At 36.7% G+C, this 144,179-nt stretch overlaps 3 protein-coding genes, 1 long non-coding RNA gene and 1 other non-coding gene across 5 annotated transcripts in view; 1 reads left to right on the top strand and 4 right to left on the bottom strand.

The window, feature by feature from the left end:
• Positions 1-2,546, bottom strand: part of LOC127091178 (uncharacterized) — a 2,760-nt gene extending 214 nt beyond the window's left edge. The window contains exons 1-3 of the mRNA XM_051029738.1: positions 1,409-2,546; positions 708-787; positions 1-27 (exon numbers count right to left, since the gene is read on the bottom strand). The exon at positions 1-27 is cut by the window's left edge and continues 38 nt beyond it. Of these exons, the coding sequence (XP_050885695.1) occupies positions 1-27; positions 708-787; positions 1,409-2,546 (1,245 nt within the window). The remainder of the gene's footprint in view (positions 28-707; positions 788-1,408) is intronic.
• A 61,479-nt stretch (positions 2,547-64,025) lies between these two features.
• Positions 64,026-65,450, bottom strand: LOC127110524 (uncharacterized). The gene is made up of 3 exons (XR_007797338.1): positions 65,071-65,450; positions 64,799-64,949; positions 64,026-64,315 (listed from the first exon to the last, which is right to left on the bottom strand). It is a non-coding gene; the product is annotated as an uncharacterized LOC127110524 (long non-coding RNA).
• A 19,546-nt stretch (positions 65,451-84,996) lies between these two features.
• LOC127115420 (protein DETOXIFICATION 16) lies at positions 84,997-87,387 on the top strand. The gene is made up of 7 exons (XM_051046975.1): positions 84,997-85,403; positions 85,501-86,045; positions 86,304-86,390; positions 86,478-86,534; positions 86,626-86,983; positions 87,069-87,155; positions 87,257-87,387. The coding sequence occupies exons 1-7, from the start codon at positions 85,179-85,181 to the stop codon at positions 87,314-87,316; spliced, it is 1,419 nt and encodes a 472-aa protein (XP_050902932.1). The 5' UTR covers positions 84,997-85,178; the 3' UTR covers positions 87,317-87,387.
• Positions 87,388-94,082: 6,695 nt separating this feature from the next.
• LOC127116218 (small nucleolar RNA R71) lies at positions 94,083-94,189 on the bottom strand. Its single transcript, XR_007801188.1, has one exon. It is a non-coding gene; the product is annotated as a small nucleolar RNA R71 (small nucleolar RNA).
• Positions 94,190-119,061: 24,872 nt separating this feature from the next.
• Positions 119,062-121,528, bottom strand: LOC127110384 (protein DETOXIFICATION 16). Its single transcript, XM_051046088.1, has 7 exons — positions 121,122-121,528; positions 120,471-121,015; positions 120,122-120,208; positions 119,978-120,034; positions 119,541-119,898; positions 119,369-119,455; positions 119,062-119,266 (listed from the first exon to the last, which is right to left on the bottom strand). The coding sequence occupies exons 1-7, from the start codon at positions 121,386-121,388 to the stop codon at positions 119,207-119,209; spliced, it is 1,461 nt and encodes a 486-aa protein (XP_050902045.1). The 5' UTR covers positions 121,389-121,528; the 3' UTR covers positions 119,062-119,206.
• Positions 121,529-144,179: the final 22,651 nt, after the last annotated feature.

Genomic DNA, 144,179 nt, shown 5'->3' with positions numbered 1-144,179 from the left:
ATCAATGCGCTCTTGAGATTTAAAAAACTACAAATACACGACAAAATATCATATTATAAAAGAAATACATTCAGAACACTTGACTCGTTTGAATATAATATGGTTTATTGCGATACAAATAATACCTGGAGAATGGAGATACTTTGTTTTAGTCTAGATTTGGTAGAACAATAATTATGACTTATTTCTGAATTACCTGGATTTCTGGTAAATAAGGAAAACAATGGACTTAGTAAATATATATGGATTTATTTACATAAACCACAAATAGAAGTTAAATTCATGCATTCAAAAATAATCTAGAGTAAATATATTCTTAAATGAATTAAATAAAAACCTCTCAATCCTTTGAGATATTATTTCTCTTTTCACCATTTTCCAAAATTGTGTTTTATTTGTTATCACTGTGGAGCTCTAACCGATAGAGTAAATTTTCAAACGTTTGACTTGTTTCAATGAGGATGATAAAAATGTTACTGAAAGAGTGATGAAAGTGCAAGATTTTTTTTATACGTATTACGGAAAAGATAAATACACCTTATTGTCGAGTTTGCCGGTGGATGAAATACTTTGTTCATCCTTCCATGTGTTTCATTTATCTTCAAAGTTTGTAATCTAAAATTTATTGCATAAGAATAGTGAGAATAACTATCACCCCATTTATATCTAACATAAAAGCATAAAATAAATGATTAAGTATAACTTACTTTCATGTCGAAGCAAGTTTCAACATTCTTTCGTCTCAACTCCTTACATAATTGAAAGATTTCACCGTGTTCTAGTTTGGCTGTATATTAAAGCAAAAGAAAATTATATTTAGTTATTATCTATCTATGATATAAATAATACAATATAAGCTTGGTATGTCGTGTAACCAAAATGGGAATCAACGTGTGAGTAATTTTTTCAATGTACTTAATAAATACCTGCGGGTGCGATAAAAGAATTTGTTTGTAGACTACATTTTTTGTGTAGTCACCATCTTCTCCTTTCAATTTTCCTTCCCTGGTTAAAACTCTTGTTGTAGTCTGTGAAACACCCATGGATAAAGCCACATATAACTGCCCATGACTAAAAACATGCCGTGGGAGATATATTCCAATATTTGAAATGGTTTGTCCTTGTGATTTATTTATTGTAATTGCAAAACTTAGTCGCACAGGAAACTGCTTTCTACTAAGGACAAAAGGCAGTCCATCACTTGCAGATGTTTTTATTTTAATTCTAGGCAAAAAAAGCACGTTTTCCTGTGTTGCGTCTTGTCAAGATTTCCACATCCAACATATTCATAAATAAACCACGACATAATAACCGGGTCCCATTACACAATCCATTCTAGGATCTAGATTTCGTAACAACATCAATGGTGCATCCTTTTTTATCTTTAGAATATGTGGTGGCAAACTACCTTGTGCAATTGAGTTTAAGAATTCTTGATGGTATAAATTATGATTATCTCCTTCAACCTTATCAAACGATAACAAATTATGTTCTTCTCCGGGAAACTGATCGATAATCATATCATTCAATTTCTGGACATCATCATTTGTTGGTGTCAAAATAGCTCTTTGTACCATATATGGGGCATCCCAACCATGCAATTCTAAATTAGGAAAAATATGTTGAATAAGTACTTGTATGGAATGTTCACCTTCCCATGGGATTGCAGTATGTAAATGTAACCTCACCAGGTCATCTGGTTTGGTAGGTTCAACACCATCACCAATGCGAATAAGAAGTTCTGCAAACTCTTGATCATGCAATGATCGCATATTTTGACACAAACGCAAAATGTTGGTATGGTTCCATAAATGAGACTGAACAATACACGCTGAAATCATTTGTGCCTTAGTACCTTTTCTTACAACAGGAAGAACTTGACGAAAATCTCCCCCCATGATCAGAACTTTTCCACCAAATGGAGCATTGTTGCTATAAATGTCTTGTAATGATCGATCTAAGGCTTCCAAACAATTTTTGTTTGTTATTGGTGCTTCATCCCAAATTATTGCGGCAGCAACTCTAATGAGATTTGCAAGATCCTTTGGCTTTTGAATACCACAAATGGAACTCGGTTGAATATCAATAGGTATCTTAAATCGAGAGTGTGCAGTCATACCACCGGGTAACAATGTTGCAGCTATACCAGATGATGCAGTTCCTAAGACAATTTCTCCTCTACTTCTTAAACCTGCCATTAATGTTCTATAAAGGAATGCTTTACCTATTCCTTCTGGACCATCAACAAAAAATACTCCACTGTGTTTTTGAACAATTACATTCATAATGATGTTGAATGCAATCATTTGATCATTATTTAACTTAGCAACAGATTCAATATCTTCATTGGGGATATCGATCGCTAACTCCTCTTGTATGATACTTGGAAATACACCTTTGTCTATTGTATTAGGGGGTAAAGATGGGAGATCATAATCTTCAATCTTTTTACCGTGCAGGTTTAAGAGTTCATTCAAGTCCTTTAACAACATATTAGTTAAGTCTGATTCCACATCATTGTTAGCTGTTTGATAATCCTCTACCATATGTGTAAAAAACTCATTCCAAAGGCCTCTAACATCAGTAGGTTCACAAAATATTAAAATCATCACGAATAACCTTTGTAAAACATATGGCATTCGGAGACTCGTAGGCTCAACCAAACAATCACGAATACTATGATCAGTCTCTAGAAATCCTCTATCCTCGACTGATTTTTTGAATGTACTGAAAGTCATGCCATTATTTGTAAGAAGATATTCCCAACTGGTTGGACCTGTGACATGAGATAACAACAGTCGCAAGTAAAACGTATCTCCCTCCGAAGGTGATACCGTATAGATTATCCCGATAACTTTTCTTGTTGATCGTCTATGATGCCATTCCATATCCCGCTTGTTCCAATAATAATGCTCTGGAATCTCTCTATACAGATACTTTCTTGCTTGTGGATCTCGTAGATTCAATGCAAAAAATTATGTGAGCATTGTTTTGGAGTTGCGTTCATTATTCAACACATCTGCAATTTGCTGATGATCATAAAAGCGCACTTGATGGCGGTTCGGCAAGTGGATATGCAATCTTTCAACCGAAGGATATAATCGGTAAAGAGTGAATCGAAATATTTTCCATAATGCCTCGGGAGCACAAATCCATCTTGCATCAACATATTGCTGAACTTCATCCATGCATGATCCTTTATGAACCTCCATAGCCACACGATCAGGGCCCTTGTACACATATTTGTATATATACTTGATACTTTTAATGCTACTGTAAATCTCTACATTGATGTGACAGTCATACTTTAACAGTAACCAAGGGTTATAAGGAACCACCCATCTATTATCGACAGACCTATCTTTACCTAACGATACAGACTCATCAAACCTTCTCCTATACTCGGGATATGAGTCAGTGCCTTGACGTGTTTCATCCAAGAATTGTTTGGGATACCTTTTTTTACAATGTCCGTCTTTCATACATGGAGACTTTCGGTTGATTATGCCGCAAGATCCGTGGATCATATGTCTTACAACAACTTCATGCAATTGTGGTTCACATTCTAATTTAGGTATTTATGCTCTTACCATACTATCATAATCTTTTGGGTCATGCAACTTATCGTTACTTTCTAAGACCAACAACATATGCACATGCGGCAGTCCTCGCTTTTGAAATTCAGTGACATACATGTAGCTTTTAACTTTACCCAAGACTCCTTTATTAATAACACCATCCTTCAATTTCTCAAATTTCGAACGAAATATTCTTGTTAGCAAATCTGGACGATCTTGTGGTGTTTGAAAAGGAAAAAGTTCTGATGTTATCTCACTCCAATAAGAATTGCATGTCATTGTTAGAAAAATATATGGTTTACCGCCATTAAGAACAATAGCCATGTCATCTTCATAACATTGTGTCATGTCTCGATGACCGCCAATAAATGATGATGGCAATATTGCTCTTTTTCCAATGTTCTCTACGATGATTCATGAAATGCATTAGTATTAGAATATATGAATTATTAGCATTAGAAGTATAACTAATTATTAATCTAAAATTGTATATTTATGCTATATGAATTTGTACCTGCATTAGTTTCACCAACATGCAAAGCATCATGTAAACCTTGGTACAATTCAGAACGTATATCACTTTGGTGCTCTTTAATCCACCTTAATCTCCCTGATTCAATTTTGACATAATTGTCTACAACATATTGTTGCAACAGTCGACCCGCATTTAACAACATTGATTGATCATTTGGGCGAATCTACAGTTGATTGAAAAAAATGTCGGTGTTAAATGTAAAGTTTTTTAAACAACACTTAGCTAAGTAGATTATCTACTAAAATTAATCCAAATTTACCTGAAGCATGTAACTGTAATATGCTCGACATGACACTCTTCGTCCATTGCAATTTGTTATGTTGTTGTCCCAACCATGCGTCCCAAATGAAAACAATACAGGGTATTGCAAAGGATCATAATATCCCTTTGTCTCTTGAACTTTCTTGAGATTTCCATCACAACGAATGACATTAATATCCCTTCCATAATCCATAGAATTTGCATCACATCCAACAATAATTGTCGCAACTTGTTCAGCAGTTGGAAGATTGTATTGATGGTGATTACTTGGATGCTCCTTAAGTATGAGGCTACATTCACTGATATTTGGAAGTATTGAAAGTTGCTTGAACCTAATTACAAAAGGATTAAACTGATGAAGCATTTTCTGTAATTTGTGAACTACATTTTGGTGCAGCTGTGGATTTTCCTGCATTCTATTATGTAGCTCATTATCGGTGTCGTAGATGTATAGTTGTAAGAAACGCGGCCTGACACCCTCATTTGGATAGAAACCTCCTATGTTACGGTAAAATGCACATTGAGCACGAAATGTGTATATACCACGACCAGATGCAAGAATATTCTCATCAACGTGAACACCAATTGAAGTGAATGAAAGCACATGGTTGTAACTTCAAATATGTTGCCTAAAATGTTTTCCTTCAGCTGAACCATCCAAAAATAATTGTTGCAATTCTATAGGAGCATCAACTCGTGAGAATGATACATTTCCACCATTATAACACATGTCACGTGATTCATGATGAAACAATCTTGCATTGCAGTGTCTACAGGTAAATGGATGAGGCAACCGGAATTTTGCCATCATCATATTATTTTTGAAATTTCGAGCAATATTGTGCTTTGCTAGAAAAGCATGTCCTGATTCTACAGGCAGGAGTTTGATATTGATTACTAAATATTATCTAAAATCTAAAATACAAATAAAAATATATGCAAGATGCCTCAATTATTATATTTTAATATTGCATGATTTTAAATTTTATGTCACATGAGCAAAGGCTACATTTATTTGAAGCAAAATTTTTATGAACATACCTTGAGGACGACGTGATAATGCACCATTTTCTCTGGCGTCCATGTTAACATATGATATTACTGCATCCTCCAAAGCTTAATCAACATCCATATCATCTGATACAAAAATAATTATTAATATATATACATTTGTAAAAATTAATACTCGCATACTTAGACCTATATCACTTATACCTGTATCGGATTGACTCGTGCTGTTTCGTTGATTAGGTGATGTGCAATTACGATCTGCGGGTTTAAATACATAAAATAAGATATGAAGAAAGCGAACAAAATTATGAAATGTAATATATAATATATATATTGATCATCACCAACCAAGTGCAACATCATTAACATGTGTAATTCTACTTGGGCCGACTTCACTGTCATGAGTTCCTTGAAAGTGTGATCTTGGAAAAGTTATATTTGTAAAATTTTGAAATGGAACTCTCGACTAACTGTTTATAGGGAGAGATGTTTGAGCTTGTTTCTCTTGCTCTTTTCGCCGCCTGTAATTTTCACATCGTCTCGACAAATTGTTTTCTCTCTGTTCGTTGCTCATATTTTGTCTCCTCTTCCTTTCATTTTCGGCCCTTCTTGACCTCTGTTGTTGACTTAATATTTGACGGGTATTATTTTCCATTTTATTAATGTAATTGTCAACTTGAAACTATACCGAATCCTCTACAAAAATAATTGATCGAAAACCGATATATCATCAGAAGATGATTTGATATAAGTTTTCTTCTTCAATCACTATATATTATAGACTAAATAAAATTAATTATGCATGTTGTAAGTTACCTATACCTATATATAGATGGCATAATTTATCTTTAGTTCTTTTTAAATAAATAACACAATATAATTAAAAAAAAATTATGTACTTGGTAATTATTTTCATACTATATACTAATTTAACTTGATAAATGATTTACCTTAAAATTAAAATTAAAAAAAATGTATTCTATAAGAGAGAACAAAGTCAAAATGCAACGCAAAACAAATATGAAAAAGCATATCACAAAGTTGATTATACAAATATTTTGAAGTTATATTCATTTGTATTTTGTTACTTATCCTTTCTTATTTTTGTTAGTGGTGTGGGGTGCTTCTATATGTATCTTAAATGATCAATGGATACAGCAGATTCTAGTCACATTATATTGTTCATGTGTCTACAAAATATGCACTTATACTTGTAAATGAGTTTAAGTTATTACTTGCATGTTAGCCACGTGTGAAAGAAACATTTATACATGTTACTACCTAGGCTCCATTTTTACTTCATCTCTTCAAAGTTTACACTTTTCTCAAGTTTAGTTTATCAATTCTTCAAAACATCTTTATCCTTTAGAACACAACTACTCACCATGACTTGCTTCAATCCTAATCTCCCACTTTTTGCATCTCTATGTGCTTTCCTTTTCCTTTCTAATCCAGCTCACTGTAGTGATACTTTTCTTCTCTCTAACACTTTCTATTCCCTTACATTTTAATTTTTTTTTTATCTCTTTTGGTTACTTTTCCAGAAACTTTAAATTATTTCAGTAACTTCAATTGAGTCATGCATCTTTTTCATGTTTCTGCATTAAACTTTGAGGGTTTTTATAAGAACACCACACAATTTCAAGTATACTATAAATTTAAATATGTTGTTGATTTCTGCAAATAACCTATTTTGTGCTTTTTAGTCATAATATGTTGTATGACGTACATAAATGTTGATAAATTGATGTTAACGTTAACACTACAACAGATTGGAGTCATAATATAAGAATTTAATTATTAAAAGTGAAATAATTATAAATAGGTATAAGTGATATTTTTTAGTGAGATTTCATTTCCGTTTTTTTTCACATAATATTGAATATGCGCATTCAAAATAATTTTAATAATTAAATTATTTCTACTTAATCTAACACAGTTAAAATATATTAAATATATCACTTATGTAATAATTATGTAATATATTATTGTATTACACTTTATTTAAAATACGTTAAAATAAGGGTTGCAGTGAATAAGATGAGTTTATTATTTAAGTTATGAAAATATATTAAAATAAGCATTACACTTTGTCCTTAATAAACTTTTTATTTTAACATGTAACTTCTTGATCAGAGAAAAAAAAATTCACTATTCCCTCTTTATAATAAAGTTTTGAAACCATTATGAGACGTTATATTGTAATATCAAATATATTATATATGATATTCTCTGTTCCTTTTTAAATGATTTTATCAATTCAGTATTTATTTATTATGCTTATAAATAGTTATGAATGTATATTAAGAATGTTTAATATGTTATCCCTCAATAAACTCCCACTATTAAATATGATTAATATGGTATCTCTCGAGTTAATGAAAATTGTCAGGTGGAAGTAATAATACAATATATATTTTTCTAATTTTTTTCTTCTTCATCTCTAATCTAATATTTTACTATATATTGTTTTCTTCTTTATCTCTACTCTAATCTTTTACTATAAATCATCTTCTTCATACATATCTTATTAATTTTTTAAAATATTTTTCAAGTTGTTTCAAAGTAAGGTTGCTAGAGAGACTTTTAAGGTTGCTAGAGAGTAAAATAATAAAATTATTGATTATAACTATACTTATTTTACGATGATTGCAAAATATTTTAAAACTTCAGGTGATTTTTTTTTGTTTTAAAAGTATTTTTCAAGTTGTTTCAAATTAAAGTTTTTAGAGAGTAAAATAATAAAATTATTGATTATAACTATACTTATTTAACGATGATTACAAAATATTTTAAAAATGCACGTGAAAAAAAATTGTTTTAAAAATATTTTTCAAGTTCTTTCAAATTAAGGTTGCTACAGAAACTTTTAAGGTTGCTAGAGAGTAAATTAATAAAATTATTGATTCTAACTATACTTATTTAAATGATTAAAAAATATTTTAAAAATTCAGGTTAATTTTTTTTTGTTTTTACAATATTTTTCAAGTTGTTTCAAATTAAGGTTACTACATTGGCTTTTAAGTTGATTCTAACTATACTTATTTAACGATGATTACAAAATATTTTTAAATGTCAGGTGAAAAAAATTGTTGGTTAATTAATGTGCTTTTTTGACACAATTATTGCATTTATAAACTTTAGAATTTTAACATTGAATTCAATATTTTTTTTCCTTTTGTCATTCAAACTTAGCTTTTTATATTTTTAAATATATAATTTATATTTCATACATATCTTTTACTATAATTTGTTTTCAAAATAAAGATTATATGAAATTATGAAAATATATTAAGTGTTGCAGTGAAATAATAATTATTTTAATATAAGTTTCAAATTATGAAAATAATTATTAAATTATTATCGCATATTTTATTACTCACGATTATTAATAATTATATTATTAAATTACCCATTTAATTAGTAGAGTGTCATATTTTAATAATTATTTTCATAATTTGAAGCTTATATGAATTTAAATTATTTTAATAATTATATTTTAATAATGCATAATAAACTTTGTATTGCAATAATTAAATTATTAGTGAAATAATGGTTGAAGAGAAAAAATTCTAAAATTTATTTTTTTTTATTGTATTTTAAAATAAAGATTATGGTTGAAGAGCAAAAATTCTAAACATTAAATTTACACATTCATTATATGATAGTCAAAACTCTAAAATTTTCAAACAACAAATTCAAGAACACAAATATAAAGGTAAATATAAATTGATAAGGTGGTTGGATTTACCTTCTATGAATAAGCGTAAGTATTAAAATCCAAAAACACAAATTCACTTGTAATCTAATCTTACTCCTGATGTCTCTCAAGACTTGCAAATTGATAAGGTGGTGGTTGTCTTTAATCATGCGGTATTTCTTGACATAAGATCTCTGAAAACAAATATAAAGGTAAATACAAATTGAAAGTTAGTTATTTTGATATAATCATACAATAATTTTTGCTCTTCTAAACATTTTCCATGACCTATTCTTACTACAAGTTATTTTGAAAGCAATTAAGATAATAATAAAAAAAATAAAACTAGACATTTTCCATGACCTATTCTTACTGCAAGTTTTTTTGAAAGCAATTAAGATAATAATAATAAAAAAAAAACAAATAAAGATGTGAGATGACAACAGTTTTTTAAATGTCTATGCAGTTGATAAGAAATAAAAATATTATTTTATGAAATATCACTTATATAAAAAAACTAACTTATCGATATATTATAAGAAAAAAAAACAGATTTTAAACAATAAAAAATATAAATATATTAACTACAAACGCTGAAAAGAGTGAAAAAATAAAACTTAAAAAATTATAATGTAAAATAAATGAAAGAAACTGAAAGTGAAGTTATCATAAAAGTGGTTAAGAAAACGTTTACAAATGGTAAATTTAGAAATGTTTGATTTGTAAAAATTTATCATCAAATATCCCATCCAAAATAGTATTAAAACTCTTGTCATAAAATAAAACAAAAATGATGAAACATAAGTTTGAATTAACCATCTCAAATTTCAATTTGCTTTGTTTCATATAGTTTAATTGACATTGTAAAAAAAACTTTTCATGTAAAATATCATTATTGGATAGTAATTTGTAGTGGACTTACGATATAGTTATTTTTTATGTTTATACTTTTAAAATTACAAAGGAAATTAGACGCTAAATTTATTATAGATTTTACTCAAAAGAAGTACTCAAATTCATTATATGATAATAGCCATCTTGAATATTAAAATTAAAACTCCACAATATTATCGAAACCGAGTTCTTCAAAAACAATGAAAATATATGTGATTTTGTGAGATATTTTGAGAATGAAAAGAGATTGAATAAAAAAATTAAACAACACAAAAAAGGGAAAAAAAATGAGAATAATATGATATTTGGTTTGGAATAAAGGAGAAGTGTGTATCCACTCTCGATTTAAGACATTAAGGGAATGTTACTTTACTATGACAAAGAAGAAAAGAAATAAAGAAAAGATGAATTTGAGAAAATGATTTGGTTATGGAAGAGAGAGATATAGTAAAAGAGGAAGGGGACAAAGGTGGGATTGATGTGGTTATGAATTTTTCTCCTAACTTTCGTGAGGAGAGATAAAAAAAAGAATGAAAGAAATGTTTTTATTTTTGAAATCTATAATTTTCTTCTATTTATATAAATATGTTTCCTTTATGCAATTGTCTTTTGAAACCATTATTCTCTCTTTGATCCATTCTAAACTTGTATTTTCTTATCTTCTTATTACATATGCAGTTATCATATATAGTGTTCATGGAGGTTACATATTTAATAAATGAGTTTCTTTTTGTATTTTTTTTTTAAATTTAATAATTGATAGTAATTGTAACAATTGATAAAGGATAAAATTGGAAGAAAAAAAAGTCATACCATTTTCATCTATCTCTTTTATCTATAGGTATAGATTATTATATGTTTTTCTTCAGCATTTTTTTTATATATTATTTATTTTGAGTTTTTTTTAATGATGTAACCAATATTGTTTATTTGTTAATTTCTTATTTCTTATTTCTTATTTGTGTATTATGTTAAATAGATATAGTCCATGTAATACATAAATATTATAAATAATATGTGTTGATGTTGTTGTTTGGTTTATCAGATGTGTTACAATTTTGGAATTAAAATTTTAATTTAACTTTAGAAACTGCATAAACGCATATAGTTTATTGACCGGTCTGAGATAGAGTGATTCCTATATGAATTACGTTACGATTGCTTAACATATCACTAAATTCATTAGTTTGATTGTCGTTTTATTTTACCTTTTTAAAAAAACATATCGTTTAAATCATCGAGTTGTCGGATTTTCAGATGCATTGTAATTTCGGAGTTAAAAATTTAATTTAATTTCAGAAACTGCTTAAACGCATAGAGTTTTTTGACCGATCTCAGATAAGGTGATTCCTACATGAATTATTTTACGATTGCTTAACATAGCGATAAATTCAGTAGTTTAAAACTCCAATTTATTTATGGTCCCGTGACTTTCTCTTGGGCATTCTTACAATGAGATCTTTGTTATTTACAGTTGTTTACTGGGCATGTAGTGTTAATTTTTGTATTGTATCCCCATTCTACAAATTGTACCTCCACTCCCATGATGTGTAATAATTTACTACTTTCCTTTACTTTTTATTGAATTAATTAGTTGTTAACTCAAGATTAAAATAACCATTTTCAGAAAAGAATAATAAGATAATAACGCTCGATTCAACATCGAGTCTTTTTCCCATATCACATTCAATTTGAATTCAACACCGAGTATCTCTTTCGATTAATTCAAACTCTTTTCATAATCAACTTGCAACGCTTGATCTAACGTCAAGTCATTGATATAAAACATTTTTCATAATAAAAATTAAAAGACAATGGACCAAGAGATGCACATGTCTTTAGACCCCTTAATGGTCGAGCGTTCGAAGCACACCGGATTTAAAATAATGATTAGTCTTTCAAATCAAAAACACGTTAAACAAACTTGGAATAAAGGGACAAAGGAAACACATTCATGCAAACCCCGAGTAAATGTGCGCTTAGTGCACATCTCTGCTCAAATATTTACTCATCTTCCGCAAAGATCAAATCTTCATGATAAAAGAAAATTAACCAATCAAACTTGTTTTTCGCCCTTGCGTGACCTTGAAAACCGTTTTTAAAAACGAGTATGCTTTATCCATATCGACGTGAAACAAACAAAGACTTCCGCCTCCAAGAGCAAGCAACAAGTAAATGTTTAGTCACTTGATATGTCTAAAGGATCACTCCTTAAAATAAATGAACCCAATAGTTCTTTTTAAGTAGAACTACATAGTCTTGAGTTCTCCATAGTACCTGAAGATACGTAGGAGAAGAATTTTGAAATCTTGTCAGACACCCCTTTAATTAAATATGTTCTTCTTTTCTTTTTTTCTCACTTGATAAGTAGAAGATCACAAACTAATGTCATGCTAACACTCTTGCATAAAACTAACTCATTGAGTCTCTTTGAGTACAATAGATGTGATGAATGCTAATACATTTCCCTTGCATAACTGACTCCCGAACCTGATCTGGTCGCGAGGACCATTTTCTTTTTTTGTTTTTGTTTTTTTATGGGTTTTATCGATATTTTTTCTTTCCATATTCAAGAATAAATAAAGTTCGGTTGCGACTCTATTTTTTTAATATTTCAGGCGTTCCTTACGCTCAGGTATTGTTTGCACCGTGACACAACTGTGGTGAAAGGTGTGTGTGTGTGTGTGTGTATATATATATATATATATATATATATATATATATATATATATATATATATATATATATATATATATATATATATATATATATATATATATATATATAAGCAAGTTATCTCGCTTCAGTACATTACAACAGTCTCTCTCAAAATAAAACACTAACAATTCTCTCACTAGTCTCTCTCATATATCATAATCTCCATTAACATTTCGACAACCTTTCTTCACAAACATACAAAATGGAAATACTAAACTCATGCAACAAACTCGCCTTTTCATAGGGTTATCTTTGTTGCATCAAATCTTATGAAATATAATTTAACTCCATCAAATCTTAGGAAATGACTACGTTACATGATAGTCTTCACACCATATAATATAACTTATTTCATGGTTCAATAGTTGTGTTTACAAATCTGTTTAAGTTAAGATGAGTGAATGTATAACCTGAGAAGTGAACTTAAGAAGTAATTATGTGATTTTATTGACCAATTCTATTTCTAAATTTGTTGTTTATGTTTCCAAATCTATTTAACTTAATATGAGTGAATTTATAACCTAAGAAGTGAATGTATAAAAAATATGTTTCCAAATCTGTGATTTTATTAACATGTGTAATATAGAGTCTTTCTTGTTGTTTGTAGGATAATATGACATAAGAAGTGAACTTAAGATGAGTATAATAGCTTTAGAAGTTTACTTAATATGAGTGAATGTGTAACCTAAGAAGTGAACTATGTTGTTTATGTTTTAATAGCTTCTTTCATGCTATTTGTAGGATAATATGACATGAATAACTTAAGATGAGTGAACTTTTTACTAGTTTATGGATTATAAAAATGTATGAATTATGGAAGTGAATTTCTGCATCTGTTATAATGTCACGCTGATACATTTTTACTTTTAGGGAAAGTGAATGAAGAAAAAATATAAATGGTTTGTGTTGATATGAAAAAAAAATATAAGGAGAGGATGAAGCAGGGGTGAAAGCTGCAAACTTATGTGAAAGACCCAAAATGACATCCATTTAAATTTAACACAAGTTTGTAGCTTTCAATTCGGGTTTATCCTCCTTTCATTGTGGATTCAATTTGGAGATAAGTAGATCACTTATTCGTCTTCATTCTCTACGAATCTTTTAAATAAAAGGTACGTTCGCCAAGCATTTTATGTGTTGATATGTTGTTGTTGTTGTTCAAAATGTCTGCCTTGTTAATTTTTTTGTTGATAAATGTTGTTGTTTGTGTTATTGTTAATGGCCTAGAATATGAGTTTATTATGTCATATAACAAACTTATTTTATGCAGTTAGATGTGATTTTGTTCGGCCAACATGCAATTAGAACAAAACATTGATAAGTCCATATGAGTTAATTATATCGTATGTAGATTTCTTGTTTCACTAACTCCTCACTGAGCATACATTCATTTAAATTGATTTAGAAAATAACAATCTGAAAATTAAGTTATATTTGAAAACCAACTTAGATCAATCAATGTTTTTCAAATTGCATGCATCTCATAATCCATCTCTCACTCTTTAACATATAGAGTTTGGTCAAATTCCCCAAGTTCTTCAAAGCAACGATTCTTCTCTTCTAATTTATTTTTCAAAGCATCAAATTTATTGAGAAATTTCGATTCATCGTCATCACTGTCATCATAATAATCATCATCATAATCATTATCATTTAAGATAATGATGATGATAGTAATGACGAAGAATCAGAATTAGTCAACAATTTTTTTTCTTTTAAAAATAAACAAGAAGAGAAGGAACCATTGGTTTGAAGAACTTGGGGCATTGAACCAAATTCTATATGTTAAAGAGCGGGAGATGAATTACGAGAAACATGCAATTCGAAAAACAGTGGATCGTTTAAGTTGGTTTTCAAGAATAATTTAAATTTTCAGATTATTATCTTCTAAATCAATTTGGATGGTTATATATGTTTATTGAGGATAGAGAAAAACAAGCAATCCATATATTTTATGATAAAATCATGTATACATACTACCACAATTGAAATTTATAGCCGTGGTGAAATGTTAATTTTATATGCGCTTTAATTAAATTGATGTTATTGGGTTTCGAACCCATGACCTTTATATATATATCACAACAATTGTTTAAGATAACTGTTGTGATAGGTAGCGCACTACCTTGTCTATCACTACGGTCACACGTCCGTGGTGAAAAACAACTTACTTACAACCACACCTTACCTTACTACGGTTGGTCTACCATGATAGTATCCTTTTACCAACCATGGTGAAAGGGTATTTACGTAGTAGTGTATGTAGCGCACTTTCCAGTTTATTACCACGACCAATAACCCGTGGTGGTAAGTATCTTACTTACTACCATACCCTACGTTACCATGAACCATCAACAATGGTTAAACGTCCATTCCCACCGTTTTGAAATGTATATTTTTTAGTAATGCAAAAACTGGTTTGCATCTTAATGCATGTGTGTTGGCTGGGATTTAGACGCCAAGGTTGAATTAAGCATGGTGGGCAAAAGAAATATTTTGCTTGTTTCAACTTCGACAGAAACAAGGAAATATTGTCGAAGAGTGAGATCCTGCCGAAAAGATCTTTTGTATACGAGAGAGATGCTGGTTTTAAAACTTAGAAATATTTTTGGGTTTAGACCGCAATTTCGATAGAAGCAATAATAATGTTGCCTTCGACGAAAGATTTTGAATTTTGAATAAGGATGACAACTGTCTTTTGTCCTTATTCATTTATCTGAGAAGGACGCGTGTAGAGCTACGACGAAATGAGGATATGCAAGCAAAGTGTGTCATTTTCTGGACCATTGATAGATGTTATTTTTTATTTAGTATAAATAGGGGGCTTAGTGTATATGATTTCCGTGTGTTCAATATTTATACAAATACTCAAAAATTACTCTAAGTATCTAAGTGTATCTGAGAAACGAGATTGTTGAGAATGTACGTATGAATCCCCATCTTTTCATTTTAATTGAAACTGTTCGCATTTATCCATTATTCCTTCTTATTTCAATTTACTTTGAAGTTCTTTTATTGTAATTACTTTACATATTTTGCATTCTAATTCTAAAACTTTAAACAACATTCTCAAATCACGAGCATTGTCAAAGTATTCATAGACTTTCAAAAAACAATTTAACAAGAGCACATGTCAAATGATTCACTAGTTGATCCTATGGGTGACAAAACGGGTCCGGCCCATCGGCCATGCCCATTTTTCCCGCACTTTAGTGCGGGGCGGGCCAAGGATTTAGACCCTCACCCTCTAATGTGTCAGCCCCGCCCCGTCCCGCCCCGCCCCATTTTCTTGGCGGACATGGGCATTTACATAAACTTTCACATTTTTAGGCTTAAAAAGTGCATTGCCTGCGGACTTTCCTCGCGCCTCCCTCATTTTTTTGCGGGGTGGGCCTAAGTTTTAGACTCGCGTCCTCAACTATGATTGTTCCGCCCGCCCCATTTCCTTGTGAGCTTTTGCGGGGCGGGCCTAAATGGGGTGGGCATGCCCGTTTTCCACCCCTAGTTGATCCTGTAAAGTAACCATTTTTGAAGACCAAAGATTGTTTACCAATTTTCACGGTAAACAAATTTGCACTCCCAGTGTGACGGTGCTATTGTTAAAACAATTTTTAGTTTAGAAAATTTTTGTATATTGTTCTTCATTTTACTATCCTTCTAACTTCATTGCATGAGACTAAGAAGTGGTAAAATAGCCACAAATAATGAGGAAAGACTGGGAATATGATACATAATAAGGATGGTGAATCAAAATCCACCAAATAATAATGGAGAACCACTCCCTTCATCTTCGACGAGGGTAACTATGGTAACAAGCTCTGTATTTGAACCCATGCCATCCACGACATGTACGACGCCTGTGCAGTCGATTGCCTAAAATGGACCCATTTTATCTTACGTAGGGACGCATGGTCCACCAGTGACCCCTCTCCAGTGGGGAATAACTCATTCAAGCCTTACGTGTCTGGATTCTCTATGCCTTTAAATGGTCATGAACAACCTTATGGCATGCCAACTTCGATGATGACAAGTTTGCACAATACAACATCAACGTTTACAGAATCAGTGGTGAACGCGACTTTGCCACTACAAGGATCTAGTTCATCCATTAATAACATGGTTAGAATGAGTCAACAATTAGGGATGGGATTTCCCATCCAAACGTCCAATCTTACCAACAATTCTGCGACAGTAATAAGGCAGCGGATGGATGAAAGTAACCATGAAATGGTCCAAATGTTGGCGAACCAAATGAATACAATATTTAACCCTTTGATCCAAAACACTACCCAAAAGAACCAACAGATGGCAGCGCAGATGACACACATTGATGACTTCTTTGGTGTTCCACAACCTCCTCGACATCCCCAGAGGAAGTAGATGATAGAAAATCAGGGGACAGCCTTCGAAGAAGATCCCACCATTAACCAAGTCCAACAAAACCAAAGAATCATACCCTAGGTGAACAGGTAAATCAGGGAGTAGGAGTCGAACCCCTAAGGCCTGAGCCACCAATCCCAAGGGAAAAATTATTGGTGTAAGCCCTAGAGGCCAATACTTTTGGTACTTGTATCGAATTATTTATTAATAATAAAAGGATTTTTTCTTTATTATGTTTGTTTAATAAAGTCCCTAGAATAATTAGTCCGTTTAATGTATCAAGTGTGACTTAATCATGAGATTCCATTAAACATAAGGACAATATTCTTAAAGTATCTATAGTTGAGCTTTGTTGTGAAGTGGGATAACATTAAAGAATTAAGACTATTATGTATATAGATTGATGATCACATCTCATAGATCATGGATAAGAAGTTATCAAGTCTTAAACATAGGTATGAATATTAGGAGTAATATTCATACTGGATTGACCCGCTACGAGAATACTATATAGAATGTTATGCAAAGTGTCATAAGTTATTCTCATGGTGATAATGGCGTATACCACCCTTGACTTGAAACCACTATGGACCCTAGATGTATAGTCGAGTGCTTTATTGTTGATCAAATGTTGTCCGTAATTGGATGACCATAAAGACAGTTGATGGGTACTCCACGAAGCATGCTGAGGGACATGAGTGACCTAGATAGAATTTTCCCATCCTGCATAACAGGATAAATGTCTAAGGGCCCAATATTGAACTGGACAAGGATGACACAGTCTATGCCTTGTGCTCAATATAGACATAAGGGCAAAAGGGTAATTGTACACACAAGTATTATCATAAAAGGATTTGTCAGATCACATGACATTTTCATGTCTTGGGTAGCAGTGATGTGTTGCTAGATACCGCTCATTATTTATTATGTTAAATACATGATTTAATATAATTTCCAATGTCGCGAAAACTTATAGGATCACACACAAAAGGACATATTGATGAGAGATAGAGTAAATAAGGAACACCGTAAGGTACTATGCACTTAAGTGAATTGTAGAACATCGTAAGGTACAATGCACTTAAGTAGAATAGGAAATATGGTAAGGTACCACACGCTTAAGTGATTTTGGTATATCATAAGATATGAGGCACATACACTTAAGTGGACTTTTTAACTTACAACCCACACAAGTGGTTCTATTAATAGAACCCTTGTGCAGAAGCATTTGTTCAGTTGAAATTTCATTTCTCTCTCTCTCTCTCTCTCTCTCTCTCTCACACACACACACACACACACACACACACACACTCAAAGCCTTCATTCGTAAGGATCACTAAAGGAGAATTTTTTTGAATTCCGCTATGTTTTGGATCGCTATTCTCCTTCGAAGACAACCAAGGGTAGTGATGGTGAATAGGAACCAAGATGCTGACGAAGTCATACATCAGATTCAATATGATGATATGGCAATAGATAATAACCTAGCATCCATGGTCGAAAGAATCATGGCGTGGAATGGGGAGAATGTTGGCCCTCATAGGCCAAATTACACATCATCGTTGTCTGAATATATTTTGCAGTCAGAATTACCCCCTAGGTGGAAAGTACCCATGTTTACTAAGTTTTCTGGAGACACTAATGAGTCCACTGCCGAACACGTGGCTAGGTATCTAATAGAAGCAGGGGAAGTTGCTAATAACGAGAACCTAAGGATAAAATATTTCCCAAGTTCCCTTACGAAGAATGCATTTACATGGTTCACCATGTTGCCAACAAATTCAATCCATGATTGGACTCGACTGGAAAGGTTATTCCATAAATAATTCTACATGGGACATGCGAAGATCAGTTTGAAGGAATTGGCTAGTGTTAAACAAAAATTCTCTGGACCAATAGATGATTATTTGAATAGATTCTGTTTGCTTAAGGCCGTATGTTTTACAGAAGTGCTTGAGCATGAATTGGTCAAAATGGTCGTTGGTGGCCTTGATTATTCCATTAGTAAGAAACTGGATACCCAATATCTAAGGGACATGGCCCAGTTGGCCGACAAAGTTCGACAGGTAGAGCGCCTGAAGGCTGAAAAAACTAGGGCAAATAAGAATAATAGGAGGAAAAAAGTAGCCTACGTTGAATTGGATGAAGATGATCCAGAAACGTATAGTGGTCCCCTAAATTTCGACGAAAGCAAAGTGGACCTCACTGAATTGAAGCAAGTACCAACTTATTCTTGCAAAGTGTTAGCGCCTTTGAATGGAAAAAACCCAGCCGAACCAGAAAAGAGTGATGCTTTCCGTAAGAAAACATACACCTTCGACGTCACCAAGTGTGACGAGATTTTTGATTTATTAGTTAAAGATGGACAGATGATAATGCCTCTTGGTGATAAAATATCTCCTTTAGAACAAAGAAAAATAAGGGGTTTCTGTAAGTACCATAATTTTTTAGGCCATAAAACTTCACAATGTTTTCTCTTCAGGGATTATGTGTAAAAGGTTATCAGAGATAGAAGGCTCAAGTTTGGAGATAGGTCGAAGTATCAAATGAGGATCGATTTAGATCCTCTCCAGGTGGCAGACGCCCACTTAGTTGAACTATCTTTTGCTAATATGGTGGAAGTGTCTGCGGAATGCGCCAAGAAAGATTTAATGGTCAAAGTTACTGAAGGCTTCAACCAAGGAGTCACTGAAGGCTTCAACAAGGGAACCACTGAGGGTTTTGTTCAGGGAGTCACTAAAGGCTTCAACCAGGGAGTCACTAAAGGATTCAACAAGGGAACCACTAAGGGTTTCGTTCAAGGAGTCACTGAAGGTCTCAACAAGGGAATCATTGAGGATTCTAGCCAAATGATCACAACAAATGAAACTACTTACGGTTTCATACAGTTCAATAACATAACTGAGGCCAATGAAGGCCTTAGAATTAAGTTACAAGATTTATACATCACTGAGGATGCCATCTTAGTGGTTAACATGGTCGAAGTGACCCAAGAGACTGCGATAGAGGTTAACGAACAAAGCCTCAGGCAAGAGGAGTATGTCAAAGTAGCTTATCCTAAGCAAGATGAAAGCTTGGTTTAATTCCTTCACCGGTGCCAGAGGGAGAAATTAGAGGTGATGTTGTTCCCAAGGTGCAGCTCAGTCTTCGATAGAAAGGAAACAAAGAACGTTGAGGGGGTTCGACTAGCCAAGAATAAGGGAAACTGGAGAGACACTATAAACTATTTTTCCTTCGATGGGAGGGGGTACCCAGGAAGCAAGGGGAAGGACGACCAGGACCCCGTGGCTACAAACCATCCACCTTCAAGCCTATGAATGATGCCCCTAAGGGTAAGTGGGTGAAGCATGTCGAAAGAGGGGAGTAAGGCCATAGGAAGTGGCAAAACTTTGAAGTAGAGAGAGGTTCCTCACTGGCATACCGTAAGGAATTTCAAAACTCAAAACAGTTAGTGTATCACTCTGAAAACTACAAAGGGAAGAACCATATGTCAAGGTCCTAGTGGAGGAGATAGTATAGGAGACGAAAGGCTAAGAGAGAGGCTGGAGAAATGGTGAAGGAAGAATCCAGTAGTAATGTCCCCCTAAAACATGAGAGGAAAGAATAAAAGAAGCCCTTTGAAAGGAAGATATTTTCCTCTCAAAATGAGAAATCTGCAGAGAAGTCTGACTAAGAAGCAGAAGAAGACGATATGTTGACGGATGATTTCGACATAGATTTAGAGCCATCATTGGATATCACATGTAATGTGGTGTCTGTGTTGCCCAGGGAATACGACCAAGTTATGGAAGTAGAGGAACCTGAGGATGCAATTGATGCAAAAATGGCCAGGCATATGCCAGTTTGTTACGACGTAATGAATAATGGGTGCATAGAAGAGCAAAACTCCTTTTTTGAAAGGCCTGAAGAAGCGATGAAGAGCCACTTGAAACCTCTGTTTTATTAGAGGCAAAGTGGAAAACTTCATAGTGAATAAAATCTTAGTGGATGGTGGAACGATTGTGAATTTAATGCCACATTACATGTTGAAAATAATAGGGACGAATGATACCGACACTAAACCCCATACCATGATTCTTTCGAACTATGAGGGGAAGGTGGGTACAATAATGGGGGTAATTCAAGTGGACCTCACAGTCGACACCATCACAAGGCCGACTATGTTTATGGTCATAGCATCAAAAGCTAACTAGAGTCTGCTTTTGGGTCGAGAACGGATCCATGGTATTGGCACAATACCTTCTTCACTACATAAACAAATTTCAATTTGGAGAAATGATGGAATAATGGGGAATATAGAGGCGGACCAGAGTTACTACATGGCAGAAGTTAACTAGGTGGATAACAGGCACTTTGACAAACACCTGGAACACATTGCTCCTTGCAATCCTACAGGGTTCGACTTTACGCCAGTTGACAATACATTTTTTCCTTGCACCTACACCTAACCCATGGTTTCCAATGGGATGGGGAGGTAGTAGATGAAGAAGATTTGGGATTCAGAGGAATGGAAGGAATCCGACCAACTGGTTGGGGAAGCGAATTCGATGACGATGTCTGAGTCAAAGACATTGAAAAAGATTTCGGCTTATATAACAGAAAACAATTTAAAAGCGGCCTTAGAGGGTGAAGTGAAATACATGGATGTCGAAGCCAAAAAAGTGAAGCATCCTTATAAGGTCCTGGTAAGGACTTCAAGCCAGAGCCACCCGATAAGGTTCAAGACGAAGTGCAAGGCCAGAGGCTCGACGCCATTTACGATGATGAGCCTTTAGGATTCAAAAAGGATTCATTGGCAAACGACATAAAGATGCTAGCGCAAGATTCTTTAGAAAAAATCGACCAAGGAGAAAGGACAATCAAAAGGCCAACATCAGCCCAGAACTCAAGGTCTAAGTAATCTAGCTATTGGAGGAGTACAAGGAATGCTTCACTTGGGATTACGATGAGATTCCAGGACTAAGAAGGGAACTGATCGAACTAAGGTTACCTATAAAGCCTGGGAAGAAGCCAATCAAGTAGACTCCAAGACGTTTCACACTTGAAGTAATGTTGAAAATCAAGGAAGAGGTCGAGAGGCTTCTCAAGTGCAATTTCATTCATACGACCGGGTATGTCGAATGGATTGCCAATATTGTACCAGTCATTAAGAAAAATGGAACTTTGAGGGTTTGTATTGACTTCAGATATCTGAATGCTGCAACCCCAAAGGATGAATATCTAATGTGAAGGTAGAGAAAAACAAGAAAAGGGGGTTTTAATTGTTTTACAATAATAAAAAACTTTAGCAACACTACACACACGTAATTAAATGCTAACAACACAAGAAGTTTATCCTGGTTCGCTTGAAAATCAAAGCTACTCCAGTCCACTCGGCCAAGGTGACTTCTCCTTCAATAAAAACTTAAACCACTAATCTCAATAGATTACAAAAAAGTCTAAGAGTTTAACAATCTCGTAGCCCTCTCAAGTCTACAAACTAAAACAAGTCACTTGAGGAATATCAACAAATTTAGAGAAATACAGGTGTTTGCCTTAATGCTTCTAGGTAAGTAGTGTAAACACAATTAAGAATAATAAAACAATGATCACACAATATGAGCAACAACTATTATGTGATTACTAAATATTACAATGAAAATATGTTGAGTATTATAGATCGAAGATATTGTTGGAATTATATATCTTCAGTATGATGCAATGAGGCTTTTATATATTGCTTTAAGATGATACCGTTGGAGGGAAATCAAAGGAGATTTCTTGCCAACTATGGGAATTAATGTTATTAATTTTCTTGTCCCTTCTGAAGGATAAGAGCGATCCAAAACGCAGCGGAATTAAAAAAATTATCCTTTAGTGATCCTTACGAATGGGCATGATCAGTGATAGAATTGTTACCTCTTGTGGCGATTGAAACCTTTGATGCAGATCTACGGAGCAATCACGAACGTTGAATAGTGACAACGCCTCTATTCAGCCCACACGAATGGATTCCTTCAATCTCAGTTATAGATGCTACCAATGAAGGCTTTGAGTGATAGAGAGAGAAACGAAATTACAACTGCACAAATGCTTCTGCTCAAGGGTTCTATTTATAGAACCACTTGTGTGGGCTGCAAGATAAAAAACCCACTTAAGTGTATATAGTCCATATCTTATTGTAGCACCTCAAATTTGCACCTCCCATTTGTATATACATTTCATTTCATTTTTTAGGTCATTAATATTGCATTAACATTGCATAGTCCATTACATCTCATCAGTCAAGACTGGTTAGGAGATTCAATTGTGCAAGAGAGCAAGAGCATTTTCCATGAGATGAAAGCCCTATGGTGGTTCCAATGAGCTTACATGACCCAAGGATCATTTTTGAGCAACTTGGCCAAGTGTTGAAGGCTTAGATTCATCAGTGCATGTCCAAGTTATCTGAGGCCCATAAAAGTCAACTGCAAAGTCAACTGTGGATTTGGAGGTGGGAAGTGATCAGAGATACTTCATTCATGTTCAAACAAGTTTCATTTGACCTTTCCAACACTCACATTGAAGAATTTGAAGTCAAGTCAAGAATTTCCCAAAATAGCAAGTGACCTATAATTTGAAATTTCCAAAAATAGAAAGGTTTTAGACCAACTTCAATTCAATTTTACATCATCAAGAAAGCTTCAAATGAAATTTTGTCCAACATGAAAGTTGAAGATCTTTCTCTCCCATTTCCAAAAAGTCCAAGATCATGGATTTATGATGTGTGGTTGAGGAGATATGATCCAATCATGGCAAAGTGTGCTTAAAAATTCAAATGGGCATAACTTTTGAACCATGGCTCCAATTTTGGTGGTTCTTTTTGCATTTTGTTCCTCATAACATGTAGTTTCCAAAACATCCATTACATGGCATGAATTTCACTTGCATGATCATGTGCTCATTCATGAAGTTTTTTGAAGGAAAATTTCTAAATTCAATTTGGTTGATCATATGCATAAAATACCACTTCCAAAGTGTGTATGGGCCTTGTTTAAGTGGATTTGGGTCAGCATAATGCACTGTTCACGCATGCATCTCATGCATGAGGTGAAAATCCAATTTTGTGCATACACCTTATAACTTGTTAATCCTAATTAGCTTTGGCTTAAACTTGTTTTCAGTATCATTAGCAAGACATATATAATGTTAATCACAACTACATTTGGCATTAACAACAATTTTCAGATCTAGATCTTGAAATCAATCAAAAATTTCTCTCAACAAGAACTTTCATTTTTCTCACATCAAAGCCATTTTTTCTTGTTGGAATCATGATCATGAAGCATTTCTGAGCAAGTTTGGACGTGGAATTGGAGGAATTCGTGCCAGTTTTGACCATACATAAAGCTTGAAGGTTCAATGGAGTTTGCAAGTTGAGCTAGATTCATGCGTGCTGGAGCATCCAATTCTTCATCAATCATCTTAACAAGCATTGTAGAAGAGTTTTGAACCATTACCAGCCTTAGATAGTGCAGTTCAAAGGTTCTGGTCTTCAAAGATGTCAGGTTTCGATCTCAATTATTCTTGAATTCATCATGATATTTGTGTAGATCTTTGATTGGTGATGATTCTGGTATAAAAATTGAGCGAAATGGCGCATTATTCATGAAGATACATGTGTTTGAAGTTTTGATGTCATTTTTTATTTCCTTCGATCTGAGCGATGCATGATGTTTTAGCGTGAATTGTGGTTTGATCTTGCATGTACATGAGATGAGGATTCGTATGGTGTAATTTTTGATGATTTCTGGAATGTTTTTGGATTTTCTGGAATTGGCGCATGAAGTTCATGCAATCTTCATCTTCAACCTCATGAAGGAGATGAAGATCACATGTGTTTCCAGATTTTGCTACGGCTTGCTATGAATTTGCTACGACCTTCATCATTTAGCTACGAAATTCTGGAGATTTTTGCCAGGCTTAGGGTTTTGCACCAAAACGCTGTCGTTTTGGTGGAGCGCCAAAATTCAAATCTGGCCAGAGTTCGATCCTGGCCGAGCGAAATATTCAAATTGCCTTGCATTTTCACATGTTTCCCTCCATTTTGCCATGCTTATTCATGTTTTGATTTCAAATTTTTTCCAAACTTCATAAAATCATAACAAATTGAAAAATCATCCAAATCAATCCCAATTTTTTGCAAAATGCTCCTTATTCTGTCTAGTTTTTTATGATCATAAATTGGAAAGTTGTGCCTGGCTGGATTTTATTTGGTGTTAGGTTATGTGATCATGTATCCATTTCTGGCATTGCCTTGCTTATCTTGTTGTGAAATGCTTGTTTTTAATCCAATGAACTTGAAATTTTGCATGCTGATTCTAGACACATTGATGGACATTTTGGCTTTGGTTTGACATTTTTCCCATGCTCCATTTCTGTTTTATGCCTGTGTTCACATGGTGTGACAATTTGTGTCACACATTGGGTTATCTAACTTATACAATGTGATTTCCATGCCAAATGATCTCTAATGTTTCTGATTTTTTCTGTGATGGATGTTGTGGATATCTTGATTGCTCATGAGTTTTTCCAAAATTATTTGAATCATTTCTGTTTTGATTGAGAATTTTCATTCATGTTGATCATTTGTATGCCTTGAATTGGTCATTAGCTTCTCTTGCCTACCATTTGAACTTGCTTATTGATTATGATTTGGTCCTTTTTAGGATTTGTTCTTGAGTGAATAAACATGCTTTGTGTTGAGTTTGAGGTTCTGTTTTGGATTTTTTATCCTCTTTTGACCCTAGGCTTTGACCTAGTGGTTTGTTACTCACCATCTGAGTTGTGATTTCAGGTTCAAGTGTGCATCTCCATGATTGATGTTGCTCCTTCATTTGAGCTTGATTATTGGTTGTTGTTGGCTAACATTTGTTTGTTTTATAGGCTTTGAGAACAATTCACTTGTGCTTATGGTTTAGGAGTTGCATATTGGGTTGTTTGTCTGATATTGATTGTTTGTCTGAAAGTTGTACTGATTGGTTTAGCTGTTTCCACAGGTACCTAAGCTGCTTTAAGTTCATTTGAACTTTGCTTTGCTTGCTTGTGGTTTGCATACCACTGAGGTATAATTTCTTGATCTTCATGTAGTCTGGAAGACCTACTATTATTGGTAGGCACCTGTCTGAAGCCTTCCTTAAGAGGCAATGCTTGTGTTTGTTTAATTTTTGTGCCAAGCAGGTAAAGACCTTTTAAGAGGCAATTGGCAGATAAAAGGGATGTGCAATCCATCCCCTGCTATTCAGTTGTGTCACTCACTTTGCTCACACCATGTGTTGATGCATCTTGAGTAAGAACCCAAGATCTTGTTGTGTCAGTCATCTGTGGAGAAGAGTTCCTACATTCTGAACTCCCACACTTTCTATTTTGAGTCAAGCTCTCCCAGGCCAGGGATAAGAGCTGTGAGGTCTTACCCTCACTTCCCATTTCATCTGCTTCACCCTAACTCTTAATGTTAGGGTTAAGAGCTAAAAACACCCATTCCAGTTGGCTTGGTTCTGCAGCCTAACCTTGTACGAGCCCAATTGTTTGCATATAGTGTGTGTGCTTGCTTTATTGTGCTTGTTTTGTTGATGTGCTGTTTAGGATAGCTTGCTTCCTGTGCAAGTTAGGGTAGAAACCTCAACATAGGGATCGTATGCATGACAACTTCTAGGCTCGAGTCGTAGTCTCCCTAGTAGTTTGTTATCTCCCTTTGTCTCTGGTTAGGTTAGAAGTTCTTTCCCTGTTTAGGGAAACTACGTTGCCCTGATCCTCATACCAGATGAGGTACGTAGGCAGGAGATGAGCAAATCTCTCCAGGCGCCCCTTTTCTTTTTCACCCCCTTTGTGTGTGTTGGAGTCTGACGTAAGTCCAGCGATTGGCAGTCGGTTTCATGTGTGTGTGTTTGTTGGTTCGGAGTCTGATGTAAGTCCAGCGATTGGCATTCGGTCTCCATGTTTGCCTGTTTGTGTGGAGTTTGACGTAAGTCCAGCGATTGGCAGTCGGTTTCCTGTGTTGGTTTTGTTTGGCGTGCGTAAGCCGAGCTACGAGTGCTCTGATTCTTCTCTAGTTAGAGAAGATACGTATGCATAGGATGCGACATCCTAGCGAGCACGTTTCCCTTGTCCCGAACTACGTCGACTCTGATGTTTGTGCTTGACAGACTACGTAGGCCCAGGATGCGATATCTTGCCGAGTCCCGTTTCTTCCGTTTTTCTGTGTTTCCTTCCAGCCTTGTTCAGTGTTTGTGCAGTCTTTAGCAACCTTTCTTCTGTTTTTTCTGAGCATGGATCCCGTCGAGTACGACGGATGCATAGGGGTGCTAATACCTTCCCTTCGCATAACCGATTCCCGATCCCATCAATCTCTGGTCGTGAGACCATTCCTTTCCAGGTTTACTTCGAGCGTTTCCTTTCCCTCCTTTGGGATGAATAACGCACGGTGGTGGCTCTGTTGTGTCTTTTTCCCGCCGGTTTTTCGCGTAATGCGACAGCTGGCGACTCTGCTGGGGACTATCCCGAGAAGTTGACCTCTTGCTGGTCCATCTTCCCTAAGCGAGTCACTCTTAGCGCTCTTTAGGATAGGGTTTAGTTGCTTTTACTGTTTCATTTATTGCATTTATTTGTTTATGTTTGCATTTATGTTTGCATTTATGTTTGCATTTATGTTTGCATGCATCATGTTTTCATCTGTGCTGGCTGTGTGTTTGTCTCTCTGTGGGGTGGGAGTTATAAGAGGTAAAAGGCCCAATACCCAGGCTATGAGTGAACTCTAGGACAGATAGGATAGAGTGATTCTTGGGAAGCGGGTGATATTGCGCCACTTAGCGGAATATGATATCACGAGCAGTTCAGATCCTGATGGGGTATTATCGGTACATACATCTGGTGTGTACATGATGATATTCTATGAAAGGGTTGTTTATCCTGCGTTTCTCTTAACCTTACCCTGGCCTAGATTACACCCGTGAGTGGGGAGGGAATTGAATCATTACAGGTACCGTTGGTGACTTGTTGGTGACTATTGATCTGTTGGTGACTCTTGGCTCCTGTTGGTGACTTGGTTCAGAGATATATGGTTTCTCAGATGACTTTGGGTTCCAGATGACTTTGGGTCTCAGATGACTTTGTGGTTCCGAATTCAAGCCGAAGCTTTGAACCTGTGCTCCGTGATACATAGCCAACCAGTCGTGTTTGCATCATTTGCATCATAGCATGTTTATCTTCAAAAAAATAATGCAATAAAAAAAGGAAAGAAAAGAAAAGGAAAAAAAAGCTAATATCCTCATGCATATCATTTCTCAGGTTCATTCAGGAGTCTATTCACTGTGAGAGATGGCAACTGTTCCAGAGTTGAAGAGGAAGACGAGCACCTACAGTTTTCACCGTGAGCCCTTGACGTCTTTGATGGAGTTGAGCAACTTTGTGACCAGCGGTAATCAGAAGGTGTCTGTTGATCAGTATGGGGATTTGTTGACGCTGTTGAAGATGGTGGTAGATCCAGTGTCGTTGCAGACTCTTCCACAGTTTTATGACCCAGAGCTCCATTGTTTCACTTTCCAGGATTATCAGTTAGCGCCCACTCTTGAGGAGTACTCCATCCTGATGAATGTCCCGATCAGATATCAGGTTCCCTTCTTAGATGTGCCAAAGGAGGTTGATTTCAGAGTCATTTCCAGAGCTCTTCATTTGGGTATCAAAGAAGTGAGTGACAGTTGGAAGTCAAGTGGTGATGTGGTGGGGTTGCCTTTGAAGTACTTAGTGAGGATGGCTAAAGAAGAAGCAAAGAAGGGAAATTGGGAAGCTTTTCATGCTCAGTTAGCTATTATGATCTATGGGATTGTGTTGTTCCCGAGTATGCCTAATTTTGTGGACTTTGCTGCTATCACTATTTTCCTTGGAGGAAACCCGGTCCCTACTTTGTTAGCTGACACTTACTATGCTATACACAGCAAACATGGTAAGGGTAGAGCTATCAGATGCTGTCTTCCGTTGCTACTCAGATGGTTCTTGTCCTTGTTGCCAACCAGTGGACCTTTTGTGGATACTCAGAGCACTCATAAGTGGACTCAGAGGATTATGTCTCTTACATCCTATGATATCAGGTGGCAATATTACCGGATGGATGTGCGTAATGTCATCATGAGTTGTGGAGAGTTTCGTAATGTGCCACTCATAGGGACTAAGGGTTGCATCAATTACAACCCGGTTCTTTCTCTTCGCCAGTTGGGGTTTGTGATGAATGGAAGACCACTAGATGCTGAGATAGCAGAGAGTGTGTATTTTGAGAAGCAGAGTGACCCTGCTAGATTGGAGCAAGTAGGAAGAGCTTGGAAGACCATTGGTGTCAAGAATGGAGTTGTGTTAGGGAAGAAGTTTGCCATTGCTATGCCTGATTACATTGAGTGGGTCAAGGATAGAGTTGAGACTTTGTTGTTGCCCTATGATAGGATGGAGTCATTGCAAGTGCAACCACCTGTGATCCTCTCTGAGAGTGTGCCTGCTGAGTATTATAAACAAGCCTTGATGGAGAATCGTCGGTTGAAAGAAAAGGAACAAGATACCCAGATGGAGCTTTACAAAGCCAAAGCTGACAAGTTGAACTTGGCTCATCAACTCAAAGGCATGCAGGGTGAAGATGCTAGAAAATTGAAGAGCAAGAAGAGGTCCTATGAGGAGTTAGAGACGTTGTTGAATGAAGAACACCGTGAGTGTCTAAGGTTGCAAAGAGCGGAAGGCAATTATCAGAAGAAGATAAGAGACTTGGAAAGGCAGCTTAAAGACAAAGACATCCAATTGAAGAAGGAGGTAGACTTGAGACGTGCATCAGAGAGCCAGCTTGGAGGAGAAGTTGTGGAGCTCAGAAGACAACTGAAGGAGAAGATCACTCCTCTGCCTGAGTGTTCAGAATGCAACTTGTTGATAGACCAGTGCCAGTACCTGAAGACGCTCATTCTTGGAGGACATCTTTCCTAGCTTGTGTTTGTTGTTTATGTTGAGAATCACCTCCAGGCTTGTTGGATGGGATTCATTGTTGTACTCTGATCATTTGGATCTTTGCTCTGGATAATGTTGTATGATCCTTGTTGTTCATGTCTATAGATGAGATTGTTGAGGTTTTGCCTTGTGCTTATTATCCTGTGTAGTTTGCTTCTGTGTTGTTCATTGTTGCAGGTTGCCATCTTTTGGAAGACGAACTAGGTTTTTGAATGCCTGAGAAATGAACATATCATGTGCATCATACGCATCATTAGCATCATACACATATCATTTTTGCATAACAAGTGTTCTTGATCGAGACTTCTCATTCTGGTTCCTATTTCAGGCAGGATTGCTGATCAACGCCCGCACCGCTACTCTACAAGGTTGAATCAACAGAGGAATATGGATCAAGTGCAAGCTGAGTTAGCAGAGATGAGGGCTAACATGGCCCAGTTCATGCATATGATGCAAGGGGTTGCGCAAGGTCAAGAAGAACTTCGAGCCCTAGTCCAGAGACAAGAAGCTGCAATTCCACCGGTCAACCATGCTTTTCCAGAGGGAGGCCCAATCAATGACCCTGCTACTGCTGCTGTTCCCATCAACAACTATGTTGTGGGTGATGAGTTGAGGGGAATCAGAATCAACGGTCAACCTATTGCTCCAGAGACAGCTAATGCTAGAGTGACCCGTGCTCCAGTTCGTCATCCTGCTCCTTTGGTTGATAGGCAGGAGGATATGTTTACTCTCCTCAGTGAGGATGATGAAGTTGTGGGAAGAACTGACGAAAGGGATAGGAGGGTTGATGCCCTAGCTGAGAAGATCAGAGCCATGGAGTGTCAGAACTCTTTGGGGTTTGATGTTACAAATATGGGATTGGTTGAAGGGCTGAGGATCCCTTATAAGTTCAAAGCGCCTTCCTTTGACAAATACAACGGTACTTCTTGTCCTCGCACCCATGTGCAGGCGTACTACAGAAAGATCTCTGCCTACACTGACGATGAGAAGATGTGTATGTACTTTTTCCAAGACAGTTTGTCTGGAGCGTCTTTGGACTGGTACATGGATCTGAAGAGAGAATCTATCAAAAGCTGGAGAGATCTGGGTGAAGCCTTTCTGAGGCAATAAAAGCATAATATGGACATGGCGCCGAGCCGAACTCAGTTACAGAGCTTATGTCAGAAGTCTGGAGAGAGTTTCAAAGAGTACGCCCAGAGATGGCGTGAATTAGCTGCAAGGGTGCAACCTCCGATGCTGGAGAAGGAGTTGACCGATATGTTTATTGGGACTTTGCAAGGAGTGTTCATGGACCGGATGGGGAGTTGCCCGTTCGGTAGTTTCTCTAATGTTGTGATCTGTGGAGAGAGAACCGAGAGCCTCATTAAAGCTGGAAAGATTCAGGATGTTGGTTCTTCATCTTCAAAGAAGCCATTTTCTGGGGCACCCCGCAGAAGAGAGGGAGAGACAAATGATGTGCAATACAGAAGAAATACAAACAGAGGTCAGTATCGCCAGGTTGCTGCTATAACCATCCCGGCACCTCAACCACGACAACAGCAACAACAGAGAGCACCACCACCACCACAATAACAACAACAGCAACGTCCGTATCAGCCGAGACAGAGAATGTCGGATCGTCGCTTCGACCCGTTACCTATGACATATGCTGAGTTGCTGCCCGAATTGCTCAGGTTGGGATTCGTTGAGTTATGCACTATGGGTCCGGTGACGAAGATACCTGCTGGGTATGATGCCAACGTTCGTTGTGACTTCCATTCTGGTGCACCGGGGCACCATATTGAGAACTGTCGGGCTTTTCATCATAAGGTCCAGGACTTAATTGACGCCAAAACAATCAATTTTGCTCCTGTGCCTAATGTTGTGAACAATCCTATGCCTCAGCATGGTGCGCATAAGGTGAACAATGTGGAAAATGAAGAAGTTGTGGACTTGGTAGTTGATGTTGAAGATGTTCAGACTTCACTGTTTGTGGTGAAAGAGCGTCTGTTGGATGGGGGAGTGTTCCCGGGCTGTGATAAGGGCTGTTCAGGCTGTGAAGGTTCAGAGAATGGTTGTATGCAGTTGAAGAATGGTATCCAGGGTTTGATGGATGAGGGTTGTTTGCAGTTTGCTAAGGCCGTGAAAGATCGTGGGATGGTGTCAACTGTCACCATTTATTTCAAACCGTCAGAGGGACGTGGCCAGAGAACTGTCAATGCACCTACAACCGTTGGTACTCCTGTTACCATTTCTGCTCCAGTAACCGTCAGTGCTCCCACTACTGTTGCTGTGTCTGGTAGAAGGCCTGTTGAGAACAGTAGGGCCGTGTCGTGGAAGTATGATAATGCTTATCGCAGTAACAGAAGGGCAGAGAGTCAGATCAGGCCAGTTAATCAGTCTCCAGTGACTATTGGTTTGCCAAGTAGAGCTCCAGTGACTGTGGGTCCAGTTGTGGACAATGTAGGGGGTCCTGGAGGGTTTACCAGAAGCGGTCGTCTGTTTGCACCGCAGCCTTTGAGAGACAACAATGTTGAGGCTCTCGCCAAAGGGAAGGGTAAACAAGCTGTGGTTGAAGAGGAGCCCGTACAGAGGGAGGCGCCTGAGGGGTCATTTGAGAAAGATGTGGAGGAGTTTATGAAGATAATTAAGAAGAGTGACTACAAGATTGTAGATCAGCTGAATCAAACTCCGACCAAAATCTCTATTCTGTCCCTGTTGTTGTGCTCTGAGGCACATCGTAATGCCTTGCTGAAAATGTTGAATCTGGCTTACGTGCCTCAGGAGATCTCTGTCAACCATTTGGAGGGTGTTATTGCTAATGTGAGCACGAGGCATGGCTTGGGGTTCACAGACCTGGATCTGACGCCTGAAGGTCGTAACCACAACAAAGCCCTGCATATCACTATGGAATGCAAAGGCGCAGTATTGTCACATGTGTTGGTGGATACTGGCTCGTCTTTGAATGTGCTGCCCAAGAAGACCTTGAGCAAGATAGATGTTGAAGGGGTTGTCCTCACTCCCAGTGATCTCATTGTCCGTGCATTTGATGGATCCAAACGGTCTTTTTTTGGTGAAGTCACATTGCCTGTGAAGATTGGCCCGGAGGTGTTCAGTATTGTCTTCTATGTGATGGATATCCAGCCAGCATATAGTTGTTTATTGGGACGTCCCTGGATACATGGGGCTGGGGCAGTTTCGTCAACTCTCCATTAGAAGCTGAAGTATGTTTGGAACGGTCAGATTGTGACCGTGTGCGGCGAGGAGGACATTCTGGTGAGTCATTTATCCTCTTTCAAGTATGTGGAGGTGGATGGCGAGATCCATGAGACTCTATGCCAGGCGTTTGAGACCGTTGCTATTAAGAGGGTGGCTTTTGCTGAGCAGAAGAAGCCAAGTGCCTCAATTATATCCTACAAGCAGGCTGTGGAGGTTGTCAACTCGGGCAAGACAGAAGGTTGGGGCAAGATGGTTGACTTGCCCGTCAAAGAAGACAAGTTCGGTATTGGTTATCAACCTCTGCAGGCAGAGCAGGGTGAGCAGAAAGGGCCGAGTACCTTCACCAGCGCTGGGCTGATGAATCATGGCGATGTCTTTGCGGCCAGTAGTGAAGACGGGGACAGTGACTACGATGTGGACAACTGGGTTCGACCGTGTGCTCCAGGGGAGTCGATCAACAATTGGACAACTGAAGAAGTGGTCCAAGTTACTCTTCAAACAGAGTAATTTTCTTTTGTTTTTCATTTTGCACAAAACCCTACGTTCTTCCCAAGGCGTAGTGGTTCATTGTAGGGCCTCATCATGTTTTTCAATTATATCATTAATAAAGGACGTTTTGCAAACAATTTTGTGATCCCTGTCTTTTTGTTTTTGTTTTTCATTTTTCAAAAAAATAAAAATGGCAATGTTTTTGTTTTTCTGACTTTCTTGAACTCTTTTTTCTAAAATAAAGCATTAAACATGCAGAATTGATCTTACGGACTCCACTATAAACATTTCTGTTATGGCTCAGTATGATTTCAATAATCCTATCTACCAAGCTGAAGAGGAGAGTGAGGAAGATTGTGAACTCCCTAAAGAATTGGTCAGATTACTGAAGCAGGAGGAAAGGGTCATCCAACCTCATCAGGAGAAGTTGGAGATTCTCAACCTAGGTACTGAGGACGCCAGAAGAGAGATCAAGATCGGGGCCGCTTCGAAGGAAGATGTCAAGAGAAGGTTGATTGAAATGCTGAGAGAATATGTGGAGATATTCGCCTGGTCGTATCAAGATATGCCTGGGTTGGATACAGATATTGTGGTGCATAGACTACCTCTCAGAGAAGATTGTCCTTCCGTCAAGCAGAAGCTTCGGAGAACTAGTCCTGATATGGCTGTCAAGATCAAGGAAGAGGTTCAGAAGCAGTTGGATGCGGGTTTTCTGTCAGTTACTACTTATCCCCCGTGGGTGGCCAACATCGTTCCCGTGCCGAAGAAGGACGGTAAAGTCAGGATGTGTGTCGATTACCGGGATTTGAACAGAGCCAGTCCGAAAGATGACTTCCCATTACCTCACATTGATGTATTGGTTGATAATACTGCTCAATCCTCGGTTTTCTCTTTCATGGACGGTTTCTCTGGTTATAATCAGATTAAGATGGCGCCAGAAGACATGGAAAAGACGACATTCATTACACCTTGGGGCATGTTCTGCTATAAGGTGATGCCATTTGGGCTGAAGAATGCCGGTGCTACCTATCAGAGGGCTGTGACGACTCTCTTTCATGACATGATGCAAAAAGAGATTGAAGTGTACGTGGATGCACTACGCCAAAAACTGGAATAGACAGCGCACCTTAGAGGGCGCTTTATTACAAAAGCGCACTCTAAAGTGAAGCGAAAAAATAAGGAGCGAACAATTGGAATAGACAACGCACTTTAGAGGGCGCTTTTGTAATAAAGCACCCTCTAAGGTGAAGCGAAAAAATAAGGAGGAGATAGAGGGACAACAATACAGGGCGCTTTTTAGAAAGCGCCCTCTAAGGTTACCCTTAGAGGGCGCTTTTAAAAAAGTGCTCTATAAGTCCATGTGCATTTCCAGTTTATAAAGCGCTTTTGGAAAGCCTTAGAGAGCGCTTTCATAAGCGCCCTCTTAGGCCCCCTTTAGAGGGCGCTTTTTTTCCACAAGCGCCCTCTAAGGTCCCCTTTAGTAAACATTAAAATTATAACATACTGCGCGTTTTGTTATTTCACTCTCTGTTATTTTCGTTCTTTTTCACGTTAGGGTTCTCACTGCTACGATTTTCGCTACTTCTAAGGCGTTCTCCTTCCACCTCTGTTAGATCTACGACGTTTCCTCCTTCTATTAATTCGTTGTTAGCTGTTCGATTTTGACACCATAGGTATTTTTCTAATCTTCATATTACTTGGTTTCTCTTCTGACGTTCGCTATTGTTCATTTTTGGTTTCATTTTTCTTGGTTCATACATTTATTGAGTATTCTCAACAATAATTATTGTGTTGCAATGCTAGCAATGGAGAATAGGCATTATGGGTTAAATTTCACCAACTGTTCCATTTCTTTCTCGATGTAGAAAAAGGAGGCAGCAATATCTAAAACACCTTCTACCAATCAAAGGTACACTATGCAGCTTATGAGTGTATTTATTCTAGCATACATAGCGTAGCTAGTAACTTAAGAAGTTTAGGTATGGATGTTATTTGATAGAGTAAATTAGAGTCGACTATTCTTCTGTTAGCTTTCAGTTAGACCATTATACAATTCTACATATATATTTTCTAGTCAATGTTTATCTTTTGTAAAAACTATATGATGATATATAACTATGCTACAAATTAGTGCATACCACTAATGCTTAATGCATGGTTCATACATTCTCATGCTATTGAAGTCAGAGATATCTGAAAATGTTGAGAAACTAACTTAATAAACCAAAATTGTTTTGGTTTTGGGTTGTTGATGGAGACATGAATGCCCTGCACAGAGACTAACTCAATAAAGCGAAATTGTTTTGTCTCATCCCATTTTTTGTTTCTCTTTTGAAATTGTTTTTTGTTTATTCTAATTAGTAATGGATAATACATGGATGTCTTCCAATCGATTGTCGAGAGAGTACGAGAATGGGGTATCAGAATTCATTAAGTTTGCCGTTGCGCACGCCGAAGACCCCAGTAGAATGATATGTCCTTGCTTGGGTTGTTGTTATGGGAAACGGGTTGATGCAGTTCAGTTGACATCGCATCTAATGAGGCATGGAATTGATCGAAGTTATACATGTTGGAATTTGCATGGTGAGAAAAGTAACGAGAATGTTGAACCGGGGGATAGTACGACCTATGCCTCAAACTATAGTGGCGCAGATACATACGATTGTGATCGAGTTGAAGAGATTGCAGAAGCACTTGAAGGAGATCTTAAGGATTGTCCCGAAATGTTGATGATAAAAGAACTATGCAGAATAGTGGTGTCATCGTGGTAGCTGAAGCAATGCACGTATCAAGTGTGAAGGACTTAAACCCCAAATTTGCAAATTTGTCGTATTTTGGTGTTATCGAGCGCATTTGGGTGTTTGATTATGAGAAGTTTCAGATTCCTATATTTGGTTGCAAGTGGGTTGAAAATAATAACGGCATTCGAATGGATAAGTCAGGATTTTTGCAAGTGGATCTTAATAGGGTGGGATACAAAGATGAGTCTTTTATTCTAGCCTCTCAAGCTAGACAAGTGTTCTATGTCAATGATCCGAAAAGTACGAAATGGTCTATAGTTCTTTTTTCCAACAAAGTAATTGATGAAAACACTGGAGATCAAGGTGATATTGATGTTGAGATTGAATCGCTTACCAGAAATGATCAAGATGAGAATATTATATCAAATGATTCATATATTAGAAATGATCATAATGAGGGTATTTGGATCAATCCAACCGTCTGTGTTGTTAAGAGACATGTAGAACATATTCCAACCAAGAAAAGAAAGAGAACTTAGTGAAAAAGGTACATGTCAAATGATTTTAATTGTTTTCTTTATTACAGGTAAAATGGCTTTTATTACAGCAAATCGAGTCAGTTGCATAAAAAAAAAGGTATAAACACAATTATATGATATTTATGCATAGAAAATGTTAATTCTTGATCTTATACTTCACCTAACTAATTCTTGATAAACACAATTATATGATATTTATGCATAGAAAATGTTGCTAAGAAGACTGCGGCTAGCAAAAAAAACATACATCCCAGAGATGCTTTTGCTACTTAGTTTTATTTCTTTTTAAGTTATGAATTGGTTGTATATTTAGAATCTTTAGAAGTTAAACGATTATATATCAGTGGATTGTTGTATATGTATGGATTGTTGTATATAAGGCTTGTTGAATGCAATGTGTGAAAAAGAGCTTCAAATTATACAGTTTTAGGTGTACTGCTTCAATATACAGATTGTCTAAAATAAATAAAAAAATATAGCGCTTTTTAAAAAAAAAAATTAAATAACCACCCACTTTAGAGGGCGCTTTCCAAAATAAGCGCCCTCTAAACCCTTTAAATTTCCACTTTAAAGCGCCCTCTAAAGTGGCCCTTAAAGGGCTTAAAGAGCCACTTTAGAGAGCGCTTTCACCAGGAAAAAAAGCGTTGTCTTTACCTATGCCAGCGCCAGATTAGAGGGCGCTTTAAAGTGTTGTTATAGGCCAAAAAAGCGCCCTCTTTTCCCTTATTTGGCGTAGTGATGATATGATTGCGAAGTCGCAGACAGAAGAGGAGCACCTGGTAAACTTGCAGAAGTTGTTTGAAAGGCTGAGAAAGTTCAAACTGAGGCTGAATCCAAACAAGTGTACGTTTGGGGTGAGATCCGGGAAGCTGTTAGGCTTCATTGTCAGTGAGAAAGGGATTGAGGTTGATCCAGCGAAAGTAAAAGCTATTCAAGAGATGCCTGAACCGAAAACAGAAAAGCAGGTTCGTGGGTTTTTAGGGAGATTGAACTACATTGCACGGTTTGTATCTCACCTAACTGCCACGTGTGAACCGATATTCAAATTGTTAAGGAAGAATCAAGCAATCAGGTGGAACGATGACTGTCAAAAAGCTTTTGACAAGATAAAAGAGTATTTGCAGAAACCTCCAATCCTCATACCTCCAGTTCTTGGGAGACCTCTGATAATGTACTTGTCAGTGACTGAGAACTCAATGGGGTGTGTATTGGGACAGCATGACGAGTCTGGTCGAAAAGAGCATGCCATATACTACCTTAGCAAAAAGTTTACCGACTGTGAAATAAAATATTCACAGCTTGAGAAAACTTGATGTGCTTTGGCCTGGGCTGCTCGCCGACTGAGACAGTATATGTTGAACCATACTACCTTATTGATTTCTAAGATGGACCCAGTGAAGTACATCTTTGAGAAGCCGGCTCTCACCGGACGTGTTACTCGTTGGCAGATGATCTTAACAGAGTATGATATCCAATACACGTCACAGAAGGCCATCAAAGGTAGTATTCTGTCAGACTACCTTGCCGAGCAACCTATCGATGATTATCAGCCGATGATGTTTGAATTCCCTGATGAAGACATCATGTATCTGAAGATGAAAGATTGTGAAGAGCCTCTTGTCGAGGAAGGACCGGATCCTGATGACAAGTGGACATTGATGTTTGATGGGGCTGTAAATATGAATGGCAACGGTGTTGGGGCAATGCTTATTAATCCTAAAGGGGCTCATATACCTTTTGCTGCCAGATTGACTTTTGACGTAACCAACAACGAAGCTAAGTATGAGGCATGCATCATGGGGATTGAAGAAGCCATCGATCTAAGGATCAAAACACTGGACATTTATGGAGATTCCGCTCTAGTGATTAACCAGGTCAATGGAGATTGGAATACTCATCAGCCGCATCTGATTCCTTACAGAGATTACACCAGAAGGATACTGACTTTCTTCAAGAAGGTGAAATTGTATCATGTTCCCCGAGATGAAAATTAGATGGCTGATGCCTTGGCTACTTTGTCTTCTATGATCAAAGTTCATTGGTGGAATCATGTGCCACATGTTTCCGTGAATCACCTCGAGAGGCCTGCGTATGTGTTTGCAGCCGAGTCTGTTGTTGATGAGAAGCCGTGGTACTATGATATCAAGAACTTCCTCAAGAGCCAGGAGTATCCTGAAGGAGCGTCAAAGAATGACAAGAAAACCCCGAGAAGGCTACCTGGAAGCTTTTATTTGAATCAGGATGATGTGCTATACAAGAGGAACTTTGACATGGTTCTGCTCAGATGCGTGGACAGACACGAAGCAGACATGTTGATGCAAGAAGTGCATGAAGGATCTTTTGGTACCCATGTTGGTGGTCATGCAATGTCCAAGAAATTGTTGAGAGCTGGTTATTACTGGATGACTATGGAATCCGATTGTTTCAAGTACGCTCGGAAGTGCCATAAGTGTCAAATCTATGCTGATAAGGTGCATGTACCACCAAGCCCTCTGAATGTCATGAATTCGCCTTGGCCATTCGTGATGTGGGGCATCGATATGATTGGGAAGATTGAGCCTACTGCTTCCAATGGACATCGCTTCATCCTGGTTGCGATTGATTACTTCACCAAGTGGGTGGAAGCAGCTTCCTATGCCAATGTTACTAAGCAAGTGGTTGCCCGATTCATCAAGAAGGAAATCATCTGTCGTTATGGGGTTCCTGAGAGAATCATCACTGATAATGGTTCGAATCTCAATAATAAGATGATGAAGGAGCTTTGTAAAGATTTCAAGATTGAACATCACAATTCTTCTCCTTACAGACCAAAGATGAATGGTGCTGTAGAGGCGGCAAACAAGAATATTAAGAAGATTGTGCAGAAGATGGTCGTGACGTACAAGGATTGGCATGAGATGCTGCCTTTCGCCTTGCATGGGTACCGTACCTCAGTACGTACGTCGACCGGGGCAACCCCTTACTCCCTTGTGTATGGTATGGAAGCGGTCCTACCTGTTGAAGTGGAGATTCCTTCTCTAAGGGTCTTGTTGGATGTCAAGCTTGACGAAGCTGAGTGGATTCGAACAAGGTTTAATGAGTTGAGCCTTATCGAAGAGAGACGGTTAGCAGCTGTGTGCCATGGGCAGTTGTATCAGAGAAGGATGAAGAGAGCCTTTGATCAGAAAGTGCATCCTCGAAGCTATCAGACTGGTGATTTAGTTTTGAAGAGGATCCTTCCTCCCGGTACAGATAACAGGGGCAAATGGACTCCTAATTATGAAGGTCCGTATGTTGTTAAGAAGGTTTTCTCCGGTGAAGCCTTGATGCTTACAACTATGGATGGTGAAGATTTTCCGTCCCCTGTTAACTCAGATGTAGTCAAAAAATACTTCGCATAAATTGACCCGCTGGACAAAAAGAATAAAAGAGTCCAGGCAAAAAAGGGCATCCCGGCGAACCAAAAATAAAAAATAAAAAATAAAAATAAAAATAAAAAGGTTCGGGCAAAAGTTAGGGATAAAAAAATGAAAAGAACTCGTACACCCGGTAAGTCGAAAACCCGCAAGGGTGGCTTAGGCAAAAATGGGTATCCCGGTGGATTGAAAACCCGAAAGGGCGATCCAGCCAAAAGAGGGATTAAAGCGAAGACTACAGTCTGAGTTATCTGTACTTCATCGCGCTTCAGTGTCTACCATCTCGAAGGATATGATCGGTCCAGTCATTCTTCTCAGAAAGCAAGGAATTTGGGAAGGAAATTGATGATCTGTGAGTCATAACAGAATTGGGGAATAGTGGAGGCCGTATTCACATTGCCATTAGGATAGATTTTTTCCTTTTGTGCGCAATTACCTCTTTCAAGGAATTGCTTCCTGATGTATTTTCCTTTTCAGGCCCATTTTCAATCAATAAAAGTCGTTATTCAGATAAATTGCTCTCTTGTTCTTATTTTTACTGTTTTGTTTGCAAAAAATGTCCGAATTTTTGATAAACATTGCATATAAAAACATGAAGGCTAGACAATAACGTGCAGAAAGATAAAACATTTGAAAATCATTTTGAATGTTGAGTACACTTGGGTGTATCTTGTCCATGCAATCCCCTGGGGCATGTATGTCTTGTTGGTTGCAGGTTATCACCTTTGGTTCCTGGCTGAAGCAGATAAGCCATGGTTTGTTCAGAGATGTTTCAGCACTGTCCAGTAGTGTGAGAGGATGGGGATCTTCCCCAGCAGATGAAGTAAGTTCAGGACTTGTCTCCCCAGCATAGTCAAGATCAGGGATTCCTCAGCAGGATTGAGGATGTTTCCCCAGCAGGCGTGGAAGTGGCTGTTTCCCCAAGCAAGTCTGAAAGCTATTATAATTGTTCTTCCCCGGCAGAGGCGTTTGTGGGTAGTGTGTCCCTCATGAGCAGGTACAAAGGCTATTGTTTCCCCAGCTAGTCTGAAGGCTGTTAGTCCCCACTGAGTCTGAAGGATGTTGTATCCCCAGCGGAGGTATCAGTGAGCAGTTTATTCCTCAGCAGTCAGGTATGAAGTACTGTAATCCTCAGCAGGGTTGTGAATGCCTTTCCCCATCAGGATTGTGAATGTTTTCCCCTAGCATATTTCCCCAGCAGAGGTTTGTGCTGATGGTTTTCCCCAGCAAGTTCCCCAAGTGGATCAGGGTCGGTGAAAATTATCCCCAGTAGAGTTTATCCTACCTGTGAATTGACCGTTATCCTCAGTAGAGGTGAGCGTTGGTTGTTTCCATAGCGGAGTCCCAAGGTGGATTGGATTCGGTGAAGGTTATCACCGGTGGGATCCTTTCTCCAGCAGCAGTGCTATTCCCCAGCCAGAGACTTCCCAGTTGAGTTTGTTTCTCTATCGTCCTTAAAGTATCAGATCAGCAAGGCACCCCCGGCAATGCGTCTCCCCACAGAGTTGGAGAATCTATTCAGAATTGTGTACTCAGCAGAGCAATCCGTTTGCTCCCCAGCCGGATTTTTCATCATTTTGCATCTTGCATGTAGTAGTCATTGCATCCTCAAAATCGCGTAGCATTTCCATTCAACATGGAGCATTACGCCATAGAAAAATTCAAACATATGTATTCATGTGTTAAACCTAATCAGACCATATCCCTGGCAGAGGCGGATCATTGTTCAACATCTGTGTGGCACATTTGCAATAGTTGCTCCTGACAACATTCAGGATTGATATCCCCCAGAGAGGTTTATTTCCTCACTCGTCCGTGAAAGGAAAGTTTGATTGACTCCCCCAGCGTAGTCCCTGGCAGGTGTCTACCCTATCTTGACAAGTGTGTATGTCGTCCCTGTGATACCGGTAAGTGTCATGTTAGCACCCGTGTGTGTTCTTTCTTTGGTGTCGGTAAACATCATCTTTCAATGTCGGTAAACATCGAGTCTCACCCCAGTCATCGGTAAGTGTTTGGTCGTTCTTTGGTGTCGGTAAACACCATGGTTTCGGTGTCGGTAAACATTGAGTCTTTCCATTCATCCGTTGATGTCTGGTCACCTCTCCGTTGGTGTCGATAAACGTCGAGTTTTTCCCAGTCGTCCGTTGACGTCTGGTTGTATATCTTGTTTCCCAGTCATCGGTAAATGTCTGGTCATCCCTTTTTGATGTCGGTAAACATCATCTTTCGATGTCGGTAAACATCGAGTTTCTTCCCAGTCATCGGTAAATGTCTGGTTGTTTTTTCTTTGGTGTCAGTAAACATCATCTTTCGATGTCGGTAAACATCGAGTTTTTCCCAGTCATCGGTAAATGCCTGGTTGTGAAGTATTTCTCCATCAAATCCCCAGTAGAGTCGTTGGTAAGCATTTTGTCTGTCTCCAGTTGAAAATATCTTTTTCCTCCCCAGTTGGAGTTTGCCATCGATAAATGGTACTGTTTTCCTTGATATCAGTTGTATATCAAGTCGACTATTCCCAAGCCGCCATCGGTAAATGGCCTCGCTTTCTTCGATATCGGTAAATATTGGATCCCCAGTTTGTCCGCCATCGGTAAGTGGCCTCGCTTTATGTGACATCTGTTTTCCAGCAGCCATCGGTAAATGGCCTTGCTGACGTTGATATCGGTAAATATCAAGAGTTGTTTTGAAGCCACCATCGGTAAATGGTCTTGCTTCCTTCTAGTATCAGATCCCAGTTGAAGCCACCATCGGTAAATGGTCCCGCTTCCTTTGGATGTTGTTTCCCAGCCGCCATCGGTAAATGGCCTTGCTGACGTTGATATCGGTAAATATCAAGTTTCTAGTAAATTAGCCATCGGTAAATGGCCTCGCTTTCCTGAAGTCATTGTGCAGCCGCCATCGGTAAATGGCATTGCTTTTCTTTGCTTTATCCCCCGCAGATTGCAAATTTTCCGGTTCTTTCGGTATTCAATCCCTGTTTACCTTGAAGGTCTGACAGCCGTTGCGCTCATCCGTTCAAGTTCCGAGTTGATTGAATAGGGGCAGCTGTAGCACCTCAAATTTGCACCTCCCATTTGTATATACATTTCATTTCATTTTTTAGGTCATTAATATTGCATTAACATTGCATAGTCCATTACATCTCATCAGTCAAGACTGGTCAGGAGATTCAACTGTGCAAGAGAGCAAGAGCATTTTCCATGAGATGAAAGCCCTATGGTGGTTCCAATGAGCTTACATGACCCAAGGATCATTTTTGAGCAACTTGGCCAAGTGTTGAAGGCTTAGATTCATCAGTGCATGTCCAAGTTATCCGAGGCCCATAAAAGTTAACTGCAAAGTCAACTGTGGATTTGGAGGTGGGAAGTGATCAGAGATACTTCATTCATGTTCAAACAAGTTTCATTTGACCTTTCAAACACTCACATTGAAGAATTTGAAGTCAAGTCAAGAATTTCCCAAAATAGCAAGTGACCTATAATTTGAAATTTCCAAAAATGGAAAGGTTTTAGACCAACTTCAATTCAATTTTACATCATCAATAAAGCTTCAAATGAAATTTTGTCCAACATGAAAGTTGAAGATCTTTCTCTCCCATTTCCAAAAAGTCCAAGATCATGGATTTATGATGTGTGGTTGAGAAGATATGATCCAATCATGGCAAAGTGTGCTTAAAAATTCAAATGGGCATAACTTTTGAACCATGGCTCCAATTTTGGTGGTTCTTTTTGCATTTTGTTCCTCATAACATGTAGTTTCCAAAACATCCATTACATGGCATGAATTTAACTTGCATGATCATGTGCTCATTCATGAAGTTTTTTGAAGGAAAATTTCTAAATTCAATTTGGTTGATCATATGCATAAAATACCACTTCCAAAGTGTGTATGGGCCTTGTTTAAGTGGATTTGGGTCAGCATAATGCACTGTTCACGCATGCATCTCATGCATGAGGTGAAAATCCAATTTTGTGCATACACCTTATAACTTGTTAATCCTAGTTAGCTTTGGCTTAAACTTGTTTTCAGTATCATTAGCAAGACATATATAATGTTAATCACAACTGCATTTGGCATTAACAACAATTTTCAGATCTAGATCTTGAAATCAATCAAAAATTTCTCTCAACAAGAACTTTTATTGTTCTCACATCAAAGCCATTTTTTCTTGTTGGAATCATGATCATGAAGCATTTCTGAGCAAGTTTGGACGTGGAATTGGAGGAATTCGTGCCAGTTTTGACCATACATGAAGCTTGAAGGTTCAATGGAGTTTGCAAGTTGAGCTAGATTCATGCGTGCTGGAGCATCCAATTCTTCATTAATCATCTTAACAAGCATTGTAGAAGAGTTTTGAACCATTACCAGCCTTGGATAGTGCAGTTCAAAGGTTCTGGTCTTCAAAGAGGTCAGGTTTCGATCTCAATTATTCTTGAATTCATCATGATATTTGTGTAGATCTTTGATTGGTGATGATTCTGGTATAAAAATTGAGCGAAATGGCGCATTATTCATGAAGATACATGTGTTTGAAGTTTTGATGTCATTTTTTATTTCCTTCGATCTGAGCGATGCATGATGTTTTAGCGTGAATTGTGGTTTGATCTTGCATGTACATGAGATGAGGATTCGTATGGTGTAATTTTTGATGATTTCTGGAATGTTTTTGGATTTTCTGGAATTGGCGCATGAAGTTCATGCAATCTTCATCTTCAACCTCATGAAGGAGATGAAGATCACATGTGTTTCCAGATTTTGCTACGGCTTGCTATGAATTTGCTACGACCTTCATCATTTAGCTACGAAATTCTGGAGATTTTTGCCAGGCTTAGGGTTTTGCACCAAAACGCTGTCGTTTTGGTGGAGCGCCAAAATTCAAATCTGGCCAGAGTTCGATCCTGGCCGAGCGAAATATTCAAATTGCCTTGCATTTTCACATGTTTCCCTCCATTTTGCCATGCTTATTCATGTTTTGATTTCAAATTTTTTCCAAACTTCATAAAATCATAACAAATTGAAAAATCATCCAAATCAATCCCAATTTTTTGCAAAATGCTCCTTATTCTGTCTAGTTTTTTATGATCATAAATTGGAAAGTTGTGCCTGGCTGGATTTTATTTGGTGTTAGGTTATGTGATCATGTATCCATTTCTGGCATTGCCTTGCTTATCTTGTTGTGAAATGCTTGTTTTTAATCCAATGAACTTGAAATTTTGCATGCTGATTCTAGACACATTGATGGACATTTTGGCTTTGGTTTGACATTTTTCCCATGCTCCATTTCTGTTTTATGCCTGTGTTCACATGGTGTGACAATTTGTGTCACACATTGGGTTATCTAACTTGTACAATGTGATTTCCATGCCAAATGATCTCTAATGTTTCTGATTTTTTGTGTGATGGATGTTGTGGATATCTTGATTGCTCATGAATTTTTCCAAAATTATTTGAATCATTTCTGTTTTGATTGAGAATTTTCATTCATGTTGATCATTTGTATGCCTTGAATTGGTCATTAGCTTCTCTTGCCTACCATTTGAACTTGCTTATTGATTATGATTTGGTCCTTTTTAGGATTTGTTCTTGAGTGAATAAACATGCTTTGTGTTGAGTTTGAGGTTCTGTTTTGGATTTTTTATCCTCTTTTGACCCTAGGCTTTGACCTAGTGGTTTGTTACTCACCATCTGAGTTGTGATTTCAGGTTCAAGTGTGCATCTCCATGATTGATGTTGCTCCTTCATTTGAGCTTGATTATTGGTTGTTGTTGGCTAACATTTGTTGGTTCTGTAGGCTTTGAGAACAATTCACTTGTGCTTATGGTTTAGGAGTTGCATATTGGGTTGTTTGTCTGATATTGATTGTTTGTCTGAAAGTTGTACTGATTGGTTTAGCTGTTTCCACAGGTACCTAAGCTGCTTTAAGTTCATTTGAACTTTGCTTTGCTTGCTTGTGGTTTGCATACCACTGAGGTATAATTTCTTGATCTTCATGTAGTCTGGAAGACCTACTGTTATTGGTAGGCACCTGTCTGAAGCCCTCCTTAAGAGGCAATGCTTGTGTTTGTTTAATTTTTGTACCAAGCAGGTAAAGACCTTTTAAGAGGCAATTGGCAGATAAAAGGGATGTGCAATCCATCCCCTGCTACTCAGTTGTGTCACTCACTTTGCTCACACCATGTGTTGATGCATCTTGAGTAAGAACCCAAGATCTTGTTGTGTCAGTCATCTGTGGAGAAGAGTTCCTACATTCTGAACTCCCACACTTTCTATTTTGAGTCAAGCTCTCCCAGGCCAGGGATAAGAGCTGTGAGGTCTTACCCTCACTTCCCATTTCATCTGCTTCACCCTAACTCTTAATGTTAGGGTTAAGAGCTAAAAACACCCATTCCAGTTGGCTTGGTTCTGCAGCCTAACCTTGTACGAGCCCAATTGTTTGCATATAGTGTGTGTGCTTGCTTTATTGTGCTTGTTTTGTTGATGTGCTGTTTAGGATAGCTTGCTTCCTGTGCAAGTTAGGGTAGAAACCTCAACATAGGGATCGTATGCATGACAACTTCTAGGCTCGAGTCGTAGTCTCCCTAGTAGTTTGTTATCTCCCTTTGTCTCTGGTTAGGTTAGAAATTCTTTCCCTGTTTAGGGGAACTACGTCGCCCTGATCCTCATACCAGATGAGGTACGTAGGCAGGAGATGAGCAAATCTCTCCGGGCGCCCCTTTTCTTTTTCACCCCCTTTGTGTGTGTTGGAGTCTGACGTAAGTCCAGCGATTGGCAGTCGGTTTCCTGTGTGTGTATTTGTTGGTTCGGAGTCTGATGTAAGTCCAGCGATTGGCATTCGGTTTCCATGTTTGCCTGTTTGTGTGGAGTCTGACGTAAGTCCAACGATTGGCAGTCGGTTTCCTGTGTTGGTTTTGTTTGGCGTGCGTTAGCCGAGCTACGAGTGCTCTGATTCTTCTTTAGTTAGAGAAGATACGTATGCATAAGATGCGACATCCTAGCGAGCACGTTTCCCTTGTCCCAAACTATGTCGACTCTGATGTCTGTGCTTGACAGACTACGTAGGCCCAGGATGCGATATCCTGCCGAGTCCCGTTTCTTCCGTTTTTCTGTGTTTCCTTCCAGCCTTGTGCAGTGTTTGTGCAGTCTTTAGCAACCTTTCTTCTGTTTTTCTGAGCGTGGATCCCGTCGAGTACGACGGATGCGTAGGGGTGCTAATACCTTCCCTTCGCATAACCGACTCCCGATCCCATCAATATCTGGTCGTGAGACCATTCCTTTCCAGGTTTACTTTGAGCGTTTCCTTTCCCTCCTTTGGGATAAATAACGCACGGTGGCGGCTCTGTTGTGTCTTTTTCCCGCCGGTTTTTCGCGTAATGCGACACTTATGATATGCCAAAATCACTTAAGTGTGTGGTACCTTACCATATTTCGTATTCTACTTAAGTACGCCATACCTTACGATGTTCTACAATTCACTTAAGTGCACCGTACCTTACGGTGTTCCTTAGTTACTATATCTCTCATCAGTATGTCCTTTTGTGTGTGACCCTGTAGGTTTTCGCGACATTAGTAATTATATTAAATCACGTATTTAACATAATAAATTGTGAGCGATATCTAGCAACACATCATTGCTACCCAAGACACGAAAATGTCATGTGATCTGACAAATCCTTTTGTGATAATACTTATGTGTATAATTACCCTTTTCCCTTATGTCTATGTTGAACACAAGGCATAAATCATGTCATCCTTGTCCAGTTCAATATTGGGCCCGTAGACATTTATCCTGTTACGCAGGATGGGCAAATTCCATCTAGGTCACTCATGTCCCTCGGCATGCTTCGTGGAGTACCCATCAACTGTCTTTATGGTCATCCAATTACGGACAATGTTTGATCAACAATAAGGCACTCGACTCTACATCTAGGGTACATAGTGGTTTCAGGTCAAAGGGTGGTATACACCATTATCACCATGAGAATAACTTATGACACTTAGCATAACATTCTATATAGTATTCTCATAGCGGGTCAATCCAGTATAAATATTACTCTCAATATTCATACTTATGTTTAAGACTTGATAACTCTTTATCCATGATCCATGAGATGTGATCATCAGTCTATATACATAATAGTCTTAATGCTTTAATGTTATCCCACTTCACAATGAAGCTCAACTACGGATACTTTAAGAATATTGTCCTTATGTTTAATGGGATCTCATGATTAAGTCACACTTGATGCATTAAACGGACTAGCTATTCTAGGGACTTTATTAAACAAACATAATAAAGAAAAAGCCTTTTATTATTAATAAATAATTCGATACAAGTACCAAAAGTAATGGCCTCTAGGGCTTACCCGAACACTTTCCGTAGCAGTCATAGAACATAATCCATGATTTCCTTAAAGAGAATCGTACCATACTTAGAATGCTTCTTGATTAAGTCTTCTGATCTGGGGATATCAGATAGAGTATTGATCGTGAATCAGAGTGAGCAGAGTCAGAGTCTTTGAGCAGAAACTTGCAGTCTTCAGAAATTCTCTTGAATAGTCTTCAGATAGATTCTTTTGAATTGTTCTTCATATGTTATCATGAATAGTCTTCAGATAGATTCTCTTGAGTAGTCTACATATTGATTCTTTTGAGTAGTCTTCAGATAGATTCTTTTGAATAATCTTCAGATATATTCTTTTGAATAGTCTTCAGATATATCCTCTTAAGTAGTCTTCAGATAGATTCTTTTGAGTAGTCTTCAGATATCACAGTTGAACTTTTGTGTCAAATTTTGTATGTTTGCTTCTTTAGAGACGTTCTTGTTTAGATTCAGATTTGATTTCTTCGTGCTGGATCAGATTTTCTAAACTGCGTCAGATGCCAGATATTAGTTTCCTCAGGTTCATTTTACCTTAGAAGCCTGCACACTTAGAGAAAATTATTATGGTACCAATTTGTTTCATTCTTTGTTATCATCAAAACTTAGAGATATATTGCATAACCAAATTATGTTCTAACACAATGCCCGTAGCAGAAATGCTTGTTGATTCCGCTGTAAGGCACAAACATCTTATCATGCTCGATAGATATTCTGGGTATAACCATATTTTTATTCCTGATGAAGAGATGCCAAAAATGACATTTTGATGCCCCGATGCCTTAAGCACCTACGAATGGGTGGTGATGCCCTTTGGTCTAAAAAATGTTGGGGAAACCTATCAAAGAGCAATGAACTCTATATTCCATGACTTCATTGAAACTTTCATGCAAATTTATATTGATGATGTTATGGTTGAGCCTTTTTCAGGAAGAAGTCATATAGACCATCTTCGACAATCATTCGAAAGAATGAGGAAACATGGTCTAAAGATGAATCCTCTTAAATGTGCTTTTTGTGTGCAAGATGGGGATTTTCTAGGCTTTGTGGTCCATAAGAAAGGAATCTAAATTAATCAAAACAAGACCAAGTCCATCATGGAAGCGAAAACGCCATCGACGAAGAAGGAATTACAGTCACTGCTAGGAAAGATCAACTAACTAAGGAGGTTTATCTCAAACTTAAGTGGCAAGACTCAAGCCTTATCACCGCTACTTCGACTCAAGAATGAATGTTTTGAATGGGGGAAAGCACAAAAAGAGGCTTTTGACAAAATCAAAGACTACCTTGTTCATCCTCCAATTCTGACGCCATCTTGTAGGAATAGAAGTATGAGATTGTACATATCTGCATCTGATATGACTTTAGGGAGTATGTTGGCTCACGAGAATGAAAATGGCATCGAAAGATCCATTTACTACCTTAGTAGAGTCTTAAATGATGCAGAAACTAGATATAGTATAGTCGAAAAGTTATGTCTATGCCTATATTTCTCATGTACAAAATTGAAGCATTATATAAAGCCAGCTGATGTTTACGTTTTGTCTCATTTCGACATTATTAAACATATGTTATCGAAACCAATCTTACATATCAAATCGGTAAATGGGAAATGGCCTTAACTGAGTATTCTTTAACTTACATGCCTTTAAAGGATGTTAAGGGACAAGTGGTAGCATACTTTATAGTCAAACACTCTATAGTCGAGAACTCCCCAAAGTATCTGAAGCTTGAACCATGGAAATTATACTTTGATGGTTCTAGTCATAAAGATTGAACAAGTGTGGGAGTATTGATTATTTCTCCCAACAAAATTCAAGTACAAGGTCGAAGGACTTTGTTCAAATAATGAGGCTGCATATGAGGCTTTGATAGCCGGACTTGAGATCTTGTTGGAATTTGGGGCAACTCGAGTCGAAATAATGGGTGACTCAGAGTTAGTCATAAAACAAATTACAAAAGAGTATAAATGTGTTAAAGAAAATCTTATAATGTACTTTGTGATAGCCAATAGACTATTACGAAGGTTCTAAATGATAAGCATTCGACACATACCTCGACTTGAGAACCAAGAGGCCAATGACTTGGCCCAAATTGCTTCTGGATATGATATTTTAAAAGAAAAATTGCAAGATGAAATCGAAGTCAGAGGAAGAGTTGTGTTAACTAGATTATCCCCAACAAATTTGGAAATAACAAAGTTAGGGTATGTTGATGAAGAAAGTTTTGAAATACTAGCCATAGACAGATTGGCAGACGAAGATTGAAGAAAGACAATTGTAGAATATTTAAAAAATCCAACAACATCTGCTGAATGAAAAATCAGGTACCGCACTTTAAGTTATATTCTTATGGGGAATGAACTATTTAAAAAGACCCCAGAAGGAGTCTTACTCAAATGCCTTAGCAAACCTGAGACATATTTAGCTCTCTCTAGTGTCCATAGTGGGGCATATGGGGAAAATCAGGTAGGCCACAAGATGAAATGGTTGTTATTTCGACAAGGGATATATTGGCGTACCATGCTTAAGGATTGTATTGAATTCTCTAAAGGGTTCCAAGAGTTTCGTACACATGCAGACATACAACATGTCCCTGCAAGCGAACTACACTCCATTGTGAAACCTTGGCCCTTTAGAGGTTGGGTGTTGGATCTGGTTGGATAAATTTGACCAACATCATCCAAGAGTCAAAGATACATTCTAGTAGGGATAGATTATTTCACTAAATGGATCGAGGCTATACCTTTGGTGAATGTTGATCAAGAAATAGTGATCGAATCATCCAAAGGCACATCATTTATAGGTTTGGAATCCCAACAACTATTACAACTGACCAGGAATCGGTTCTCACTAGTCGAAAGGTTCAGGAGTTTGCTAAAGAACTGGGGTCCAAGCTATTGACATCTTCACCTTATTATGCTCAAACAAATGGTCAAGTCGAAGCAGCAAATTAGGTAGTTATTGGATTGGTTAAAAAAACACATGGGGAAGAAGCAAAGGAATTGCCATAAGACATTGGACCAGATTTTATAAGCATGCCGAACCTCCCCTAGAGAGGCTACAAATACTACGCATTTTCGACTGACATATGGTCACGACAAAGTGTTACCAGTCGAAATTTATCTTCAGCCAACTAGAGTCCAAAGGAAAAATGAGATTCCATCTCAATCCTATTGGAACATGATGTTGGACGATTTAGTTGACTTAGACTAAGAAAGGTTGAGAGCCTTAGAGTTATTAAAGAGGCAGAAAAGGAGAGTGGAAAAATATTACAATAAAAAGGTTATACCTAAAACTTTTTCGCATGAAGACTTAGTTTGGAAAGTAATCTTACCCATGGATCGAAAGGATAGAGCATTGGGTAAGTGGTCCCCTAATTGGGAGGGTCTTTTTCAAATTATTCAAGTCTTTTCTAATGGAGCATACGAGATCGAAGAATTAAATGAAGAACAAAGAGTCCTAAGAGTAAACAGGAAATATTTGAAAAAATATAGGTCGCTGCTTCAGGAAGTAAAAATAAGGACATAATAGTTCATACTCAATAAATGGAAGCCAAAATGGAAATTCGAAATGAATAACGCCAAGATGGCTAAGTCATTATATAAATTCCACGAAGGGCTTAAAGTCATTACATGAAGAAAAAAAACACTTCAAAACCAAAGGTCAACAATTACAACGAAACTAAAAGGGAAGTGAAACCTTCATTTTGTGGTACTTCAACTTTTGAAGTCTCAGGCGCCATTCGTAAACAAATTTGTTTGAAATAAGGCTGTCAATTTCCTTTTCTAGTTTATAGGCCCTTTCTACGTGATGCATGCCAACTTGGATTTCCTTGGAGAATTCGTCTTGATCACGCTTTAGGAGTTCACCTTTGTGCTTCTTGGCTTGGGTAATTTTGGCTTGTAATTCTTTTATCTGTTGCTCCCAAGCCTCAATGTTTTTGTCACAAGCTTCGGCCTCCTTTTTGTTATGCTCAGAGCTCTTCTCCAATTCTACCACTTTTGCAGTAGATTCAGTGGCGGCGTCCCATTCATCTGCTTGGGTCTCTGATTTGTTGTGGATTTTGTTCGAAGCTTCCCTTATACGATTAAGTTCAGAAATAACTTGATCAATTGGAAATCCTAGATCCATGATAACATCTGCAACTTCTGGAGAAGTGTTCAAGACGTCAACTTGTTTAAGGAGATATTTAATCCCAAAGCAGGTGATGGTGTCGCTTTCCAAAAGTTGGAACAAATCAAAATTGAAGGCCTTTTCTTTGATTTTAAGGAGCAATTCATCATCAGATTTGCTGGTAGACTGGCCATCTGACGTTGTTGAAGTACTGAGGATTTTTTCAGTCGAACCACCCCTCGCACTGATAATGGCTTTCAGGTATTCCACTTGTTTGCTCTTTTTTAGCGCTTTGAGTTCTTCTAAAGAGAGGGGGCAGTGTTTCCAGTCGAAGTTGCTATGGTCTTTTTGGCAGCATCATACATTGTTTTGGTCTTTGGAATATCTTTGTTTTGCTCATCCTCTGGTGCATTGTCTTGGTCATCATCTTCATCCTCAGCAGGCTCCGTGTGAAGGTCAGACATGGAATGATCCTCTTCTCCGTCATCTGGACTATTAGTGCTTGAATTTCCAATTATCTGAGAGCCATCTTCAGATATGTCTTCAACGATGTCACAAGCATTCAGAATCTCCTCATCTGCTTCCCCTTTGATAGGGGCATTTTTCTCTTCTTCATCCCCATGCTCAGAATCACTAGTATGATCTTTTTGCATTTCCTCAATAGGCTTATCCACTTCTGTTAATTCTTTTGTCGAATCTTTGGGAGATGCCAAATGGTAAGAAGGAGTGCTGGTGGGATGATAAGAGGGAGTGTTGGTAGGATGATAAGAAGGATCACTACTGCTGGCTGGGATTATTTGTTTGATGATTGGTTGCTTTGTGCTATCTGCGACCCCCTAGAAAAGACAAATCAAACATGGATGAGTCGAAAACCGAAAGAAGCAATTAATAACTTGAGAAATTAAGATAAAGTTTTTGTTTACCTTAGGACCTTCAACCTCATGGCTAGAATTGTCGCTTTTAAGTTGTTCTAGAGTCCTTTTTTATTGAGGCTCAGGATCAACAGAAGATACCCTTGGGATAAAAGTTTTCTTCGTTGGGACCTTTGTAGCCTTTATTTTTGTGTGGGAGAGAGTATCAGAGGTCTTTATTTGCTTCTTTTTCTTCTTCGTTGGTTTTGTGGTATCTGGTGAGAGATCACCATCGTCTGAATCAGTTATTTGAACCTGAGGTTCCTTTTTCTTTCGCTTTTTGGGCGTTGGCGGTGGTTTTCGACTTGCTTGAAAGAAAAGATGTCTCAAAGTAATAAAAAGACAAGAACGAAACACATAAAGAAATATAATAACAATATTGAATTATACCTTTATTGTTGTTGTTTTGTTGGTATTTTCTTCGTCTTTCTCTTCGACGACATCTTGCTTCGTGGAAGTTGCTTTCTTAGTAGTTATTTTCATGACTGAAATAAAACCAAGACAATTATCACAAATAAGAGAAAATTAAGGAATTGAGAAATGAAGTCGAAAAATCGCTCATTCCACATCTTCGTATATTGGAGACTCTATGTGAACATGTTCTATGCTAATATGAAGCTGACCTTTGAAACTGTCCAGAGTATGCTTAGTCAGAACCACCCATTGGGCACGTTTTTGTGATTCTTGTCGAAGAATTTTTACAAAATCTCCACAGACAAACCAATCTGGAGCAAAGGGCTAAAAGCCACGCCGAACTCAGCACTATGGAGTCGAGGAAATTTGGGGGGATGCATGTTAAAAGCTAGTTTGTACCGTTGTTCAGGTTTAACAAACAAAGGCAGTTTTAAATCCTCAATTTTATTTAAAAATTTCTCTTTTAAAGTAACTGCTGCTTCACGGATGGTTCGACTAAGATAATCAAGTATGTGGGCAGTTTCAAAGTACTTTTCGAATGCTTGGATTTCTTTGACATGAGTTGAAATACCTTTCTTGGGTTTGTCCTGCACAAAGGAGAAAGCTTTGGTCAGATGTTGAGTGAAAGCAGGAACATCAAAGACTTTTTCAATATAATAATTTCTCCACCAAGAATCAAACTCTTGCGTACAAAGAAAGTTTGGTTTGAATGCAACAGGAGTGAATTGTGTTCTGCCGGAGTATCGGGTTATTAATTTGTCACTTTAGGCTTTTGTGTGTATCGTATTATAGAGGATGAGGGAGTTCTTTCTGGCAAAGAGTGGTTTTGGCATGATTTGAATAAGTCCAAACCGTCGAGAGAAAAGATTAGGCTGATAGCTCAAGAGGGTAAATTGGTTCCTCGATTGCCTGAGCCTAGTTAGCAGTAGCCTAGGGGTGAGAAATGCCTCCCATATGGCAAGGGATTTTGCTTCTTGATCTTTCAATGGAGCAGGGAATTTTCTTGTGAACCACTCAGGGCCATGCATCCTATGGGCGAAGGGAGCCATGGAAGGAGTGAAGTTATAACGTTTGGCGAACATCATCACATGGCTAGTGAAGGTTCGTTGTAGGTTCCTTTCTTCATCACTAGGAGTCAACAGAGCGAGGCGTGTCCCTTTAACCCTCCTATTTATAATCTCTTAAGCCTCTTCATTTATGGGATTTCGAACTGGCAAAGATGCTTCGAAGGTAGCGTTCAACCATAGTTGTAGTAACCAGAAAGGACCAGAGAGTAGCAGGTTTCCTTTGGGTTGAATATTCTTGAGAGTTGTGACGCCTTCCCCTAGGGACTCATAAAGGCTATCTAAGATTATTTCGCTGAGACAAAGGTTATGTCCAACATGAAGTTGGTTCTCCATAGTCAGGAATTTTTTCGCTACTTGTAGGGATTTTGAACAGAAGACGCAATGAGATAACCAAAGAGCACAGAAAGAAATATGTTCCTGATCAGAAACTTTGACATAACTCTTGTCATGATAGTACTCTATATAGGTGGTAAAGGCAACTTTATTGGTGTCGAAAAAGATGGTGTCCTTAGCCATAACGTTTGGGTCGTAAGTTTCCCCAATCGTATTGAGCCCCGTAATGGCAGCAATATCGAATAATGTGGGTGTCATCATACCACAAGGAAAATGAAAATTATTGTGGGTGCTATCCAAGAAATACAGAGAAGAAACCAACATAGACTGATAATGTCCTGGTCCAACCTTCGACAATTGAATCATGTCGAAGATACCCATGTTTTTCCAAACTTGGGATTTCTTATTTTCTATCTTTTTTAACCAGCCTAGGTAATCAGAGGGATCCTTGAATAAATGACACAATCGAAATACTCTAAAACCATTATTCATATAATCTAGGTCAATGGGTTTATCCATTGAGGGTGTGTGTTGGTTATCAGGGTGTGGGTTTTTAGCAGTTTCATTGCTAGCTCTAGGTTTATTCCCATTAGCTATGGGTTTGTAGCGATGGTAGGTTGGGAAAAAATCCTTAAGACTATCGGGATTAACCGTTGCGTCTGGTAAGGGTCCTAACATAGCGTGTGTTTTTCCAGAAACAGAAATGGGATTAATAATTGTGATTGGTAGATCCTTCTTTTTTCTTCAGTGAGTGGAGGCTCAGGTACGGATTGTTGGTTACCCACAACAGTTGGACCTAATACCTTGTGGACTAGAGCAAGACCAGACGATTTCCTGGAATCTTTGGTGGCCTTTGATGAATCTTTAGTAGTTTTAGTAGAAGATGCCATTGGTGCAGTAGGATTGAAGAAGAAAAAATTGGGTTTTTGTGAAAGATGAAGAGTTTTAGGAAGAACTTTTTTGGGTAGGAGAAGTTTCCAGGATGGAGAAAAGTGAAGAAAGGTAGTATTCGTTGTTTATAAATAAGTGAAGTGGAAACAATTCATTTCAAGCATTAATGGCTGAAGAGATGGTGGGACTCGTGTCAGTCGGAGAACGAGTGATGGAACGGTGGCAGTTGAAGCTAACCCACGATTTCTTAGGTGCTAGAAACGTGATGATTGCAAAAAGGGTTTGTGCATGCTTTTGAGAAGACGTTTAAGAAAAGTTGTCATGATGGTCTTGACGCCATAGCAGATGGAGAGTCTATAGCGTCGAAAGATACTTTCAAAAAATGTTTTTCTCTCCTTTTGGTCGAAAACGAAATTTTTAGGGGCAATTTGATAGCTGAGATTTTCGACGCCAAAGTTGGATTAAATGTTGTAGGGAAAAAAATGTTGTTTGTTTCAACTTCAACAAGAAGGAGGAATTATTGTCGAAGAAGGATATCTTGTCGAAGAGGTTTTTTATATACGGGAAATGTTGGTTTTAAGACTTAGAAGTATTTATGGGTTTAGACCGTAATTTCGACAGAAGCAATACTACCGTTGCCTTCGATGAAAGACCGTTGATAGCGGTTATTTTCGATTTAGTATAAATAGGGGTCTTATTGTATAGGATTTCCGTGTGTTCAATCATTGTACAAATACTCATAAATTCCTCCAAGTATCTAAATGTATTTGAGAAACGAGATTATTGAGAATGTACGTGTGAATCATCGTCTTTTCATTTTAATTGAAATTGTTCGCAATTTATCCATTATTCTTACTTACTGCAATTTACTTTAAAGTTCTTTTATTGCAATTCTTTTCCACGTTCTGCATTCTACTTTTTAAAATTTAAAACAACATTCTGAAATCATGAGCATTGTCGAAATGTTCGTAAATTTTCAAAAGAAATATTTAGCAAATGCACATGTCCTAGGATTCACGGGTTGATCCTGTAAAGTAAACCAATTTCTTGGAGACTAGAGATAGTTGAATTTTTTTTTAATTTAAAATTTTTAAAAATTATATTAGAGAAGTAGTTTAGAGGATTTTGAAGGACTTAATTAAACAAATTGTTCAAATATAATTTTATTTGTTATAATATTTCAAAAATTAAAAATAATTACTATTTTATTATTCTAAAAAAAAGTAAAAAAATATTTAAAAAAACCATAATTTTTTAAAATATTATTTTTCAAAATCTTCTATTTTCCTCCTCTTCTAACTCTCAAACAAAGCTAAAAATTTAATTTGTGACTGCGAAAAGAGTATTTAAAACGTGAAATTCTGAAAGTCCATGAAATGCTAAAGCTAGGAAGGCAATATGCACTTCCATTAATTTGTTGTTTAATTGGAAACTTAATAGGATATACCATATAAGTAATTTTCCTATTTTCACTAGTATCATAACATAGTCTATGATCTTGTGTCCTACTTATTTGGTAAACAAATAAAATAAAACAATTTCTTTTGACACTTACTGTGTGCCAATACCATGTTGTACTACTACTATATGGGAAAACTCTTTGCCCACAGATTCTTATTTGAATATCACCAAATTCATTTATGTCAAAAAATCCACTCATAATGAATAAATAAGTCATATTTTCTAAAGTTGTTCAATTTTTTTATGTACCAGCCAGAGCTACTTTTATCAATTGAAAGTGAATTATTACCAAGATTTTGAAAAAAGTATGCCGTAAAATTGTCATCTTGTGAAAGCTTTTACAATTTAAGTTGGTATAGTTGTTATGACCCTGATTTCAACTGTGGTGATGTGAATTAACCTACAATTTATTCACATGTTATTATCGTGCCGCTTGACATTTTTTAAAACCTTGCTAATAATATAAGAGGCGTAACTAAAAAGCTTTTTACTTCAACCACAAAAACAACAAATAATACATGTTTTTTCCGCTACCTTATTTTCTCTTCTTATATGTTAATACAAGTGGCAGGTTTCATTTCAGACCCAGGTTCAGTTTCTCTATCTTCTTCCTTGCTGTTCTGTTTTGTTTCTTCAACAATCAATGGAGTGTCAAGAGACATTTTCTTGATTCTCCTGTTTCTATCTTCTAGTATTAGTTTCTCTAAGAGAAACTGAACCTGGGTCTCAAATGAAATCCAACACTTTTGTTTGGTTTTGATAAAAAAAAATAGAGAAACTAACCAATAAGCTGAAGCCAGTGACAGTAGCAAAAGAAGTAGCCATGGAAGCACCAGAAAGAGTCAATTCACCAAGATGACCAACAAACATAACAGAAATAAGATCGATACCAAAATTCAAAAGTGAAACTGAAACTAACGGTCCTGATAGCCATAGCTGTTTTTTCACTTCTTCAATCAATTCTCTTTTATCTTCTTCCTTGCTGTGCTGTTTTGTTTCTTCAACAATCAATGGAGTGTCACGAGACATTTTGTTTTCTCTTCTTTAGTGTTTCTATTTCTAGAACCTTCTATCTTTCTCTTGTTACTAGAACAACTTATTGAGTGATAATTCTTGTCAAAATCATTTCTTTTTGTTGCACTATGTTCTTGTGAAATTTGTTGTTGTTTGAGGAAATTAGAGAGAGTGAGTTGATCAATCTTGTAGTAAGAATGATGTAATTAAAAATACATAAGATCGTTGCCTGTATGCTTTTGAATAAGACCGTGTTGATGATGTAAGGTATTGTTCAATCCCTAAACATCGGAGACATAAGGAAGTTAATCCCTAGTCAACCCCTTTGTACCTTGAAGTAGGAGTTTATTTCTTTATACATAAAACCCTCATGCTTAACCAGGGGCAGGGTAGTCTTCAGTTAGCTTGACCTTGCATTCAAATTTCAGAAGGTAAATACTCCATCAAATGATTAATCATATCATATCCCTCTCAAGACGATGGAGTCAAAAGTCAGAATGATTATCCCTTACCAACAAAAGGAGTGAGATAGTCACAAACTTTGCAACAAATCGGGAAAACAGTGTCACGGGATTTGCTCCAAAAGAAAATAAGAAATAAAATGAAAAAAAAATCAAAAGCAAATGAAAAGTCCGCTAAGTCAAAAGCTTGAAAACAAGATTGACTTAGGCAAAAGTTAGGGCATCTCGATGGGCTGTAGACCCAAAGGATCAGCCCAGACAAAAATTAGGGTAAGCAAAACAAAAGAACAAGAGGATCAATAACAAATTCCTCAACAAGAGCAAATTTATAACTGCAAACAAAAGTAGAGGGTCAATGATTGACACTCCAAACTCTCATTAGGTTCCATAACCACCATTGATACTATTCAAAATCTTTTCTGAAAGATGAACACTTGTTTTAAGCTAACTGAACGTAGGACTATAGAACATCACAGAGAACGGGCAGGTTAGAATAGGTTCTGAGCCTTATATCCTTTCTTTCTGAAATTGTGAACGGGGCCACGTTACAACCCCCAAAAGTGTTGGTGTAAGCCCTAGAGGCCAATACTTTTGGTACTTGTATCGAATTATTTATTAATTACAAAAGGTTTTTTCTTTATTACGTTTGTTTAATAAAGTCCCTAGAATAGCTAGTTCGTTTAATGTATCAAGTGTGACTTGATCATGAGATCACATTAAACATAAGGACATTATTCTTAAAGTATCCGTAGTCGAGCTTTATTGTGAAGTGGGATAACACTAAAGCATTAAGACTATTATGTGTATAGACTGATGATCACATCTCATGGATCATGGATAAGGAGTTATCAAGTCTTAAACATAGGTATGAATATTAAGAGTAATATTTATACTGGATTGACCCGCTATGAGAATACTATATAGAATGTTATGCAAAGTGTCATAAGTTATTCTCATGATGATAATGGTGTATACCACTCTTCGACCTGAAACCACTATGGACCCTAGATGTAGAGTCGAGTGCTTTATTGTTGATCAAACATTGTCCGTAACTGGATAACCATAAAGACAGTTGATGGGTACTCCACGAAGCATGCTGAGGGACATGAGTGACCTAGATGGAATTTATCCATCCTGCATAACAGGATAAATGTCTATGGGCCCAATATTGAACTGGACAAGGATGACACGGTCTATGCCTTGTGTTCAATATAGACATAAGGGCAAAAGGGTAATTATGCACATAAGTATTATCACAGAAGAATTTGTCAGATCACATGACATTTTCGTGTCTTGGGTAGCAGTGATGTGTTGCTAGATACCACTCCCTGTTTATTATGTTAAATACATGATTTAATATAATTGTCAATGCCGCGAAAACCTACAGGGTCACACACAAAGGACGGATTGATGAGAGATAGAGTAACTAAGGAACACCGTAAGGTACGGTGCACTTAAGTGAGTTGTAGAACATCGTAAGGTACGGTGTACTTAAGTAGAATACGAAATATGGTAAGGTACCATGAGCTTAAGTGATTTTGGACATATTATAAGATATGGGCCAAAATACACTTAAGTGGGCCTTTTAGCTTGAAGCCCACACAAGTGGTTCTATAAATAGAACCCTTGTGCAGAAGCATTGATTGCGATTGCATTATTTTTGTTTTCTCTCTCTCTCTCTCTCTCTCTCTCTCTCTCACTCACTCAAAGCCTTCATTCGTACCAGCTAGCACTGAGATTGAAGGAATTTGTTTGTGTGGACTGAGTAGAGACGTTGTCATCGTTCAACGTTCGTGATCGCTCCGTGGATCTGCATCAAAGGTTTTGATCGTCGCAAGAGATCTGCACCAAAAGTTTCAATCGTCACAAGAGGTAAATATTCTATCACTGATCATGACCATTCGTAAGGATCTCTAAAGGAGAAAATTTTAATTTTCGCTGCATTTTGGAACGCTTGTTTTAAGCTAACTGAACGTAGGACTATAGAACATCATAGAGAACGGGCATGTTAGAATAGGTTCTGAGCCTTATATCCTTTCTTTCTGAAATTGTGAATCGGGCCACGTTACAACCCCTAAAAGACCTAATTGAATCATGGTTTATTTCGAAGGCATACTATGGTAAGATCGCGTTAAGTTGACTCTTAAAGATTTGCTTGCCATCTGTATTGATACTGATATGGTACTTTAATCAGTGATTCGTTCACTAGATGTCATAATCTTAGGGAATACACTTGAGTTTTCAAAACTTGCATGAGCATTACATTACAATTATCATTTTCAAAATGAGCATTTTACATGAGAATAACCACTTGACATCAAGAAGGCTTACATAATGGGAAGATTAAGAAGTTCTTATGATATCCCATAACTCAGATCTCTTCAAGAGTCAGTCAATCTGGGTCAACCACGTTGAGATTCTACGAATCTCTCTGAATCGGTTGGATATGGGCAAAGTTACTTCAAGGCTCATAGTGTAACATACCACCTCAAGAGCATGCGAAGTCATTCATTCCCAAGATGGTTAATCAAGAGGATACCGTTTCAAGACGCTGGGGAAAGCTAGTTTGAAATATTCAGATAATGAGACTACCCCACGACTAGTAACTGGGGGAAATTGGTGTAGATACCCAGTATATTGAGGCTGAGGCAGGCTACACAGGTACAAGCTCTCTCCATGTTTCAGACCTAACCCAGAGGTTTGGAAACAACTGTTGAACTTGAAGTAGGTGTTGGAGAATCATGTCTAGATGATCCTTTATCCAAGCCAAAAATTCTCACCGCCCTCTATATGAGCATCTGGCTTAACCATTGCACAAATCATTATCATGCATAAATCACGTCGTTTCACTCATGCATATCATCCATATAGCATAACATGAAACCTTGCAAACGAGAAAAGCCAAAAATCCAGTTTTATTGACTCGCCCAAAGCCCAATCTTTGCTTGGTAAATCACAAAACTTCCGTTACATTACATCCATTCTCAACGGGAAATTTTTTGGATACTTCGGTATTTAATCTTTTTCTACCTCGAATACCCAAAAGCTTTCCCAATTCGCACATTCAGGTCCAAGATGATTAAATAGGGGCAACTGTCATACCCCAAAATTTCCCCTCCCTTTTTCACCTTTTGACCTTTTCACTGAACCCTTGACTTGAGAATCATCTGTACACACTCATGTTTCATTCATGTACATCAATCATTCATCCATTAGTTGGTCATTATAGATTCAAACTCTTGGCATGCAAAGATAAGGTTTGTGTGTGGATCAAACCTCAAAGGTATGGCTTGGTTGTTCATCTATTCGTGGGGGATATGAAACCCTAATTGCTTGATCTTGGGAGCATGAATTCAATAGAGTTCCATCTTGGTACTCTTCAAGGGGTTCAAACCCTAAATTACTGATGATTTGGTGGTGAGGCTTCATGTTTGTTCCCTAAGTCTCATCTTGGCTTCTAAACGTTAGTGGGGGATCATATGTGTTGAAGAATTGGTCATTGGTTCTTAGGCTCATGCTTGCACCAATGCATTTATTCTTTGCGCTTTGGCTTGCTTTCGGCGCATCAAGGCTTGTAAACCATTCCTAAGTCATCATTATGGATTCATCTGTGTTTAATCAGGATTCATGCCACCCTACACAAGTCCATACAAGAAAACCCTAGTTTGAGATCTACAATTGACTTTGGTCGACTTTTGACTTTTTGGTCAAATAGTTAACCAAAGTCAGCCACTTTCCATTAGTCATTCCTAAACCATTCACCTCCAACCCATGCCCATTTCAAAGGTCTCGATTCATTCCAAACCTCGACCATATTTGACTATATTCCATTAAAGAAATCTAATATCCAATGTTCATTTCCAAATTCAAGCTAAAGTCATCTCATTTCACACAACTTCATCATAGGCCTTGAATCATCTATTTCGATACCACTATTCTACAAATGTCATGCCATGGTCTTTCATTTCATTAAAAACCAACTCTAACTTTCATGTTATTAACACTTACTTCCATGTTTCAATCTTTAGCATGAACAAAAAAAAACAAGTTATATTTCATCACATTCTAGACCATTCTAAATCGTTCGCCATGTGTTGATTATTTGAATGTAGCATAGTCATGACTAACAAAACATCTACATAAACAAAACTTTTAAAACCTAATGTTCATCCATTAACTTCAAATCCAACCCTCACAATCAAGATTCCATAAAGCTTCCATTTACAAGTCAATATTCTTTCCATCTCATTATGAATCAATGCACATTTCACCCAAATTTTCTAATATCCACCACAAAACACAATTTAATGACTTCATACATATTCAAGAACTCAAGTCATAACTAAAATGTTCAAACTCTTCATTACATTCATATATGTCAATGAGTTCATATACCATCCACTTACACCAAGATCAAATACAAGATTTAATTCCACTTCACTATTAGCTATTCTAATTTCCATTAGGTCACAATCCATGATTTACAAGTTACAAACCATACAAACCATTTCCATATATTGTCCAAATTTCAAAAAAGTTCAATGCATTAATTCAAGAATTAACTTTCATTTCAATCATAGATAGTATACATTTCACAACCAAAATCCAAAATTTTAATTCAATATACGTTACATTACATTTCCTCGTTTAACCATTGCCATTTCAAACATACAGAACCATTACATTCTCATTTTAAAAAAGAAACTACAAAATCCTAATTCATTACAATAGCTAGCATAAAACCAAAGTCCATCTGCAATATTTTCAAACCAAAGTCCATCTGCAATATTTTCAAACCAAAGTGCAGTAACCCGAAATCTGGTTCCAAGCTTCGACCTGCAAAATGAAGAACCAATGGAATTCAGTCCAATTACACAGTCTTTTTAGCAGACTGCATTAACAAATTGAAACCCAGATAATCCAACAATCATCACTAACTTATTCTCCATATTAACCAACTAACCATAGGCATCCAATTTGATTTACACTTAACTTTTCAATTTCATTGAATCTTATGTAACTAAATCAAAACCTATAACAGCAAGCTAATAAACTAATCAAAAGAAGAGCTTTTCATTTTACTACAATTGGAAAAAAAAACAGTATAAGCTCATTTCATTAGAATGCATTTCAATGACATTTTGGGTGAATTTAATTTCTAACTAACTGTGCATTTAAATTTGAATTCCAATTTCATTTCAACTTGAATTTATAACTAATATTGTTATTTCTAACTAAATTAACTCTCAATCTAAATTTCGATTAAACTTCACTTGAATTTCATAACAGAATGGAAAAAAGATATAAAAAGAGACTTACTGTGATTCAGAGTCATTGATCATCATTTTGCAACATTCATTATCCACTCTCCAATTGATTCTTCAAATCTCCTTCACTCAACTCATCATTCTCATGAACACTTCCATTCACGTTGAACACTGAACCTTCCATCCCAAATCTAATTCGGAACCTACAATCCCCAACCTTCAATCTTTAACAACCGATTTTCCAGAAGAATTCAAGAAGAAGACAAGTCGAAAATGCATAAGAGAAAGAGAAAACTGAAGGAGATTAGAATAAAGAATACTCACGGATATTGGAGGAGGTTTCGGCTTCGATTCGTTGCAAAAACTCACGAATTTTGGAGGAGGCTTCGGATTCGATGCGTAATTCCAATTTCGGCCTTCATGGCAACGCATTTCAACACAAAATCATCTTCATCTCCACTCGACAATGGAACGCACACACGAACAAATCCTTCAGTCTTCATCACAATCGACAACACAAGAACACGGAGTTCTTCATCCCAAACAATCGCGAGCAGAAAAGCATATCGAACGTCAAGGTGAATTGCGTTTCGATTTCGTCGAATGAGGGTGGATCGAGTTTCGTCCGTAGTAGGTGAACTCTCCGTTCTTCTTTGACCTAAAAATTTGAATTAGGGAGAATAGTTGAGCTGACTTCTCCTACATTTAGCCTCATACCCCTACAAATTTTTAAAAATTCTCATTCTACCCTTAATTGGTTTTAATCAATTTACCATTTCATTTTTACCATTCAGTTAAAAATTTCAGAAATTACACGTTTTACACCCCTCGCACCGGAACTCCGGCAAAAAGACTTCCGATATATATTTTTCCCAGACCGGAAGACTTCAAAAATGACTTCCGAAACACACAAAGCAATGAACCGGAAAACTTCACGAAAGAGTTCCGGTTCAATCAGAAAGAAGTTACAAACCGGAATACTTCTTGAAAGAGTTCCGGTAAACAAATTTACACATACCGGAACTCTTTGAAGAAGTGTTCCGGTTTGTGTAATATGTGTTCCGGAACTCTTTCAAGAAGTGTTCTGGTTTGCTTTTTTTTTTCTAAATTTTTTTTAATCTGTTTTTTATTTTACAGGAATGGAAAATCTTCCCTAAATATGTGTAGATACTACTGATGCGTTTATAACGACTGAAAGATTTGGTACACGATAAGAGGTTATCAAATGGATTAAAGAGATTGGAATCGATAATAAAGTAATTGTTATTATCAGTCGTTCAGATACTGAAACAGGGAAGAGAGGGAGAAGTAACAAATTAATATTTGGTTGTGATAAAGGTGGGAAACACAAGAGGACTGATAGTGGTACCCAAAGTGCGTCCAAGAAATGTGGATGCCCATTTAAAATCAGGTCGACTCCGGCGAAAGATGGATCTGGTTGGAAGATTGATGTAAAATGTGGGGTTACATAATCATGGTTTACCTGATAGATTAGAAGGTCATTCGTTTATTGGTAGGTTGACCACAGATGAGAAGCAACATGTCGCTGATTTGACAAAGAGACATGTACCACCTAGACACATATTATTTTCCTTGCAAGACCGAGATCTTGAGAATGTCACTCGGATTATGCAAATATACAAGCATAAGAGTGTGATACAAAAAGAGATAAGAGGTCCTAGGAGTGAGATACAACATCTGTTTAAGCTTATTGAGGATGCAAGCTATGTCTATTGGAGTAGAAAAAAGGATGATTCGGAAGTGGTGAGAGGGATATTTTGGGCACATCCTGATTCAGTTAAGTTGTTGAATATTTTTTCGATTGTGTTAGTTATGAATAGCACCTACAAGACAAACAAATATAGACAACCTTTGTTTGAAATTGTTGGCATGACATCGACCGAGTTGACTTTTGCTGTTGCATTTGCGTATATGGAGTCTGAGCAGACAGAGAATTTTTGTTGGGTATTGGAGAAACTAAAAGAGTTGTTTGTGAAGAAAGACATGTGTCCACAAGTGATTTTGACAGATAGAGATCTTGCTTTGATGAAAGCAATTGAAATTGTGTTTCCAGGTCGATTAATTTGCTATGTAGATTTTACATTAACAAAAACGTTGGTGCCAAATGCAAACAACATGTGGTGAATGACCTGCAAAAGACGATAGACACATTATGGATGGAAGTTGTTTGGGCTAGTGGTGAGGTTGAGTATGGTCAACGGTTGCATCAACTTGAGCAAGCATGTGTTGATTATAGTGGATTTATTAATTATGTGAAAGACACATGGTTGACTCCACATAGGCATAGATTTGTTGGAGCATGGATTAATCGAGTGCTACATTTGGGTAACACAACGACTAATCGGTACGTCTTATAATTTTTTATGTGTTATTTTTATATGTGATATTATTTCTATGTATTTTTTATGTGTTATTTTCAATATTTTTAGGGTTGAATCTGCTCATTGGAAGTTAAAGCAGATGTTAGGAAACAGTATAGGTGACATGGTCAAATGTTGGGAAGCCATGAATAACAACTTGAGGTTACAACTGGGAAACATTAGAGCTTCTTTTCAAAAGAGTTTTTACGAAGTTGAGCACGCGCACATAAGTCCCTTTTATGGTTATTTGCGTGGTTCCGTATCTCGGGCTTCTTTGAGACGTATTGCTGAAGAGTTATTGAGAGTTGATTATGTTGGAACTAACAGGCAAATATGTGGTTGTACTCTTAGAACATCTTATGGGTTACCTTGTGCTTGTGAGTTAGGAAGATACACACTAGGTGGTATACCGATACCCATTGATGTTGTTCATGTTCATTGGAGGAAACTAACTATGGAAGTTGAGTTAGAGGTAGGTGAAGATGATGGATCAAAGGTGGATATGAGTTGTGCAATGGATGAATTGTGGAGACGATTTAGGTCATTAGATGTTATTGGGAAAAGGGCATTAAAGAGTAGGGTATGTGAACTAGCATACCCAACAATGACTCCATTGTGTCCACCACCTAAGAAACTAAAAACCAAAGGAGGAGTGAAGAAGAAAGGGAAAAAAACCAGAAAAATATGATGTTTATAGGGATCCTTCGTATCATGAGTATGTTGATAGGGAATCTCAATCTTCACAAAGGCAATCTCAACCATCACAGACTTCGAAGAAGTTAAAATTATCAAAGAAGCAACCACAATTCATTCTTCAATTTCCTAATCATATTAGGTCATACATTGAAGATGTAGTTAATGTTGAATCAGATGGTAATTGTGGATTTAGAGTCATTGCATCATTGCATGGATATGGTGAGGATGGTTGGCCAATGGTTCGCAGAGAGTTGGGGTTGGAAATAATAGACAAGGATAGGTCAACTTTGTATGACAAGTTATTTTCTAATCGATTGTCAGAAGTGAGAGAATCTTTGATGATAGAATCCTTTGGTTCACAACCACCTGAAAATGGTTGAGTTTACCAGATATGGGTTACTTGATAGAGAATCGCTATAATGTTATACTTGTCTGTTTAGGCAATCCGTGCATGACTTTCTTTCCGATGACAAATTCACATTCACCAAATGTCTCTATTTATTGCATTGGTTTTGTTAACCACAATCATTGGGTTCAGGTACGTATTTTGTATGACAAGTTATGTTATATGCCTTAATATTTTAATTATTTCACTTAATATTTTATATGACTTAATATTTTAGTTATTTTACTTTATCAGGTTAACATGAAAGAGGGGTTTCCATTGCCACCGGTCCCATTAGATTGGAGGAAATTTTGTTCTCATACAGCAACTACTTGGATGTTAGGATTTGCAGGACGTATGCAACATTGGCAATTACTTACACTTGTATTAGCATGAATATGTACTCAAAACATAAATATGTAATCAAAACATGAATTTTATATTATGTCTATTATATTCAGTTCTAAAACTTAATACATAAATCAATGTGAACGAGAAATATGCAAAGCTTCAAATAAATCAGCAAACTGTGGATCTTCCTCTTCGGCATTAACCTGTCTCAGATAGCGATGAATCAATGTAGATACACGAGCCCAATCAGGATCAGATGGTACGGCGTCATATACATGAACTGGTACCTCTCTTGGATCGTCACGATGGGGAGGGACCAACCGTGGATGTGAAACACAATAATACCACTCCAGATAACCATCTCCTACATCAGATGGAGTGGTGGCCAGGGTAGATGGACCGATCACAGCGATAACACTCTGATGGTAACTAATCCAATCAACATCAATATCCGTCGCCATCATACAATCAAGAGGTGGGGATGAAACATACTGCCTATACCTGAACTGACGTAAACATTTGTCAGGCAAGTATGGAACAACTGTTTCACCCCACTTCAAACAGCCACTGTAGAGACATATCTCATCAAATAGACGCCATGCTCTATGATCCTCAAATGGACGCCATATGACGTCGGCAGGTGTCAGCTCGTCCAAAATAGGTCGTAAATCATCAACCTTTAGGACTCCTTGCCTATACGACCATCTCATCGCTCGGGGAAGACCACAGTTATCACCTGGTTTCCAATTCTCCCCTCTTTTTCCAACAATTGGAAAGTATTCGTGAATCCAGCACTGTTACAAAATACAAACATAATAAATAAAATAAATTAAGTTAACATATTTTATAAAATGAATCCAACACTTAATAAACAAAATTAAATTATATACCTGTAGGAGAGTAGGATATCCACCGAGCTGTTTGTAACTATACATGGACGCATCTCCAAGATATTTGTATAGGGTAACTAGTGCAGCTGCTCCCCAACTATATCCTGAACATCTATCCAAGTCCGTAAGCAGGAGGAGGTATCGTGCCTCTGCAAGTGTAAAGGTCTTATCGGCAAATATGGTGGAACCCACCAACATCAACAAATATGCTCTGGTCGCATATGCCCAGCTGGAAGCAGCTCTATGCTGTACGAATAAATCGTATAACCACTCCAACTTGTAATACGAACCCCTGCAGCTACGAACATGTGACTGTGCCCCACCCTGTGACACTCTTAAGTAGTCAACAGCAAGTTCAACAACTACCTCTTCCGTCACATCCCGAGGACTCCAGAAGATACCCCTGATGGGCAAGTGAAGCAGACATGAGACATCATCCAAAGTAATGCTCATTTCACCAAACGGCATGTGAAATGAAGATGTCTCTAGATGCCATCTTTCCACAAATGCAGAGACAAGATTTGTGTCTATCTTGTTCAGACTGGTTCTCTGAAGTGAAGATAAACCAGATCTAGATATCCAACTCTCCATCTGTGGTGGAAGAGCCAATGGAACCCTAGATGTCAACTTCAGTCCATGTCCAGCAACCTTCAACTCTTTCTTTGGACCTCTTTCCTAAAAACAATTAAAACACATATTAGAAAACACAATATAAAATATTCAACTATTATTCATTTTCAAATATATCCCATTTATTTACCTCACCGAACCATAAATGTCGAGCAACATGATGCTCGTACTTCACCAAAAGAGACGTATCGTACGACCCTCCTAGATATCCAGCTGGCTCAGCTGCAGATGAAGATGCACCCCGGTCTAACGTGCGGACTGGAATCCTACCATCTGCACCTCGTCTTCGAACAACTGAAAAAAAAAATTATTAAAAATTATAAAAAAAAATGCATCGGAACACTTCAAAGAAGAGTTCCGATGAATTAAAAAAAAGGATGACTACCAGAACACTTTTTAAAAGAGTTCCGGTTTAGATCATCCAAACCGGAAGTCTTTAAGAAAGACTTCCGGTATACAACAAACCAAACCGGAAGACTTTCTAAAAGACTTCCGGTTCAGTGCTCCCAAAAGGCAACAAACCGGAACTCTTTAGACATGTGTTCCGGTATACACTACGTGAACCGGAAGACTTACTCTGAGTGTTCCGGTTTACAATGCCAAAAAATGAAAAATTTGGTTTCCGGAAGTCTTCAGACGAAAATGGTAAAAAAATTTAGAAATGAAAAATATACCCTATTTATATGAGGGTATTTTGGTCAAAAAGAATTAAATGTAGGGGTGTGGGTACAATTGTAGGGGTACGGGGTAAAGTTTTCACCACATGGTTGTTACACATCGCTAGCTCTTACAACCTTTGAATTTTGGGCTTTGGATTAGGCCATGCGCCTTTGTGGCTATTACCACCTATGTTTGCTAGACTATACCCTTTTTTATGACTTCATTCTACACTTGTATTTTCAATTTTTATCTTTGATTTTTGTTTGATAGTTTTTAATGTTTGTTCATAACTTTGACATGAAATTAATTAGTAGAATTTAGTTAGTTTTGTTAACATGATTTAGCTAATTAGGATTAATTGATTGTTGGAAAAATGAATAAAAAATGTGATTATTATTAGTTTTGATTTAGGATTAGATGTTAATGCACATGAGAAATTTGTAAATTGCATGATGATTATTGATCACATTTTGATTTTTTCTTCCATGTTTAGGATCTTAATTCCTTATTTAGGATTTAATTGATTATATTTAATCTTGTCCATTTAGGTTTAATTGACCTTTTGGTCATTTGTTCCTCATGTAAATATTGATGTTGATTTCTTTGTTTGATTGCACCTTAACCATTGCATACTCCCCTAGTTTAGGATTTTGATTAGAATCAGTTGATTTAGTTTGACTGATTAATCCATTAAGTTGTACATAATTCAGTTGATCCTTTCCCACTGATTGTGTGTTGATCAACATTTACTTTGATCAACCAAATCCTTTTCACTATGCTCAATTCCATAAGCCCGTTCAAAGGATCAAAAGACCCTTGATCACTTGATAGGGCAAGTCCTTTGTGTTCAAACTGTATTGGATCTCAGGAGCTCAAGGCCTTAAGATTCAAGATCAAGAGTTTAAGACTTCAAATCAGTACAAGGCCTTGACATTGCAGACATAGTGGAATATTATTCAAGCACAACAAAGGTATCAACACTTTCCAATCATGATTCAAGTTATGCACCATGAGCCTTAAGCAATAGAGAATGGTGAGAGTGGAACATTCCTATCCTCATTCTGAATATCTTTGGGCATGAGACAAATAACCCAATTGCTCATCATATTCACCTCTATTCATAGAGTTTAGCACAATTTGAATAAAATTATTATCAAGTCTCTCTTCACAAGAAACATTGCATCATCAGAATCAATAATCAGAATCTTCTATCAACACTTGTCAATCACGATTAGAGTTACACACCATGAGCCTTAAGTAACGGCGAATGATGAGAGGGAGCATTCCTACCCTTGTTTAAAGTATCTTTGGGTATGAGACGAGTGACCCAGTTGCTCAAGGTATTCGCTTTTGTTCATGGACTTTAGTGCAATTCGAATCAGATAACTGATAAGGTCTCCTTCAGGAAAGCATATAAACAATTCAAGACTTCATCATAAAGAGCAACAATCAAAATCTTCTTTAGCAACTTGTAAGTTATGATAAGGATTACATGACACGAGCCTTAAGCAATAGAGAAGGGGTGAGAGTGAAGCATTCCTATCCTCATTCTGAATATCTTTAGGTACGAGACAAATGACCCATTTTCTCATCGTATTCACCTTTATTCATATACTTTAGTGTTATTCGAATCCAATAATTGACAAGTTTTCTCCATGCAAGCACCTCAATTATTCAATGCTATTCAAGCTACTTTGGTCTTCCAATCTACTTATGTGTCCCTTTAATTTTAAACATTATCTTCAGTTATCTTTGTTAGTTTAAACACTATTTCATTGTTTTCAGTTTAAAAAACATCTCCAGTCACCTTCTTCAGGTTTAAACACCATTGCATTGCTTCAGTTTGAATAACTGTGCCTGGTTTAGACATTGTTGCCCTTACTTTGGTTTAGCACCATTACCATTTCATTGGCATAAACCCTTTTAGACATCGACCTTTTGATTTAAACATCACACTTCAAGTCTAAACACCAATACCTTGGTTCAAACACCATTTTTCAGGTTCAAACACCACCATCCGGTTTAGACACCACATTATCCTCCACCTTTTGGTTTAAACACCATGATCTGGTTAAAACACCACTTTTGACCCATCTTTTGGTTTAAACACCATTTCATTGGTGCAAACACCACATTCATACAACCCTTGGTATAAACACTACATTCATACTAATTTTTGGTTCAAACACCACAATCCAGTCATTATCCAGTTTAAACATCCACATCAAACAAATTGCCATTACACTTTAAGTTCTTCTTTCGGTTCAAACATCATTATCCAGTTCAAACACCAATTTTCCCTTCAATCAATTCAATATCACTCTACACCACCCTTTCACTTCAACCAATTTCATGTTACCTTATTCATTTGGTTCAAACACCACAAACACCAATTATATCCAGTCTTCCTTGTAAGAACAAAAATTGTTCTACAACAGATTCCATGATTTTGATGATAACAAAGGATGAAACCAAAAATGGCACCCTAACGAAAAGTTTCTAAGTGTGCAGGGTTCTAAGGAAAGAAGGAAGAAATCATCAGATACATAATCATATCAGATACAAATTATCAGAAGACCAGAAGCATCTGAAGTAGAAACACGTTCAAGAAAGTCTAACTCTGAGCAAAACAGCAAAATATCAGAAGCATCTGAACAAGAAGTACGCTCTAGAAGTTCTGACTCTGAACAACGGTATGTCAAACTCCAGAAACTCTCAGCGCTATCTGAAGAAACCATCAGAACTCAAAAGAGATCAACATCAGAAGTTAGATAGCAAGATTCCAAGATCTCCAGAAACACGAAGACTCTGATTATGGAATTGCTAAATAAGGAAGAGTAACGTTAACTTCAAATAAAGTTATGGAAATGGATTTCCTAATACAGAAAGAGACGTTAACTCCAAATTCAAATGAAAAGGAACTATTTTTGGAAAGTAGTCATTCAAGAAGAGAAAGTTGTTTTGGCAACAAGCAACATAATTTATGGCACTAATTATTATTCAAGAGTTATTATCTGCTATGATTTTTCAACGGATCCTTCTCTTCTATATAAAGGACTGCAAATCAACATTGAGCATACAATAAGATTTTACTGAAACATCAACACACAAAAACACATTTTATTCTCTCAAATCTTCACGAAGCTTTTGCTTAGTACGTGAGACACTTTGTTCTTACTGTTGTAATATTTGCTTATCTTAGAAGCACTCTAGATTACATAAGCTTTCATCTATTGTTTTATTTTCCTCAAGTGACTCTGCGTAGTCTGTATACTTGAGAGGACTAAGAGATCTTTCTCTTAGACGTTGTTTGTAAACAATCTTTCAAGATTAGTGGATTAAGTCCTTGTTGAAGGCGAAATCACCTTGGCCGGGTGGACTGGAGTAGCTTTGTGTTATAAGCGAACCAGTATAAAATCCTTGTGTGATTTTCATTTTGAAAAAGCGCTTATTTTCAAAACAATTCAAACCCCCCCCCCCCCCCCCCCCTTTCTTGTTTTTCTCACCTTCAATTGGTATCAGAGCTCCGACTCTGTTATTGATTTTCTAATCAAACACTTAACAGTGTAGAGAGATCCAGAACGAGAAAAACTATGGCCCACACAAATGAAAAGGATAGTTACAATGCTAAGCCTCCTGTCTTTGATGGAGAGAAATTTGATTACTGGAAAGATAGAATTGAAAGTTTCTTTCTAGGCTATGATGCTGATCTCTGGGACATTGTCACAGATGGATACAAACCTCCTGTCACAGAGGATGGAGCTGAAGTTCCCAGAAGTAAGATGTCAGATGATCAGAAGCGAGTTCTCAAAAATCATCACAAGGCCAGAACCATACTCCTCAATGCTATATCTTACAACGAGTATGAAAAGATCACCAACAGAGAAACAGCCAAAGACATACTTGACTCTCTGAGGATGACTCATGAAGGAAACTCTCAGGTCAAAGAGACAAAGGCTCTAGCGCTTATCCAGAAATATGAAGCTTTCAAAATGGAAGATGATGAAGCTATAGATGCAATGTTCTCTAGATTCCAAACTCTGATTGCAGGTCTCAAGGTTCTAGACAAAGGATACACAACTGCAGACCATGTCAAAAAGATAGTCAGAAGCTTGCCAAAGAAGTGGAGACCCATGGTTACTGCTCTGAAGCTGTCAAAGGATCTGAACAATATCAGTCTTGAAGAACTTGTCAGTTCCCTCAGAAGCCATGAGATAGAACTAGAGGAAGATGAGCCTCAGAAAAGGAACAAGTCCGTAGCATTAAAGTCCAGATCTGAAAGACGCAAACCTGACAGAACCAAAGCTCTCCAGGCAGAAACTAAAGATAATGATGACTCTGAACCAGAAGATTCTGATGATGAAGAAGAATTGTCCCTCCTGACCAGAAGAGTTAAACAACTCTGGAAAAAGAGGAACAACAACTTCAGAAGACCAAGACCCAGAGGGGATCGATCAGAATCAACCTCAAAAGGTAAAACTAACAAAGATATTACTTGTTATGAATGTAAAGAAACAGGTCACTACAGGAATGAATGCCCCAAGCTAAAGAAAGATAATTCTAGAAAAGAAAGCTTCAAGAAAAATACCTTCAGGACAAAGAAAGGATTAATGGCTACCTGGGATGATAGTGAATCTGGATCATCAGATTCTGACTCTGATGAACAGGCCAATGTAGCACTTATGGCTACCACATCCAGGAGCAGCTCAGATGAAGAATCTGAAGAGATATCCTATGCAGCAAAGTTCAGACACCAGTCATGGTACCTGGACTCTGGATGCTCGCGACACATGACGGGAAGAAAGTCTATGTTCCAAAGTCTGGAACTTAAAGACGCTGGATTTGTAGGCTTCGGAGGAGATCAGAAAGGAAGGATCAGAGGCTCCGGAACTATTGGTAATTGTACTCTTCCCTCTATATCTGATGTCCTTTACGTAGAAGGATTAATGCATAACTTGTTATCCATAAGTCAATTAAGTGATAACGGTTATGATGTAATCTTTAATCAAAAGACATGTAAAGCCATTAATCAGAACGATGACTCTGTCCTTTTCACAGGCAAGAGGAAAAACAACATTTATAAAATTAATCTTTCTGATTTAAAAGAACAAAATGTTAAATGTCTGATGTCTGTTCATAAAGAGCAATGGGTTTGGCATAGACGCTTGGGCCACATTAGCATGAGGAAACTTTCTCAGCTAAATAAACTCGAGTTAGTCAGAGGCCTACCTAAACTGAAGTTTTCTTCAGATGGTCTGTGTGAAGCATGTCAGAAAGGAAAAATTTCAAAAACATCCTTTAAAAAGAAAAATGTTGTTTCTACCTCTAAGCCTCTGGAACTTCTCCACATTGACTTATTTGGTCCTGTGAAAACAACATCAGTCAATGGAAAGAAGTATGGACTAGTCATTGTTGATGATTACAGCCGCTGAACATGGGTGAAATTCCTAAAGCACAAGAGTGAGTCTCACTCTGTATTCACTAGTTTCTGCTCCAAAGTGCAAAAAGAATTTGACTCTAAAATTATTAGAGTCAGAAGTGATCATGGTGGAGAATTTGAAAACAAAGATTTTGAGGAATTATTTGACTCTAATGGAATATCCCATGATTTCTCCTGCCCTAGAACTCCACAACAAAATGGAGTTGTAGAGAGGAAGAATAGGACACTCCAAGAGATGGCCAGAACCATGATCAATGAAACTAATGTGGCAAAGCATTTTTGGGCAGAAGCTGTAAATACAGCGTGTTACATTCAGAATAGAATCTCTATAAGACCTATTCTGGAAAAGACTCCCTATGAACTGTGTAAAGGAAGAAAACCAAACATTTCATATTTTCATCCTTTTGGATGTTCTTGCTTTATCTTAAACACTAAAGAACATCTAAACAAGTTTGATTCCAAAGCACAGAAAGGTATTATGTTAGGATACTCAGAACGTTCTAAGGGCTACAGAGTATACAACACAGAAACCAAAATTGTGGAAGAATCAATTCATGTCAGATTTGATGATAAGCTTGACCCTGAAAAGTCAAAGCTAGTTGAAAAATTTGCAGATTTAGAAATCACTCTTGCAGGATCTGATAAAGCTCCAGAAGCAACTGTTACTCAGAACTCTGAAGAAATTAAATCCCCAGAAATCCCAAAGAAAGTTAAAAGTCGTATCAATGTATCCAAAGATTTGATTCTGGGAAACAAAGACGAACCTGTCAGAACCAGATCTACCTTCAGGACCTCTGAAGATATTCCTCTAGGACTAGTGTCTCTGATTGAGCCTACGTCCTGTGATGAAGCACTTCAAGATAACGACTGAGTTTCAGCCATGCAAGAAGAATTAGATCAATTCACAAAGAATGATGTCTGAGATCTTGTTCCAAAGCCCAGAGGCACTCATGTTATTGGAACCAGATGGGTATTCAGAAACAAACTGAATGAGAAAGGAGAAGTCGTCAGAAATAAAGCTCGACTGGTAGCTCAAGGTTACAGTCAACAAGAAGGAATTGACTATAATGAAACCTTTGCTCCAGTCGCAAGGTTAGAATCTATTCGTCTTCTTATATCTTTTGCTATTAATCATTCTATTAAATTATATCAAATGGATGTCAAGAGCGCATTTCTTAATGGTTATATTTCAGAAGAAGTGTATGTCAACCAACCTCCAGGTTTTGAAAATCCAAATTTTCCAGAACATGTTTTTAAACTTAAAAAATCTTTATATGGACTTAAACAAGCTCCCAGAGCTTGGTATGAACGTTTAAGCAATTTTCTTCTGGAACACAATTTTATCAGAGGGAAAGTTGACTCCACACTCTTCTGTAAGAACCTTAACAATGATCTCATGATATGCCAGATATACGTTGATGATATTATTTTTGGTTCAGTTAACGCCTCTGTTTGTCAAGAATTCTCTGAGTTAATGCAGGCAGAATTTGAAATGAGCTTAATGCAAGAACTAAAGTTATTTCTGGGAATTCAAATTAACCAAACTTCAGAAGTCACATACGTTCATCAAAGCAAATACATTAAAGATGTTCTGAAGAAATTTGACATGGCAGACTGCAACTCTGCAAAAACTCCCATGCATCCAACATGCATTCTTGAAAAGGAAGAAGTAAGCAAAAAGGTTTGTCAGAAGCTCTATCGAGGTATGATAGGCTCTCTTCTCTATCTGACTGCTACTCGTCCTGATATTCTCTTTAGTGTCTGTCTCTGTGCCAGATTCCAATCAGATCCTAGAGAATCTCATTTAACAGCAGTTAAGAGAATTCTCAAGTATCTGAAAGGAACTCCTAACCTGGGCCTGATGTATGAGAAAACATCAGAGTATAGACTTTCGGGTTACTGTGATGCAGATTATGCAGGAGATAGACTAGAACGAAAAAGCACATCTGGAAATTGCCAGCTTCTGGGAAATAATCTGATATCCTGGGCTAGTAAGAGACAATCAACTATTGCTCTATCTACTGCAGAAGCAGAATATATCTCAGCATCACTGTGTACAACTCAGATGCTCTGGATGAAGAATCAGTTAGAAGATCTGCAAATCTTCGAGAGTAACATTCCTATCTTCTGTGATAATACTGCTGCCATTTGTCTAAGTAAGAATCCCATTCTACATTCCAGAGCTAAACACATTGAAATAAAACATCATTTTATCAGAGACTATGTTCAGAAAGGGATAGTAACATTGAAGTTCATTGATACAGATCATCAATGGGCAGATATCTTTACTAAGCCTCTAGCTGAAGATAGATTTCTTTTTATCTTAGAAAATCTGAACATTCAAAATTGCCCTGATTGAAATGTGGCTCTGAAGATGTAAAATGAGACTCTGACATAAACAAATGTGCTTCTGCCTCTGACTCTGATACTTCTACCAGTTAAGAAGATATCTGAGTTAGAAATCTCCAGGAACCAATCCTTTGGTATTCCTGAAGATCAGATACAACAAAACACGTGGAGCACTTAGCGTCTAACCCTAGAACTTCTAGACAGCTGTCCAGAAGAAAATCAAAGGGCAAACGTTTAAGATCTCCTCGAGCAGTGTGCATACTGTTGGGATTAGACATTCATTAATGAGCTTTAATCATTTTTCCCCAAGCGTGCTAACTTGTGTTTTGTGCCAACGCTGAATTGAGTGTCGTTTTGCATGTGTTTTCATTTAGGGTATTTAAACACTTTTCTCACATTTCACACACTTATCACTCTCACTCACTCTCAAACCCTCTCTGAAGCATTTCTACAAACTATTCATCTTCATCTCCTTCTTCATCAACTATGGATGCTCAACAACAACAAGTTTTCAACTTTTCTCAACAAATGGAATCCAACACCACTGCCCAAAGTTCTAGCATTCCAACTCCAACGGTTACAGGAGTCTCCATTACTCCAGTGTACAAGGAACCCCATGTTCTTGATCGTGAACCCCATATAAACCTAGCAACTCCCTTTGAGGGACTGGAAGTTTTGTGTGAATCTCTTGTTGACTTCAACAACATGAAGAGAAATGGAGTAGATCTTACTCAAGAACTCCGTAAACAAGGGTGGGAAAACTACTTCCAAAGGCTTTATGGCCCTGTTTACCCAAATCTCATCAAAGAATTCTGGAGATTTGCAGACGCTGATGACCATTTCATCGTCTCCTACGTATTGGGGGTAAAGATAGTGATTACTGAAAAGTCAATTGCTTCTTTACTGAACATGGAGAAAGATGGAGGAAAAAGGATTTACAACATCAACCCTAGGTCAAGGCGCATTGCTGAAGAAATCAACCCAACCATTTTCAAACAAAACACTGAAGGCAATCCATCAAAGAACAAAGAACTTCATCAGAACCTCCGAGTATGGCTCAAGATCATTCTGGGAACCATTCATCATCGCCCAGCATCAAACTCCTCTGACTATATCAATACAGATCAGAAGTGCATTCTGTATTGCATTCACAAGGGTGTGAAGCTCTGCCTTCCTGCACTACTCTTCAGATATCTCAGAGACTCTGTAAGGGAGACAAGAAACAACATGAAGCCCAGAGCCTACATCCCTCTGGGAAGACTTCTGTCTGATGTTTTCATCGAAAATGGGCTGGTAGATCATCTGGAGAAGAACAAGCTGATGGAAGATCTGGCGATAGATACTGGGAGACCTCTGAATGCCAGAAATCTCAAGAGTATGGGAATCTTGAAAGAGATTCAAGTCAGACCCACGCTGGACACCTCCTGGGACTCTTTGAAAGATAAGAGGAAGCTGCCCCATGGTCTTGCAAGGTTCTTCAAGAATGAACCCAGAGACGCTATCCTCTTCTACATGGAACGTCTGAAGGATGAAGGAGTCAACATATCTGAATTCAGATTGGACGATTGTCTAGATTCAGAAGAAGACTTAGTCAGATTCAAAAGAGGTCCCTCTAAGAATAAGTCTTCAAAGGCAAAGAGAGCAAGGATAGGAGAAACTTCTGGAACCAGATCTCCAGCGCCTCTGCAAGTAACTACTGGTACGTCTGCTCCCTCTATTCCCTCTGAACAACTTATGGCTTCTTCTAATCCTCTCCCAACACCACCTATATACACATCCTCTGAAACCCCACCTTCTACAACCAGAGCCTCACAACCTCCACCAAATGTTAATCCTGCTCATACATCACTACCTCTATCTGAAACTAAAGAAATGAGCCAAACCACTTCCTCTTCATCATCTTCAGCCCCAGAATCACCTCCATACCTTGAACTCTCCTCTGACCCAGAATACTCTGACCCTAACTCTCCAACCCTAGCCCAAATTCAGGCTCAAAACCTTGCTTCACAACAACCAACACAATCTGAAGCAACTTCACCTCCCCCAGAACAAACAACCAACATTCCTTCTGAAGACCAACCTTCTGAAACTCAACCCTCTGACCTCCACACCTCTGATATCACCCCTCCAAACACCTCCGCTGAACCTGAAGCTGAACCTGAACCTGAAGCTGAACCTGAACCAGAAGCTGAACCTGAACCTCTAACACTAAACCTCAGCCCTCCAACCTCTCCACCTCATACCTCTGAAACTGACCTTTCTATACCTACCCTTGAGGAAGCCATAATGTTGTTCACAGGGGCTTCAGTACAAAAGGTCAAGTCTCTGACCATTAACTCTGAAGTCAGTGATGATCCTGACTCTGTAAGGACACACTGGAACAGAGTCATTGGCTGGATGACCTCTGAGGCTTTTAAACTGAAGAACATCTCTGAACAAGTCAGAAATGGCTACATCAGAGATGCTGAGGCAAGACTCCAGGAAAGACTTGCAAGAGAAGCTGAAGCCAGAAGGCTGGAGGAAGAGAGACTAGCAAGAGAAGCTGAAGAAGAAGCCAGAAGGCTAGAGGAAGAAAGGGCAAAGGAAGCTGAAGCTAAAGCTCTGGCCGATGCTGCTGCTGCTGCCGAAGCTGAGGCAAAGGCCGCTGCTGAAGCACAGCAGGCTCTGACTCAGGGGGAGTCCTCATCTGTTATCCCTATGGTTCTCCAGACGCTTGAAGAACTCAAAAACGATCAGAAGGAACTCCGTGCCAGAATGGATAAACAAGACTCTGTCAACGACAACATTCAGAACATGTTAGCTCTATTGCTTCAGAGAATGCCTCCGCCTCCAAACCCCTAGGCACTTAGGATTTTGTTTGCCTGTTGCTTTGCTTTCCTTGTTTCTGATGTTTACTTGTTCCTTTTGCCTCTGTTGCTTTTTTATCTGAATACAATGTTTTTCTCTTGAATTATTATTTTTGCTATGTCTTTTTTATTCTGACAAAAAGGGGGAGAAGTCATTAATAGCTCTGATGAAAATAATGTCTAAATACCTTAAGCACTCTGCAACATATTTTTCTTAAAAATTAATTTATCTAACTCTAAACTTAAGAAATTGCAGAAGGTATCAAGAAACCTCATTGCTTGGAAGCTCTGGTAAGAACTTCTGAACTCCCTAGCCTATCTCAGGGGGAGCTCTTGTCTATCTGATCTGATATTGTTTATGTTTCATCTGCTAATTAAGTTTGTTTTGTCATCATCAAAAAGGGGGAGATTGTAAGAACAAAAATTGTTCTACAACAGATTCCATGATTTTGATGATAACAAAGGATGAAACCAAAAATGGCACCCTAACGAAAAGTTTCTAAGTGTGCAGGGTTCTAAGGAAAGAAGGAAGAAATCATCAGATACATAATCATATCAGATACAAATTATCAGAAGACCAGAAGCATCTGAAGTAGAAACACGTTCAAGAAAGTCTAACTCTGAGCAAAACAGCAAAATATCAGAAGCATCTGAACAAGAAGTACGCTCTAGAAGTTCTGACTCTGAACAACGGTATGTCAAACTCCAGAAACTCTCAGCGCTATCTGAAGAAACCATCAGAACTCAAAAGAGATCAACATCAGAAGTTAGATAGCAAGATTCCAAGATCTCCAGAAACACGAAGACTCTGATTATGGAATTGCTAAATAAGGAAGAGTAACGTTAACTTCAAATAAAGTTATGGAAATGGATTTCCTAATACAGAAAGAGACGTTAACTCCAAATTCAAATGAAAAGGAACTATTTTTGGAAAGTAGTCATTCAAGAAGAGAAAGTTGTTTTGGCAACAAGCAACATAAGTTATGGCACTAATTATTATTCAAGAGTTATTATCTGCTATGATTTTTCAACGGATCCTTCTCTTCTATATAAAGGACTGCAAATCAACATTGAGCATACAATAAGATTTTACTGAAACATCAACACACAAAAACACATTTTATTCTCTCAAATCTTCACGAAGCTTTTGCTTAGTACGTGAGACACTTTGTTCTTACTGTTGTAATATTTGCTTATCTTAGAAGCACTCTAGATTACATAAGCTTTCATCTATTGTTTTATTTTCCTCAAGTGACTCTGCGTAGTCTGTATACTTGAGAGGACTAAGAGATCTTTCTCTTAGACGTTGATTGTAAACAATCTTTCAAGATTAGTGGATTAAGTCCTTGTTGAAGGCGAAATCACCTTGGCCGGGTGGACTGGAGTAGCTTTGTGTTATAAGCGAACCAGTATAAAATACTTGTGTGATTTTCATTTTGAAAAAGCGCTTATTTTCAAAATAATTCAAACCCCCCCCCTTTCTTGTTTTTCTCACCTTCATTCCTTTCTTTGTCCGTCCTAGTTCCACGAACTACGGAGCTCTGACTTTCTCATTGTACAATAAGAGTACATAGGCACGAGGATGTGAATCCTTGGCAACCACATTTATCTTCCTTCACCTTCATATTTTCATTCTATCTCTTCTTTAATCTCCCCCCTTTAGTTCTATGAACTACGGAGCTTTGAATTCCTTATTGCACTATAAGAATACCTAGGCACGAGTGCCATAATCCTCACCTAACACTTTATCTATTATTTTCTTTTTCCCATTTTCCTTTCACGAGTAACCTTTAGATAGTAACACTCATCCGAGAAAAGAACAATCAAAACGGTTTCCATTGAGTATAACAGATGTGAGGGATGTTAATACATTCCCCTTACATAACCAACTTCCTTACTTTTTTCTCTTTCCCCCGGGTTTTATCGATGTTTTCCCTTTCCTTCGGAAATAAATAAAGTTCGATGGCGACTCTGTTGTATCTTCGAACGTGTGATGCACTCAGGTACATTTCTGCTAGCTCCAGGAAGCCATCATTAGGCAACACCTTTTGTTAATAAGCGTTGGCTTAAGTGCACTTTAGGCGGTGTTTTTCTGTTAAAAGCGATGGCGCAAGTTCTCTTTAGGCAACACTTTTTGATAAAAGTGTTGGCATAAGACATCATTATGCAGTGTTTTCTACTAAAAACGCTGGCATAAATCATCATTAGGCGGTGCTTTTTGTTACTAAGCGTTGACTTAAATACCTTTTAGGAAGAATTTTCTGTTAAGGGTGGTGGCGTAAGTCCATTTTAGATAAATTTTTTGATAAAAGTGTTGACGTAAAGCATTATTATAAAGCGCTCTTTGTTAAAAGAGCTGTCATAAGTCATCATTAGGCACCATTTTTTTTAATAAACACTCCTTTATATATATATATATATATATATATATATATATATATATATATATATATATATATATATATATATATATATATATATATATATATATATATATATATAACACAATATTTTTATTTTTCTCAAGTTAACTTTAGGTAGTGCTACATGAACAAAATCCAATAAAACATAATAAAAACAAATAGACAACATCCAATAAGAATACATTTAATTAGAAAACAAAAAATTAGAGGTACAATATGCTATAACTTTAAAAACTGAATACATCAGATAATATTGATTAACATAAACAATCAAATAAGCATACCTCTACAAGCTAACCTAAAATAAGAGTAAGATTAATGTATATCAATAAAATGGGTAGCATGAATAGGATACTTCAAATTTGAATCGCCAACATATTTCCCCAACTCTCCAACACAAAATGCACTGTTCTTTATATATATCATAGGACTTTCATTTGTCTTATGAACATACGGGAATTGCACATCTATGTAAAGGGTTAACATGTTTAAAGAAATGAGATATCTTACCTGTAAGACAAATTTAAAATCAAAATTATGCTGTTATATTTTTGAAAGACTAAGCTAAGGCGGCTATGACTATATGCCATTGCAAGTGAGGTAAATTATATATATATTTTTGGCCGACCGAAAAGATTCTAGATTCTTAATCTATCGATAAGATTCTAGAAGAATATATATATATATATATATATATATATATATATATATATATATTTTATTCATCAAAATGATATATATATTCTTTCGGAATCTTCGAGGAATCAAATATATATATATATATATATATATATATATATATATATATATATATATATATATATATATATATATATTCTCTCTAAAAGATTTTAATCGACCAAATATCTCTATATATGTTTAAAATCTTTCTGATCGGTTAAGAATCTATATATATATATATATATATATATATATATATATATATATATATATATATATATATATATATATATATATATATATATATATATATATATATATATGTTTTTTTCGGTATCTATATGTCGGTCAAGAGTATATATTTTTTCCGGTATCTTATTGATCGGCTATATATATATATATATATATATATATATATATATATATATATATATATATATATATATATATATATATATATATATATATATATATTTTATATTTATAGTTTGTAACGTAAAAATAGTATGTAACGAAAAATAGTTTGTATCGAATTTGTCTAGTTTAAATTGAGATCACACTATTCATAACTTGAATTTCTATTTTATATTTTTAAGAATTAAATTTTGGTCCAACGATAACACCATGGTGACTTGAACGTGTGGATTTCATCGTACATTGAATCATAATTATACCATTTTCTGCTGAAAGATTAAGAGTGATGGAAATAGAACACCAAATCTCAAAAAACCAAAGAGAAAAAACAAAAGTTATTGAAGAAGTGATCAAGGTTTTATGGTTAGCAGGACCATTAGTATTTGTAAGCCTCTTAAATTATAGCCTACAAGTTATAGCTATTATGTTTGTAGGACATGTTGGTGAATTGCCTCTGGCTGGTGCTTCCGTAGCCACTGCTTTTGCCACTGCCACTGGTTTCAATGTAATGGTTAGTTTCATTTCTTTCCCTTCTTACTTGAAAATTATTGACAAGTTATAGCTATCATGTTTAGGTATTATTTTTCATAGTTTTGAGTATGGTACAGGTAGGATTGGCAAGTGCATTGGACACATTATGTGGTCAATCATATGGAGCAAAGCAGTACAGATTGTTAGGCATACACATGCAAAGAGCAATTTTGATTCTAATGACTGCTAGCATTCCAATATCAATTATTTGGATAAACACAAAATCCATTCTCATTTTCCTTGGCCAAGATCCTGAAATTTCTATAGAAGCTGGTAACTATGCTAAGTTAATGGTTCCGAGCATTTTTGCTTATGGTCTTATACAATGCCTCAACAGATTCTTACAGACACAAAATATTGTGTTTCCGATGATGTTTATCTCTGCTGTCATAACTTTACTCCATGCTCTTTTGTGTTGGATTTTGGTTTTCAAATCTGGACTTGGAGGCAGGGGTGCTGCTCTAGCAAATTCTATATCTTATTGGCTGAATGTTACTATGCTTTCACTATATGTTAAGTTTTCTCCTTCATGTAAAAAAACTTGGACTGGATTTTCCAAAGAAGCACTTCACAATATTCCAATGTTTCTTAGGATTGCAACTCCTTCAACTATTATGGTTTGGTATATACTACATAATGTTTACTTTTGAGTAAATAATCATTCTGATTCTTAAATGCATGGAGCATTGTCACTAGTGTAGTATCTGAATGTGTCAAAATTACAAACTTCGGAGTGAGGTTTAGAAGTAATTTTGATACACTTAAGGGCTATCGTGACACTGCCTCATACAATTAAGGACCAAAATGACTTCAATTTTTTTTTGTTGTGATTCTCATGTACTGTATCCTTTTTCTAATCTCATCAAATCATGATAAACAGCTTGGAACTGTGGTCATTTGAATCTATTGTTATCATTTCTGGTCTTCTTCCTAATCCGAAGTTGGAAACATCAGTGCTATCTATCTGGTTGGTTATTATTTGATTCAATCTTTACAATTTTGATAAACATACTTGACAGTTGACAATATTGTTATTGACGACTCGGTTTTTCAGCTTGAACACAATATCAGCTGCTTGGATGATTCCTCTTGGACTCAGTGGAGCTGTAAGGTTAGTATACATATATGAAATTGCCTCACTTTGGTGTGTGTGTGGTGCGTGCGCGAGTGTGGTTTCAATAGGGTGTGATCAATTTTTGCAGCATTCGCGTATCAAATGAACTTGGTGCTGGTCATCCGTGGGCTGCACGTTTGGCTGTGTTCGTCGTCGTTGTGATTACAATGATCGAGAGCTTCTTAATTGGAGCGGCAATGATATTTTTCCGCAATATATGGGGCTATGCTTATAGCAATGAAGTAGAAGTTGTCCAATATATTGCAAAAATGATGCCGATTCTCGCGTTATCAACCTTCCTAGATGGACTACAATGTGTTCTTTCAGGTAATGCTAGAGGATGTGGTTGGCAGAAAATTGGTGCTTATGTGAATATGGGATCATACTATTTGGTTGGAATTCCATTAGCAATTGTATTGGCTTTTGCATTGCGCATAGGTGGCATGGTAAGAAAATAACTTGTAACTAATTTTGAGAAACTTAAATTAACATGATCATTTCATTCAAACTGCTGATAAGAACTTAATGTAGGGACTGTGGTTGGGGATTATATGTGCACTCATAGTCCAAGTATCTTCGCTAACCATCGTTACGATTCGTACAAATTGGGAGAAAGAGGTTAGTTACTTCATTTTTCTAAAATTCTCTTTGTTTAATATGCATGTGATGCATTATTGTGTACTGATATGGTTATTGATTTTCTGTTTTCTTTTATTCAGGCAGAGAAGGCTACAGCTAGAGTCTATAGTTTAATAACACCAGAGAGTGTAGTCTCATGAAGAGTGTGACTTTTATTTTGTATTGGCAAGGATATGTATTTTCTTTTTCTATTTTTTTTCTTCAAATACATAAAAAAAATTACTACTATAAATAATATATTTCATGAGAAAACAAAATGAGGTATAATACTAAGACGCGTCATATTTTATTTATTTATTATTTTTTATAATATCATATGTTTAAAAATATAATCGAGAAATTTTTTTTTGGATATTCCTTGAATCCAACATATCCAGTTTATGTTTTTTATTTCTTTATAAGTTGTGTCTTTTTTATTTATAAATTAAATTATCTATTATTTCGGTTATTTATATAATTACAAAATTCTAAAAAAAAAATAATTAGTGTAATTTATTTTTCAAATATAATTGTTCATATAATTATTTTGTAAACTATTTTGAAAAGTTATAATGCCGCCCTTCGTTACCTTGTCTGTGTAACCGAGATACAATCCACTTCGAAATAATATGTGATTTTCGTTGTAGTGAATGCTCAAGCTCAAGGTGTTTTATTTTTCTTTTTCTTCAAAACAATAGGTAAAATTTAAAGGTATTTCTTTTCGTGACAATAGATTTATTTTGTCAAGTATTCTAATTGCTGATTTTTTTTCTATTTTAATGATGAATAAATGAGATGTTAATGGGTCACTACTACAAAAAAATATATATAACAACGTCTGCATTATCACGATCCTTTGAAGGACCGTGGTGATATCTCTAAATTCACGCGTAAATATACGTTTTTTAATTAAAAATTATTAACTTATTACGACGGTCATTTAGAACAACCGTGGTGATATCCTATATCTTTTATGAGCTCGAATCTCAGTGCTAGCAAATTCGTGATTTCTTCAGTATTTTAGTTGCGTCTTTCATTTTTATAAAGTGATATCACTATGATTGTTTAATATAACGGTTGTGATATATTTTTCAAATTTAATTTTATGTTTAAATGCTTTAAACTTGGGGCTTTTTTTATAAAATTACATTAATGTAAATCATATATCACCGCAGTTGTTTAATACAACAGTTGTGATATATTTTTTAATTTTTAATTTATTTTTAAATGCTTAAAATATGTTTTCTTTTTATAAAATTTCATTAAGTAAATCATATATCACCATTGTCGATTTATGCGACCGTGGTGGAATGGCGTATTCACTTAAAAGAAACACAACTAGCTAGCTTGTCTCTTCAATTGCATTTTATCATTTTCATTGGTGAAACTGCGCTATTTTCAACCCTGACGAAACAACGTCATTTTCAACCCTGCAAAAACAACGTCATTTTTAACCCTAACGAAACCACACCTTTTTCAACCCTAATGAAACAACACCATTTTCAACCAACTTCATCGTTCTTTGCTAACGTACCGTCGAGGTGGAATCTGACACCAACTCCATCGTTCTTTGCTTACGTACCGTCGAGGAGGAATCTGACACCAACTTCATTGTTCTTTGCTTAACAACCTTCGAGGAGGAAGACAAAGATTCTGACAACTATGTTTTAATTATTCATCACGTTTTCGGTGCATAAACGTTTTTCCCATGCATCTACAGTAAACTTCATTTTCCATTTTGTTTATGTTTTTGTTGTTGGTGTTGAAATAATATGGTGTTGTTTATGTAGTTGTTAATGTTGTTGTTTATGTTGTTTTTGTTCTACTAGGTTTGATGAAATGAGGTTCTTCTTGTGTTTCTAATGTTGAGATTTGAATTTGGAGGTTTGATTATATAGGATTCCATTGTGTTTATGTTTATGCTATTATGCATCAACTCCCTCACCTATATGTATCCGGTACCAAATTTTTGTGAATATCATAGGCATGTTACTGATTTCATCCACAGTCTCCGGTCCCTCACTTGAACCGACGATCCCCACCAAATAGATTAAGACCCGCCTCTGGTCTCTCAGCTAGACCAACGATCCCACCAAATAGGTCTGAGGCCCACCTCTGGTCTCAATTGAACCAACAGTCCCACCAAATGGATCTGAGGCCACATTGAATCGAAGTCCTACGTACTCCAAAATATATGCATGCATGGTAGCGTGAACAAGCAAAACATGCATTTCACCAAAAGAAATTTTTTAACAAAATCCACCAAAAATATATTTATAATATTATTCACACAAAAATAATTTCATATCCGAACCACACATTGTCAATAAAAGAACACCAATATAATCACCAAACTAATCACAACAAAATAATTACTTTTAATACTTATAATCACCCCAAATTTCAATACACCTCAACAAAGTTGTTATATTATTCTATAGGCCAAAACAACACTAAAATACTCAAATTATTCAAAAAGATCCAAAAGAGTCTCCAAAGGGTAACTTTCACGAGTGATAACTCTAGTGTAACTATAGGGGTTGATGTTTAACTAAATACTAATAATATTAATTTTTAAAATTATTTTATCTTAATTTATCTAAATAATTATTAACTCAATATTAATAATTATTATTAACTCAAAGTTAATAATAATTTTTAAATTAATATTAATTTTTAAAATAATTATTTTACCTTAATAATTATTAACTCGATATTATCAAAATGATTATTAACTCAATATTAAAAATATTAATTTTTAAAATAATTATTTTATCTTAATGATTATTAACTCGATTTTATCACCATAATTATTAATTTTTAAAATAGTTATTTTAACTTAGTTTTTTCCGATTTTTTGACTTCTCCGATTCACCATGCCAGCCTGAAGGAAAAAAAATTAATTTTTGATATAACATTTTTTTTAAAGAAAAAGTGATATTTATAAAAAAAGTGTTTTTCTTAAAAAAAAAAAGTGATTATATATAGAAAAGTAATTTTACATTGTCAAATTTTGATATTTTTTCAAAAAGAGCATTTTTTTTTTAAAGTTTAACAGAAAATATAGAGTCCAAAAATCACCAATTTCATAAAGCCGTAACCAAAAAGGATTTTTCTCAAATCTCATTAGATCACCCAATTTCAATCAATAAACTTAACCATTTAACAAAACAGTAAATAAAATAAAGATTTACCCAAATCTCATTCGGTCACCAAAATTTCAATCAATCAACATTATTGATTCAACAAACAAACAAACTTGAATCAAAATCACTCCAATCATAGATATAATATGTATTTTATACAATTTTACAAGATTAACTCATTTGAGATATTACCATAGGCCAGTGACACATAACATACAAGAACACAGACATACGGAACACAAACACACATAATATAAAAACACATAAAATAAATTAACGTACAAGGATCCATGACGCTTATGAGAGAGTAAGAGAATCCTCGTAATCATGCTGTCAAAAATCACCTCACAATAGCAATCTCCCATTACATTAAGCGAAGCTTTACAATTTCTTGACGTTCCTCCCTCTCCAAAGCTCTAATTCTCTTCTTCTTTTTTCAAAAGTGTCGCTTCCTCCTCCCCCGGTACCCCAATACGCTCCTTAGCGGTTATAATATATTCTCAAACCAATCTTTAACATCATATATATTATTATTGTTATTAACTTCCAAATTATTACTATTAATTCAAAATGTTATACAAATTATTACCGTGATTGATATCAATTGATTTAGTTATTTTAAAAATCCCAAAATTATTCTCAAATATTTATTTTATTTTCTAAATAAATTTAGCATTTAAAAGTTTATTTAAATAATTAAATTAATAATTATTTAATAATTTTTTTTACTATTATAAATTATCTCTAATAACTAAAATTTCTAATTAATTACTAAATAATTAAAATTATTTAATTATCTCTAATAATTAAATAAAATCCTATTTTATTTCTCTATTCTCAAACCTTGAAACAAAACCATCAAAATAACCCTCCCTCGTCTTCCTCTCTTCTACAATCTCACTACCAAAATCCATAAATACCTCGTCAGACTCATAAATTGAACAAGCCTTAGAATTGTTTTTAAAAGGAATTAAACTCTGACCACCATCATTTTCAAGGATTTGGTAAAGGGGTGTTACTCAGAGAATCAAGGCGCACAATATGGCAACCAACAAGTGGTGAGAGAAGGAATATCTTATAAGATCAGAGCTAGTCCGATGAATCCAAGTTCTACAATGTTTAGATGAGTTTGAACTTCTCTATTTACTTGTTGTTTTTTAATTCTATCATTCTTCTCCTTATGTGAACTTTGATGTTATTGTGTTAGGGTTTAAGGCTTAAGTTCTTCTATCTATGAATTTCAATGTGAAATTCATAGTAGAATTAGTAGACAATTCGAGCTTTGGATGTAGGTAGCAAGAAGATAAGTTTAGGGTGAACCAAACTCAGCAAAAAAATGATGTTACTCTAAACTCACGTAGCTTAATTCATGTAGGAACTAAACTATAAGCGAACAAGTTATTGATTTTTTTATAGTTTTAGCAAGAGAAAAAAATGGTATTCTTGAATGAAATAACAAGCTTGCTTTTATAGGAATTAGTCAAGTGAGTGAGGATTAGGTTCAAGGAGTGAGGTGATAACGCGAAAACACATCAGATAATTGCCTTAATTTACACCCTAAAATCACAACATCTCGATTAATATCCCGATTATTGCGCAAGTATTCGTGTTGTTTTTGCAGGTATTTGAATCTCCAAGTACTAAAGAGCAAAATGAAGAAAAGGAAGAAAAAGAAGAAGAAACAAGTGAAAAAGCACAGAAAAACCAGAAAAACAGATTATGCAGATTTTGCTAATGTGAAGATCGGCACACATTCATGACGCTCGTCACGACCCAGACTGTGACGACCGTCACAGGCCCATGACGAGCGTCACACGGCCACAAACTGCGCTTTGAAGCAGTCAGCAACAGGCACCCAAACGTGCCTAAATTTCCTCCAACAAACTTTTCCCACGGATTCCTCTCTCAAGACCAAGTGTTCCTTGATTTTCTCAACAACCAAGACCTAATGGACACTATATAAAGGACTCAATTGGGAAAAATTGAGGACGCCTACTTTGACATTTACGCTCTGCAATTTAATTTTCAGCTTTCTAGCATTCAGCATTTTTTCTTTCTTTCCAGCAACCTTGTTTCCGTTGCCTTATTGTATTCGCCATTCTTTTTATATTTTCCCTTTTCCAGTTAGTTTTCCAGTTAGTTTTCCAGTTAGCCATAGTAGTAGTTTCCTACACTGGGGAACTACTACACTTTATTTAATTTTAAGTAGTAATCTGTATTGAAGAAGCAAAGCCTACCGACTTGTGGAGGACTGCTCAAGTGCTCCAAGAATCGCTATACTCTGTACTTCGATCTCCAGGTTTTTATTGAATTATTATTTTTATTGCCCATTTATTGTTATAAGCATGTTTGCCACAATGTTGATCTGTGTATGCCTTGTGTCTGCTTTATTTAATATGTCCGGCTAAACTACCGGTATCGGTATGTAGCAACTTTATTTGATGGGATTTAATAATAACCGGTGAAAACCCTTTTTCTCAAATAACCTTTTAGGCTGAAGTTTTTAATCTAAATTTAATTAACTTTATCACAAAAGCGTGAAAAGTCGTTTAACACGATTTTGCCACGAGAGTGGGAAATTAACTAAGGTGAGAACCAACAATCGCGAGAGCGTGGGGCTCGAGCTGGATAGTAAAAATTAGGCATTGGGTTTAAAAACAGCGAGAGCACTTTAAAAATAATTAGAACTTATTTATTTTCAAAAAGTAATTTTGACTTCAAACGGGACCGCGAGAGCGTACATTTTGACTTAAAGTTATAGGCCGAATCAACAACCACGAGAGTGTGAGATAAAGTCTTTTAAATAAACATTTTCTACTGAGAGATATTTGGCATTCAAACTATTCACCGGTAACTTATCGAATCCCTGACGATTAATGCGCTGCATACTGATTCCTTCCATTAATTCTTTATTAAAACCGAAAATTTCCCTTAGATTTACTATATTACCCCCGAACTTCTACCAATCTATTCCCTTAGCTAAACATAGTGACGTTAGTAGCACTAGTTTGACCATAGGTCCCCGTGGGATCAATATCTTTTAAAACTAAAGCAACTAGACTGTGCACTTGCAGTCAAGTACCCGACAGACTATATTTTATATATAGCCACGACAAGCATCAAGTTTTTGGCGCCGTTACTGGGGACATGTTTTAGTCGAATAGTGCAATTCTTTCGTTGTACGGTATAGACTAAGGTATAAACAAAACTAATCTTCTCTCCTTTTTCTTTCCCTGATTGTATGCCAAGTACTCGCTCACATGGCGATAACTTAGCACCACCAATCCCCGAATTAGAGCGTTTCCTATACGTGAGACGCCGAATACACGAATATCAACAAAATTACGGTATCCCCGATATCTCATTCCCTCTTAAATCAGAAGAAAAACCAAACATGGCTGACGAAGTACTACAGAATCGTCCTCTTAAATTCTACGCTACCCCATCTCAACAAGAACCTCACAACAGCATTGCTGCTCCAGCTATTAATCGAAACGATTTCGAGCTGAAACCCTCACTCTTATCAGCCGTCCAACAACATCAATTTGCTGGAAATCCAACAGAAGATCCTAATGAACACCTGACCAAGTTTGTGCAGTACGCAGATACTGTAAAAGCGAATGGTGTATCTCAAGACGCGATAAGACTGTGCCTTTTTCCCTTCTCACTAAGAGACAGAGTTTGGGCTTGGTTGCAATCCTTGCCCTCCAACTCCGTTACAACATGGGAGGAACTGAAGAACGTCTTCTTATCCTGATACTTTCCGCCGAGCAAAACTGCTATGCTGAGAGCTCAAATCAACGGATTCAGGCAAAAAGATGTGGAATCTCTCTACGAAGCGTGGGAGAGATACAAGGACATGATGAGGATATATCCACATCACGGTCTAGAAGACTGGGTGATCATTCACACGTTTTATAACGGGCTTCTGTATAACACAAGACTTACAATAGACGCTGCCGCGGACGGTGCACTTATGGATAAGCCATACATCAAAGCCTATCAACTCATTGAAAACATGGCCCAAAACCATTGCCAATGGGGAGGTGAACGAACTCCAGTGGAAAAGTCCCAGACTGAGGGTGGAATGTACGAAATCAGCAGCCTCGACCATGTTCATGCAAAGGTAGATGCCTTTGCCCAAAAATTAGATAACTTGACCATACCACCTGCAACCACCGTGGCTACTGTAACTCCAAACTGTGAGTTATGTGGAAACCCTGGACACACTGCACAAGTATGTCAAATATTAGCAGGAGTCCCAACAGATCAAGTGAACTACACACAAGGAAATCCCTATTCAAATACTTACAACCCTGGTTGGAAAAACCATCCTAATTTCTCATATAAGAATAACAATGCCCTTTATGCACCTAGCCAAGCACCGGCTGTTCCGCCTGGATATCAAAAACCAGCTAATAATGCTTCTAACATGCCTAGGAAGTCAAATCTCGAGTTGATGATGGAAAGCTTCATAGCTACTCAAGCTCAAACAAACAAGGACTTCTTGAACCAAAACATACATACTAGCGAGCAACTCAAACAACTAGCGAATAAAGTAGACGCCTTAGCCACCCACAATAAAATGCTTGAAACACATATTTCACAAGTGGCTCAACATCAAGCGTCTATAGCCGCTCCAGTTGGAACATTTCCTGGACAGCTGCAACCTAATCCGAACGGACATGCAAATGTCGTTATACTGAGGAGTGAAAAAGAAGTAGATGTACCCGTAGATCCGAGACTCCAAAACCCTGCCATGTACCAGAAACCGGATAAAACCTCAACTGAGCAGGTGAATGAACCAAAGGAAATAGAAGATAATACCCAGGAGGCCGAAGAGAAAGAGAAACCTTATGTGCCTCCACCTCCTTATAAACCACCCATTCCATATCCTCAAAGACTCAAAAGTTCTATAACTGCGAATCAACTTAGGAAATTTGTTGAGCTTCTGAAGCAATTAAACATTACGATACCCTTTACAGAAGCCATCACACAAATGCCCTCATATGCCAAATTTCTTAAGGAAATCCTATCCAATAAGAAAAAGATTGAGGATGACGAAACAGTTACACTTACTACCGAGTGTAGCGCCATAATCCAGAATAATATGCCTCCCAAACTAAAAGACCTGAGTAGTTTCTCCATACCCTGTGTCATAGGAAAATTCGTCATAGACAAAGCTCTATGCGATCTAGGAGCCAACATTAGCGTAATGCCCCTAACCATTTGTAGAAGGCTCAGTATGGGAGAATTAAGACCGACAAAGATGTCTGTTCAATTAGCTGACCGCTCAATCAAATATCTTGTCGGTATATTAGAGAATGTCCCAGTTCGTGTAGGTCAATTTTACATTCCTACCGATTTCATAATCATGGACATTAAAGAAGATGCCAGTACACCTATCATTCTAGGAAGGCCATTCTTGGCTACCGCCGGACCCATAATAGACGTAAAGAGAGGTAAGCTGGCATTCGAAGTTGGAGAGGAAAAGGTTGAATTCATCTTAACCCAATTCTTACAAGCGCCAGCTATAAACGACGCCTGTTATCTGCTTGATGTGATAGACGAATGCGTGAGAGAGATGGAGATGGAAGAAACCACGTACTCTAAAATAATGAAAACCCAAATCCCTCCAATCCTTGAAGACAATGATTGGCATGAACCATACCAAAACGAAAGTCTAAGCGAATGCTTAGCACTTACACCCGACCACATGCCATGCCTAAAGAAACCTGACTTCGAATTAAAAACACTACCAAAGAACCTAAGATACGAATTCCTAGACACTGAACTGAAAAGACCAGTAATAGTCAACGCCGACTTAGGACAGATGGAAACCGAGAAATTACTAGATGTCCTAAGGAAGTATCCAACAACGTTAGGATATAACATCGCCGATCTAAAAGGAATAAGTCCTTCGATTTGTATGCATCGTATTATGCTGGAGGAAGACTGCAAAACCTCTAGAGAGCACCAGAGAAGGATCAATCCAATCCTAAGTACCGTAATCAAAGATGAAGTAAAGAAACTTCTAGACGCTGGAATCATATACCCAATCTCAGATAGTCAATGGGTTAGCCCCGTTCATGTAGTACCCAATAAAGGAGGTGTTACAGTTGTTAAGAATGAGAAGGGCGAATCCATAGCACAAAGAGTTGTGACCGGAAGTAGAATGTGCATTGACTATAGAAAACTGAATAAAGCCACTCGTAAAGATCATTTCCCTCTACCTTTCATAGATCAAATGCTTGAACGACTGGCTAAGCATTCCCACTTCTTCTATCTAGACGGTTATTTAGGATTCTTTCAAATCCCAATCCATCCTAATGACCAAGAAAAGACTACATTCACATGCCCTTATGGTACATTCGCCTACCGACGAATGCCATTTGGTCTATGTAACGCTCCCGCAACATTTCAAAGATGCATGATGGCAATCTTCGCAGATTTTATAGATGACATCATGGAAGTCTTTATGGACGATTTTTCTGTTTGTGGTCAGAGTTTTGAAGGATGTCTATCTAACCTCGAAATGGTACTCGAAAGATGCGTAAAAGTAAACCTCGTTCTAAACTGGGAGAAATGCCATTTTATGGTTCAACAAGGAATTGTATTAGGTCATGTGGTATCTGACAGAGGAATTGAAGTGGACAAAGCTAAAATCGAAATTATAGAGAACCTTCAACCTCCGAAAACTGTTCGAGAGATAAGAAGCTTTCTAGGACACGCCGGTTTCTACCGACGTTTTATTAAAGATTTCTCAAAAATAACCAAGCCACTTACAGGATTATTAATGAAAGACGCTGACATCATATTTGATGAAAAATGCTTAACAGCGTTCAACCAACTGAAAACATCTTTAATCACCGCACCCATAATGCAACCACCTGACTGGAGATTACCATTTGAAATCATGTGCGATGCGAGTAATTACGCAGTGGGCGCAATACTAGGACAAAGGAAGGATAAGAAGCTTCATGCTATTTACTATGCGAGTAGAACACTTGATCCTGCCCAAATGAACTACGCCACCACCGAAAAAGAACTTCTAGCTGTCGTGTTCGCATTGGACAAATTCCGTTCCTACCTGGTAGGGGTAAAGATTATCATCTATACCGACCACGCCGCTATTAGATATTTGTTAAGTAAGAAGGATGCCAAACCAAGACTTTTAAGATGGATCCTGCTCTTACAAGAATTTGATTTAGAAATAAAAGATAAGAAAGGTACTGAGAACGTAGTAGCAGACCACTTATCTCGTATCGAAGGGAACAAGCCTGAACAAATCCCAATTAATGACGATTTCCCTTACGAACAACTCATCGCCCAAATGGAAAGTGATATGTCTGAACTGACATTAAGCGATACAGAAATAGAAGAATTTGTGGAAGAAGTACACGTGAACGCAACTCTGCCATGGTACGCTGACTTCGTCAACTACCTAGCCGTCAGAGCACTTCCACCGAACCTATCTTATCAACAAAAGAAGAAGTTCTTTCGTGACCTAAAACAGTATTACTGGGATGAACCCCTTCTTTTCAAAAGAGGGACCGACGGTATTTTCTGTCGATGTGTTCCTGAGGATGAAATCGAAGATATAGTCTCAAATTGCCATTCCGCCCCCTATGGAGGGCATGCAAGTACCTCAAAGACCTGCACTAAGATCCTGCAATCCGGCCTAATTTGGCCTACTCTATGGAAAGACGTCCATAACACGGTTATAAAATGCGATCGGTGCCAACGCACTAGCAACATCTCAAGACACGATGAAATGCCACAAACAGGAATCTTAGAATTCGAAGTCTTTGACGTATGGGGGATTGACTTCATGGGACCATTTCCAGCTTCTTTTGGTAATAAATACATACTCGTTGTTGTCGACTATGTCTCGAAATGGATCGAGGTTGTAGCCTCTCCAACAAATGACACACGAGTAGTAATCAAGCTATTCAAAAATATTATCTTTCCCAGATTCGGTGTGCCGAAACTAGTAGTTAGTGACGGTGGCTCCCACTTCATATCGAATATATTTGGAAAACTCCTTCTGAAGTACGGAGTCCGACACCGCGTGGCAACACCGTATCATCCACAAACTAGCGGGCAATTCGAAGTCTCGAATCGAGAAATAAAAAAAATTCTTGAGAAGACCGTAGGAATATCCAGAAAGGACTGGTCATCCAAGCTAAACGAAGCTTTGTGGGCCTACTAGACGGCTTACAAAACCCCGATAGGAACCACACCCTTCAAACTAGTCTATGGTAAATCTTGCCACCTCCCTGTAGAACTGGAACACAAAGCGTATTGGGCAATTAAAACCCTTAACATCAACTACTCTTCCGCAGGAGAGAAACGGATTCTGGACATCCACGAATTAGGAGAGCTGAGATTGGACGCTTACGAGAATGCCAAGATCTACAAAGAACGAACCAAAAGATGGCATGACAAACGCATCTCTAGGAAGGAGTTTAAAGTCGGCGACGTAGTGCTGCTATTTAATTCAAGACTAAAACTCTTTACAGGAAAACTCAAATCTCGGTGGTCTGGTCCTTTCGAGATCACCAAGGTTCTCACTAGTGGTGCGATAGAAATAAAAGGTAGAAATAGTGACCCTTTCATAGTAAACGGGCAGCGCTTAAAGCATTATCATAATATAGAAAACAGAGACTATTCGAACAGTCTCAGACTCATAGAGCTGCCCGCTCAACCCCAAACCTAGTACAACGCGACACTACTGTCGAACTTGCGACATTAAACAAAGTGCTTAGTGGGAGACAACCCACCTCCTTTTTTCTTTTCGTTATTTTCCTTCTTTAATTTTCTTATTTATTTTGCTTGCTCCCCCTTCTTGATTCTTTGCAGTCACTCTTTTTGTTTCTAATAACTAACTTAGACATATTGGATACTGACAAACAGGAAAATTACTAACTAGTTAGTTAATTACTTTCATCATGCAACAACCATAGACAGTTTTCAGAGGCAGAGTTCAACGCAGGCGGTATGATTATCTAGCCCGAAAGGATATGGCATTGACCATATATTATGATGGACCGACCATGGATAAATTAGGCATCCGAGATAGCATCCTATATATGTTTAACCAGCTTGGGTGGGAGAACGCAGCCATTAAGAGACGGTTTGTCACGTACCGTGAACTAACCTTAGAATTCCTGAGTTCCCTTGTATACATCCCTGAGCATGGTTACGGACTAAAAAAAGGGTTAATATCCTTTAGGTTATTTAGCATGGATTTCACCTACACCCGTCGAGACCTTGCTGACCTCTTAGGATTCCCTAGCGGCCCTTTCGTCTTTACTACCCGCCAGGAGGACCTTATCGATGACATTGATCTCGATGACTTCTGGGGTTGCATATCCGGAGAATCCAACCCAAACCCGAATGAGATGCACTCACAAATGATCCATAACCCTGCTATCCGATATTTTCATAAAATACTAGCCCACACCTTATTTGGTAAGGAAGAAAATAACACCTTAGTGTCCCGCGATGAACTCTTCATCCTACTGTGTGTCGATCAAGGTCGACACGTCAATATAGTATCATTCATGATGGAAAGATTTGTCCATCTTGCTAAGAATAATTGTGCCCCATTAATCATAGGTGGCCTAGTTACCATGATAGCAGACGCCATAGGACTTATACGCCCACTTTATGAGCTTGTACCTTTTGGAAACATCCGACCCATGGATATCGGCTTTTGCTTTAACTGCAGAATCATCGGAAACCTTGGGACTCATACCTTTGATTATCTAATCAATAACGAAGTGGTTCGTCTATTCACCTTGCCTAACCATGAGAAAACGAGTGTTCACAACCGAGACAACTGGCTCTATGACTTAGAGGAACACCCTATCGACCCACTTTCACCTCCCGCTACACCGCCCAAATATGAGTGTGTTAATGACCCTATCCATACGGAAGAATCTGACCCGGAAACACCTCCTAACTATTATAACATTGTTGAACCGGTTCATCCATCTTGTGCTGATAATCATGCCATGATCATCACCCGTCTGAATACATTCCAAGCTGACATCACCATTGTGAAAGAAGAGATAAAGCTCATACGCTTTGATGTCCTAGGTCTGATGGATATAGCCGTTGAGCAGTTTCATTATCTGAATGAAGTTGTTGCTGCATTGGGACAAAAACGTGGCTGAAACATCTGACCACTGATTTCTCCTACTCGCACTAAGCAATGAGGACACTGCTTTGTTTTGTGTGGGGAGGGAGCGCTTTTATTCATTGCATTACTTTTGTTTAATTTTTTTCATTTGCTATGTTATCGCTACATTTTTCCCATGTTACATTTAATTTCGAATTTATTAATTCAATTGCTATTTATTTAATTACGCTTATTTCATCTATTTATTCATTTCTGCATTTATGCTGTTAAATAAAAGTTGCTTAGCCATTATTTATGCTGTCATCAAATTCTGCTGCAACCTGTGTTAGAAATTTTTAAAATTCAGCGCGTGACGACCGTCACTATAGGGTGACGCTCGCCTCACAGACGTGACGACCGTCACGAATCTGGAACGATCGTCACACACATGAAAGTGACCGTTACGAGCATATGACCGTTGCAGATGATCGTTACGCATCCGTTGCGCGTGACGACCGTCACGAATTCCAGAGAGCTTGCCTATAAATGCAGGCGCTCTTTCTCCCGTTTTCCTCACCAATTATCACTCTCTTACATTCTGATCATCATCTATCAAATTCTTCACTAGTTTCTTCGAGTGCGTAACTCACAAACCTTCCACCCCACCCACCAACACCAAAACTTTCATCCAACTCATCAAATGACCCGTCAAGAAAGAGGCACTCCCGACCTATCAACCGTCACATTCCGTGATGGAGAAGCCGACGAGCGCCAAAGAAGCAACTACCTCAAGTTCTGCCAACGCTCCGTTCAAGCCACGAGGTATGTGGATCATGAGTGCCTGAGGGAGTTAGGACTTTTGGAGGGTGTGGAATGGATGCTAGCTGCCTCCAACTTGACACAGCTCTGTACCACACCGCAACCAACCTACGAAGTGCTGACCCTGGAATTTCTAAGTTCCTACTCATACATCACTCCCCCTGGAACTTAACAATATCTCACCGGTGTGGTCATATTTAGAATGTTCGGCACCGAGTATTCCCTTAATCAAAACCAGATTGCGAGAATGCTTGGTTTCCGACCTGGAGAAGGAATCCACTGCAGCATCCCAGAAGGATGGTCAGAGATAGCATTCCAAGTCTGGCACAACCTCACCAACATGAACGCAACAAGCTGGGACACACTTAACGCAACATATATCCACAACCCAGCCATCAGATACTTTCACTGAGTTCTGTGGCACACAGTTTTTGGAAGAGTCAGCAACCACAAGGTAAACTCCAAGGAACTTTTCCTTCTCCACTGTGTGTTTGCCCAAATAGCGTTCAACGTTACTCCCTTCCTACTAGCCAACATCCAGGCTGCTTGCATGAGAGGCAGCCATGCGTTTTGTTGTGGGGGAATTATCACCTCCCTAGCATTAGGCTTGAACCTGGGAGATAGGCTAGCCAACTTACCAGCCCTGGAAGCAGAATTCCTCGACATCGACTACTGTCGTGCCTCACACCTAATCAAAGCAAGAGATGATGGGAAGTATCATCCTGTTGTCAGAAACAAGACGGTACGGAGCATCATCATGCCCAACAGGAACCGCACAGATCCAAGAGAAATGACAAATTGGAATTTTGATCTGGAGGCCCTCGAGCCGAATGATGGAAATCCTGGTAATGGTACAGATGAAGTCGAAGAAGAGCTTGACAGAGGCATGCCTCAACCATCTCAAGAGCACGCTGTAGAGACCTCCTCCCAAGGACAACGAAGAAGCGAACGAAGACCCGCCTCCATGGAAAACATCTACGCCGAGATGTTGCAACACAACCAACTAATGGAAGACCACCAAACGGAAATGATGCAAGTGATCCAGCAAATGCAGCGGGATCAACACGATTATGCCAACTGGCATGATTAGGGGATGGCGGAACTTTCAGATCAGATGAGTGCCTTGACTTATCGCGTAGATGCCATCCAGGAATACACTCAGCACGTAGGACTGGATCCTACCCAGCGAGGACGAGGTGAGCGCGCAAGAGCAAGAGCCAGAGCATGAAGAAGCCAGCTGCGTAGTGATGAGTAGTGATTTTTGTTTCTTTTCCTTTTTACTTCTATATACTCTCGCATTGAGGATAATGCATTGTTTAAATGTGGGAGGAAATCCTTATCATTCCTCTACTTGTTTCTATTGCTAATATTTTCAGCCAATACAAATACAAAGTTTTTTGCTTGTCCTCTTCAATCATTTTTACATATTTCGGCATAATAAATTTTTTTCTTAAAGATTTAATGCACACCCTACGAGTATATAGGTTGTTTTGTGGAGATTCTGTTAGGAAAACTGAGAAAGATCTAACAAGATTGATATCATCCTGACACCCTAGACCCCTTATTTCTACGAGATCAGTTTGAATAACCATTATACCGACACCCTAAGTCTCCATTCTAGATTAACCCCTAGTAGTTTATACTAGCAGTCAGCACCGTCTCAAGCGCAAACCACGTGGAGAGCCGATGAATATAAGTGTTTGATGCCTACAAATTAAGAAACTCCTTCATACTGTTTCTATCAAGAAATTGATAAAAGAACCATACAAAAGGTTGCAAAGTTGTGCAAAAAGAAGGAATAAAGACCCCAGTTGGTTGGTCCAGAGGTACCTGGTACTGGACTCGGTAGGGCGAACTACGGTTCGATCCCCCACAACCTTCAAAAAGGGATATATATATATAAAGGGGTACCACACTAGTGTACCAGACCCCCGTGCTAAGAAAAGGATCAAAGTCACTAACCGGCTACTTCACTAAGTGCATGTGGAGGCAAAGGGCTTAATGTGATTGCGCTAGAATGAAACCGGATGAAATAGAAACAGAGACACTAGGCCGAGCTATAATAGCATGATTCAAACTGGCTTGTGTAAAGGAGAGATCTATGATGAAGCTGAAAGCCCGTGTCGTCACAATATCTTTGGTGTTTTACTCAATATCGGACATCCTACTAATCCACCTGACAACCACGTACGAACGGGTAATGTATTCGCGTTTAACTTTATCTTTCAAATTGTGGTTGCTTGAGGACAAGCAAAGATTCAAGTTTAGGGGAGTTTGATAACGCGAAAACACATCAGATAATTGCCTTAATTTACACCCTAAAATCATAACATCTCGATTAATATCCCGATTATTGCGTAAGTATTCGTGTTGTTTTTGCAGGTATTTGAATCTCCAAGCACTAAAGAGCAAAATGAAGAAAAGGAAGAAAAAGAAGAAGAAACAAGTGAAAAAGCACAAAAAACCAGAAAAACAGATTATGTAGATTTTGCTGATGTGACGATCGCCACACATTCATGACGCTCGTCACGACCCAGACTGTGACGACCGTCACAGGCCCATGACGAGCGTCACACGACCCCAAACTACGCTTTGAAGCAGTCAGCAACAGGCACCCAAACGTGCCTAAATTTCCTCCAACAAACTTTTCCCACGGATTCCTCTCTCAAGACCAAGTGTTCCTTGATTTTCTCAACTACCAAGACCTAATGGACACTATATAAAGGACTCAATTGGGAAAAATTGAGGACGCCTACTTTGACATTTACGCTCTGCAATTTAATTTTCAGCTTTCTAGCATTCAGCATTTTTTCTTTCTTTTCAACAACCTTGTTTCCGTTGCCTTATTGTATTCGCCATTCTTTTTATATTTTCCCTTTTCCAGTTAGTTTTCCAGTTAGCCATAGTATTAGTTTCCTACACTAGGGAACTACTACACTTTATTTAATTTTAAGTAGTAATCTGTATTGAAGAAGCAAAGCCTACCGACTTGTGGAGGACTGCTCAAGTGCTCCAAGAATCGCTATACTCTGTACTTCGATCTCAGGTTTTTATTGAATTATTATTTTTATTGCCCATTTATTGTTATAAGCATGTTTGCCACAATGTTGATCTGTGTATGCCGTGTATCTGCTTTATTTAATATGTCCGGCTAAACTACCGGTATCGGTATGTAGCAACTTTATTTGATGGGATTTAATAATAACCGGTGAAAACCATTTTTCTCAAATAACCTTTTAGGTTGAAGTTTTTAATCTAAATTTAATTAACTTTATCACAAAAGCGTGAAAAGCTGTTTAACACGATTTTGCCATGAGAGTGGGAAATTAACTAAGGTGAGAACCAACAATCACGAGAGCGTGAGGCTCGAGCTGGATAGTAAAAATTAGGCATTGGGTTTAAAAACAGCGAGAGAACTTTAAAAACAATTAGAACTTATTTATTTTCAAAAAGTAATTTTGACTTCAAATGGGACAGCGAGAGCGTACATTCTGACTTAAAGTTATAGGCCGAATCAACAACCACGAGAGTGTGAGATAAAGTCTTTTAAATAAACATTTTCTACTGAGAGATATTTGGCATTCAAACTATTCACCGGTAACTTATCGAATCCCTGACAATTAATGCGCTGCATACTTATTCCTTCCATTAATTCTTTATTAAAATCGAAAATTTCCTTTAGATTTACTATATTACCCCCGAACTTCTACCAATCTATTCCCTTAGCTAAACATAGTGACGTTAGTAGCACTAGTTTGACCATAGGTCCCTGTGGGATCGATATCTTTTAAAACTAAAGCGACTAGACTGTGCACTTGCAGTCAAGTATCCGACAGACTATATTTTATATATAGCCACGACAAGCATCATGAGGTACATGTGAATGGAGTGAGAAATTTGTAAAATATTGTTAGTGTCTCCCTGAAATTGAAATTGGGGGATATTTTTAGAGTGGCGTATGAATTCGTTGTGAATTGGACATGACTATTTTGATTTGTATGGTCCCCCAAAATTGTTATGTATGATGGCTATGTTGGTGTAAGCCCTAGAGACCAACACTTTTGATACTTGTATCGAATTATTTATTAATAATAAAAGACTCTTTCTTTATTATGTTTGTTAAATAAAGTTCCTAGAATAGATAATCCTTTTAATGTATCAAAAGTGACTTAATCATGAGATCCCATTAAACATAAGGACATTATTCTTAAAGTATCCACAGTCGAGATTTGTTGTGAAGTGGGATAACATTAAAGCATTAAGACTATTATGTATATATACTGATGATCACATTTCATGGATCATGTATAAGGAGTTATCAAGTCTTAAACATAGGTATGAATATTATGAGTAATATTTATACTAGATTGACCTGCTATGAGAGTATCATATAGAATGTTATGCAAAGTGTCATAAGTTATTCTCATGGTGATAGTGGTGTATACCACCCTTCAACCCGAAACCACTATGGACCCTAGATGTAGAGTCGAGTGCTTTATTGCTGATCAAATATTGTCCGTAACTGGATGACCATAAAGACAGTTGATGGGTACTCCACGAAGCATGCTGGGGGACATGAGTGATCTTGATGGGATTTTCCCATCCTGCGTAACATGATAAATGTCTACGGGCCCAATATTGAACTAGACAGGGATGACACAGTCTATGCCTTGTGTTCAATATAAACATAGGGGCAAAAGGGTAAGTATACACTTATCATAAAAGGATTTATCAGATCACATGACATTTTCATGTCTTGGGTAGCAGTGATGTGTTGCTAGATACCGCTTACTGTTTATTATGTTAAATACGTGATTTAAATATAATTGCTAATATCGCGAAAACCTACAGGGTCACACACAAAAGGACGGATTGATGAGAGAAAGAGTAAATAAGGAACACTGTAAGGTACGATGCACTTAAGTGAATTATAGAACATCGTAAGGTACTGTGTACTTCAGTAGAATATGAAATATGGTAAGGTACCACACGCTTAAGTGATTTTGGCATATTATAAGATATGGGCCACATAAACTTAAGTGGGTTTTTTAGCTTGCAGCCCATACAAGTGGTTCTATAAATAGAAACCTTGTGCAAAAGCATTTGCGCAGTTGAAATTTTGTTTCTCTCTCTCTCTCACACACTCAAAACCTTCATTCGTAGCAACTAGCATTGAGATTGAAGGAATCTATTCGTGTGGACTGAGTAGAGGCGTTGTCACCATTCAACGTTCGTGATCACTCCTTAGATCTGCACCAAAGATTTCAATCGCCAAAAGAGGTAACGATTCTATCACTGATCATGCCCATTCGTAAGGATCACTAAAGGAGAAAATTTTAATTTCCGCTGCGTTTTGGATCGCTATTCTCCTTCAGGCTATGTATGGTGTTACTGTTGATGAGGATGATATGGTTTGGCATAATCACGTGTTTTCTATTTCTTCTTGTTGAGATATTAATAGTCAAGTCACTTATTTGTATATAAATAGACACTTTGCAATTCAATTTTAATATTATTCAATTCAGTAATACAATCCTTATTTCCTTAATCTTTATTTCTCTCCTTACTAAAAATGTCTCACGCACTAACACTTTTGTGTACGATATTCAATTATGTGAATTTTATACCCAAATATCCCTAATTTTAAAAAAAAATCGCAAAATAACCCTGATTTCAAAAAAATTCCTAAACTACCCCACTTTTAAGAGGATGCGCAAATCCAATTAACGCCTCCTCTTAAACTTAGAGAGGAGGCGTCAATTGGATTGGCTGGGGCACATGGTGCAACCAATTCTATTGACACCCATGTGTTACTTTTGAGAGGAGGCGCCAATTGGTCTAGCGCCTTAGTGCAAAGTGCAATATTTTTTATTATAAATAGATGTGTTGTGTGAATCATTTTTCCACATCTCATTTCATCATTTTGCAAACATGTTTGGTGTTCGTCGCCGCTATGGAAATGTGATTTATTCGAGAGACAAACCTCAGATGTTGATGCTCTTTTGGAACATCACTACTTTCGATCAACTGAAGAGGGAGTTGTTTCGTTGGTTAGATGGAAAAATCCAGAAGGGGAAAAATTAGAAGTATTGAGAGACTCGACAGTATATTTGGTTGGGTGCGAATGAAAACTGATAAGGATGCTAGGGAAATGATGTTTGGACGAGTTGGCATCACTTTGATTGTTGTAATCAGTTAGAAATATTTTATTTTCAGTTTGCTTATGTTGTAGTGATGTTTGTTGTGAACCTTGTTGTAACAAAAACTTAATGATATATAAAAATTGAAGGTTACAAAAATCCAATGTTACAAAAAGATTATGACTCAGATGATGCTCCTCGATTGGGACTGTTGTTCTTATTGTATCCTAGTTGACGACATATACTACATAGCCTTATCATTTTATATGTCGTATCCATTTCTGTTCTGATACGTGTGATGTTTGGCCGTCCTTTTTCTTTCTACGCATCTCGGCGTTGTGCCAAACTATGTCACCTTCATATGGAGGCCAGTATTCCTCCATTGGTAGCACCGAGAAGCTTTTGTTATAGACAATCATGACGGTAATGGCCTTGTAAACATTAGATAGATTGTGGTAAGCGTCTTGGAGAGTATGTACGCATGCTGCAATGACATGGGAGCAAGGAATACAGAACATGTCTCCCACCTTTAACTCGCCTTCTGATCGTGGATACGGGTTATAAAAAACACTATTGAATGTTTCATCTGTTGGATAATTGCCATCCAAGGCGCAGCGGAATTTAAAAATTTCTCCATTTAGTGATCCTTACGAATAGGCATGATCAGTGATAGAATCGTTACCTCTTGTGGCGATTCAAACCTTTGGTGCAGATCTCTGATAATGATCAAAACCTTTGATACAGATCCACGGGGCGATCACGAACGTTGAACGATGACAACGTCTCTACTCAGTCCACACGAACGGATTCCTTCAATCGCAGTGCTAGCTGTTTGTGAATGAAGGCTTTGAGTGAGAGAAAGAGAGATACGAAATTCCAACTCTTCAGTTGTGTTGTATTCCCATACAAAGCTTCTGCACAAGAGCTCTATTTATAGAACCACTTGTGTGGGCTTCAAGCCAAAAAGCCCACTTAAGTGCATTTTGGCCTATATCTCATAATATGCCAAAATCACTTAAGTATTTGGTACCTTACCATATTTCGTATTCTGCTTAAGTACACCGTACCTTACGATGTTCCTTAATTATTCTATCTCTCATCAATCCGTCCTTTGTGTGTGACCCTATAGGTTTTCGCGACGTTGACAATTATATTAAATCACACATTTAACATAATAAACAGTGAGCGGTATCTAGCAACACATCACTGCTACCCAAGTCACGAAAATGTCATGTGATTTGACAAAACCTCCTGTGATAATAATTATGTGTATAATTACCCCTTTGCCCTTATGTCTATATTGAACACAAGGTATAGACCATGTCACCCTTGTCCAGTTCAATATTGGGAGCATAGACATTTATCCTGTTACGCAGGATTGGCAAATTCCATCTAGGACACTCATGTCCCTCAGCATGCTTCGTGGAGTACCCATCAACTGTCTTTATGGTCATCAAGTTACGGATAACGTTGGATCAGTAATAAAGCACTCAACTCTACATCTAGGATCCATAGTGGTTTCAGGTCGAAGAGTGGTATACACTATTATCACCATGAGAATAACTTATGACACTTTGCATAACTTTCTATATAGTATTCTCATAGCGGGTCAATCCGGTATAAATATTACTCCTAATATTCATACCTATGTTTAAGACTTGATAACTCTTTATCCATGATCCATGAGATGTGATCATCAGTCTACAAACATAATAGTCTTAATGCTTTAATGTTATCCCACTTCACATTAAAGCTCGACTACGGATACTTTAAGAACAATGCCCTTATGTTTAATGTGTTCTCATGATTAAGTCACACTTAATACATTAAACGGACTATCTATTCTAGGGACTTTATTAATCAACCATAATAAAGAAAATGCCTTTTATTATTAATAAATAATTCGATACAAGTACCAAAAATATTGGCCTCTAGGGCTTACACCAACAATCTCCCACTAGCACTAGAGCCAATCAGACATACCCCGTATGCCCATTGATCTAGTATGGCCATCATGCTTCTGCTGCGCAAGAGGCTTTGTTAGTGGGTCAGCTATATTGTCAAGTGTAGGTACTTTACATATTTTCACACAACGTCTAAGTATGTGTTTGGCTCGTTGGTGAGATCTAGGCTCCTTAGCTTGTGCGATAGCACCATTGTTATCACAGTAGAGACCAATGGGATCCACAACGCTAGGGACTATGCCAAGTTCACTAATGAACTTCCTGATCCAAACAGCTTCCTTTGCTGCACTTGAGGCAGCAATATACTCGGCCTCGGTCGTAGAGTCAGCAACTGTATCTTGCTTCAAACTTTTCCAGCTCACAGCGCCACCGTTCAAGCAAAACACATAACCAGATTGCGATCTAAAGTCATCCTTATCTGTCTGGAAGCTAGCATCAGTGTAACCAATTACAGCCAACTCTTCCTGACCTCCATATATCAAGAATGATTCCTTAGTCCTTCTCAAGTACTTAAGGATATTCTTAACAGCTACCCAATGGGCATCACCAGGATCAGATTGGTACCTACTCGTTGCACTTAAAGCATACGAGACATCTGGTCGAGTACATAACATGGCATACATGATAGATCCTATTGCAGATGCATATGGAATCTTATTCATGCGTTCCCTTTCTTCTTTAGTTGAAGGGGATTGTGTTTTTGATAGACACAGGCCATGTTGCATAGGTATGAATCCTTTCTTGGAATCATGCATATTAAAGCGTCTCAGCACTTTGTCTATGTATGTACTCTGACTTAGGCCAAGCAGTTTTTGTGATCTATCTCTATAGATTCTGATTCCTAATATATAGGCTGCTTCACCTAGGTCCTTCATAGAAAAGCATTTCCCCAACCAAGTCTTTACTTGTTGCAGGGTAGGGACATCGTTTCCAATGAGTAATATGTCATCTACATATAACACTAGGAACACGATCATGCTCCCACTAACCTTCTTGTAGACACAAGGCTCATCTTCGTTCTTGATGAATCCATATTGTTTTACCGTTTCATCAAAACGAAGATTCCAGCTTCTGGAAGCTTGCTTCAATCCATAGATTGATCTTTGTAGCTTACATATCTTATGGGCTTCTTCTGGTATGTCAAATCCTTCAGGCTGTGTCATGTATACATCCTCAAGAAGATTCCCATTAAGGAAAGCAGTTTTGACATCCATCTGCCATATTTCATAATCATGATATGCAGCGATAGCAAGTAAAATCCAAACAGATTTAAGCATTGCAACTGGTGAAAAGGTTTCATCATAGTCAACCCCATGAATTTGTTTATATCCTTTTGCAACCAGTCTTGCTTTATAGGTATGTACCTTACCATCCATGTCAGTCTTCTTTTTGAAGACCCACTTGCATCCTATAGGATTAACTCCTACAGGAGGCTCTACCAAGTTCCAAACTTGGTTCGTGTACATGGAATCTATTTCGGATTTCATGGCCTCTAGCCACTTCTCAGACTCGGGACCAGTTATGGCCTCTTGGTAGGTCACAAGCTCATCTTGATCCATGAGTAATACATCACCTTGATCTGTTATGAGATATCCATATCTCTCAGGTAGGTGACGTATCCTGCCTGACCTACGCTGGTCTTGTTCTACTTGAGCAGGTTGCTCTTCCACAACCATTTGTGTTTCCTGCTCTAATTCCTCCATAGGTGTATCGATGCTTTGTGATTCTTGAATTTCTTCAAGCTCTACTTTCCTCCCACTGGTTCCTTTGGAAATAAAATCCTTTTCTAGGAAAACTCCAGTTCGAGCGACAAACACTTTGCCCTCAGAAGGATTGTAGAAGTAATATCCTCTTGTTTCTTTAGGATATCCCACAAATAAGCATTTGTCAGATTTGGGCTCAAGCTTAGTTGAAATTTGTCGTTTCACATAAACTTCGCAACCCCAAATCTTCATGTAAGACATATGTGGTTTCTCACCACTCCATATCTCATATGGTGTCTTATCAATCTTTTTGGATGGAACACGGTTAAGTGTGTAAGCTGCGGTCAACAACGCATGTCCCCAAAAGGAGTTTGGAAGATCGGCTTGACTCATCATGGATCGGACCATGTCCAACAGGGTTCGATTTCTTCTCTCAGACACACCATTCCATTGGGGTGTTCCAGGAGGAGTGAGTTGGGATAGGATCCCACACTCTTTCAGATGATCATCAAACTCTAGGCTTAAATACTCACCACCTCGATCTGATCGAAGAGTTTTAATATTCTTACCCAGTTGGTTTTGTACTTCATTCTTGAATTCCTTGAACTTTTCAAAGGACTCTGATTTGTGTTTCATTAAATACACATAACCATATCTACTGAAATCATCAGTGAATATGATGAAGTACTAAAAACCTCCTCTGGCTGGTATGTTCAGTGGTCCACATACATCAGTATGTATGAGGGCCAAAAGATCATTAGCTCTTTCACCTTTTCCTGTGAATGGAGATTTTGTCATCTTTCCAATTAAACAAGATCTGCATGTCTCATATGATTCATAATCAAAAGAGTCCAACAATCCATCTTTATGGAGTTTGGAAATGTGTTTCTCATTTATGTGGCCTAATCGACAATGCCAAAGGTAAGTTGGATTTAACTCATTAGGTTTCATCCTTTTAGTATTAATATTATAAATTGGCACTTCAAGATCAAGGACATATAATCCATTGTTCATTTGAGCAGTAGCATAGAATATATCATTCAAATAAATTGAACAACAATTGTTCTTTATTATGAATGAAAAACCGAACTTGTCCAAACAAGAAACGGAAATAATATTCCTGCTAATTGCTGGTACATAATAACAGTTCTCTAACTGAATTATTAAACCACTAGGTAAAGTCAATTCATAAGTTCCTACGGCTAAGGCAGCAACCTTTGCTCCATTGCCAACTCGTAGGTCGACTTCACCTTTTGCCAAAACTCTACTCCTTTTCAGTCCATGCACATTTGTACAAATGTGAGAACCGCATCCAGTATCTAATACCCATGATGCAGAAGTAGATAAATTAATTTCAATAACAAAAATACTTGAAGTTGGAGTCTCTACTCCTTTCTTCCTATCTTCCAGGTACTTTGGGCAGTTCCTCTTCCAGTGTGCGGTCTTACCGCAATGGAAGCAGGTGCCTTCCTTTTCTATGCTTCCACTAGGCTTCAAGGCAGCACTAGTGGGTTTGGGTTTGGCAACTTCCTTGCCTTTCCCTTTATCATGTTTGAGGACAGTCCTCATGTCTCGGTACCAATCTAGAAAATTTGTCCCAGACAATTTTTCTTTCTCAGGATTTGATCGCAATATGTTGTTAGAGGTGTTTGTTGTCATGGTAATCTACACAAGGATTAATGAAAATATAAGTATCATTGACATATTTAATTAGGCCTTTAATTAAACATGCTCCCACTATTTTATTCAAAACAAATGACCCTCATCATTTGATTCGAAAAATCCCGTTGGAAGATTTTCTAGTGGGTCGAGATCCATATTTCACTTCGTTCTAAGTCCGCGTAGGCGGATTACATAAAACTAGGTTATTTTAGGTAGGAACTCCTTCCAATTGTATCTCATACAACTCTCGAAAATTTCAGTTGGGTGAATAACTCCTTATTCCAATCCATCATATGGATTATTCCCAACTCTTGCTTCTAAACATATATATAATCTTATTATAATTTGTTTAGTTAAGTTTGACCCATTGTTTTAACAGTTGGATATTACAATTATCCCATCGCACCTTACTAATATAGAACATGCACCTCGCGTAGGCGAAACCTACATTATTCGATACTAGTCTTGATGAGTGTTAAAACTTGGAAAGCTTAAAACTTAATATTTAGTTTTGAGGGAATTGCAATTTTTTTTTTTGATCTCACCGGCTTGTTTATCATATAAACCGCCTCTCACATGCATCAACATACATTCACATGCATCAACATACATACATACATAATGAAACAGTTATGGCCCCTAGCGCAATTGTTCTCCCAAGCCAATGAGAGAACCTAAGCTAACCTACAACGATCTAAGCTTCTCCAAGCAAGATCTTCAAGGTTGTCCTCCTTTGGCACTGACTTCTTTGCTTTCTTCATATCATTATATTACATGAAAGAAACTCGTTTTACATACGAGGGAGTGAGATGAGAAAAGAAGTTACATTTGGGAGATTAAGAGAGAGGCACGACACGCAGATCGTATTTTAAAAACCCAAAACAAAACAAAGGAAAACTAAGGCCATAACTGATCACCACAAGACAATAATAAACACTTTATTATTATTATAATTAATTCCTTTAATTAATCAAATTAAATTTCGACGACCGATCATCACATTTTAATGAACAATTCATTTAAAATCGATGTCGCTTTTCGTATCAACACTTGACACTTTTAAAGCACTGAGTTAGCCGAATGGGCGAAAATTTCCTTGCGTTAACCGGTTAACCATATGCGTTAACCGGTTAACACTGTTTTGAAATCTGAAGAAAAAAAAATTGTTTTCTGCCTTGCGTTAACCGGTTAACCAAATGCGTTAACCGGTTAACACTGTTTGAAAATATCTTGGAAAACTGTTTTCCGCCTTGCGTTAACCGGTTAACCATATGCGTTAACCGGTTAACACTGTTAAAAAAAAAATCTCAAAATTTTTTATTTCGCATTCCGTTAACCGGTTAACCAAACGCGTTAACCGGTTAACACTGTTCCAAAAAGTGTTTAGGAAGCACAACTCTTGTGCGTTCAAACCCCAATCGCATAACTCTCTGACAACACAACCCTTGTGCCGTCACTAACCCTAATGCACCAATTTCAGACCGTCAAACACGTCTCGATTGTTAATTCAGTATGATTGATCAACACGTCATTGCTTCACCATACTAATGTCGGATCAAGAAGCAAACGACCATTGATCGCTCAAAGGAAAACAATCATCGAGGTTTTTGAATGAACGAAACAAGAACATTATATCATATATAATGTATTTTGCATTAGGGTTACATATATCACATATATGTAACTTGATCGATCTCAATTTAATTTATGATTCATTCTGTTTTAATCATATTATTACATAACAAAAACAGATATCAGATTCATGGTTTCGTAAGTGGCTCTGATACCACTGTTGGAGAATTTCCATCCAAGGCGCAGCGGAATTTAAAAATTTCTCCATTTAGTGATCCTTACGAATGGGCATGATCAGTGATAGAATCGTTACCTCTTGTGGCGATTCAAACCTTTGGTGCAGATCTCTGATAATGATCAAAACCTTTGATACAGATCCACGGGGCGTTCACTATCGTTGAACGATGACAACGTCTCTACTCAGTCCACACGAACGGATTCCTTCAATCGCAGTGCTAGCTGTTTGTGAATGAAGGCTTTGAGTGAGAGAAAGAGAGATACGAAATTCCAACTCTTCAGTTGTGTTGTATTCCCATACAAAGCTTCTGCACAAGAGCTCTATTTATAGAACCACTTGTGTGGGCTTCAAGCCAAAAAGCCCGTTTAAGTGCATTTTGGCCTATATCTCATAATATGCCAAAATCACTTAAGTATTTGGTACCTTACCATATTTCGTATTCTGCTTAAGTACACCGTACCTTACGATGTTCCTTAATTATTCTATCTCTCATCAATCCGTCCTTTGTGTGTGACCCTATAGGTTTTCGCGACGTTGGCAATTATATTAAATCACACATTTAACATAATAAACAGTGAGCGGTATCTAGCAACACATCACTGCTACCCAAGTCACGAAAATGTCATGTGATCTGACAAAACCTCCTGTGATAATAATTATGTGTATAATTACCCCTTTGCCCTTATGTCTATATTGAACACAAGGTATAGACCGTGTCACCCTTGTCCAGTTCAATATTGGGCCCATAGACATTTATCCTGTTACGCAGGATTGGCAAATTCCATCTAGGACACTCATGTCCCTCAGCATGCTTCGTGGAGTACCCATCAACTGTCTTTATGGTCATCCAGTTACGGATAACGTTGGATCAGTAATAAAGCACTCAACTCTACATCTAGGATCCATAGTGGTTTCAGGTCGAAGAGTGGTATACATTATTATCACCATGAGAATAACTTATGACACTTTGCATAACTTTCTATATAGTATTCTCATAGCGGGTCAATCCGGTATAAATATTACTCCTAATATTCATACTTATGTTTAAGACTTGATAACTCTTTATCCATGATCCATGAGATGTGATCATCAGTCTACAAACATAATAGTCTTAATGCTTTAATGTTATCCCACTTCACATTAAAGCTCGACTACGGATACTTTAAGAACAGTGCCCTTATGTTTAATGTGTTCTCATGATTAAGTCACACTTAATACATTAAACGGACTATCTATTCTAGGGACTTTATTAATCAACCATAATAAAGAAAATGCCTTTTATTATTAATAAATAATTCGATACAAGTACCAAAAATATTGGCCTCTAGGGCTTACACCAACATCATCGTCATGCAGATCCATGTTTGTCATATGTTGAGGCGGATTGTAGACATGACTTGGAGGTACTGGCGTTGGTTGATCATCATCTTCAATGTTGTTGTTCAACATATGATCGACCTGTGTCTCGGTCTCTTCTTTTTCTTCATCAACGACGTTGACTTCTGCTTCTGCTTCTGGGTCGACGTCATCTGAGTATTGTGAATCAAATTCATCAGGTTCATCCTTATGAGTTATTTGAGATTGCTGAGATGGTATACTTGGTTGAAGAGTAATATACGACTCAATACAATTGCTGCAAGAATGTTTGTGACTAACAAACATGTATTCAACATCTTTATCATCCCGTACCTTTAGCGGGAAAAACTTGCATTGGATGTTCTAAAACAATGGATTTAGATATGTGATCTTTGACATAATACCAGATCCTATGCAGGACTGAATTCATTTTTTCAAATGCAAGAAATTTTCATTTCTCTTGATCGTAAGTCAGATGACCATGTCTTAACTGACGCAGTGATGCCAAATGAAGAAAAACCAAGCCGTACTTATATGGCTTGGTACAGATCAGTTGGTTTTGAGTTTATCGCCGATGATATCTACCTATATGACCCACGCCAACAAACTTACACACCAGACGCCTCAACATCTAACCCCCAATAACATTGTCAGACCTGCTACACACAACCCACTATCCGTCAAACTTTCCATAAAGACACAAACATACAACCCTAATATGCCATACACCCAACCACAATACCAATAGCATATCTCGTACCACCACTAACAAATATATCATCAACCAGAGACCCAACATCGCTTTGCACCCAACACATCACCCTAACAAAGCCTCCTTATCCAGAACACTCAACGATCATTTAACACCAACCGTCCATCCTCCTACCATAGCCAAAAAGCCTAAACATCTCAAAAATGAAACCTTCAACAACCCTATCTCTACCAAACACCACAAAAATCTTTCCAACCTTTCATCGACGCATCATTCACACTAATGTCTCCCTTCAACCGTCCTGGTCGCCCACTAACAAGTCAAACACAACCCAACTACTCTGGCATGGGTCATGAACTCAGCTATGGCGGTACACCTTCGATGCATACTCAAGACTACGCTGATTTGTCTGACTATCTCAACAGACTATCTCAACAGACCATCTCTTGCAGTTGGTAGTGATGTTCCCGGCCCCTCAGATGCTCAAACATCTGTGGTGAATCATCAACGTGGATTAGGGCCACGAGTTCGGGTAGTTAGGAGATGTGGGACCGAAGGTCGGTTAGGTGATCCCGGTCATCAACATTAGTCTTTTTTGAATAAACGGGAATTTATATTAATATGAATTGCTCCAATTTCAAAATTATGTATCACGTAGACTATTTTTGAATTTTTTTTACAAAATACACTAAGGTGTCAATCCAATTGGCGCCTCCCTTTAACCTATACACATGGGCGCCAATTGAATTGGCTGCACCATGTGCCCTAGTCAATCCAATTGACGTCTCCTCTCTAAGTTTAAGAGGAGGTGCCAGTTGGATTGATGTCTCCTCCTAAAAATAGGATAGTTTAAGATGTTTTTTGAAATCAGAGTTATTTTGAGAATTATTTTCAAAAACTGAGTTATTTTAGTACAAAATTCCAATTTTATTTTCAAATTTTTATTTGAATTATTGCTCATTTGAAAGGATGCATGTGTATATGCACTTTTGTACGTGTGGTATGGATTAGACTCACATTCGAATTTTCCATGGTTGATTCTCTTACCATTTTGCCATGTCCATGTATGGGTTAATGTGTGGTTTGATGCTCTTTCTTGCAAGTGTTGACGAGGTACATGAAGATGCCAAGAGATGACATGAGGTGGATATAATGAGATGATGATGATGGGCATGAAGGGGCTGAATCCTTGTGAAGACTGGCCTGCTGAAAAAGTTTCCTTCTTTTCTACATTTTTTTTTGTGAAATTGTGTTTGATTATTTAAAATAAAGTGTAAACAAAAACTTTACTTTGTAAATTTTTACCTTTTATAAAATACTATATATACTTTTGTGTTAAAGGATATAGGTAGTGTAATATATGTGTAATAAAACAAAACGTGTACTGAGTACACTAACTTGAATCCAAAAATGAAAATTCCAAATGAGTGTTCCAATTATTTAATTTGCAAAATATCACTGTTCATTATTCTTAGCACAAAACAAAGGTCTTAAATGATAAGAATAGAAGACCAACTATATCCAAATTTAATCAATTATTAGAAACAAAACTCAAGATGAGATGAAATTAGAACACACAAAAAATGAAATAAAAGCCAAAGAAAAAAGTCAACCTTATTGACTTTTACCTCATTCCTCACTTAAAGGATAAATAAAATGTAATGCAAATGAACTTGGTAATGAAAGTCAAACAAAAAGTCCAAGCTTTGACCTTTGACTTTCAATATAATGAAATGCTGTTGTATGGCAATGATACAAATGAGAATTTATGAAAGCAATAACCAAGGACTAAATACTTGACCATAATGGACTTATGCAAATGAATTTTGATGAATTTTGATAAGTGCCGCATAACCTATTGATTAAGAGTAATACACATAGTATAAATATATAAGATTAAAAATATTAGTGTCATAAGTTAAACTTATAAAACTTTGCAGACATTCACGTTTCAAGCTTAGTGGTATTGATTTTTAGAATGTGATTTTAAATACATCTCAATGAGAGTTACCAACGAAGGGGAATAAAGGATGAATTATAAACATAAAGCAAGGGAACCAACTTTGCCTACACAATTATCTAAGAAAATAAAGGCAACATTTTAGATTCACTTTATCAAGGTAATATTCTACAGCTCACCCACCAACTGAATTAGTTTAACTTAATTGATCATTCTAGAAAATAAAGCAGAGTGAACAATTCACAATCAATTGAAGAATAATAACATTCATATAATATAATATTCTTTTAACAAAATTTTGCAATGATGTATTAATTGATGAACAATAGGATTATTCAGCTCTAGCAAATATATATATATATATATATATATATATATATATATATATATATTATATATATTATATATATATATATATATATATATATATATATATATTATAATATATATATATATATATATATATATATATATATATATATATCAAATTGAGTAATAGCCATGTATCTAAGCCGACTCCGATAACCATTGATAGATCTAAAAGTATTGAATATAACACTAATTTTTTTGCCTCAACATTACATGAAGATATTGGGTAAAAAACATCACATTAAAATACATATCCTGCCAATACAATAAGAAAATCACATTTTTCATGAGACTAAGCTTTCTGGCGATATTGAATTATAGACTCTATCAGTAGCTTTCTTTGCCTGAATAAAAGAAAACCGAAAACGAAAATCATGTCAGTATACAACAATGCATCACATGCATGTTAAATGAAAGAGATGATTAAGAAAAATAAAGTAGTTAACCTGTTTCTCCCAATCCGTACGAATTGTAACAATCATTAGAGAAAATACTTGGACAATAAGTGCACATATGATCCCCAACCACAGTCCCTACATTAAGTTCTTATCAGCAGTTTGAATGAAATGATCATGTTAATTTAAGTCTCTCAAAGTTAGTTACAAGTTATTTTCTTACCATGCCACCCATGCGCAATACAAAAGCCAATACAATTGCTAATGGAATTCCAACCAAATAGTATGATCCCATATTCACATAAGCACCAATTTTCTGCCAACCACATCCTCTAACATTACCTGAAAGAACACATTGTAATCCATCTAGGAAGTTTGATAACGCGAGAATCGGCATCATTTTTGAAATATATTGGACAACTTCTACTTCATTGCTATAAGCATAGCCCCATATATTGCGCAAAAGTATCATCGCCACTCCAATTAAGATGCTCTCAATAATTCCAATCACAACGACGATGCACACAGCCAAACGTGCAGCCCACGGATGACCAGCGCCAAGTTCATTCGATACGCGAATGCTGCAAAAATTGATCACACACTATTGAAACCATATTTGCGTACGCGCGCCGCACACAAAAGTGCGTAAGAAATACTAACCTTACAGCGCCACTGAGTCCAAGAGGAATCATCCAAGTAGCTGATACTGTGCTCAAGCTAACAAAACCAAGTCGTCAATATCAATAATGTCAACTGTCAAGTATGATTAACAGGATTGAAAAGAGTATCAAATAAAGAACCAACCAGATAGATAGCACTGATGTTTCCAGCTTTGGATTAGGAAGAAGACCAGAAATGATAACCATAGATTCAAATGACCACATTTCCAAGCTGTTTGCCATGATTTGATGAGATTAGAAAAAAAGTATACACTACATGAGAATCACCACAACAAAAAAAAGTGAAGTCATTTTGGTCCTTAATTGTACGGGGCAGTGTCACAATAGTCCTTAAATGTATCAAAATCACTTCTAAACCTCACTCGGTAGTTTGTAATTTTGACACATTGAGATACTACACTAGTAACAACGCTCCATGCATTTAAGAACCAGAATGATTATTTACTCAAAAGTAAACATTATGTAGTATATACCAAACCATAATAGTTGAAGGAGTTGCAATCCTAAGAAACATTGGAACATTGTGAAGTGCTTCTTTGGAAAATCCAGTCCAAGTTTTTTTACATGAAGGAGAAAATTTGACATAAAGTGAAAGCATAGTAACATTCAACCAATAAGATATAGAATTTGCTAGAGCAGCACCACTGCTTCCAAGGCCAGATTTGAAAACCAAAATCCAACACAAAATAATATGTAGTAAAGTTATGACAGCAGAGATAAACATCATTGGAAACACAATATTTTGTGTCTGTAAGAATCTGTTGAGGCATTGTAGAAGACCATAAGCAAAAATGCTCGGAACCATTAACATAGCATAGTTACCAGCTTCTGTAGAAATTTCAGGATCTTGGCCAAGGAAAATGAGAATGGATTTTGTGTTTATCCAAATAATTGATATTGGAATGCTAGCAGTCATTAGAATCAGAATTGCTCTTTGCATGTGTATGCCTAACAATCTGTACTGCCTTGCTCCATATGATTGACCACATAATGTGTCCAATGCACTTGCCATTCCTACCTGTATTTTAACCAAAACTATGAAAAATAATACCCAAAATACCCCTAGACTCTCAGCTGCAAAGAAATGATCAATTGGCAAAAGTAGGGAAAGAATTGAAACTGACCATTACATTGAAACCAGTAGCAGTGGCGAAAGAAGTGGCCATGGAAGCACCAGCCAGAGGCAATTCACCAACATGTCCTACAAACATGATAGCTATAACTTGTAGACTATAATTTAACAGGCTTACAAATATTAATGGTCCTGCTAACCATAAAACCTTGATCACTTCTTCAACAACATTTGCTCTTTCTCTTTGTTTTGTTACATCTTGTTTTGAGTTTTGAATCAATGGAGATTGGAGAGATGAGTTTTGGTGTTCTGTCTCCATTGTTCTTCTTTCTGAAACAACATATGAGATTGTAAAATATGATTGGAGACTGATTTTGATTCACTGCACTATGGGATCCATACCGTCAAGTCACCATCGTTGTTATCGTTGGACCAACCTTTAAGTGTTAAAAATAGGGAAAAGAATATTATATAGGTCTTTATAGTACACTTTCATGTATTCATAGAGTCACAATAATATTGTCGATGTTTTTTACTAAATAAAATAATTTGATGAAGAATACAAATTGAAAACCATCTTTATTCATTTCTCTCTTTGTCAAAAAATAAAGGTATGCATCATATCTTTGTAAGAACAGAGAACTCCAAACTACTTTCAGGATTATGGACTAATTCCACAAACTAACACAGATCTTTTCAACATGATTTATCATGACTTACACGTTTTCTGAGAAACTTCTCAGAAAGTCACTCATCTAAATACTACTCAAAGTCAAACACGCTTAACTATGAGCTTCTTATTTGTTAGACTACCGAAAAAATATGCATCTTAATTTTGATAGTCTGACAAAAAAGAACTTCATAGTTAAGTGTGTTTGACTTGGAGTAGTATTTGGATCGATGATCTTCTGGAAAGTTTCTCGGAAAGTATGTGAGTGAGGACAAAACATGCTGAAAAGATTTGTGTTGCTTTGTGGGGTCAGTCAATAATCCTAAAAGCAGTTTGTAGCATTACAAATGGTATCATAGCAGACCTCTCATAGTACGATGTGGTTCAGAGACGAATCAAGCGGAAGCTGGTGGGCATGTAACACTCGAGGTCGAAGAGGGCGAAGAGTTGTTACATGTAACATTCGAGGACGAGTGAGTGGTTGTAGGTGCACGAGGCGTGACAATGAAACACTTCTAGCAACTTCTAGGAAAAACCAATTCACATCGAAATGAGAGGGATCATGGGGCTGTGTATGTATGGGACTGCATGGTTGAAAGAAGGCTTATAAGAATTAATTAGTACTACCTATACCAATAAGATGCATCTTTTTTTTCGGTAGCCTGACAAATAAGAACTCCATTCTTAAACGTGCTTGATTTGAAGTAGTATTTGGATGGGTGACCTTCTGCGAAGTTTTTCGGAAAGTATGTGAGTGAGGACAAAATATGCTGAAAAGATTTGTGTTGGTTTGTGGGGTCAGTCAGTAATCCTGAAAGCAGTCTGGATGTTACAAATACTTTCTCGCCGCGGAGAAAAACTTTGTACGATGGTGTTATGGTGATTGTAGAGGTCCTACTCGCGTGAGCTGAGAGGTTTTGTCTATTAGCGTGTTGCTTTTAGTGTTATGTGTAAGTTAAGATCTCCATTTTCTTTTGTTAGAGGAGGAGCATTTATAGATGTCTTGGGTCTGGATTACTTAGGAAGGACTAACACCCACTCAGTTAATGGTGGACAATTAGTTCCTTATTGTTTAGGGAGACTTAGACCAACTTCTGACTCTGACTTCTCTCAACCCAAAGAACATTTTCCATGTTTTTCTATATATGAGCGAGAGGAAGGGACTTGGGGCGAGACGATACCTCCTTGGGGCGTCACATGATTGTCGCCCTTCTTAGGGGTTGCATAACTCTCACCCTCATCAAGTCTTTTACGAATATAATACTACATGGTCCCTCAAACACGAGGACTTTGATAAAAGACTAAGTGTTTTAGAACATAGAACAAGTGAGTATCCTGAGGCCCTGAGTTTTCTTAATGATACTTGTGATGAACGAAACCGAATATGCTTTGGGTTCTTTAGAGAGATTGTGTTAAGCTTGATTGATGAGACCATAGGTCCCACGGGAAAAAATTATATAGAGGCTGGATGAGAGAGAGCATTTCTATCCTCATTCTGAATATTTTGGGTACGGGACGAATGACTCAGTTTTTCAGAGTATTCATTTCTATTAATAAACTTTAGTGTAATTCAAGTCAATTCACTGACAAGTCTGTAAATAGCCCCGTGGCTTCTTTTTTCAAATCCTTTTGGTTTAGACACCATTGCAACTTCCTCTTGGGACACACCTTTATGGTTAACCCTCTTTCTTGATTTTGACACCATAACTCAGGAACACACCTTTATGGTTAACCCTCTTTCTCTTGGGACACACTTTTATGGTTAACCCCCTTTCATGGTTTTGACACCACAATTCAGGGACACACCTTTATAGTTAACCCTCTTTATTGGTTTTGACACCACAATTCAGGTTGATACCTTCATTGGATATATACATTTGCTTCCTTTGGGACACACCTTTATGATTAATCCCATTTCTTGGTTTTGACACCATAATTCAGGTTGACACCTTCATGGCTTATATACCTCTATCTTTCTGCTTTTGGTTGATAACTTTATGGTTATATATCTCCCCTCTTGGTTTTGACACCATTTCCTTACCATGTTAGTCCCAATGCTTTGGTAAGTCTTCCTTTCAGTTTAAACACCACCCCTAATCATATCTATTTTCTCAGTCTTTGTCCTCCGAACTACAGAGCTCTGACTTCCTTATTGCACTATGAGGATACGTAGGCACGAGGATGTGAATCCTTAGCGAGCATTTTTATTTCTTTCCCTCCTTTCTCTCTCTAGTTCCACGAACTACGAGACTCTGACTTTTTCATTGCACTATGAGAATACGTAGGTATGAGGACCCCAATACTCCTCGAGCACTCTTTTCCTAACCCATTTTTCTGTTTTGCAAGTACATGAAGATAACAACACTCATCCAAGCAAGAGCATTTAAAACGTTCTCATAGAGTGCCATGGATGTGAGGGATGTTAATATCTTCCCCTTGCGTAACCGACTTCGTTACCCATTTCTCTGTTCCCCTTGGATTTTATCGAGATTTTCCCTTCCCTCTTTTGGGATAAATAAAGTTCGGTGACGACTCTGTCGTATGTTCGATCGTGCGACGCGTTCAGATATATTTCGTCCAGCTTCACATATTCCTCTTGATATTTCCACTATAAAAAACTTGAGCTTTTACGCATTTTTAGCCCAATAAACTTCCTTACACCAATCTTTTTACAGGTTTATCTTGCAACCTTGAAGTCAATTACAAATGCCCAAGAGAACTAACCTCTTTAATAAATAAATTCATTAGAACAACAGAAATACATAACTCTCAAAGTAAAATTTCATCCTCTTTGCACTAAGGTAATTTATAGTGAATACAACTTATTTTAAAAGGATAATGAGTGAGGTAATAAAGTAAATAGTTCAAAAAAATCGTGCTTTAAAAGTGAGAAAATCACTCTTTTATATAGGGAATCTTTAGCTCAAAAGGAAACAATCCATGAGCTTGACCGCTCTCTAATCGATTAAAAACAACATATAATTAGACTAAGTCAGAAAGGAACCCCTAATTAGGGGTGTAATCGATTTCGTTTGGGCCGATTTTTGATCTAAAAATGTCCGAACTAGTGATATCTTCATCAGTTTGATTTGTTTTAGTTTTTAGTGTGTTTTTAAAAATGGAACCTGACCAAACTAACTAGTTTGATTTGGTTTGGTTTGGTTTGGTTGATCAGTTTACAAAGCTTTTTTTCCAAACATGTTTTTCATCTATATATTCTTCGTTATCAAGTTTTTCGATGTATTTTTAGCTATTATTTTTCAAAAAATACATTTCATGTCATTTATTTCATACTCTACTTTTCAAACAATTTATAAGTTGTATTGAACCCATACAAAACAGTCACATGATTTCCATTGTATCATGAAATAAATGCACTAGTTCACTCTTACATACCAAAGCTGACACATATAAGTGACCAATATAACCAAAATACGCTCACCATCAAATACAAAGTTAGCACTTGACAATAACTAATACAACAAAAATAAAGGTCTTTTAATAAGTGAAAACATGATTTGTGTGCACATTAAAATGAAGAAGATAATATATATATATATATATATATATATATATATATATATATATATATATATTATATATATATATATATATATATATATATATATACTTGGTCATAAGGGCAAATAGTTTACGAGGAAGACCATTAAGAAGGCGAGAGAGGAGGCGCCCAACGAAGCCAGTGATCGTCCAAAATGCCATGAGGCTGTTTGGAATGGGCCTAGAGGTTGCCCATATGTAACAATACCGTCCGTCCGATCTTGCTCTCATTGTCCTAATCGTCTAGTAGACGTGAGTGATGACATGGACCCATAATGACTAACTAAAGAGAGTCAGTCAAGTCAAGGGGGAAACCACTTCCTCCATGATTCTAGGGAGCCTAAGTCTTTCCTTGACCACTTCCTTAGCCATGAAATTGGAGCATAACCATCCACTAACTTTACAATCAGGCCCAAGTGAGCCTCTATAAATATCTTCCCCCGAAAGGGAGAAAGGGACAAAATCTCAAATCATACACACTTGTTACTACCCATTACTACTCAGAAAGCACTTCACTTCTAGTAGCCTTAACATCGTCAACCTAATCGTCCGATAGCAACCCAGTAACACCGACCGCCAACAAACTCTCTCACCTCTCATGAGCTGATTCCTTAAATAACCTTAAGAACCATAATACTTTTTTACCTAGGTCTCAAGTTTAATCCACTTAAGTTGCTCACCTTAAACAACCTTAAAAACCACAATACTTTTTTACCTAGGTTTCATGTTTAATCCACTTAAGCTCTTACTGATGGTGATGAAAATACCATACTAATTTATTTTATTTGCTAGTTGCACATATTTTATTAATCTCTTCATATGATTGAATTTATAGGTTTAATTTGTGGGAGTCGTATTCTTCTAATTTTTCTACACCTGACGACAATCATGGTCGCCTCAAAGGAAAAGAATTCAATGCTAGTTTTTCATGCCTTAAATGTTTAACCTTTTCTAACAATGGTATGTGTCCTGTGTGTCCTACTATTGTTTCTCTTAAAAATTGCTTCTATAGTATCTGCAGTGGTATTTAGGTATTGTTATATTGTTGGTGCCTCTTATTATCGCTTCAATTATTATTAAGTTTGAATTTAGAAAAAAAAAAGGTAATTTAAAGAATTTAATTGAGATACAGTGACAATATAAAAGAATATTACACCATCAGTTAATCATAGATGTTGTATATTAGAATAACTTTAATTTTTATTTTAAATATCTATAAAGTAATACAAATAGATGATGATGATGAATCGGCCATGTAATTTTTTACACTCAGAGTGCATAGTAATTGATCTATAATTTAAAATTGAATGGTTGTGCATTTTCTTATATAATTGTTTGTAGCAATGCAATTAATCTTGCACTTTGGTGCATCTAGTAATAAAAAGAAAAGAAAAAAGTGCAAAGGACCTTAATGATATACTATATGGGAGTTTAGATTAATTATAGCAAGTAATGTAGTTAATTACGGTACGTATGCCAAGCAGTCTCATTTTTATTTTAGATTTTATTAAGTTTGTGAGGATGGTACGTTTCACAATAAAATTAAAGAATAATTTAAGCTACGAGTAGTATGAAGAAAAGCAATATATAGTTTCCACCCTTGGGTAAGCTTCCTCAAAAAGAAAAGTGGCAGTATCAACTGAATATTGTTGGGCCACCTATTGTTTGGAGACACGTGGCTCCTATTATATTCCTTTTACTAAAATAGACAAATATAAGTGGGAAACATGGATGCATGTTACATGTTACATGTTACATCAGCGGTTTATTTTATTATGCTGCGTCTAGCGCCTGTTTCGGCGAATTGTACGCTACTTTTACCGTATATTTTTCTCACACTAACAGCACTATTCACACGTGGAGTTAGAGATAAGATTGGTTGTAAAATTGTATAGAGACTTTAACTAGGCGTTGGAAATCTCTTCCCTTCAAATTTCACTTTGTTATGATTATTTATTTTTAATATTTTATTGTGTGATATGGATTTAACTGGATGATAAATTTATGAGATTAATTGAAATACACTGTCAGTGTAAAAGAGTTTTACACCATCACTTAATTATAGACGTTGGATATTAAAAGAAGTTTGACTTTTATTTTAAAAATCTATAAAGTAATACAAACGGATGATGGTAATGAACCGACAGTGTAAAACTTTTTACACTGACAGTGTATAGTAATTAATCTCTAAATTTATTGTCGACAATCCACTCCCGTTTAAAATATATGTAAGTTATACTTCAATATTTAATATGAGCTAGTAGTACTAGTAAGACACATTAAGTCACATTAGAAAAAAAAAGTTATTATTAAAAATAATGGTTGGAATAAAATAGAAGATATAGAATGAAAAAAGATTTGAACATTTTGAAACTATGTATAATAAAAGATAAGTGAAATGATTTTTTTTACATTAATTATAAATTAGCGTTAAATTAATTAAATGAAATAGGTTTTAAGAGGTTCTAAAGGAGTTAAAGGAGTGGAAGCAGCCACCTCAAATAGAGAAAAAGGTTCGAGTTGTTGTCCAACAGTTTCCAAAGTATCCTTTCTAATTTAAGATTATCTAGATAAAAAGTGTGAGAAGATAAATATACTCAATCCGTTCCTTTTTAATTGTCATTTTCTTGATAAATTTATGTTTCTTTTTAATTGTCACTTGTAGAATTCAAGGTAGTATTAAATGCACTATTGTCAAAATTACCCCTATATAGTTATTACAAAGAGAGAGAAAATAAAATGAATGTAGAATATAATTAAGGGTATTATAGGTAAAATGAGAATCATTATTTAAAAAGTAATAATAATAATTAGCTTTTTTGGTATGTGTAAAAAGTCAAAAAATAACACTTAAAAAGGAACGGAGGGAGTAATATATAAAGTATTGGATAACGTGTAAGAAAAAATTCTAAAAGCTTGTGCATGAAGTAGTAGCTTTAGGAAAAAACTACATGCTTTCTCAGTAGGATTTCAATGTCTACGGAGAAGGATTTTTCGTCATCTGGGATGTTTAGGAGGGAGGTTTGAGATTCTTCGTTTGCATGTTCATCATCAATTTATAAATTGTTTTTCTCATTATGTATGTGTTATATATGGTTTTTGCAGATTCATCTCTGATCTTGAAAATGAAACGACTTGGAGAAGAAGGATGTTGAATTAGGTATATCTCGAGTATGAGGAGATTCAGAACAGTGGAAGCGTCAAGGAGAAGAATCTGATATTACCAATAGTGGGATCATCTTCAACTCTGGTAGATGAACGTAATAGTGAAATAAGTAAAGATCAAAATGGAAAAGGTGTTGATGAAGTTGAAGAAGTGGGAGATGGTGAACAATTTACTCCCAAGGCTAACATGAATGTAAGTAACGAAGGTGAAAGATGAAACTGAAGCGAAAAGAAGTTGTTGTAGCTAAAGAAGGAGGAAGGGAAAAAGATGTGGATGGTAAGCTTGATAGAACTACGACTGTTGCGACACCATCACATATATCTATTTCATCTGATAATGGCAGGTAATTGTTGATACCAGCTTAATATGTAAAAGATAGTATAAGTGTTATTGGAAAAATGCATTTTGAATAAGTATTGTTTGATTTGATGTAATATCATTATAATGGGTGTTTAATATTTATATTATCTTTCATCTGATAAAGACAATACTGGTGATGAATCCAATGATGAAGACCTTTCACTCCAGCCTAGGTATGGCGTTTGGAAGAAGGAAATCAAAGATGGAAAGGATCGTTCAAAAAAACGTTCTTGTAAGTTAAATTATAGTATCCATATATAGTTATGTATTAAGTTGTTTGTATTGATATATATATATATATATATATATATATATATATATATATATATATATATATATATATATATATTTGTCTGAATGAATTTATATTATTCTACAACAAATCTCTCAATATGTGATTAAGACATGTTTCTTAACTGGACTAAGGAGAATAGAGCTGGTGGACTCAGATACTATGGTGATCTATGATTGTGAAGTCCATACTACTAAAAGGAAATATTGTGTCGAAAAGTTTATTGGGCGTGGTTGATACGAGTTTTCCAAGAAGAAAGAACTAAAAAAAGGAGACATTATGGGATTCAGCATTCGCCATCCACCAACACGAAGAATAGTTGTTAGCGTGTTGAAACGGTGAACATAGTTTTTCAGATTGGGACAAGGTTAAAGTTGATGGTGTGATGTGGCTGCATGTAGTTCTAAGAAAGTTATTGAATGTTAAGTGTATTTTGTTTAGTAGATAATGCAAGGCATTTGAAAGAATTGTAAGTGGGATATGTAGTATGAACCCCTATATGGTTAGTATTGTGGCTATCATAATATGAATGTTGGCATTGTTGTGTATGTTTGTTTTGCATGAGGACGTTGTATTCCATCTAGCAATTGTCATTTGATAAGTAATGTATCAGTAGCATGAACAACTGGTTATATATAAAAGTGTGGTTATAATGACTGAGTATTTGGTAAACAAATAATTTGTTCAGGATTGTTAGTTATGTTTTGTATGATTATGACTATATATATATATATATATATATATATATATATATATATATATATATATATATATATATATATATATATATATATATATATATATATATATATATATATATATATATATAGTATGATTGAGCCTATGTTTATGTATTTTTAGGGTGATTTTAATCAGAACATGGGTAGTTTAACGTCAAGAAATAATTTGATATTTTACAAATGCGCATGCAGTTGCACTGTAAAAATAAGTTAGAATAACCTGTTGAACTAAAGTTTTGGTATCTAACCCAAAAAAAGAAGATATAGTAGTAATGCATAAAATTTTATCTTGGAAAGTGATCAATTTTGTACGTTTGATAAGGTTTGAATGAGGGAGTAGGTGTGGGTAAGGTACAAAATATGACGATTCATGGGTGACGTGCGTAAAAGAAAAAACAGGAAGGTCACACGTGAACATGGATGTCATATTGTGGAAAATTGAGTTTAAAAAAACAAAAGTATGACATGACTTTAATGTGTAGTTTACAATAGACAAAAGAGTATGATGTAGCCACGTGAATATATGGAAACTTTGTTGTACAAACTCACAAATAAATATAACCCTTAAACACACGATGTCCTCGTCACTTTCGAATAGGAAAATCGGGAATAAAAGTAAGAACTAGGTTCCGATTCGTCCTCCTACCGGTATAAAAATTATGAAATGGAAATCTGTGGAATTCTGAAGATCCTTGATTGAGTCATTTGCAATTGGAAACTATCCACACAGGTAAGTCACCATATTAATCGTAATATTGTTTAATGGTTTTCAATGAAAAAAATGATGCAAATATAATGTATGGTTATTACAAACGTTTGTTAATTGCAGTCGTATGCAGAGATTGATCCATCATTGTTAATAACCATAAAGCTGAAATAACAAAGACATGGACAATATTGAACAACCAAGGTGTCCACCATGAATTAATCTTTAACAAAATTCCAGATCATCCACTCATAATAAGTGGTTGGCCTTGTTTGGAAGCTTATTACAGTCTACCAACTGATGTTGTTGTCGAGGTTGGTTATTATGGAAACAACAAATTTGGAATATCTGGCTTTAAAGAGGTGTTGAAACTTCAAGACCTACCATGTTTTCATAGTAGATATTTGTACGATATAAACATATATGCATTTGATATGAATTTGAGCCCTATAAGCGTATCTCTACCAAAATTAGTTGAGTATTTTGAATCTACATGATTTAAATAAAAAGTTTATAATGTTTATAAATTTAATATTATTACTTATTTGATATTTGAATTATAGAAATTGCAGGTAGAATTTACAACAATATTGAGATACTTCGATTATGAATATGTTACATTGTGGGGTGATAGCGGAAAGACGAAAACTATAACACTATTGAACATTGAAGATGCATAGCAGACGAAAATAGCATGTGGATGGGATGAATTTTGTGACTCTAATAACTTCAAATATGGAGACAGAATTCAATTTAGATTGGATGTTACTTAGTTTAACAAAAAATGTCATGTATATAAATTTCCCCTTGTGTAATCTTTATCTGTATTATTACTATGAATCATAAGTTATAAAAGTTATATATTATCCTTGTGATGAAATATAAGAAGCGTAAGTAGATGTATATAATACACAATTAAAACAGGAAATGCTCAGCAACAGAAATTGACATGAAGTTTTTTAACTTTGCATAATAGATATAATTGTTAAAACGGAATATGGTTATTCACAAAAGTCTGAGATACATTTCACACAGCCACATTTCAGACTTGGATGCAAAACAGGAGCAACAAGTCTGAGATCACATTGATCGAATGTAACCTGTTGCAGAAACGTAATGTAAAATGATGTTATGCATACCTGTATCAAAATTGCCTAAACTAAGAAGTAACATAACATTATCATATCGCTCAAAACATAATAAAGTCATACCGTAATAAAGGAGCATTCATATATTGTTGAAAACCTCTTTGTAAACAACGTTTGCTGTAGTAGATTTTAACTTGTCATTATCATCATGTATCAATATTTTGATACCTTTTTTGGTTGTGAGCCTTGATAGTGCGACATAGATTTAACCATGGGTGAAAACATCTTGAGGCAAATAAAGACCTACTGTATCCAAAGATTGGCCTTGGGATTTATTAATCGTCATTGCATATGACACGACTATTGAGAATTGACATCTATTAAGTTTGAATGGACGAGGGTATTGTGAGGGCTATATATCTATTCGAGGGATGTAAACCAATTTTTTGAAACCTTTTTCGACCATTATTGTAGCTTCAAGGACATAGTTTGCCATATTCTTTATCAGTAGCCTTATGTTGTTACATAACCCCTCAGACTAATCTATGTTTCTCATAAGCATAACAGGTGTTCTGATCTTTAACTTAATGTGATGGTTAGGAAAACCAAATGTCCTTGGTGAACTAAGGAACTCGGGCTTGAGGATATCAACGACATTCGTGCCATGAATCTCAGACTTATCAACTGAATTCAAGTTGTAGTAATCCCATACATCTACATACAATAGATCCAAATATTAGTGAAAAAAGCTAAAGATATTTTAATAGTGTCAAAGAAGGGGATAAGTATGACTACCTGGCGTCAAGGCAAGGACGTGGTCATTTATCTCATCAACAACTTCTAAGGTAGAAGTGAGTATTGTCGGGCTTTTGAGGTAATCGTTATTTTTGTAATTATGAATGAAATAAGGGTATGTACTATTGACAATTGAAATAATATGGCTGCTGAAGTATGTTATTAAAAGTTCATGGGGTATGTCAATGTCGGCATAACCGTTGTTAGGCTCTGACAATTTTCCTTCACCAATTTTCAACAGCCAATCTGAAAAGTTTGCAATTTCTATTTTATCTTGTTCAATTTCCCTACAATGCAACCACATGTTCTGATTTAAAGTTAATACTTGAACCAAATGCCATTTATAAGAAGCATTAATCGTAGAGTGTATGATATCAAAACGACTCCCTCTAGGAACAACAGGAAAAATCTGTCTAAAATCACCACCGAATACAACCACCTTCCCATCAAACATATCTTTCAAATTACTATAGGTACTCTTTACATCTTTCAAAGTTCTGTCAAATGCTTCAAAAGCATGCTTGTGTGTCATGCGTGCTTCATCCCATATAATAAGTTTTGTCTGCCTTAGAAGCTCTACAATATCATCGTTGTAGTTAATTTTGCAAGTAGAATTTTCCAAAGTTGGCACCAGTATCTTGAACTTAGAATGTGTAGTTCTACCTCCTGGAAATAACAGAGAAGCTATTTCATATATTGCAAAAGTTAAATATATATCATGTTTGGACCTGAGAGCACTTGCAAATTTTCTCCACGAGTATGTTTTACTGGTACCGTTGTAACCGTGTAGGAAGAATACGCCACCCTTTTGTTCCCGGACAGACTCCATAATTGTTTCATAGATACTTCTTTGCTCATCTAAGAGATATTTAGTAAGATACAATGTAAAGAATGTTTGGAAAGAAAGAGCAAAATATTTATTAAGTAATTGTAAGAATGGTTAGTGAGACAATAAAGTTTCATTGATGAAGAGATACTTGTAAGAGCATTGAAAAGATTTGTAAATTTTGATCTCATTGTGGCTGCATAGTTTCGTTCTTCATATATAAGTCTATTTCCTAATTGTTGCATAACATAACCATCTGGATACGGAATAGGTTTAAAATATGTGATAATGTGTCGATTTGCTTGAAATAGTATTTCTATCTCCGTTGAAGTCAAATTCTTTAATTTAGATTCTGTTAAAACCAATTCTGCAAGAATTGAAATGACAATAGAAAATGGGATCAGAGTTGTTATACATGTTTGTTTAGTAGAAAACACAGGTATACATTGTATATTTTCTTCTTAGGATAGATTCAACACAAAGTTTATTCAAGAGGTAGAAAAAATGTTAGTTTGTGAACATTGTTAAAATGAACAGAAAAGAGTTTCATGTTATAAAGTACTATAGACAATGCAAAATGATACACCTGCAATACAGGAAGATACCATGAGCAAGAATATTGATTTATGTTGAATGAAACCATGAGGCGGTAGGAAAAAAACGAATTAACGTATAATGCTGTAGCGGGGTATTCGTTACCATTAGAGATATTGACTAAATCCAAGGTAAACCATACAAGTCGAGTCGCCACCGCACTTCTATTTATCCAAAGGAATGGTTAGAAAGCGAACAAAAACCTAAAAGTTTTATCGAATCAAAAACTAGTAAAAATGTCAGAGATCTGGGTAAGGGGGTTGGTTATGCAATGGGAAGGTTTTAAGCACCCAAAACATCCTAGGTACTCCTAGGGAGCCCTTTTCATACTTGTTGTAAGGTTGGTGTTTTGTGAAAATTTGTTTGTGCAAACATGATTGAAGAGATGAGGAAAGAATATACAAGTTCATTTACATTTTGTGTTTGGATGGATGAACCCATTGCCTACGTACCATCTTAAAAAAGATTAGGATCAAAACCTCGTAGTTCGGGGTAAAAATCTCAAAAAATGAGTTGGTGAATTGATTGGTCCAAAAGCCTTAAGGTCTTTTGTTATCCAAGGGAGAAAACTCAACCTAAAACCACAAATCCACCATGTGAGGATAGCTTCAACATGCTAGTGAGGGGTTAACCCTATAATAAGCATGGAAGACTCATTGTCCATCACTAAGGATATAGGTGGGTATTACATCTACCTCAAGGATAACTCAAACCTAATAGCTAAAGGTTATGAAAATTTTGATAAGAAAGTGGCCATTGAAACCACAAAAGACATTTGAATGGGTTATATTTACCAATGAAAAGTATGTACAAAATATGGTCAAAGTTGGCTTAGAAGTTTAATTCAAAATAAGTGTTATGAAAAGAAAGTTGGAAAATCAAAAGCATAAGGCTTAGGTTTCTAATGTTTGAAAAGAAGTGTTAAATGTTTACACAAAAGTTTTGGCTTGGGTTAGAGTGGAGGGAAGAAGAAGAATGGCTAAAGTCCTAATCATACAAGAGATAAAGGATAAGAAACAAGACCATAAATGGAGTTCCTCTCTTGAGATCATATTGATGATCGAAGTAGCTCCCATCCTTTGGAATATGCAAACAAAATAATAGTAAGCTAAAGCAATCAACACAATCAAACAAGCTTCTTAGGAGATCCACAATGTATCTTGTATCTTTCATTTTGGATGAACATGGCAATGGTTCTTCAATTTGAGCTCATATAGGGTTCCCTAGCACAAAAGCACACACATCAAAAAGTTTTATGAAGCAAATCAAGAATGGACAAGAGTGAGTTTAGAGGTTTGGTCCTTCTAGTCCATCTTCAACATCAAGGTCCTTTTACTCCAATTTGCATAGGGAAAGTCCTAGAAACTAAGTCCATTTGTCCATTTCTTTGCATTTGGTCCACAACAATCAAAACAAAAACACAAACACAATGATATATACACAATTATGTGCTCAAGTGAGCAAAAGGCAAATTGCATTAACATAAACATGTGCTCAAATGAGCAAAGGAAAAAGAAAATGAATAATATGTACAAGAATAATAAATTGCATAAATATAAAGAGCAAAAAGTAAATGTTAATTGTTAATGGTTAGTGTTAGTAGTTAGTGTGCCATAAGGCAAATTTAGCGCTATGTTAAGCAATCGTAATTGGACTTATGTAGAAGTCACAACTATCTGAGGCCGGTCAATAATAATGTAGGCAACAACACAAGTTAGAAGTCTTGATTTAGTGAACCAAGTTCCAACAACTTGCCATGCCAAAAAGAAGATGAGAAATGATCTTGTATTGGTTTAAGTCCTTTGCCTGATTTAAGAAGCAATCTATCCTTAATGCAAAGTCATTCGCTTGATCATTTGATCAAGATGAATTAGATTTGAATCAAGGAAGATTAAACCTCCCTAATCAATGCTAACTTATCAACCTTTAACTCATTGATAAAAAAAAAGGAAGAAGAAGAAGAAGAAGATAATGGAAATGAAGAAAATAAAGTGTATTAAATGAAAATGGAATGTACCAATCCACAAATGTTGACCAAAGATAGAGAAGATCAAGGTCAAACCATAAAAAACAGAAGTAAGATGAAGATTGGAAGTCAAGAAATAAACAAAATATTTTTGGCATTTTTAATATTTGAAAATAAACTAGAATTAAAATATTAAAGAAAGGTCAAACTTCAAATTCACTTCAAATCAACTTTGAAAAGTCCAAGCGAATTATCCCAAGTTCAACAAGGTCAAACAAAGTTTGACAAAAAATTTCAGCATTTTTAAAAGTCAGAAACTATTTTAATCAATTAAAAATGAAGAAAAATAACCTAATTGAACTAAAATCTCAAATAAATCTCAAACCAATTAATAAATTGATGAGAGTATTTTTCATAGATCCATCATCATTCAAAGAAGTTAGGAAAATACTTTTGTATTTTTTGAATATCAAAAACTATTTAAAATGAATTAAAAATAACCAGAAAAGAGAAAATTATTAAAAAATAGCAAATGATAAAATAAAAAATATTAAAAATCATTTTTAGAAACTAGAAATTAAAAGAGAAATAATGCAATTGGTCCCATATTTTTTGGACCAATAATAAAAGAGATATGAATTTTTGAAAATGAGATGGAATAAAAAAATAAAATGGAAAAATCAGAAATTAGAAAAAACCACGTGCGTTGGATGGATCCTCATTAATTGACGTAGAGGATCTAATGGCAATGAGTTGCGCGCGTACCATAGTCCAAGGTCAATGAGAAACATAATGAATTAAATAAAGTCACAAGATCTGATGGCTATGATATAAACTGGAGATCAGATCCAAGGGCTCACAATTGATCTGGCAATGAGACGGTGGCCAGCGCCACCGTCTTCTCCGGTGAGCTCCGGTGAAGATAAAAAAATGCAGAGTTTCAAATGCTAACTAAAATGAACGATCCATACACCATTCGAAAGGTGAAGTGATGTACATCACTCATATGCCACTCACTTCCACTCTAGATTCCTATTAAGAGAGAAATCAGAGATGGAAGTTTGGTGGTGCTCAACTGAACTTGCTCGATTTCAACAATTAAGCACACAATAATGATGCCTCTATAGAGAGGACTTCAGACAACACAATATCAAGGCAAATGAAGCAAAGTATGATGAGATTCAAAGCAAATTTCAGTCGAGCAAAACCTTTGGATGGTGAAGAATTGAGTCACTCTCTTTGGTTCCTTTTGCAAACAGAAACTTCAATAAATCAAATGATGAAGGTCTAGGAACTTTAGATCTGAAAATTCAACCAAATGCAATTGAATTTCAGATCTGAATTTTTGGAGAAAAATGGAGTTGTTCCTTTAGGTATGGCTAGGGATTCAATCTTGCAGCATTTCAGGCGCCTTCAGGTTGGAGAATTGTGAAGGTAAGGCATGTTATTTATAGATGGAGAGAGCTGAATGCATGAGCTAACTCGTGTGCATGGCAAATGGATTTTGCATGGCATGGGCTTGTGTGAGCATGTGGAAGGCCCAATGAAGGCTTAAATAACTTGCTGAGTTCATGTGAAAGGCAAATGGACGTGTACATTAAGTGTAATCAGCTCATGCATGGCAATTGAGATAGCTTTCACAAAATGCCCTTAATTCTTCATGTCTTTGAAAATGATGCTTCCCAACTCCAAATGCAACCTTATGAGTAATGGTTAGAGAGCTTGTTGCATAAGGAAAAAATGCTATGTTGATCAAAACTCCAATTGGGCCTTGGAAATTAGAGAAATTTGAGCTTGAAGGGTGCAAAACATGCATATGTGAAGTTTCCAAATTTGGCCAATGTTCAAGCCCTTCTATTTCAATGGTGAAAGATCCAAATGATAAAATCTTAAACATGAAAGTTGTAGATCCTTTCAAGATAATCAATTTGGACTTAAATTTTGCATCATTTGGATTTTTAATGAAGAAGTTATGGGCACTTGAAGTTGGACTTTTTCACATTTCAATGCATTTGGCCCAAAGTGACCTATAATGTTTTGCATTATCACATGTATTTCTTTTGAGATTTTGCAATTTTGATCAACATAACATTTGAATTAGACACAATAATATTTCCAATGCATTAAGTCTCATCCCAAAATCATGAAAAATGAATGAGTTGTGTGCTTGGGAAGTTGACCCAAAATTAGGGTTTCAGTCAAAATGACATATAATGTCTTGGAATGGATGATGATCTTCCAAGCTTCAAATAAACTTTTTATGATCATGAAAGTTGTTCATATTGTCCTTAAGAACATTGTTTCTCTTGGGATCATCTCCATTTGACCAACACATGAAAAGTTAGGTCTCAGTGTATTTCAAGATAGTCAGATGAATTGACTGATCAACTTCTCAAGTCCACAACTCATATCTTGATGAATTGATGATTGGGGGCACTAAAATAAGTTCAAATATGCATGGAATGATGACTTAAAGAACTTCCCTTTATTGTATTTGATCTTGGGCTGAGGTTGCTTAATGAGCAAGGCATTATTGATGATCAAATGAATTAGGGCTTCCTTGGGAAACAAACCTCAAACCCTTTGACTTGCTTTGATCAAAATGATGAATTGAGATACTAGGGAGGCACATTTGATGGATGAGAGCTTTGGGAACCATTACCATGCTTGCTTTCATCTCCTCTTGACCTTATCATTGCACAAAGGATCTCCTAGAAACTTTGGATCTTGTGACTGCTCAAGCTACAAACAAGAAATGTTAATGACATACTTTTGTGCTTTTGGTTAGTAAATAAAATGAGAAAAGCAATGATATACAATTAAAGCATGCTTGGTGATCTCAAACCACTCACAAGAGGTCCCACCCAAAGGCAATGTGAACCAAGATGCTCATGATCCTTGAGGCTTTGCAAATGCAATGTTATGATGCCATGAGGGATCTTAGGACCAAAATTGGGGTCTTACAAATGCACAAAAATTATTACATGGATTTCTTTTGCATGTATTTTTAGCCACTTCTCTTTGGGCATGCAACAAACCATCCGATAATAATATCCATGATTCGTTCCAGACATGAGCTGGCCAATAAACCGCGCCAGACAAAAGCATGACAACGAAAAGTTTGCAAATAAAATGACTTGAACCCCATTCACTCTCCACTTTGATAACCCCAATATATTCTTGATCATCTTCTAGGAAGCCCATTATAAAGCAAGCATCCCTAAAAATATCAAATTGTGTGTCGCCAATTTTGTGAATTTCCTCATATGTGGCAAGACCCTTAACTACCGTCAAAATCATTTGCTTGTAAAATAGTTCTATAATGGTTGGTGGAACCATATAAGACGGCCAATCGTGAACCCCTTTTTTGCGGCTTCCATAATCTATTTCTTTTATGATAAATAAATTTTGATGTAAAATGACCGTACGTTAATGGTCGGGCTTCTTCATATTTCCCATTTGCAATCAGCCAAGCAGTAAACATAGACTCAGTCATACTTGCCTTTTCCAAGATATTCTCCATTCTATCAAAATCGGTGTAGCAAACCGCTTTCTCACCTATTAAATGATAGAACATACGTTCCACTGTCGGTTTCCTGCCATGAATATTATAAGAGTAGATTCACCAACACGCTTCAGTTTGGGATACATACCTATAATCAAGATACTGCTTGATCTCATCAATGGGCTCTATATCATTCGTAGGCACTATTGTTGTTGTGATTGGATCAAAGCCTTTGTGTATATATTGAAAATATATTTGATAGATGTACTCTAGTTACACCATTCTATGTTGATATGTGCATGGTATTTCAAAAAAAAATCTTGTATTGTAAGGTATAACATGGTGATTGTCTAATGTGATCCCATTCTTTTGAATCATGTGGGTATTGAATCTTCTTCTATACAGGGGATAACCTTCGACATCAATTATTGTATCCTCGATGAACTTCTTGGGGTAGTATTTTGAGCATTTTCTATTTTTCATAAATGGTGACGTCATCCTCGAGAGACCACATGGTCCATGCATCATGTGTGCCTTGACTAAGTTGTATAAATTTGGATGAATAATTAGGTCAAGAATCTTAGCACATATGATGTTATCTATATCGGAAGGTGTTGGGTATATTCTCTGAGGGTGTAAGAAGATTAAAATGTGAGCATGTGAAGATCCTCTCTTTTGAAACTCAATTGTGTACATAATTGTAATACAAACGGTTAATAATGGTTAAAACATGTAAAAGTGAAGATTATGTAATTTTGATTTAAATTATAGGCAAATGAATAAGAATTACATGCCAACACCTCTCCAAGGATATGATGTTTGGTTATATCAACCATAAGTTCGTCAAATTTGATTTTGAAAACTTTGGTAATAATATCTGGTCTATTATGTGGCTTTAACGAACTGTCCAATAAGACACGTGAAATTTCAGGCCAAGTGGGATTGCAAGTAAATATTAAAAATAAATCAGGGAATCCCAACCTACTTGATATTGACATACCATCAAAATATGACTGATCCATGTATCTTTTGCTTCCCAAAAAAGATGATGGCAAGACTACATGTTTTCCTTGCTTTGGGAGTTCGTTAGGCCGATGACTACTGCATTGATCATTCAACTATTTATATTTTCCAACCCATAACTTGGATTGATTATTCCTCAACCAATTTAGTCATTATGACTCTATCATGGAGCAAACATCAACCAAGAACTATTGAAAAAGTCTTCTTGAGTAGAGTAAATTTTCGGCCTCAGCTTGGCGTTGTTGTAATCAGAAAGATAGATATTAGGTCTGACATGTTGTTATTAGCTGTATTTTGGAAAAATAAGTTTTATTGACAGATGTTGAACAAGATGTCCTGACATGTTGTTTCAACATTGCATTATGACCTAACTTAAGTAACTTGTGAGATTTGGTTTCTTTAATCTTTTTATCTGAAGATTCTTTGAAGATTTAGTTCGCGTATTATGTTGAGCATTTTCCTTAAGCAAAAGACCATTGTGTCTTGACTTATTTACAAAGTAACAATGTCAAGAAATTTTACGAAACATTTGATTTGATTGAGATCATATCTTCATAAGATAGTGTAGAGATCTTGGATCTACTGCAAATCAAGACCAAAGCCCATGTCTTTCCAATGTTGTATATAGAGAGGTTCTAAACCTAAGAAGGTATTGAAGTAGTGCAGTATATTTTTCAAATTAGGGTTTCGTATTTGTGCTTTGTGTGAGCCATTTGAGTATCTCCTTGATACTTGAATTGGACCTGGTGTATTGACTTGTAACAGATAATCCCTCAAAAGCTTTTAAGAAAGAGTGGATTGTGTTTCTCATTTATAACTTGTTGTAAGGTTGAAGGGAAGTGAGAGGGGTCTCATATCTAGAAGTGTCTTATATAGAAACTTCCATGGGTAGACATTAGGTGAGAAGTCTGTAAAACCTAAGGTTATTCAGGACTTCAAACTAATTTTGTGATAGTGGATTTCCTTCCTGGCTTGGTAGTCCCCAAATATAGGTGACGTTGCACCGAACTGGGTTAATAAGTGATTGTGTTATTTTCTATCATATTGTTATTTAATCCTGATGTTGTTTGTGATGTGATAATGTGTTAACCCTGAGGTCGCGACATCGTGTACGACATCAGGGATCTGATTACCAGAATTTCAATTGGTATCAGAGTAGGCATCCTGCTCTATTTATGGGTGAGATCCATGGAAGATACTTCCTGGTTCCATGGACAAGGAAGGAGGATTTATCAACAGACCCCACATCTTATATGGATCCAACTATGACTATTGGAAGGCAACGATGGTGTCATTCTTAAAATCCATGAATAACAAGACATGGAAAGCTATCATTAAGGGATGGGAACATCCTGTTATGAATGATAAGGATGGGAAGGTTACTACTGATCTAAAACCTGAAAAGGACTGGTCTAAGGAAGAAGATGAACTGGCTCTTGGAAACTCCAAATCCTTGAATTCCCTATTCAATGGGGTTGACAAAAATATATTCAGGTTGATAAATACCTGTACTGTAGATAAAGAAGCTTGGGAGATCCTCAGAACTACTCATGAAGGCACATCTAAAGTGAAGATGTCTAGACTTTAGCTTTTCCCTACCAAATTTGAGAATCTAAAGATGAGAGATGATGAAAATATTCATGATTTTCACATGAGTATTCTTGAAATAGCTAATTCAGCTAGTGCCTTAGGAGAAAAGATGTCAGAAGAAAAACTGGTGAGAAAAATTCTCAGGTCTCAACCTAAGAAATTTGACATGAAGGTCACAACCATTGAGGAAGCTCAAGACATCAACACCGTGAGAGTAGATGAACTTATTAGATCTCTCAAAACCTATGAATTGGGTATTAGTGACAGATCTGAAAAGAAAATGAAGAGCATATCGTTTGTATCCAACATTGAAGATGAACAAAACCAATGTGACTTGAATACTGATGAAGTAATGACTAATGCTATAGTTATTCTAGGAAGACAATTAAATAAGGTTCTAAAGAGAATTGACAGGAAGTCAAGACCAAATGTCAAGAACATCCCTTTTGACATTAGGAATAATGATGATTTCCTGAAAACAACAAGAACTGATGAGAGATCCAATCAAGGTAAAGGTATCATGGGTGTGAAGGATTTGGACAAATTAGAGTTGAATGTCCTATATATCTCAAAAAAAAGGGATGTCTGTATCTTGGTCTGATGAGGATAACTCTGAAAGTGAACCTGAGGGTGAAGCTGATAAGCATGTCATTGCTCTAACCGGAAGATATGAATCTGATGAAGATGCATGTGATGAAGAATTATCCTATGATGAATTGTATGCATCCTACATAGAACTCTACATCAGAAGTGAAGAAGTGTGCCAACTGGGAGAAAAACAGAAGAAAATTATATCTCAAATGAAGGTTGAAAAAGAAGGATTTCAACTCACCATATCTGATCTCCAAAATGAGGTGATATTGTTGACTTCCAAACTTGACAACATGACAAAGATGGTAAGAATGTTGAACAAGGGATCTAGTGTGTTAGATGAAGTTTTGCAAACTGGAAAAGTGGAAGGAGATCTGAGGAGGATTGGCTATAAACATTAATCTTTGCACAACTAAGGAGAAAGCTCTATGACCAAATTTGTTCTTCCAGAGAGGGAGTCTAAACATGTAATGTCTAAAACTCTAGCTCAACATCATGCCAGTCATTAGAACTCCCAAACTTAAGGCAAGTTATTATGCTGGAAATGTCATTATTATGGAAAATATGGTCATATAAATCCCTTATGTTCCAAATTGTATGGATATCCCAAGTATCCAACACATCCCAAGGCTAATCAAAAGAAAGAGTGGATACCTAAGCCTGCCAACACCAGTCTTATAGCTCACACCTCTCTTAGAGCCTCGACTTGAGAAGACTGATATTTTTGATAGTGGATGTTCTAGACACACGATAGGTGTCAAGAAGTTTCTTGAAAACGTAAAGTCATACTCAACCGGCTATGTCACGTTTGGAGATGGGGATAAAGGTAAAATTAAAGGGGTTGGAAGACAAGCATGTACAGGACTCTTAAGTCTCGATAATGTCCTATTGGTAAAAGGTCTGACTGCTAATTTGATTAGTATTAATCAACTGTATGATAAGGATCTTAAAGTTAACTTCACAAAACCATAGTGTCTAGTCACTAATGAGAAAAATGAAGTTCTAATAAAGGGAGTCTACATCTTCCATATTCCTGATATACAAAGAAGATGAAGTTAACATATGACATCAGAAACTTGGACATTTACATCTGAAAGGTATGAAAAAGATTATGTCAAAAGAAGCCACAAGAGGTATTCCAAGGCTCAAGATTGAAAAAGGTAAAATCTGTGGTGAGTGTCAAATTGGGAAGCAAACCAAGATGTCACATCCGAAGTTACAACATTATACCACTTCAAAGGTTCTGGAACTTCTTCATATGGACTTAATGGGGCCTATGCAGGTTGGGAGCCTTGGAGGGAAAAAATATGCATATGTAGTTGTTGTCAATTTTTCAAGATTCACTTGGGTGAACTTTATCAAAGAAAAATCATATGTCTTTGAGGTGTTCAAAGATCTACGATGTCAAAGGATTCAAAAAGAGAAGGAAAGTGAAATTGTCAGGATTCGAAGTGACCATGGGAAGGAATTTGAAAATAGCAGATTTGCTGAATTTTTCTCCTCTGAAGGTATTGGTCATGATTTCTCCTCTCCTATCACCCCTCAGCAAAATGGCGTTGTTGAACGCAAGAATAAAACTCTACAAGAATCATCTAGAGTCATGCCTCATGCCAAGCATCTAACCTACCATTTTTGGG

The sequence above is a fragment of the Lathyrus oleraceus genome, chromosome 1 (assembly GCF_024323335.1).
Source record: "Lathyrus oleraceus cultivar Zhongwan6 chromosome 1, CAAS_Psat_ZW6_1.0, whole genome shotgun sequence".
In the NCBI taxonomy this organism is placed as follows: Eukaryota; Viridiplantae; Streptophyta; class Magnoliopsida; order Fabales; family Fabaceae; genus Lathyrus; species Lathyrus oleraceus.
The sequence above is the reverse complement of the archived record's forward strand: the minus strand, read 5'-3'. Positions and strand labels throughout refer to the sequence as shown.

Coding starts and splice junctions, on each gene's coding strand:
- LOC127115420 (XM_051046975.1), top strand. CDS start 85,179: ATGGAAATAGAACACCAAATCTCAAAAAACCAAAGAGAAAAAACAAAA. Junction 86,046..86,303: donor CCTTCAACTATTATGGTTTG/GTATATACTACA, acceptor CATGATAAACAG/CTTGGAACTGTGGTCATTTG. Junction 87,156..87,256: donor GTACAAATTGGGAGAAAGAG/GTTAGTTACTTC, acceptor TCTTTTATTCAG/GCAGAGAAGGCTACAGCTAG.
- LOC127110384 (XM_051046088.1), bottom strand. CDS start 121,388: ATGGAGACAGAACACCAAAACTCATCTCTCCAATCTCCATTGATTCAA. Junction 121,016..121,121: donor CTACTGGTTTCAATGTAATG/GTCAGTTTCAAT, acceptor GTTAAAATACAG/GTAGGAATGGCAAGTGCATT. Junction 119,456..119,540: donor TATTGCGCATGGGTGGCATG/GTAAGAAAATAA, acceptor AACTTAATGTAG/GGACTGTGGTTGGGGATCAT.